This window comes from Rhinopithecus roxellana, chromosome 10, assembly GCF_007565055.1.
Source record: "Rhinopithecus roxellana isolate Shanxi Qingling chromosome 10, ASM756505v1, whole genome shotgun sequence".
NCBI lineage: Eukaryota > Metazoa > Chordata > Mammalia > Primates > Cercopithecidae > Rhinopithecus > Rhinopithecus roxellana.
Genome location: NC_044558.1, coordinates 54,699,956 through 54,831,298, shown reverse-complemented (window position 1 = coordinate 54,831,298; position 131,343 = coordinate 54,699,956). Strand labels below are relative to the sequence as shown.

The following is a 131,343-nucleotide window of genomic DNA, read 5'->3' as shown; positions in this document are numbered from 1 at the left end:
AACTTCTTATTGTGTCCCATCCCTGAATACAGTCCTGGGAAAGGAGACTCGTTACCTATGTGGCATTTTGTTTTTTTTTTTTTTTTTTGAGACGGAGTCTCGCTCTGTCGCCCAGGCTGGAGTGCAGTGGCCGGATCTCAGCTCACTGCAAGCTCCGCCTCCCGGGTTCACGCCATTCTCCGGCCTCAGCCTCCCGAGTAGCTGGGACTACAGGCACCCGCCACCTCGCCCGGCTAGTTTTTTGTATTTTTTAGTAGAGACGGGGTTTCACCGTGTTAGCCAGGATGGTCTCGATCTCCTGACCTCGTGATCCGCCCGTCTCGGCCTCCCAAAGTGCTGGGATTACAGGCTTGAGCCACCGCGCCCGGCCGCTATGTGGCATTTTGAATAGCTGAAGTGAGCCAGGATCAATTCCTGGATCATTTTCCTCACAAAGCACTTCAGAATAGCTGTGGAACATTTGATAGATTAGATTGTCACTGTCCATGGACATTTAAATGATCTTAACTTGAGAGCTCAACTTTTTGCCTAATTCTTCAATATGCTCCCAACACTCATATCTGCAGTTCTCGGTGATGTTGACACCAAAAGCTTTGAGCTGTGACACCAAGCATCATGGGAGATGGTTTCTCAGCAAATTCAATCATCATCTGAACTAACTGGTAGGCCAGCCACCCCAGTGGGTGTATTTGCCACCATCCATACAGTTCCCAGGATGGGCTGCTGAGTGCTGGGTTTATTCGCACTTCCTGAAGGGACCACTAGATTCTTCACAATTATGTTGGTATTGCCTTCCTCCCCATTGAAGTTTTTGACTGTCATGGATGAGGGTTTCAGTGGTATCCTTTCCTGCCATCTGAAGCTGCAGAACATGGGCCTCAGTTGGGCAGCCCACCTCCTCCAGGGCCATCCTCAGAGCTAAGTTGGACAGGTACTCAGACAGAGGGGCTAGGAAGGGGGCTGTGTGTAAGAGATCCTGGCAGGTCCTGGGATCTGGGAGAGGAATCTGGCTCTCCGTGTTCTCCAAAAAATGGAGAGCATGTTTGATGGGTGCCCAGTCTCTGTGAAAGATGGCTGGAGGCTCAGGGTCTCATTCTGGGTATTTCTTGGAAAGGCAGACACCAGGGACAGCAGGACACAGCAAAGGAGCAGCACAGCCTGGACCATGGCGGGGACATCAGAGCAGCCCTGCTGGAAGGAAGCAGTACTCACGTTGGGAAGTGGAGAAAGGCTCGGGACAAAGAGACACCAAGACTGGTCAGAGCTAGAAAGTGTCTTAGCTCTTGGAAACTTCAATTGCCCTGAACACACCTCATCTTCACTCTTAAAGGATGTGGGTGATCCTCCTATTTTGAGGAGAAATAAGCCAGAGGAAAAAAACAGTCCAAACATCTCATTTGCTTTGGTATCTTCATGACCTGAATTACTTTTATTGTTATTGTTGTTGCTGTTTTTAATCCTGCCCTTTCCCAGAATCACAAGGAAACCAGAAAGTTGATGTCTTCCAAAACAGTGAAGGACAAAACATTTGCAAATATTTATGCATCTCTTCCCAGCCTAGACTTTGTCCTTCTCACCTTTGACCCATACTGACAAATTGACCTTTTCCCTTTTAGGCCCTGTAGTCCTGTCCCATATATTTTTGTCTCTTCTTTATCTTTTCCTTTTTTTTTTTTTTTTGGAGACACAATCTCACTCTGTTGCCCAGGCTAGAGTGCAGTGGCACGATCACAGCTCACTGCAACCTCCACTCTCCGGGTTCAAGCGATTCTTGTGTCTCAGTCTCCCTAGTAGTTGGGATTACAGGCATGCACCACCACGTCTGGCTAATTTTTATTTTGTTTTGTTTTGTTTTCTGGAGACAGTCTCACTCTGTTGCTCAGGCTGGAGTGCAATGGTGCAATCTTGGCCCACTGCAACCTCCGCTTCCCAGGTTCAAGAGATTCTCCTGCCTCAGCCTCCCGAGTAGCTGGGACTACAGGTGTGTGCCACCACGCCCAGCTAATTTTTTTGTGTTTTTAGTGGAGATGGGGTTTCACCATGTCAGTCAGGCTGGTCTTAAACTCCTGACCTCAAATGATCAGCCTGCCTCGGCCTCCCAAAGTGTTGGGATTATAGGCGTGAGCCACGGCACCCAGTGACATATCCTTTTTATCTTAAGGTTTTACCCTAAACCTATATATGAGTTGAGGAAAAGGTCCTCTGTATCTTCTTGAGGGGAGAAAGGATAAAGGAATAGCTAGTGATCTCTGGGATGATCCCTAAACCATTTTTCTTTTTCTTCTTTCTTTTTTTTTTTTCTAAGATGGAGTTTCGTTCTTGTTGACCAGGCTGGAGTGCAATGGCACGATCTCGGTTCACTGCAAACTCCACCTCCCAGGTTCAAGCGATTCTCCTGCCTCAGCCTCCCGAGTAGCTGAGATTACAGGCATGCGCCACCATGCCCGGCTAATTTTGTATTTTTAGTAGAAACGGGGTTTCTCCATGTTGGCCAGGCTGATCTTGAACCCCTAACCTAAGGTGATCTGCCCACCTCAGCCTCCCAAAGTGCTGAGATTACAGGCTTGAGCCACAGTGCCTGGTCACCATTTTTCTTATTAAAATAATGTACTGGTTGGGAAGCCAAGGCAGGCAGATGGCTTGAGCCCAGAAGTTTGAGACCAGCCTAGGCAACATGATGAAAGCCCTGTCTCTACAAAAAATATAAAAATTAGCCAGGAGTGGTGGCGTGCACCTGTAGTCCCAGCTACTGGGGAGGCTGAGGTGGGAGGATCACCTGAACCTGGGGAGGTCAAGGCTGCAGTGAGCCATGATTATACCACTGCACCAATCCAGACTGAGTGACAGAGCAAGACTTCCCCTGAAAGAGAATATACTGGATGGAAGTCCAGGGAAACTGGACAGATTGACAAATCAGACAAAATCCTGAAAATGGTACCAATTCCCACATATCATTATGGCCTAAAGTTTCCTCTGATGTCACTCACCTCAGGCACATGGCCAAAGGGAATAGGCCAATGGCAGGGTCCAGGGTTCCTCCCTCTATTTTTTTTCAGTTCTTTCAGTTCCCAGGAGTGGCCCCTGACAACTAAAAGCAAAGACAGAAGCAGATGAGTAAGTCTCCAGAGACACAGTGCCAAGTTAGAAACAGCAAGAACTAGGTGGAAAGGAGTTCAACTCTGTCTGAAATTACTAGACCCCAAACCTCTGGGCAATCCCTAAGACAATGTATATACATATACATATAACTACATGGATAAAATATACATACACACACACATATACGTATACCAGGCTGGAGTGCAGTTGGCACAATCACAGCTCACTGCAGCCTTGAACTCCCGGGCTCAAGCAAGCTTCCCACCTCAGCCTCCTATGTATCTGGGACTTCAGGTGCGTGCCACCACACCTGGCTAATTTTTAAAATTTTCTTGTAGAGAAGGGACCTCACTATGTTGGCCAGGCTGGTCTTGAGCTACTGGGCTCAAGGGATCCTCCTGCCTAGGCCTCCCAGAGTGCTGAGCCACTGCACCCAGCCTCCTAGGACTCTATAGTTTCTGTGTAGCAACACTAAATGGAGTAAAAGATTTAACCTTTTTCTCCTAAGATCTATCACAAAGCAGAAATATCCATTCTTACCCGTTTTTCCTCATTGTACTGGAAGTTCTAACTAGTGTAATGAAGAAAGAATAAAAAATAAATGGCATAAAACTAGAAAGGAAGATGTGGAACGATATTTATTTAAAAACAACATAGTCCTGGCTGGCTCAGTCAGTAGAATATGAGACTCTTTTTTTTTTTTTTTTTGTTGAGACGGAGTCTTGCTCTGTCACCCGGGCTGGAGTGCAGTGGCCGGATCTCAGCTCACTGCAAGCTCCGCCTCCCGGGTTTGCGCCATTCTCCTGCCTCAGCCTCCTGAGTAGCTGGGACTACAGGCGCCCGCCACCTCGCCCGGCTAGTTTTTTGTATTTTTAGTAGAGACGGGGTTTCACCGTGTTAGCCGGGATGGTCTCATTCTCCTGACCTCGTGATCCGCCCATCTCAGCCTCCCAAAGTGCTGGGATTACAGGCTTGAGCCACCGCGCCCGGCTGAGACTCTTAAAAACAACATAGGGGCTGGGCACAGTGGCTCACATGTGTAATCCCAGCACTTTGGGAGGCCGAGGTGGGTAGATCACGAGGTCAGGAGTTCAAGACCAGCCTGGCCAGCATGGTGAAACCCCGTCTGTACTAAAAATGCAAAAAAATTAGCCAGGCATGGTGGTGCGTGCCTATAATCCCAGCTACTCGGGAGGCTGAGGCAGGAGAATCACTTGAACCCAGGAGGCGGAGATTGCAGTGAGCCGAGATCGTGCCTCTGCACTCCAGCCTGGTGACAGAGCGAGACTCTATCTAAAAAAAAGAAAAAAAACAAAACAAAAAAAACACAACAACAACAAAAATACAAACAAAAAAAAACATGGGGCGGGGCTTGAGACCAGGCGTTCAAGACCAGTCTGGCCAACATGGGGAAACCGCATCTCTACAAAAAATAAAAAACATAGCCAGGGGTGGTAGTGTGCATCTGTAGCCCCAGCTACTTGGGAGGCTGAGGCAAGAGAATTGCTTGAACCCAGGAGGGGGAGGTTACAGTGAGCTATGATTGTGCCACTGCACTCCAACCTAGGCAACACAGTGAGACCATGTCTCAAAAAATAATAATAATAGCCGGGCGTGGTGGCTCAAGCCTGTAATCCCAGCACTTTGGGAGGCCGAGACGGGCGGATCACGAGGTCAGGAGTTCGAGACCATCCTGGCTAACATGGTGAAACCCCGTCTCTACAAAAAGCTAGCTGGGCGAGGTGGCGGGCGCCTGTAGTCCCAGCTACTCGGGAGGCTGAGGCAGGAGAATGGCGTAAACCTGGGAGGCGGAGCTTGCAGTGAGCCGAGATCCGGCCACTGCACTCCAGCCTGGGCGACAGAGCGAGACTCCGTCTCAAAAAAAATAAAAATAAATAATAATAATAATAATAATAAAAATTTAAAAAGTAATGCAAAATAAAAACAACATGGACTGGGCATGGTGGCTCACACACTTTGGGAGGCTGAAGCGGGAGGATTGCCTTAATCCAGGAATTCAAGACTAGCCTGGGCAACATAGGGGAGACACTGTCTCTGCAAAAAAAAGAAAAAAATTAGTCAGCTCAACTGTCCAGCTGTGGTGGCACATGCCTGTAATCTCAGTTTCTGAGGAGGCTGAGACAGGAGGATCACTTGTGCCCAGGAGGTTGAGGCTTCAGTAAGCTGTGATCACACCACTGAACTCTGGTCTGGGTGACAGAGGGAGACCCTGTCTCAAAATAAATAAATAAATAAACAAATAAATAAATAAATAAATAAAATAATTAAAAATTAAAAAATTAAAATTAAAAGTAATAAAAATTAATATATAAATGAATTCTATTTCTGTAGTCTAAAAACATACATTGAAAGTTAACTTAGGGCCGGGTGTGGTGGCTCACACCTGTAATCCTAGCACTTTGGGAGGCCAAGGCGGGTAGATCATGAGGTCAGGAGATTGAGAACATCCTGGCTAACATGGTGAAACCCTGTCTCTACTAAAAATACAAAAAATTGGCCAGGCGAGGTGGCTCAAACGTATAATTCCAGCACTTTGAGATGCTGAGGCAGGTGGATCAAGAGTTCAATACCAGCCTGGCCAACATGGTGAAACCCCATCTCTACTAAAAATACAAAGATTAGCTGGGCATGGTGGCATGTGCCTGTAGTCCCAGCTACTCAGGAGGCGGAGGCAGGAGAATCACTTGAACCTGGGCTGCAGAGGTTGCAATGAGCCAAGATCGTACCACTGCACTCCAGCCTGGGTGACAGAGTGAGATTCCGTCTCAAAAAAAAAAAAAGAAAAAAAATTTAGCCAAGTGTGGTGGTGGGCACCTGTAATCCCAGCTACTTGGGAGCCTGAGTGAGGCAGGAGAATCACTTGAACCCGGGAGGTGGAGGTTGTAGTAAGCCAAGATCGTGCCACTGCACTCCAGCATGGGTAACAGAGTGAGACTCTGTCTCAAAAATAAAAAAAGAAAAAAGGAAGTTAACTTAGAAAAACAATTCCAGCTGGTCACCATGGCTCAAGCTTGTAATACCTGGACTTTGGGAGGCTGAGGTGGGAGGATTGCTTGAGGGTAGGAATTTGAGACCAGCTTGGGCAACATAGTGAGACCCTGTCTCTACAGAAAAATAAAATGAAAAAAATAATAATAATTCCAATTACAATAGTGTTTAAAATAAACAGATAAAATTCCTAAAAGAAGAAACAAGACAAAGATGCTCACTCTTGCTACTTCTATTCAACATTGTACTGGAGGTTCTAGTCAGAGTAATTAAGCAAGACAATGAAATAAAATGTTCCCGATTAAAAAGGATGAAGTAAACCAACCTATATTAGTGAGTGACATGATGTTGCCATTAAAAAAACTCAAACTTACACACACACATACATACACACACATGTACTAATAAATGGGTTCAGCAAAGTTGCAGAATACACTATCAATACACAAAAATCAATGATATCACTATATATGTGCAATGAACAATTTGAAAATGAAGTTAAGAAAATTCCATTTATAATAGCAGCTATAAGTGTAAAATTTGTACATTGAAAACTACAAAACATTACTAAAAGAGATTAAAGGAGACTAAAGAAGATTAAAGAGGGGCCGGGCGCAGTGGCTCAAGCCTGTAATCCCAGCACTTTGGGAGGCCAAGACGGGTGGATCACGAGGTCAGGAGATCGAGACCATCCTGGCTAACACGGTGAAACCCCGTCTCTACTAAAAAATACAAAAAAACTAGCCGGGCGAGGTGGCGGGCGCCTGTAGTCCCAGCTACTGGGGAGGCTGAGGCAGGAGAATGGCGTAAACCCGGGAGGCGGAGCTTGCAGTGAGCTGAGATCTGGCCACTGCACTCCAGCCTGGGTGGCAGAGCAAGACTCAGTCTCAAAAAAAAAAAAAAAAAAAGAAGATTAAAGAATGAGTTAAACCCAAAACTATCATAAGGAAGGAAATAATAGAGATTAGAGAAAAGATAAATAAAACAGAGAATATCTTTAGGCACAAATAATTGTGACAAAATTAAAAATAGGCCCGGCAAGGTCACTTATGCTTGTAATCCCAGCACTTTGGGAGGCTGAGGCAAGTGGATCACGAGGTCAGGAAATTGAGACCATCCTGTTAACATGGTGAAACCCCGTCTCTACTAAAAATACAAAAAATTAACTGGGCGTGGTAGCACATGCCTATAGTTCCAGCTACTCAGGAGGCTGAGGCAGGAGAATTGCTTGAACCTGGGAGGTGGAGGTTGCAGTGAGCCAACATGACACCACTGCACTCCAACCTGGGCGACACAGAGCAAGACTGTCTCAAAAAACAAAACAAGCAAAAATTGGCTGGGCGTGGTGGCTCACGCCTGTAATCCCAGCACTTTGGGAGGCCAAGGCAGGTGGATCATCTGAGGTCAGGAGTTCAAGACCAGCCTGGTCAACAAGGTGAAATCCTGTCTCTACTAAAAATATAAAAATTAGCTGTGGTGGCGCATGCTTGTAATCCCAGCTACTTGGGAGGCTGAGGCAGGAGAATTGCTTGAACCTGGGAGGCGGAGGTTGCAGTGAGCCGAGATCGTGCCACTGCACTCTAGCCTGGGCAACAGAGTAAGACTCTGTCTCTAAAAAAAAAAAAAAAAAAGGCCGGGCGCGGTGGCTCAAGCCTGTAATCCCAGAACTTTGGGAGGCCGAGATGGGTGGATCACGAGGTCAGGAGATCGAGACCATCCTGGCTAACACGGTGAAACCCCGTCTCTACTAAAAAAAGTACAAAAAACTAGCTGGGCGAGGTGGTGGGCGCCTGTAGTCCCAGCTACTCAGGAGGCTGAGGCAGGAGAATGGCATAAACCCAGGAGGCAGAGCTTGCAGTGAGCCGAGATCGTGCCACTGCACTCCAGCCTGGGTGACAGAGCAAGACTCCATCTCAGAAAAAAAAAGAAAAAAAAAATTAGCCGAGCATGGTGGTGGATGCCTGTAACTCCCGTTACTTGGGAGGCTGAGGCAGGAGAATCACTGGAACTGGGGAGGCAGAGGCTTCGCACCACTGCACTCCAGCCTGGGCGACAGAGGGGGACTCTGTCTCAAAATAATAATTAAAAAATAATAATAATAATACAGATAATAGAAACAATAGAGAAAATCGGTGCAACCAGAAATTGGTTCTTCAAATAGATGAACAAAATTGACAAACCTTTAGTTACACTAACAACAAAAGAAAGATAAAAAGACTCAAATTATTAAAGTAAAAATGAAAGTGGGAACATTACATTTTACAAAAATTAAAAGAATTATGAGTATTTAAACAATTACATGCCAACAAATTGGATAATCTAGACGAAATGAACAAATTCCTAGAAACATATATCTTACCAAGACTAAATCATGAAGTAATAGAAAATTTGAATTAAAGAGATTGCATCAATAATCAAAAACCTCCCCAAAATGAAAAGCCCTGGACTGGATGGCTTCACTGGTGAATTCTGCGAAACATTTGAAGGAGAATAATGCTAATGCTTCTCAAACTTTGCCAAAAGATCAAAGAGAAGGAACACTTCCTAACTCATTCCAGGGGTGAGCACTACCCTGATACCAAAGGCAGGCATACACTAGGAAAAAAGAAAACATACACTAACATCTCTTATGAATACTGATGCAAAAATCCTCAACAAATACCAGCAAGTCAAATTTAGCAATATATTAAAAGGATTATACACTGTGGGATTTATTCCTGGAATGTAAAAACAGCACAGTATATGAAAATCAATCAATATAATTCTCCACATCAACAGAATGAAGGAGAAAAATCATACAATCATCTTAATTGATGCAGAAAAAGCATTTGACAAAATTCAACACCCTTTCATGATGAAAACATGTAACAAACTAGGAATAAAAGGAAACTACCTCAATATAATAAAAGGCACGTATGAGAAACTCATAATAAACATCATATCATACTCAATGGTGAAAGATTGAAGGCTATTCCACTAATATCAGGAACAAGAAAAGGATGCCCCCTTTTGCTAGTTCCATTCAACATAGCACTAGAAGTTCTAGCCAGAGCAATTAGGCAAGAAAAGGAAATTAAAGGCATCCAAGTTGAAAAGGAAGAAGTACAATTATCTCTTCTTATGATTTTTTTCCTGAGACGGAGTCTCGCTCTGTCACCAGGCTGGAGTGCAGTGGCTCCTTCTGGGCTCACTGCAGCCTCCGCTTCCTGGGTTCAAGCCGTTCTTCTGCCTCAGCGTCCTGAGTAGCTGGGACTACAGGCGCGCCACCATGCCTGGCTACTTCTTATGGTTTTATATGTAGAAAACCCTAAAGATTTCACACAAGAAACTATTAGAACTGATAAAGGAATTCAGCAAATTAGTGGATTACAAGTCAACAAAGAGGAACCACTTGCATCCCTACATATTTACAATGAACCATTTGAAAATAAAATTTTGAAAACAATCCCACTTACAATAGGTAAAAATAAAATACTTAGGAATTAATTTATCCAAGGTTTATACAATGAAAACTGTAAAATATTGCTGAAAGAAATTAGACGAGGCATAAATAAATGAAAATGCATTCCATGTTCATGGATTAGAACACTTAATATTGTTAAGATGCCAACAGTACCCAAAGTGATCCACAGATTCAATGCAATCCCTATGAAAATCTCAATCATGTTTTTTTGCAGAAATTGAAAAGCCCATCCTAAAATTCATATAAAATCTCAAGGGACCCCAAATAGACAAAACAATATTGAAAAAGAACAACTTCCTGATATCACAACTTACTGTAAAGCTACTATAAATCAAAACAGTGTGATATTGGTATAGCAGCAGACATAAAGACCAATGGAATAGAATAGAGAGCCCAGAAATAAACTCTTGCATATATGGTCAAATGATTTTTGACAAGGGTGCCAAGACTATTTGATGAGGGAAAAGATAACCTTTCTAACAAATGTTGCTATGGGAAACTGGATATCTACCTGCAAAAAGATGAAGTTGAACCATTACTTAACACCATACAAATATTAACTCAAAATAGATCTAAAATCTAAACATAAGAGCTAAAACTATGATGCTCTTAGAAGAAAACATAGGGCAAAATCTTTGTGATATTGAATCTGGCAACGATTACTTGGATATAACACCAAAGACACAGGCAACAAAAGAAAAAAATGAACAAATTGGACCTCATGAAAATTTTAAAATTTTGTACATCAAAAGACAATATCAACAGAGTAAAAAGGTAACCCACAGAATGGGAGGAAATATTTGCAATTATATACCTAGTAAAGATTTATATCCAGAATACATAGAGAACTCCTAAAACTCAAAAAAAAACAAAAATGACCTGACTCAAAATGGGCAAAGGGCATGAACAGACATTTCTCTAAGGAAGCTATACAGATGGCCAATAAGGACATGAAAAGATGTGCACCATCTCTAATCATTAGGGTAATGCAAATTAAAACTACAATGAGATACTATCTCACAGCCACCAGGATAGCTATTATTTTTATTTTTATTTTTATTTTTTATTTTTATTTTTTATTTTTTTTGAGACGGAGTCTTGCTCTGCCGCCCAGGCTGGAGTGCAGTGGCCGGCTCTCAGCTCACTGCAAGCTCCGCCTCCCGGGTTTACGCCATTCTCCTGTCTCAGCCTCCCGAGTAGCTGGGACTACAGGCGCCCGCCTCGTCGCCCGGCTGGTTTTTTGTATTTTTTAGTAGAGACGGGGTTTCACCGTATTAGCCAGGATGGTCTCGATCTCCTGACCTCGTGATCCGCCCGTCTCGTCCTCCCAAAGTGCTGGGATTACAGGCTTGAGCCACCGCGCCCGGCCGGCTATTATTTTTAAAAACAGAAAATAACAAGTGTTGTCAATGATGTAGAGAAAATGGACCCCTTGTGCTTTGTTGTTGGGAATGCAAAATGGTACAGGCCCTGTGGAAAACAGTATGGCAGGTCCTTAAATTTTTTTTTTTTTTTTTTTTGACACAGAGTTTCACTTTTGTCACCCAGGCTGGAGTGCAATGGCGTGATCTCGGCTCACTGCAACCTCTGCCTCCCAGGTTCAAGGATTCTCCTGCCTCAGCCTTCCAAGTAGCTGGGATTACAAGCATGCGCCACCACGCCTGGCTAATTTTTTGTATTTTTAGTAAAGACGGGGTTTCACCATATGGGCTAGCCTGGTCTCGAACTTCTGGCCTCAAGTAATCTGTCTGCCACCTCAGTCTGCCAATGTGCTGGGATTACAGACAAGAGCCACCGTGCCCGGCCCTTAAAATTTTTTAAATAGAATTACCATGCAAGCTAGCAATTCCACTTCTGGAATTCCCAGAGAATTGAAAGCAGGATTTCAAAAAGATATTTTCACATCTGTGTTCATAGCAGCACTATTCCTAATAGTCAAGAAATGGAAGCAACCCAAATGTCTCTCAATGAATGAATGGATTTTAAAAATCCATTTGGTGAGGCCGGGCGCGGTGGCTCACGCCTGTAATCCCAGCACTTTGGGAGGCCAAGGTGGGCAGATCACGAGGTCAGGAGATCGAGACCATCCTGGCTAACACGGTGAAACCCCATCTCTACTAAAAATACAAAAAATAGCCGGGTGTGGTGGTGGGTACCTATAGTCCCAGCTACTCCGGAGGCTGAGGCAGGAGAATGGTGTGAACCCGGGAGGCGGAGCTTGCAGTGAGCTGAGATGGAGCCACTGCACTCCACCCTAGGCGACAGAGCGAGACTCTGTCTCAAAAAAAAAAAAGAAATCCATTTGGTGGTGGATGGCCGTGGCAATTCATGCCTGTAATCCCAGCATTTTGGTAGGTTGAGGTAGGCGGATCACTTGAGGTCGGGAGTTCAAGTCCAGCCTGGCCAACATGGTGAAACCCATCTCTACAAAAAAAAAAAAAAAAAAAAAAAAAAAAAAAAATATATATATATATATATATATATATATATACACACACACATAAATTAGCCAGGCGTGATGGCAGGTGCCTGTAATCTCAGCTACTAAGGAGGCTGAAGCAGGAGACTCACTTGAACCTGGGAGGTGGAGGTTGCAGTGAGCTGAGATTGCACCTCTGCACTCCAGCCTGGACAACAGAGGGAGACTCTGTCTCAAAAGAAAAAAAACGAAGGTGCATACTTGCAATGGAGCATTATTCAGCTTTAAAAAGGAAGGAACAGGATGGGCAACATAGTGAGATCTGATCTCTTAAAAAAAAAAAAAGCAAAATTATTGGGGTGTGGAGGTGCATGCCTGTTGTCCTAGCTACTCAGGAGGCTGAAGTGGGAGAATTGCTTGAGGCCCCGAGGCCGATGTCCATCCTGGGTGTCAGAGTGAGGCCCCATCTCTAAAAAAAAGAAGGAAGGAAATTCTGACACAAGCTACAACATGGATGAACTTTGAGGCTACGATGATAAGTGAAATCAGTCAGTCACAAAAAGACAAATCCTGTATAATTCTACTTATGTGAGGTATTTACAGTACTCAAATTCATAGAAACAGAAAGCGGAAAGGTGTTTGCCACAGGCTTCAGGGAGGGAAAGAAAGGCAGCTGTTGTTTAACCAGTATGCAGTTTCTGTTTTGCAAGAGAAAAAGTTCTGAATGTGGGTTGTACAACAATGTAAATATATTTACCACTACTGAACTGTACACTTAGAAATGGTTGTGGGCTGGGCACAGTGGCTCACACCTGTAATCCCAGCACTGTGGGAGGTCTAGGTGGGCAGATCACCTGAGGTCATGAGTTTGAGACCAGCCTGGCCAACATGGTGAAACCCCACCTCTACTAAAAATACAAAAAGTAACCAGACATGGTGGCAGGCGCCTGTAATCTCAGCTACTTGGGAGGCTGAGGCAGGGAGAATTTCTTGAACCTGGCAGGAGGAAGTTTCAGTGAGCCAAGACTGCACTGCTGCACTCCAGCCTGGACGACAGAGCAAGACCCTGTCAAAAAAAAAAACGAAAAAAAAAAAAAAAAACAAAAAAAAAACAAAAAAATAAAAACAAAGAAATGGTTATGATGATACATTTTGTTACATGTTTTTGTTTTGTTTTTTTACTTTTCTTTTGAGACAGGGTCTCTGTCATCCAGGCTGGAGTGCAGTGGGGTGATCATGGTTCCCTGCAGCCTCGACCTCCTAGACCCAGGTGATCCTCCCACCCTGGTCTCCCGAATAGCTGGGACTACAGGCAGGCACCACCACATCCTGTTAATTTTTTGCATTTTCTGTAGAGACGGGTTTTTGCCATGTTGCCTAGGTTGCTCAAGCAATCTGCCCATCTTGGCCTCCCAAGGTGCTGGGGTATTACAGATGTGAGCCACTGTGCTTAACTTGCTGTGTGTTTTTTACCATACAAAAACTAAACTTAAAAAAAAAAAAAGGAAGTGAGAAAATGATTTTTTTCTAGGAGATTTTTTTAAGATGAAGAAATTAAGTTTTCCAATTGAGTGAACTCACAGGGTAACAGAAAATAGATGAATAAAGACCCATGCTTAGTGTCTTAGTCGGCTAGGGCTGCCATAACACAAAGCTACAGCCTGGATGTCTTAAGGAATATAAATTTACTTCCGACAGTTCTGAAGGCTGGAAGTACAGGATTAAGGTGTCAGCAGGTTCAGTTGCTCCCGAGACCTCTCTAATTGGCTTGCAGATTGCCATTTTCTCACTGTGTCCTCACACGGCACAAGGCCATTCCTCTATCCCCATACACTCTGGATGTCACTTTCTTTCTTTTCTTTCTTTCTTTCTTTCTTTCTTTCTTTCTTTCTTTCTTTCTTTCTTTCTTTCTTTCTTTCTTTCTTTCTTTCTTTCTTCCTTTCTTCCTTCTTCCTTCCTTCCTTCCTTCCTTCCTTCCTTCCTTCCTTCCTTCCTTCCTTCCTTCCTTCCTTCCTTTCTTTCTTTCCTTCTTTCTTTCTTTTTGAGAGAAAGTCTGATTCTGTTGCTCAGGCTGGAGTGCAGTGGTGCTATCTCAGCTCACTGCAACCTCCACCTCCCAGGCTCAAACCATTCTCCCACCTCAGCCTCCCTAGTAGCTGGGACTACAGGCACGCACCACCGTGCCCGGCTAATTTTTGTACTTTTTTGTAGAGACAGGGTTTCGCCATGTTGCCCAGGCTGGTCTCGAACTCACGAGCTCAAGTGATCCACCCGCCTTGGCCTCTCAAAGTGCTGGGATTACAGGTGTGAGTCACTGCACACAGGCTTTTCCTCTTCTTATAAGGACATAGGTCCTGTTGGATTAGGATTCCACCCTTATGATCTCTTTAACTTTATTTATTTATTTATTTATTTATTTGTTTGTTTGTTTGTTTGTTTTGAGACAGAGTCTCGCTCTGTCACCTAGGCGGGAGTGCAGTGGTGTAATCTCAGCTCACTGCAACCTCCGCCTCCCAGGTTCAAGTGATTCTCCTACTTCTGCCTCCTGAGTAGCTGGGATTGCAGGCGCCTGCCGCCACGCCTGGCTAGTTTTTGCATTTTTTAGTAAGAGACAGGGTTTCACCATGTTGGCCAGGCTGGTCTCAAACTCCTGACCTCATGTGATCCACACGCCTTGACCTCTCAAAGTGCTGGGATTACAGGCGTGAGCTACCATGCCCGGCTGCTTTTTGTTTTTGCTTTTTTTTGAGACAGGGTCTCCCTCTGTCACCCAGGGTGGAGTGCAGAGGTATGATCATAGCTCACTGTAGCCTGGAACTCCTTGGCTCAAGCGATTCTCCCACCTCAGCCTCCCTAGTAACTAGGAATATCAGCATGTGCCATTGTGCCCAGTTAATTTATTTCTTTTTTAAAAAATTTAATTAATTTTTAGAAATGAGATCTCACTATGTTGCCCAAGCTGTTCTCCAATTTCTGGCCTCAAGCAATCCTCCCACCTTGGCCTCCCAAAGTGCTAGGATTACAGGCATGAGCCAATTTTAATTTTTTTTGTAAAGATAGGGTCTCACTTTGTTGCCCAGGCTGGTCTCGAACTCCTGACGTTAAGTGATCCTTCTGCCTTGGCCTCCCAAAATGTTGGGATTACAAACAGGAACCATTGTTCCTGGCCTTAATTACCTCTTTAAAGGCCATATAGCCAAATTCAGTTGACCCTTGAACAACACCAGTTTGAATTTCAAGGATCTGTTCATAGGTGAATTTTCTTCCCTCTCTGCCATCCCTGAGAGAGCAAGAACAACTCCTCCTCTTGTTCCTCCTCAGTCTATTCAATGTGCAGATGATAAGGATGAAGACCTTTATAATGATCTGCTTTCACTTAGTGAATAATAAATAGATTGTATCTTCTTTATGACTATCTTAACCTTTTCTGTTCTCTAGCTTAATTTTTTTTTTTTTTTTTTGAGACAGAGTCTTGCTCTGTTGCCCAGGCTGGAGTACCGTGGTGTGATCATAGTTCAATGCAGCCCCGAACTCTTGGATTCAAGGGATCCCCTGACTCCAGCCTCCCGAGTAGCTGGGATTACAGGCATGAGCTGCTGCACCTGGCCTCACTTCTGATTTTCAATGTGTGAATTATCATATATGTGAAAGACTTGCTGGACTGTACAGCGTTCTCCCCAAATCTCCTCTCTTGCCCCTTGCCTTTTTGTTTTTGTTTGTGTTTTTTTTGGAGATGCAGTTTCACTCTTGTTACCTATGCTGGAGTGCAATGGTGTGATTTTGGCTCACTGAAACCTCCGCCTTCTGGGTTCAAATGATCTCTTGCCTCAGTCTCCCAGGTAACTGGAATGACAGGCGCCTGCCACCACGCCAGGCTAATTTTTTGTATTTTTAGTAGAGACAGGGTTTCACCACATTGGCCAGGCTGGTCTCGAACTCCTGGCCTCAAGTGGTCTCCCCACCTTGGCCACCCAAAGTGCTGGGATTACAGGCATGAGCCACCACACCCGGCTGTCTTTTTTTTTGAGACGGAGTCTTGCTCTGTCGCCCAGGCTGGAGTGCAGTCGCCGGATCTCAGCTCACTGCAAGCTCCGCCTCCCGGGTTTACGCCATTCTCCCGCCTCAGCCTCCCGAGTAGCTGGGACTACAGGCGCCCGCCGCCACGCCCGGCTAGTTTTTTTTTTTTTTTTTGTATTTTTTTAGTAGAGACGAGGTTTCACCATGTTAGGCAGGATGGTCTTGCTCTCCTGACCTCGTGATCCGCCCGTCTCGGCCTCCCAAAGTGCTGGGATTACAGGCTTGAGCCACCGCACCCGGCCCCGGCGGTCTTTTTTAAGAGGCCTGGTCTCACTATGTTGCCCAGGTTGGACTCAAACTCCTGGGCTCAAGCAACCCACCTGCTTCAGCCTCTCCAGTACCTGGGACTATAGGTGTGTGCTGCTGCGCCTGGCTTCGCTCTCTTTTTATTCCTAGGGCCATCTGACCTTTGGGAAATTTAAACTTATTTTATTTATTTATTTGTTTTTGAGACGGAGTCTTCCTCTGTTGCCAGGCTGGAGTGCAGTGGCGTGATCTTGGCTCACTGCAACCTCTGCCTCCCAGGTTTAAGCGATTTTCCTGCCTCAGCCTCCTGAGCAGGTGGGAATACAGGCGCGTGCCACGACCCCTGGCTAATTCTTGTATTTTTAATAGAGACAGGGTTTCACCATGTTGGTCAGGATGGTCTCAATTTCTTGACCTCGCGATCCACCCGCCTCGGCGTCCCAAAGTGCTGGGATTACAGGCGTCAGCCACCGCTCTCGGACGGGAAATTTAAACTTATTGTAACACCTAGAGCTTGACAGAATAAAACAAGCACATTATGTGATTTAAGGAGTCACAAAATTTTATTATGAGGCAAAATCTTCCTTTTTTCTTTTTTAAATATAGATGGGGTCATGCTATGTTGTCCAGGCTGGTCTTGAATTCCAGGCCTCAAGCAATCATCCCACCTCATCCTCCCAAAGTGCTGGGATTACAAGCATGAGCCACGGTTCCTGGCTGTCCCACCAGCCCACTTCTTTAAGGTAAGAAGAATTGTCTTCACCACCATGAGTAATCACAGGCTGACATAATCATAGTTGAATATTCTATTTTACATCTAGGGAGTAGTATAAGAGACTTGGTGATAATTTTTTTTTTTTTTTTTTTTTTTTTTTTTTTTGAGACGGATTCTTGCTCTGTCACCCAGACTGGAGTGCAGTGGCGCGATCTTGGCTCCCTGCAAGCTCCCCCTCCCAGGTTTACGCCATTCTCCTGCCTCAGCCTCCCGAGTAGCTGGGACTACAGGCGCCCGCCACCTCGCCCAGCTAGTTTTTTGTGTTTTTTTAGTAGAGACAGGGTTTCACTGGGTTAGCCAGGATGGTCTTGATCTCCTGACCTCGTGATCCGCCCGTCTCGGCCTCCCAAAGTGCTGGGATTACAGGCTTGAGCCACCACGCCCGGCCGATAATTTTTTAATTATTCAGTTTTTAAATACTGCCTATCTTGTAGATATTAAACCAGATGTTTAGTTGGATTTTGAATACCACACATACAGTTTGTCAAGAATCAGTACCTATTCTTTTTGTGCCTAACCCTTTTACATAAAGCACAGGACTCCTAGGACTAGTATCTACGTTACGGCCCTTGAATAAAGCCCCCAGCAAGGAGAGAACTGAGTTTTCTTCTGAAGTTCTGCCTTCCAAGGCCGTGGTTGTTGTTTGTCACCCCTTGGTGACTCATATCTGTGGTGTCCCCACCCCTCCATCCCTGATGTCTTGCAGAAGCATGTTTGCTTCTTTTTCTTTTCTTTTGTTTTTGTTTTTTGAGACAGAGTCTTGGTCTGTCACTCAGGCTGGAGTGCAGTGGCACGATCTTGGCTCACTGCAACCTCGGCCTCCTGGACTCAAGCGATTCTCTTGCCTCAGCCTCTTGAGTAGCTGGGATTACAGGCATGCACCACCACGACTGGCTAATTTTTGTATTTTTGGTATAGACGGGTTTCACCATGTTGGTCAGGTTGGTCTCAAACTTCTGACCTCAAGATCTGCCTGCCTCAGCCTCCCAAAGTGCTGGGATTACAGGTGTGAGCCACTGCGCCAGGCCTGTTTGCTTCTTTTTCATAGGAATACTAGATTAGCTATGAATACCAGCCCTCACTGCAGGTTTAACACAGAGAGCCTGTGGATCCCCCGACAGCCTCAGTATGATCATCAGGAGGTCACAGCCAAGGTCTATGGCTCCATATCTGTCTCATTCTTTGGGTTTGACAGAGTAGTTCTGAGCAGCAGACTACAAAGCTGTGCTTGAGTTTGCAGCAGATTCCCACTCCTGGTGACAGCTAGACTGCATTACAGACATGCTGCTCCTGCTCATGCCCACAGTCTACAGTAGAGAAGGTACACTTGATCTGAATTAGGCTGAACCCTGCCTAGCAGCTACAGAACAGAGATCAAGATATTCCCTGGGAAGCATCTACCTGGGCTGCTGTCCTTACGGCACCTTGTATCTGCTTGAATAAACCCTGCATGTTTTCACATCCTCCAGCCTGCAGATGAAGCTCTGGGGTCTGGGAGTTAGCCCGATGGTCAGCCTGCTCCAGGGCAATCCTCAGTGCCAGGTTTATCTGGATCCTTGGTAGAGGGACCAAGTGGGTGAGACCAGGCAAGGCCTTTGGGAGCAGGGTCTGGCATAGTTAAGACCCTACAGAGGGTGGCTGAATCCCCAGAGATTAGAAAAATGGCACCAAGGGTGTTTATCTAGGTTTCACAGGATGCAGCAGGAGGCAGTGAATGAGCAGTCATCCTGGGTCTTAGGTGATGCCTTGCTGGGTCAGACTATGCTGGAATGAATGACAACACTCAAACGGTTTCTCCTGGGTTATGGTCTGAAAGGAGCCCAGGGCTCAGAAGACATCTCATGCAATAACCTACAACTTCCGTTTCTTTTAAGTTGGCCCCAAGAAAAGAGAATGGGACTCAATTATTCTTCTTGGCCTCCCCATTCCAGATCACCAGACTTCCTCTGCTTCACTTCCTAATTACTACACAATCCTGTCAGTGAGAAGTGGGACTGCTCTAATAGGTGCAGACACTCTGCCCGGTTCCCTGTCCCATGAGGAAGGGAGATGATTGCTTTCCCCGATACTCAGTTCAGGGACATAATCTCTACAAATATTTGCCCTTTTGTTAAAATCTTCAGCCTCAAAAGACGTTGACATTTCCGTGTCCCCGTCACATTTCACCTCCAGTTCACAAAAGAGGCCACAGAGACCCAGAGTCAAGATAAATCAGAAAACTGTGATTCTGATATAAAAGCAGCTTTTTATTTCTCTTTTCAGTTTACAAATTAACATAAGCAAGCTACAGCATTTGTGTGGGGAGTGAGAAAGTATAAAGAAGATGAATGGGGAAATAAAACAACACCCTTCATATGTAGTACATAATAAATCCACAGTATTTGACAACTGAAAGAAAGATAAACTGGGGAGAAGAAATAGGGGCTAGGACCTACTAAGAAAGGGGCAAAGCCGATTATAGTCACATGTCTTTTAGCTCTGGGATTAAGTGAACATACATCTGTCCTAAGCTGTTCCCATCATTCTTTTTTCCTCTTCCTTCTCCTCCTCTGTTCAACATTTCTAACTACCTGCTATGCTATGCTGAGTCTCTGTACACAGGTCTATCAGAGACATTTGAGAAAGTAAATGTAGTGATAGGCTAAATAAGCCTGAAAATATTTCTAAATAAGCCTGAAAATATTTCTTTATCAAGTTCAGTAAAATGAGTTTCAGAATTTTTGTGGCATGCATAAAAAAGTACCCTGATCTATACATAGGCATTGTGAAGTTCTTTTTTTTTTTTTTTTTTTATTCTTTAGAGTTTGTTTATTGAAAATTTGAAGGAGAAAATGAAAAATAAAGATTTTTAGGCCGGGCATGGTGGCTCACGCCTGTAATCCCAGCACTTCGGGAGGCCAAGGTGGGCAGATCACGTGAGGTCAAGAGTTTGAGGCCAGCCTGGCCAACATGGTGAAACCCCATCTCTACTAAAAATACAAAAATTAGCTGGGGATGGTGGTGGGCACCTGTAATCCCAGCTGCTTGGGAGGCTGAGGCAGGAGAATTGCTTGAACCTAGAAGGCAGAGGTTGTAGTGAGCCAAGATCGTGCCATATATGTATACTAACAAATCATACTTTTCTTCCAATTATTTTTTTAAAAGGGTAGCAATTTCCATTTATTTATTTATTTACATAATTTTTGAGATTGGGTCTTGCTCTGTTGCCCAGGCTGGAGTGCAGTGGCATGATCTCAGCTCACTACAGCCTCTGCCTCCCATGTTCAAGCAATTCTCCCACCTCAGCTTCCCGAGTAGCTGGGATTACAGGGGCATGCCACCAAGCCCAGCTAATTTTTGCATTTTTAGTAGAGACAGGGTTTCACCATATTGGCCAGGCTGTTCTCAAGCTCCTGACCTCAGGTGATCCACCCGCCTCAGACTCCCAAAGTGTTGGAATGACAGGCATGAGCCACTGTACCCGGTCGCAATTTCCTTTTAGTTACAAAGAACTATAAAACTCTTATTTAACTGTAGAAAGAATGAAATTCCTTCATCATACAAATTAAGATACACAGTATAGTTGCAAATCTACACTCAATTGTGTTAATATTAACATATATACAATGCTGCTACCTTCATCAACTTTTTCATTTGGGAATCACAAAGATGAGTCTTCTGATGTTCTATAAGCAATATGTTTATACAAAAGTCAGAAGTTTAGCTAAAATTCAGCCTACACAGTAATAAATGAACATGGAATGGAAATCATATAAAGTTCTTTAAATAGGATGAAAAAGTCCCAATGTCTCTCTTTTTTTTTTTTTTTTGAGACGGAGTCTCGCTCTGTCGCCCAGGCTGGAGTGCAGTGGCCGGATCTCAGCTCACTGCAAGCTCCGCCTCCCGGGTTTACGCCATTCTCCTGCCTCAGCCTCCCAAGTAGGTGGGACTACAGGCGCCCGCCACCTCACCCGGCTAGTTTTTTGTATTTTTTAGTAGAGACGGGGTTTCACTGTGTTAGCCAGGATGGTTTCGATCTTCTGACCTCGTGATCCGCCCGTCTTGGCCTCCCAAAGTGCTGGGATTACAGGCTTGAGCCACCACGCCCGGCCAATGTCTCTTAAGTAGCAAGAGCACCTTCCCAATTCAGCTTCAAGATGAGCACCATACTCCATTTATCCTTGTATTTCCAGGGCCCAGTGTTTCCATGGAAGATCCTTATCCAGCTGCTTGTTTGGAGCCTGCTGCAGCGGGTACAAGGCTGTCCAGCTGTTGGTGATGTCCTGTATTAATCAACCACTCACAAAACTTGTTCTCTACCAGTACCTGGAACTGCTTCCTTTGTCCTATGTCAAATGAGCCTCCTTCACCGTTTTCTGCCAGATTTGTATCTTCAGTTCTCTTTGACCCAGTGCTTTCTGATATAAAAATGAAAGACCCCCAAGAATCTCTGTGGTGTCCTCTTCCATTTCAAAGGAAATAATAAATACATTTAATTCAGAAGGTGGTAAAAGCCAGAAGACACTAGTGTCGCTGTTCTCTCTGCATACAACCATTGGATTATTCCAATAGTTACGCACTGTAGCAAGGCCAGTCCCGGCCATATGGTTCTCTTTTGACCAGGACTAATGCTGGGTCCATTACCTAGCATTGGGTAATGGGTATGAAAAGGGGCAAAAGTTACTACCTGGCTCCCAGAGAGAATGAGTGGGCACATAGGCGTCAGAATGTGAAAGACGCAACCTGTCGCAGAAGAGATGGACAAATGATGGCAAACAGCAATGACTTTAACGTTGTCACAACTGTGGAGGTAAAGCATAGTTGCTACAGGGCCCAAGACAAAGGTGCTATTCCTGCACTTCTCAATTGTCACAGATCATAAGGGAGAGAGCAGACATATAAAAGATTCACTGCAATGATGAATCTCTACATGTGCCCCCACCAGAGTATCTGAGCTCTTAGCCAATGTCTGCTTGTAAACCTGGTTCATCACCACCATGTGGTGCATCCCAGGGGCCACATTAGAATTACAAGCAATCTGGACCGGGTGTGCTGACTCATACCTGTAATTCTGGCACTTTGGGAGGCTGAGGTGAGTGGATCATTTGAGGTCAGGAGTTTGAAATCAGCCTGGCCAACATGGTGAAACCCCATCTCTATTAAAAATGCAAAAATTATGGCCGGGCGCGGTGGCTCACACCTGTAATCCCAGCACTTTGGGAGGCCGAGGTGGGTGGATCACAAGGTCAGGAGATCGAGACCATCCTGGCTAACATGGTGAAACCTGTCTCTACTAAAAATACAAAAAATTAGCTGGGCGTGGTGGCAGGCGCCTGTAGTCCCAACTATTCAGGAGGCTGAGGCAGGAGAATGGCGTGAACCTGGGAGGTGGAGCTTGCAGTGAGCTGAGATCCTGCCACTGCACTCCAGCCTGGGCAACAGAGCTAGACTTTGTCTCAAAAAAAAAAAAAATGCAAAAATTAGCTGGGCGTGGTGGTGGGCACCTGTAATCCCAGCTACTTGGGAGGCTGAGGCAAGAGAATCGCTTGAGCCGAGGAAGTGGAGGCTGCAGTGAGCAGAGATCCAGCCTGGGCAACACAGTGAGACTCCATCTCAAGAAAAAAAGAAGAAGAAGAAGAATTGCAAGCAATCTTAGCTCTTTTGGTTGTCCCTTCCACTTGATGAGCCCAAGCCAATTTCTTTCCAGACTTGAGGCAAGTTGATGTACCAAATGGTTTCCCAGTCAAAAGGACCTCAACCAGGCTTCCAGCTTGTAGAAAGGAAAGTCTTAGAGATCTTTGAGAAGCCACTATCTGCAAGCAGTGGTTACTACAGTGCAAGTTCATGAAGTGGATAGATCTTCCTGGCTCTACTTATTCTACCTTCAATAAGGAAGCTTCTTGAGACACTAGACTACTATGGGTTGAATGAAATGATCCAGTGAGTTGTCCTGGATCTAAAAGCAGCTCGGGAGATCAGACATGATCATAGATAAAAGCTTGGTGACTGTAATCATTCCAGTTCTTATTATGACAATTAGATTTTTCAGTCAGGTCAGGAGACTGAGATCTGTTTCTGGGACTACGCCACTCTTCTCCAATCAAAGATGTCCTTAGTAGAGGCCTTGTTCAATTGTTGAATGTATAAGAAGAGCAGAAACTGCAGGGTGTCCACTGAAAACTGATTTCTCTGCTTTTCTTTTTTTTTTTTTTTTTTTTTTTTTTTTTTGAGACGGAGTCTCGCTCTGTCGCCCAGGCTGGAGTGCAGTGGCCGGATCTCAGCTCACTGCAAGCTCCGCCTCCCGGGTTTACGCCATTCTCCTGCCTCAGCCTCCCAAGTAGCTGGGACTACAGGCACCCGCCAACTCGCCCGGCTAGTTTTTTTTTTGTATTTTTTTTTAGTAGAGACGGGGTTTCGCCGTGTTAGCCAGGATGGTCTCGATCTCCTGACCTCGCGATCCACCCGTCTCGGCCTCCCAAAGTGCTGGGATTACAGGCTTGAGCCACCGCGCCCGGCCATTCTCTGCTTTTCAACTTCCTCCTCAGACATGCAGTTGGACAGAACCTCAGACCATTCCAGGTGCTCCTCAGGTGTCTTCACTGAAAGACTCTCAGATATTTCGAAGTAAAGCCACATCAGGTCCTTGGCCAACTGCAGCTTCCCACAAGCGATGCGCCTCTGTGTAGACCAGTAGAGGAGTGGGGAAGCTCCTTCTATGGCTCGGATTCGCACATAGTTGGATATCTTCCTGAGACAGTGAAGACTAAACTTGGATGGAGGGGGAGACCTGCAAGGCACCCACTATAAAGGGTTCTGCTTTCACCCAGAGGAGAACTCTGGGCTCATCCAAGTTACCTCTAAGGACACCTGGGTGAAAATGCATCTTTGCATACCTGCCTTAGCAGGTGCCCTCACTTCTCCGTGCGAGTGCCACGGCACCCCATGTCCCTTCACTGACTGGGCCCGACCCTCGCCCTGGTCTTGTGATGTTCTTTTTTTTCTTTTTAATTATTAACGAGAAATTATTTATTTATTTTTGAGATGGAGGTCTTACTCTGTTGCCAGGCTGGAGCGCAGTGGCACGATCTTGGTCACTGCAACCTCCGCCTCCCAGGTTCAAGCAATTCTCCTGCCTCAGCCTCCCAAGTAGCTGGGACTAGAGGCACGTGCCAACACACTGGCTAATTTTTGTATTTTTAGTAGAAACAGGGTTTCACTATGTTGGCCAGGCTGGTCTTGAACTTCTGATCTCGTGATCCACCTGCCTCGGCTTCCCAAAGTGCTGGGATGACAGGCATGAGCCACGGCACCCAGGCCATTGTGAAGTTCTTAATTTCGGAGTTATTCATCAGCCGTTTGCCTACTTCTTCCAAATGCTCCCAAGACTCATCTGTGCACTTCTGGGTGACATTGACAGCAGAAGTCTTGAACTCTGTTACCAGCTTAGGGGAAGGGAGTTTCTCAGTAAATTCAAACATCAGCACTGCTGTCTCATAGAGCACCTGCCCACATCCATAGGTACATGCCTCAGGAAGGGTAACGGGAGTGCTGGACCCGCATAAGCTCCCCTGGGGTTCCCCCCAGATCCCTCACGATGATAATAGTATTGCCAATCACTTCCTCCTCCTTGAACTTTTGACTCTCACGGATGAGGGTTTCAGTAGTATCCTTTCCTCCCTTTCTAATGAGCTGAAGCTGCAGAATGTGGGCCTCAGTTGGGCAGCCAACCTCCTCCAAGCCACCTTCAGAGCTAAGTTGGACAGGTACTCAGGCAGAGGGACTAGGGAGGGGGCTGTGTGTAAGAGATCCTGGCTGGTCCTGGGATCTGAGAGAGGAATCTGGCTCTCCCAGAGAAAAGAGATGGATGCCCAGTCTCTGGAAAAGATGGCTGGAAGGTTAGGGCCCCACTTTGGGCATTTCTTGGAAAGGCAGCTACCAGGGACAGCAGGACACAGAAAAGGAGCAGCACAGCCTGGATCATAGGGGGCAGCAGAGCAGCCCTGCTGGAAGGAAGCAGTGCTCAGGTTGGGAAGTGGAGAAAGCCTCAGGACAAAGAGACACCAAGACTGGACAGATCTAGAAAGTGTCTTAGCCCTTGGAAACTTCAATTGCCCTGAATACACCTCATCTTCACTCTTAAAGGATGTAGGTGATCCTCACCTGCTCCGTAAGAACAAGCCAGAGGAACGAGTTGGCCCAAAACACATCCTTTGCTTCAGTGCTTCCCTAATCTAAATGACTACTTTTTAGACCTGCCGTCTTTACCCCAGCCAAAAAATCTGATGCCTTCTGAAAACAGTGAAGAATGTAACATTCACAAATATTTATCTACCTTTTCCTGGCCCAGACTTTGTCCTCACCTTTGTCCCACGCTGACAAGCATTTTTCCCTTCGTGGCTTCTGCTTCTTCTGCCCCATATCCTTGTCACCCTAAGGATTTACGCTAGACCTAAACTTAGATTTAAAAAATTTCCTCTGTACCTTCTGAGGAAACAGGAAGGAGAGAAAGGGAGGGGTGCCTTTCACCTCTGGGTAGGAGAAATGCTATGGCCTGAATGTTTGTACCCTCCAAAAATCCTGTTGAAACTTAATCCGCAGTATGGGAGTATTGAAAGGCACAGTCTTATGTCTGTAATTCCAGCACTTTGGGAGGCCAAAGTGGGCAGATCACCTGAGGTCAGGAGTTTGAGACTAGCCTGACCAACATGGTGAAACCCCATCTCTACAAAAATACAAAAAAAATTAGCCGGGCATGATGGCGGGTGCCTGTAATCCCAGCTACTGGGGAGGCTGAGACGGGAGAATCATTTGAACCCGGGAGGCGGAGGTTGCAGTGAGGTGAGATCACGCCATTGTACTGCAGCCTGGGCGACAGAGCGAGACTCTGTTTCAAAAAAAAAAAAGAAAGAAAGAAAGAAAAAGAAATGAAAGAAAGGTACGGTCTTTAAGAGGTGATTGGGTAGGCCAGGCGTGGTGGCTCACACCTGTCATCCCATCAAGGAGATCAAGACCATCCTGGCCAACATGGTGAAACCTCGTCTCTAATAAAAATACAAAAATTAGCCGGGTGTGGTGGCTTTCGCCTGTAGTCCCAGCTACTCAGGAGGCTGAGGCAAGAGAATCTCTTGAACCCAGAAGCCAGAGGTTGCAGTGAGCTGAGATCGTGCCACTGCACTCCAGCCTGGGTGACAGAGCAAGACTCCATCTCAAAAAAAAAAAAAAAAAAAAAAAAAAAAGGTGATTTGGTCATGAGGAGTCTGCCTTCATGAATGGATTAAAATGTGTTTCAGAATGATTAATTCATGGATTAACAGGTTATCAAGGGAGTGTTACTGGTGGCTTTATAAGAAGAGAAATACTGGAGCTAGCATGCTGGATCCCCTTGCCGTGTAATGCTCAGAGCCCAGGCCACATCAGGACTCTAGAGTCCCCACCACGAAGAAGGCCCTCACTAGATGCTGAGCCATGGCCTTGGACCTTCCAGCTACGAGAATTGTAAGAGAGAAATTTCTTTATAAATTACCCAGTTTTAGGTGTTCTAAGCAACAGAAAACAAACTAAGAAAAGACTCTAAAAGAGTTATTACAGGCTGGGCATGGTGGCTCATGTCTGGGCACTTTGGGAGGCCGAGATGGGCAGATCACCTGAGGTTAGGAGTTCGAGACCAGCCTGGCCAGCATGGAGAAACCCCGTCTCTACTAGAAATACAAAATTAGCTGGGCATGGTGACACATATCTATAATCCCAGCTACTTGGGAGGCTGAGGCAGGAGAATCACTTGGACCCAGGAGGGGAAGGTTGTGGTGAGCCGAGATCATGCCATTGCCCTCCAGCCTGGGCAATAAGAGGGAAACTCTGTCTCAAAAAAAAAAAAAAAAAAAAAAAAAAAAAAAAAAAAAAAAGAGTTATTACTCTATGGACTTATCAGGTAGATGAATGGGAGAATAGAACCTATTAGCAAGTCAGATCAAATCAGAGAAACTTTTTAGTCTTTACCTATTTAATTCCAATGCAATACCCAAATTGAACACATTAATTACCACACTAGTACTGCTTTTTAAGTTTACATCAAAACAATACAAATTGGGCTTAATCTCTCTTCTAGGGCTATCTGCAGTTTGGAAAATAGGGAAAGATGGCGTATAGTTCCTCCTACAACGTAGAGTTCCTCCTCCACATAATTGTGCCCTAATGGGAGGCACCTAATGGTTCCTCCCTGGAGCTATGACCAACCTCTGGCAGACAGCCAAAGGCAATAGGCCAGTGAAGAAGTCCAGGCCAGGCCAGGTGCAGTGGCTCATGCCTGTAATCCCAGCACTTCGGTAGGCCGAGGTGGGCGGGTTACGTGAGGTCAGAAGTTTGAGACCAGCCTGGACAACATAGTGAAACCCTGTCTCTACAAAAAATATATATATATAAATTAGCTAGGCATGGCAGCGGGTGCCTGCAGCCCCAGCTACATGGGAGGTTGAGGTAGGAGAATCACTTGGACCCGGGAGGTGGAGGTTGCAGTGAGCCAAGATCACACCATTGAACTTCAGCCTGGGTGACAAGAGCAAAACTCCGTCCAAAAAAAAAAAAAAAAGAAGTCCAGAGTCCCTCCTCCTATTTCACTCACTTCTCTTAGTCCCCAGAAAAGGCACCTAACAATGAAGAAGAAATCAGAAACAAAACTTTTAGAACAGGGAGCTACTCGGACACACACCTAAAACCGGGACAACGAGATGTAGAGATGCCCAACGCTGCCAACTGAATCTCAAGCCTCTGCTGCTGCTGCACAGCTCAGGGAGATTTTTGGATCTTGTCTAAGTCTACCATTTCTGATCTGAGTTCACCATCCATAGCTGGACCCATCTCCTCCTCTAGCCTTCTGGTTCTTCAGCTGGCATCATCATCCTCAGTATGTATCTTAGTTTATTTGTGCTGCTATAAAGGAAATACCTGAGGCTGGGTAATTTATAAAGAAAAGAGGTTTATTTTGCTTATGATTCTGCAGACTGTACAAGAAGCATGGTGTGGCCGGGTGTGGTGGCTCATGCCTGTAATCCTAGCACTTTGGGAGGTGGAGGTGGGTGGGTCAGGCTGAGGTCAATAGTTCGAGACCAGACTGGCCAATGTGGCGAAACACCATCTCTACTAAAAATACAAAAATTAGTCAGGTGTGGTGGCGGGCGCCTATAATCCCAGCTACTCAGGAGGCTGAGGCAGAAGAATTTGTTTGAACCCCGGGGGCAGAGGTTGCAGTGAGCTGAGATCACGCCACTTCACTTCAGCCTGGGCGAAAGAGTGAAACTCCATCTCTCTTTTTTTTTTTTTTTTGAGACGGAGTCTCGCTCTGTCACCCAGGCTGGCGTGCTGTGGCCGGATCTCAGCTCACTGCAAGCTCCGCCTCCCGGGTTCACACCATTCTCCTGCCTCAGCCTCCCGGGTAGCTGGGACTACAGGCGCCGCCACCTCACCCGGCTAGTTTTTTGTAGTTTTTAGTAGAGACGGGGTTTCACCGGGTTAGCCAGGATGGTCTCGATCTCCTGACCTCGTGATCCGCCCGTCTCGGCCTCCCAAAGTGCTGGGATTACAGGCTTGAGCCACCGCGCCTGGCCGAAACTCCATCTCAAAAAAAAAAAAAAAAAAAAAAAAAAAAAAAAAAAAAGCATGGTGCCAGCATCTGCTTCTGGGCCTCAGGAAGCTTCCACTCATGGTAGAAGGCAAAAGGGAGCAGGCAGCACGCAGCAAGAGTGGAAGGGAACAACAGGGAAGGGAAGTGTCAGGCTCTTTTTCATAATCAGTTCTTGCAGGAACTAAGACAACTCACTTATTCCCTCGAGAGAGAATGGCACCAAGCAATTCACGAGGGATCCACCCCACAGTCCAAACAACTCCCACCAGGCCCCAGCTCCGACACTGGGGATCACATTTCAGCCTGAGACTTCAAGGGGACAAATATCCAAACTATCTCAGTATGAAACTGTCTTGTCTTAGAAATTATTTGAATTTCTAACTCTGGCGCTTTGGGAATGACAAGGGAAATTGAATGCATAAACATGGGAGGGGACAGGGAAAGTGGGGGTGAGTTTATCTTCAGGACTGAGGAGTAGAATGACAGAGGACATGAAGACAAAGGCAGGTGCCCCAACCAGACCTCCTGCCCTTATCTGCCACGTGTTCCTCATCAATGCCCAGCAGTTACCACTTCTTGCGCACTTGAGTTTTCATTGCTGTTGTTTGTTTTTAATTAATAGAATTTTTTTAGAGCAATTTTAGGTTTACAAAAACATTGAGCAGAGAGTAGAGTTCCCGTATAATCCCTCTTCCCGCACCCCTGTTTTCGCTATTATTAACATCGTACATTGGTGTGTTACATTTGTTTTTTGTTTTGTTTTGTTTTGTTTTGTTTTGTTTTGTTTTTGAGATGGAGTCTCACTCTATTGCCCAGGCTGGAGTGCAGTGGCGCGATCTTGGCTCACTGCAACCTCTGCCTCCCGGGTTCACGCCATTCTCCTGCCTCAGCTTCCTGAGTAGCTGGGACTACAGGCGCCCGCTACCACACCCGGCTAATTTTTTGTATCTTTAGTAGAGATGGGGTTTCACTGTGTTAGCCAGGATGGTTTCGATCTCCTGACCTCGTGATCTGCCCACCTCGTCCTCCCAAAGTGCTGCGATTACAGGCGTGAGCACCACGCCCAGCTGCTACATTTGTTACAATTGATTATTGTATTATTATTATTGAGACAAGGTCTCACTCTGTCACCAAGGCAGTAGTGCAGTGGTGTGATAATAGCTCACTGCAGCCTTGACCTCCCAGGCTCAAGTGATCCTTCTGCCTTAGCCATTCATGTAGGTGGGACAACAGGCATGTACCATGGTGTGTGGCTAATTTTTTAATATTTCTGTAGAGACGGGGTCTCACTTTGTTGCCCAGGCTTGAGCTGATTCTGGAAGGATGGGCTAGTGGTTGGATAGAACCCTCCAATAAAGGGACTGGCATGATCCACAGCTTGCTGGCATGAAAAGGCCCACTCTGTGTGGGTGACTGAAAATAGTTAAGGGGGGCTGGCTGGGCATGGTGGCTCACGCCTGTAATCCCAGCACTTTGGGAGGCTGAGGTGGGTAGATCACCTGGGGTCAGGAGTTAAGAGACCAGCCTGGCCAACATGATGAAATCCCATCTCTAATAAAAATATAAAAAATTGGCCGGGCGCGGTGGCTCAAGCCTGTAATCCCAGCACCTTGGGAGGCCGAGACGGGCAGATCGCGAGGTCAGGAGATCGAGATCATCCTGGCTAACATGGTGAAACCCCGTCTCTACTAAAAATACAAAAAACTAGCCGGGCGAGGTGGCGGGCGCCTGTAGTCCCAGCTACTTGGGAGGCTGAGGCAGGAGAATGGCGTGAACCCGGGAGGCGGAGCTTGCAGTGAGCTGAGATCCGGCCACTGCGCTCCAGCCTGGGTGACAGAGCAAGACTCCGTCTCAAAAAAAAAAAAAAAAAAAATATATATATATATATATATATATATATAAAATTAGCTGAGTGTGGTGGTACACGCCTGTAATCCCAGCTACTTGGGAGGCTGAGGCAGGAAAATGGCTTGAAGTTGGGAGGTGGAGGCTGCAGTGAGACGAAATCGCGCCACTGTACTCCAGCCTGGGCAACAGATGGAGACTCCATCTCAAAAAAAAAAAAAAAAAAAAAAGAATTTCTGCAGAGACTGGGCTTGGTGACTCACGCCTATAATCCTAGCACTTTGGGAGGCCAAGGCTGGTAGATCACTTGAGGCTAGGAGTTTGAGACCAGCCTGGGAAGTAAATACAAACAACACAGTACCTATAAAGGAACAATTATTCCATTGCCAGTAGACTTCCTATAAGAAGCCATAGAGACCAGCAGGGAATGGCACATTTTCCAAGTACTGAAAAAAACAAACAAACACAAACAAACAAACAAAAAACTGTCAACTTTAAATCCCATACCCTACAAAAATATCCTTCAGGAAGATTCTCAGATAAGGGAAACTAAGATAATTTGCCTCCACCAGACCTACTCTTTTTTTTTTTTTTTTTTTTTTTGAGGCGGAGTCTCGCTCTGTCGCCCGGACTGGAGTGCAGTGGCCAGATCTCAGCTCACTGCAAGCTCCGCCTCCCGGGTTCACACCGTTCTCCTGCCTCAGCCTCCCGAGTAGCTGGGACTACAGGCGCCCGCCACCTCGCCCGGCTAGTTTTTGTATTTTTAGTAGAGGCGGGGTTTCACCGTGTTAGCCAGGATGGTCTTGATCTCCTGACCTCGTGATCCGCCCGTCTCGGCCTCCCAAAGTGCTGGGATTACAGGCTTGAGCCACCGCACCCGGCTAGACCTACTCTTAAAACAAAAATTAAAAAAGAAGTTTAAAACATGAAGAAAATTTGGGAGGCTGAGATAGGCAGATCACTTGAGGTCAGGAGTTCAAGACCAGCATGGCCAACATGGCGAAACCCGATCTCTACTGAAAATACAAAAATTAGCCGGGCGTGGTGCCACACGCCTGTAGTCTTAGCTACTCGAGAGGCTGAGGCAGGAGAGTCACTCGAACCTGGGAGGCAGAGATTGCAGGGAGCCAGGATCACATCACTGCATTCCAACCTGGGCAACAGAATGAGACACCATCACAAAGAAACAAACAAAACAAAAATTATGAAGAAAGAAGAGGAAGTATAAAAATATAAATATATGATAACAGGTCAATCTTCTCATCTTGAGTTTTCTAAATTATGTTGGATGGCTGAAGTAAATATCATATTATCTGATACGGTTCTCAATATATAGATAGGAAATATTTAAGGTAATTATAGTATACAAGGGGGAGGGAATGTTAAGGGACCTAAATGGAGGTAAGATTTCTATACTTTACTCAAACTGATAAAATGTTGACCCCAGTAATTGTGATAGGTTTCATATGTATAATGTAATATCTAGACCAACGACTAAAAACATTCATAATAAATAAAAAGTTATAACAGATAAATCAAAAAGGAATTAAAAAAATGTTTAATCCGCAGGAAGGGGGAAAACAGTCAAAGAGTGATGAAAATGCGAGATGGAACAAAAAGAAACATAAAATGGCAGACTTAGCCCTAATATATCAAAAATTACATTAAATGTAAATGATCTAGGCATACCAATGAAAAGACTGGTAGAAAAATAAAAAACAACATGTATCTGTACATGCACATTTATATGTAAATATAATGACATAGGTAGGTTGAATGTAAAAGGATAGGCCGGGTGTGGTGGCTCACACCTGTAATCCCAGCACTTTAGGAGGCCGAGGTGGGTGGATCATCTGAAGCCAGGAGTTTGAGACCTGCCTGGCCAACATGGAGAAACCCTGTCTCTACTAAAAATACAAAAAATTAGCCAGCATGGTGGCACATGCCTGTAATCCCAGCTACTTGGGAAACTGAGGCAGAAGAATTGCTTGAACCCAGGAGGCGGAGGCTGCAGTGAACTGAGATCGTGCCATTGCACTCCAGCCTGTGCAACAAGACCGAAAGACAATCTCAAAAAAAAAAAAAAAAAAGTAAAAGATAAATCATACACGCATTACTCAAAAGAAATCAGGAGTGGCCATGCTAATACCAGATAAAATGATTTAAGAGCAATGAAAATTACTGCAAATTGAGAGGAACATTGTCTAATGAACAAAGGGTTAACCCACCAAGAGGACACAGCAATTTTTAAAAAATATAGTTTGCTCTGTCACCCAGACTGGAATGCAGTGGTCATGTCATGGTTCTTTGCAGCCTTGACCTCCCAGGCTCAAAAGATCCTCTGACCTCAGCCTCCTAAGTAGCTGGGACTACAGATGCATACCACCACACCTGACTAATTTTTGTCTTTTTGTCTTTTTTTTTTTTTTTTTTTTTTTGAGGCGGAGTCTCACTCTGTTGCTGGGACTGGAGTGCAGTGGCCAGATCTCAGCTCACTGCAAGCTCCGCCTCCCGGGTTTACGCCATTCTCCTGCCTCAGCCTCCCGAGTAGCTGGGACTACAGGCGCCCGCCACCTCGCCCGGCTAGTTTTTGTATTTTTAGTAGAGACGGGGTTTCACCGTGTTAGCCAGGATGGTCTCGATCTCCTGACCTCGTGATCCGCCCGTCTCGGCCTCCCAAAGTGCTGGGATTACAGGCTTGAGCCACCGCGCCCGGCCTTTTTTTTTTTTTGTAAAGGCACTTTCACCATGTTGCCCAGGCTGGTCTTGAACTCCTGGCATCAAGTGATCCAGCTGCCTCAATCTTCCAAAGTGCTGGGATTACAGGCATGAGCCACCATTCCCAGCCTATGACACAGCAATCCTAAATGTGCACATATCAAACAACAGAGGCCAGGTGCGGTGGCTCATGCCTGTAATCTCAGCACTTTGGGAGGCAGAGGCAGGAAATCACTTGAGGCCAGGAGTTCAAGACCAGCCTGGCCAACATGGTGAAACCCTGTCTCTACTAAAAAATACAAAAATCTGCCAGGTGTGGTAGCATGTGCCTGTTGTCCCAGCTATTCAGGAGGCTGAGTCATGAGAATCAGTTAAACCCAGGAGGCAGAGGCTGTAGTAAGCCGAGATCGTACCACTGCACTCCAGCTTGGGCAACAGAGCAAGACACTATCTCAAAAAAACAAGAACAAAAAAGCCCCAATAAAATAGAGCTTCAAGATATATCAGGCTGAGGCCAGGCATGGTGGCTCACGCCTGTAATCCCAGCACCTTTGGAGGCCAAGGTAGGCAGATTGCCTGAGTTCAGGAGTTCAAGACCAGCCAAGGCAACATGGTGAAAGCCCATCTCTACTAAAAAAGATACAAAAAATTAGCCAGGTGTGGTGGTGTGCACCTGTAATCCCAACTACTTGGGAGGCTGAGGCACAAGAGTCTCTTGAACCCAGGAGGTGGAAGTTGCAGTGAACCGAGATTGCACCACTGCACTCCAGCCTAGGCGACAGAGTAAGACAAAAAAAAAAAAAAAAAAAAAAAACCGGGCGCGGTGGCTCAAGCCTGTAATCCCAGCACTTTGGGAGGCTGAGGCGGGTGGATCACGAAGTCAGGAGATCGAGATCATCCTGGCTAACATGGTGAAACCCCCGTCTCTACTAAAAATACAAAAAATTAGCCAGGCGTGGCGGCAGGCGCCTGTAGTCCCAGCTACTCCAGAGGCTGAGGTGGGAGAACGGTGTGAACCTGGGAAGCAGAGCTTGCAGTGAGCCGAGATCACACCACTGCACTCCAGCCTGGGTGACAGAGCAAGACTCAGTCTCAAAAAAAAAAAAAAAAAAAAAAAAAAAATCAGGCTGGGTGCAACGGCTCACGCCTGTAATCCCAGCACTTTGGGATGCCAAGGCAGGCAGATCACTTGAGGTCAGGAGTTTTGAGACCAGCTTGGCCAACATGGTGAAACCCTGTCTCTACTAAAAATACAAAAATTAGCCAGGCATGGTGGTGTGCATCTGTAATCCCAGCTACTTGGAAGGCTGATGCAGGATAACTGCTTGAAACCAGGAGGTGGAGGTTGCAGTGAGTCAAGATTGTGCCACTTCACTCCAGCCTGGGCGACACAGCAAGAATCCATCTCAGAAAAAAAAAAAAAAGATCTATCAGACAAAAATTAAGTCCAGGTCCAATGGCTTGTGTCTGTAATCCTAGTGTTATGGGATCGATTTTTCTTACAGAAAATCTCTGTCGTCACAGTGCCTGAGTTCTTGTTCTTGTCCTGCATCCAGGAAGAATGAGGGTCACAGACAAGTGAAGGGTGAAGATGAAGAGTTTTATTTAGTGTTAGAACAGCTCAGAAGAGACCCACAGTGGGTAGCTCCCCTCTGTAGGCAGGTCGCCCCATGGAGTGTTCAGTTCTCAGCAGAGAGGAGGCCCTGGAGAGGGTGACTCCTCTCTGCAGGCATGTCATTCAGACATCTCTGCAGGTCTCTGAAGCTCTCTGCAGACAGAATAGCTCCTCTCCGCCAGCAGGTCATCTCTGTAGCTCTCAGCAGAGGGTACTCCTCTCTGCAGCTGGTTGCACCGATGTCTCTCTGCCTTCTTTGTCCTCTGGCCATCCTCTGCCCTGCTCTGGCTGACCCCAGGGCTTTTATGGACCTCTGAGGGGAGAAAGTTTGTGCCAGTTGGCCCATGGGCAGCCATGGGTGGGCCTGGAAGAGACACCACAAGTCCCCACTCTGCTCCGTGGGACTGTCAGTCCAGCCCCCAGCCTTCAGGTCGTCCCTGGCCCAAAGGTGGGGCCTTACTGGGGATCTGCCCCCTTCTGCCTTGGAATCAATCTGCCTCTTGCTGCCACTCATGGTTCCTGGGCTCAGCCCCAAACCCTGCTCCGAGATCAGAGCCGGTGCCTGGACTGGAGGGAGGCCTGGCAGACACCAGACACCCCCATGCCTGCAGGGATCGGGGGTCCTTCCTGGGGCTCCCAGGCATGCAGGCTGTAGAAACACCCAGCTCCTGTACCTGGAAGGGCAGCCACAGTGGCATCCAGGAAGGCAGATCTTACCTGCTCCTGGCTCTCCCTCAAGAGCACAGGGAAGCTCAGAACCACAGCTGCAGTTTGGGTGGCTACAGCTCCGTCCAAGAGGGTGGGGCTCCTGCCTGCTTCCTACAGTGGGAGGCCTGGGTCTGCAGCTGTGGTTTGGGTGGCTGCAGCAGCACCCAGGGAGCTCCTGTCCCACTTCAGAAGGGGTAGGGCTCCCACTGACTTCATGGAGTGTGCAGCCCGAGCTGTGCAGCCAGCATGATGGCACACTGCCATCATTTCTCCCTCTGAAGAAGTACACCTAATTGCTGATAGGATAGGGATGATGACCATTCTTAACTGCTTCGTGCTGACAAGGCGTGCTGTTTTGGGAAAACAACAGTCAGTCAGGTCTCTCTCAGAGGCCTATCTAAGGGTCTCTAGTAAAAGGGAGCCATCATCCAAGGCTCCATTTGCATGGCCATTTGAAGTTTGATGGCCCATCCCTTGGTGGTTCTGAGGTGCAGTCAGAGATCACTGGTTCGCTCAACCTATAATTGTTAAAAGTTACAAACAGCTCAAAAGAAAAACTTCCCTCATTCTGAAAAAACAGAACATAAGGATCAGCAATGTTCCAAGCAAAAAGCAAAAAGTCAAAAAAGATTAGGCTTCCAATAGTTCATTCGGTTCACCCAGTCAACTCCTGTTCACAATCTTCAGTTATCAGAAACCTGCACTTGAGGGTTATAATCCATCCTATGAAGAGGATCAAAACAAGACAACAATTGTCTATGAATGTCCAAATGTCCTAGGGTAGTCACAGTAAAAAATACAATTGATAAAGAAATTTGGTCACCTCTGGGACTTACAATAATCTAACACAATAACCTTAATTATGATTGATAACACAAATTCAGACATCAGAACTCTAGAAATCCCATGCGATTTTGGAATACACATTAACACTGTTCACCAAAATATAACCTGAAGGTCAAACACCACGTTATTTCAACAATCCTATGATGTGACATAATACCTTTGCTCCTAAGTTCAGTGGATAAAGTGAAGAAAGAAAATGATGAACTCAGGGATTCTATCTCCCAGCTTCAGAAGCAGATACTGAGCTCCAAATCTGCTAAGATTGCCCTGAGTCTTATCTCCTCTAGAGGAAGAACTGAAATTGTGGAAAAAGAAACCCAAGATCTTATCATGCAAGTGGCTGACCTGCCACTAAAGGTGCACGCACAGCCTCACCAGGTGTCTATTGTTAAAGTGAGGGCATTGATTGGAAAAGAATGGGACCCTGCAACTTGGGATGGGATTGTGTGGGAGGACCCTGATGAAGCTGGGGATACTGAGTTTGAAACTCTGATTAACCTTTTTTTGCCAGAAGGAACAGCTTCACCATCCCCAGTAGTGGCAACATCCTGTCCCTGACCCATGCTGTCATCAGACTTTCCACCTTTGTCTGAGGATATAAACCCTGCGCTGTCTGAGGCAACAGCGATGGCCTCCCCTGAGGCAGTTGCCAGTCAAAAAAATGTTGATTCTCCTCAGGATGCCACTCCAACACCCCTATTTGCTTCTTCTAGACCTATAACTAAAGTTCCAGCAGGCCCCTAGAGGTGAGGTTGAGAGTGTGACCCATAAGGAGGTGCACTACATTCAAAAAGAACTGCTTGAGTTCTTTAATTGGTATAAACAGAGATCCGGAGAACAGGCATGGGAATGGATATTAAGGGTGTAGGATAATGGTGAAAGGAATGTAGAGTTGGATCAGGTTAAATTTATTGATTTGGGCCCACTAAGTAGGGACTTTGCATTTAATGTTGCAAGTCGGGGAGTTAAAAAAGGTCCTAACAGTTTATTTGCTTGGTTAGCTGAAATATGGATTAAAAGATGGCCCACTGTGAGCAAGCTGGAAATGCCTGATCTCCCTTGGTTTAATGCAGAGGAAGGGATCCAAAGGCTTAGGGAGATTGGGATGGTGGAGTGGATTAGTCACTTTAGACCTACTCATCTCAGCTGGGAGGGTCCAGAAGATATACCTCTTACCAATGCCTTGCAAAACAGATTTGTGAGGGCAGCACCTGCATCTTTGAAGAGCCCTGTAATTGCTCTTCTCGGTATGTCAGATCTAATGGTGGGAACCGCAGTCGCTCAACTACAAAATTTAAACACGATGGGAATAATTGGATCATGAGGTAGCAGGGGCCAAGTGGTGGCATTCAACTATCAAAGGCAAGGTGGGCGTAGCTACCATAATGGACAGCAGAGACAAAGCAGCAATCAGAATAGTCTGACTCGTGTAGAGCTCTGGCATTGGCTAATTAATCACAGTGTTCCTAGAAAGTGAAATTGATAGGAAGCCTACTGCATTCCTACTTAATTTATATAAGGAGAAAACTTCTAGGTCGAATGGACAAAAGACTAATTTGAATGATAAAAATGGAGAATCATGGCCCCTCAATCAGATTTGAACCAGTTTACAGACCACCCCTTGAATGAAGACCAGGTCCCCTTGAGGAAGGACTGCACTACATTACTGACAATTCATGTGGTAAATATTTCTCCCATCCTTCCCCAAGGAGCTCTCCAGCCATTTATCAGGGTAACTGTGCACTGGTGAAAGGGAAATGATCAGATACTTTGGGGACTACTGGACGCCAGCTCTGAGCTGACATTGATTCCAGGGGACCCAAAACGTCATTATGGTCCTCCAGTTAAAGTAGAGACTTATGGAGGTCAGGTAATTAATGGAGTTTTAGCTCAGGTCCAATTTCCAGTGGGTCCAGTGAGACCCCGGACTCATCCTGTGGTCATTTTCCCAATGCCAGAATCCATAATTGGCACAGACATACTTAGCAGCTGGCAGAACCCCCACATTGGCTCCCTGACTGGTAGGATGAGGGCTATTAAGGTGGGAAAGGCCAAATGGAAGCCATTAGAGCTGCCTCTACCTAGAAAAATAGTAAATAAAAAACAATATCGCATCCCTGGAGGAACAGCAGAGATTAGTGCCACCATCAAGGACCCGAAAGACACAGGGGTGATGATTCCCACCACATCCCTGTCCAACTCTCCCATTTGGCCTGTGCAGAAGATGGATGGATCTTGGAGAATGACAGTGGAGTATTGTAAGCTTAACCAAGTGGTGACTCCAATTGCAGCTGCTGTACCAGATGTGGTTTCATTGCTTGAGCAAATTAATACATCTCCTGGTGCCTGGTATGCAGCCATTGACTTGGCAAATGTCTTTTTCTTCATTCCTGTCCATAAGGCCTACCAGAAGCAATTTGCCTTCAGCTGGCAAGGCCAGCAATATACCTTTACCGTCCTACCTTAGGGGTATATCAACTCTCCAGCTTTGTGTCATAATCTTCTTGAGAGACCTTGATCACTTTTCACTTCTGCAAGATACCACACTGGTCCATTACATTGATGACATTAAGCTGATTGGATCCAGAGAGCAAGAAGTAGCAAATACACTGGACTTATTGGTGAGACATTTGTGTGCTAGAGGATGGGAAATAAATCTAAAATTCAAGGGTTATTCCCTCTAGGGTGAAGGATAAGTTGCTGCATTTGGCCCCTCCTACAACCAAGAAAGAGGCACAACACCAAGTGGGCTTATTTGGATTTTGGAGGCAACATATTCCTCATTTGGGTGTGTTACTCAGGCCCATTTATCAAGTGGCCCAAAAGACTGCCAGTTTTGAGTGAGGTCCAGAACAGGAGAAGGCTCTGCAACAGTTCCAGGCTGCTGTGCAAGCTGCTCTGCCACTTGGGCCATATGACCCGGCAGATCCAATGGTGCTTGAGCTGTCAGTCACAGATAGGGATGCTGTTTGGAGCCCTTGGTAGGCCCCCACAGGTGAATCACAATGGAGGCCTCTAGGCTTTTGGAGCAAGGTCTTGCCATCTTCTGGCGATAACTACTCTCCTTTTGAGAGACAGCTCTTGGCCTGTTACTGGGCTTTGATGGAAACTGAACGTTTGACTATAGGTCATCAAGTCACCATGCAACCTGAACTGCCTATCATGAACTGGGTGCTTTCTGATCATCTAGCCATAAAGTGGGTCTTGCACGGAAGCATTCTGTCATCAAATGAAGTTGCATATATGTGATCAGGCTAGAGCAGGTCCTGAAGGCACAAGTAAGTTACATGATAAAGTGGCTCAAATACCCATGGTCTCCACTCCTGCCACACTGCCTTTTCTTTCCCAGCCTGCACCGATGGCCTCACAGGGAGTGGCCTTTGATCAGCTGACACAGAGACAGAAGACTAAGGCCTGGTTCACAGATTGTTCTGCATGGTATGCAGGTGCTGTCTGAAAGTGGACAGCTGCAGTACTACAGCCCCTTTCTAGGACATCCCTGAAGGACAGTGGTGAAGGGGATTCTTCCCAGTGGGCAAACCTCTGAGCAGTGCATCTAGTTGTGCACTTTGCACGGAAGGAGAAATGGCCGGATGTGTGATTATATACTGATTCATCAGCTGTAGCCAATGGTTTGGCTGGATGGTCAGGGACTTGGAAGAGGCATGATTGGAAAATTGGTGACAAAGAAATTTGGGGAAGAGGTATGTGGATGGACCTCCCTGAGTGGTCAAAACTGAAGATATTTGTATTCCATGTGAGTGTTCACCAAAGGGTGACCTCAGTAGAGGGGGATTTCAATAACAAAGTGGATAGGATGACCTGTTCTGTGGACACCACTCAGCCTCTTTCCCCAGCCACCCCTGTCATCGCCCAGTGGGCCCATGAACAAACTGGCCATGGTTGCAGGGATGGAGGTTACACGTGGGTTCAGCAACATGGACATCCACTCATTAAGGCTGACCTGGCTTTCATCACTGCTGAGTGCCCAATTTGCTAGCAGCAGAGACCAACACTAAGCCCTCGATGTGACACCATTCTTCGGGGTGATCAGCCAGCTACCTGGTGTCAGGTTGATTATATTGGACCTCTTCTATCATGGAAAGGGCACAGGTTTGTCGTCACTGGAATAGATACTTACTCCGCATATGGGTTTGCTCATCCTCCACGCAATGCTTCTGCCAAGACTACCACCTGTGGACTCATAGAAGGCCTTATCCATCATCATGGTATTCCACACAGCATTGCCTGTTACCAAGGTGCTCACCTTACAGCTAAAGAAGTGCAGCAGTGGGCTCATGCTCATGGAATTCATGGGTCTTACTATGTTCCCAGTTATCCTGAAGCAGCTGGATTGATAGAATGAAGGAATGGCCTTTTGAAGTCATAATTACAACACCATCTAGGTGATGATACTTTGCAGGGCTGGGGCAAAGCTCTCCAGAAGGCTATGTACACTCTGAATCAGCATCAAATATATGGTACTGTTTCTCCCACAGCCAGGATTCACAGGTCCAGGAATCAAAAGGGTGGAAGTGGAAGTGGCACCACTCACCATCACCTCCAGAGACCCACTAGCAAATTGTTTGCTTCCTGTTCCTGCAACATTATGTTCTGCTGGCCTACAGGTCTTAGTTCCAGAGGGAGGAGTGTTGCCACCAGTAGACACAACAACGATTCCATTAAATTGGAAGTTAAGATTGTCACCTGGACACTTTGGGCTCCTCCTTTTTTTTTTTTTTTTTTTTTTTTTGAGATGGAGTCTCGCTCTGCCGCCCAGGCTGGAGTGCTGTAGCCGGATATCAGCTCACTGCAAGCTCCGCCTCCCGGGTTCATGCCATTCTCCTGCCTCAGCCTCCGGAGTAGCTGGGATTACAGGCGCCCGCCACCTCGCCTGGCTAATCTTTTGTATTTTTTTTTAGTAGAGACGGGGTTTCACCGTGTTGGCCAGGATGGTCTCGATCTCCTGACCTCGTGATCCGCCCGTCTTGGCCTCCCAAAGTGCTGGGATTACAGGCTTGAGCCACCGCGCCCGGCAGGCTCCTCCTACCTTTAAGTCAACAGGCTAAGAAGGGAATTACAGTGTTGGCTGGGGTAATTGACCTGGACTATCAAGATAAAATCAGTCTACTACTCCACAACAGAGGTAAGAAAGAGTATGCATGGAATATAGGATATCCATTAGGACATCTCTTAGTATTACCATGCCTTGTGATTAAAGTCAATGGGAAATTACAACACCCCAATCCAGGCAGAGGACAAATGGTCCAGACCTCTCAGGAATGAAGGTTTGGGTCATTCCACCAGGGGAAAAACCATGACCTGCTGAGGTGCTTGCTGAAGGCAAAGGGAATACAGAATGGGTACTAGAAGACAGTCATCAATACCAGCTATGACCACGTGACCAGCTGCAGAAACAAGGACTGTAATTGTCATGAGCATTTCCTCCTTCTTTTGTTAAAAACATGCTTATGCATGTGAACACTTGTACTAAGAAAATATCTTCATTTTATTTCCTTTTCCTTTATCATGTGACCTAAAATTTATTGATGCCGTATCAGCATTTAGGTATTGTTAACTTTATGTAATAATATTTGGGCCGGGCGCGGTGGCTCAAGCCTGTAATCCCAGCACTTTGGGAGGCCGAGGCGGGTGGATCACGAGGTCAGGAGATCAAGACCCTCCTGGCTAACACGGTGAAACCCCGTCTCTACTAAAAATATAAAAAACTAGCCGGGCGCGGTGGCGGGCGCCTGTAGTCCCAGCTACTCAGAGGCTGAGGCGGGAGAATGGCAGGGAACCCGGGAGGCGGAGCTTGCAGTGAGCGGAGATCTCGCCACTGCACTCCAGCCTGGGCGACACAGCGAGACTCCTGTCTCAAAAAAAAAAAAATAATAATAATATTTGGGTTGGGGTTTGGTACATTTCTGGTTGTGCAAAGGATAGTTGTATTATGTTAGGCACAATTATGACCTTATTATTGTCTTTATTTGAAGATTATGTATGATCTCAGGAGATGTGTATGGGTTCAAGTTGACAAGGGGTAGACTTGTGATGGTTAATACTGAATGCCAACTTGATTGAAGGATGCAAAGCATTGATCCTGGGTGTGTCTGCAAGGATGTTGCCAAAGAAGATTAACATTTGAGTCAGCGGGCTGGGGAAGGCAGACCCACCTTTAATTTGGTGGGCACAACGTAATCAGCTGTCAGCGAATATAAAGCAGGCAGAAAAACGCGAAAACGTGAGCTGGACCTAGCCTCCCAGCCTACATCTTTCTCCTGTGCTGGATGCTTCCTGCCCTCAAACATCGGACTCCAAGTTCTTCAGTTTTGAGACTCAGACTGGCTCTCCTTGCTCCTTAAGCTTGCAGACAGCCTATCACAGGACCTTGTGATTGTGTAAGTTAATACTTAATAAATGCATATATATATACACACACACACATATATACACATATATATATACATACCTCCTGAGATCATAATCCTCAAATAAAGACAATAAGGTCATAATTGTGCCTAAAATAATACAACTATCCTTCCCATAACCAGAAATGTACCAATCCCCAACCCAAATATTATTACATAAAGTTAACAATACCTAAATGCTGTATATATATATACACACATATGTGTGTGTATATATCTATATCTATATCTATCCCTAATACAACTGTGAAACAAAATTTCAAGTAAAGCAGTTTCCATGGCAGTTTGATTTAAAGGTCAAACTTTCCCAGACTCCAAAGAACACTGGGGTCAAACAGCACCAAAGGAGAGCATCACATGCTAACTAGGCCCCCTGCTTAGAACAACAGCATAAAAGCCTGGATACATGCAATGGCATCCCACTTTCCTGTTCAGCAGTAACTCCAGATTCCATGCAATACTGGGGCCAAATAGTATTGCAACTGTGAGAGAAAGTTCTAAGGAGGGCTTAGCAGTAGACCTCAGAACCTCTGCCAAAAGCATCCTCTTTGGAGAGGTGGAAGTCCAGAGGATCCCCTGGAGCATCCCCCTTTGGGATCCAGTCTTAGGTGGGCACCAGTACCACTTTGTTTTCCCTCCAGAGGCAATGGCCTACTATGAGCTGTGCAAGGCCATACTTTCCCATGCTTCCTGTTCCACTAGAGTGATAGCCATGAACTAAGGCATTGCAGCTTTATTTTTCTTTGGAAATTCTTGATCTAAACACTTAGTTTCCTTTAAGCCAATCAGCTAGAGCTCTTTTATATAAACATGACACACCTGACACATATATATCCACACAGAAACGGAGATCCAGTAGTTGTAAGATTTTTCATGTTCCAATCTCCTAATTGCATTGCTGGCCCTGGGGTGAAGCCCCTTAAGAACCAGGGCCAGGAAAGCATGTAGTTTCTATGGCCTAATAAGTAGGCATAACTGAAGACAAAAGCATTTTGAGAGGGATCCATCTGCCCCTAATTCCTGGGGCTCCATGAGGAAAACAGAAGTCTTTCTCAAAATGGGTCAGTGGCACCTCTTTCATTTTCCCAAGGAGTCCCAGGCCATCAGAGGATATCTTGGGGCCCCTCATGTGTGCATCAAGAGTGGCAAGACAAGAATGGAGAAAGATAATTCAGTAGACTGAGAAGAAAAAAACCCTTCACTGGAAAAACAATGAGAAATGACATAAAGGCCTTTTAAGTATACCTAAAGCTTGGATATTTATGAACATCTACTTTTAGTTAAGCTAACTTTTAACCATAGCGTTCGTTTTTAAGAAGTCCTTTTAAATCTTTTTGTTTTTTCTTTTTTAAGGCAGAGTCTCACTCTGTCGCCCAGACTGGGGTGCAGTGGTGCAATCTACGCTCACTGCAACCTCTGCCTCCCATGTTCAAGTGTTTCTCATGCCTCAGCCTCCCAAGTAGCTGGGACTACAGGTGCATGCCACCACACACAGCTAGTTTTTGTATATTTAGTAGAGACAGGGTTTCACCATGTTGGCCAGCCTGGTCTTGAACTCCTGACCTCAAGTGATCCACCCACCTTGGCCTCCCAAAGTGCTGGGATTACAGGCATGAGCCACTGTACCCGGCCCCTTTTAAATCTCTTATTACCCAAACTTAGCCATGCCAAAAAGGCCAATTAAGCCATGGAGTAGAGAATACAGTGATTTATATCATTCCTGCAACCAGTTTGCACAGAGAGAGAGAAGCCAGAAGTCCCACAACTTTTACCCTTTTACTGGCATGTCAGCCTTCTGGGTTCCCTTCCCCCAAGCCATGGAGCCCTAATGGCCCTGGAGTCCTGTGAAAGGGAAAAAGCTTTTTTCTTTCTTCAGAGTCTGAAGGTCAAAGGAGTCTAGTGATGTAGGATGCACTCCATCCATGAAGTGGGGGGGCCTAATCAGCAGGAATTAGTCATGCTCACCTTTGCTGTGCCCTGACTCCTGCTGCCATCTGCCTCAGGTCTAGTGTTCTATTCCAGGGATTCAAACCAAAGCTTGGGACAAAAAGATGCCTCAGGAGAGTGTATGAACCCTTTAAATTAGTCCCAGATGGCCCTCTCCAAATTGCAGCTAGCAACTGGCAGGGGCCACTCCTCTGTTGCCTCCCTATCACAAGCAGGTGAAGCTGTGGGGGAAGGTCCTCCTCAAATAAGGGAGAGAAAGGGAGTCTTGGGAATAGGGGACCTGGCCCAAGGTGACAACTAAGAGGTTGGGCTTTTCCTGAGATGTCCCTCACAGTCATGCTAAGAGGGGAGTGCCTAGCTTGGAGAGAACTGAAAGTCCCACTTGAGTCCAGGAGAACTGAAAGTCCTGCTTGAGTCCAGGAGGAAGTCAATCCTCCTTCCCTTGATCCCCAGAATCACCCAGGGCTCCTGGATGGCAATGGTGGTCTGAATTGCCAAAGCCAGGGAAAGGAACCCTGGGACCCATCAGTCCTGCTGCACCATTTGGGAGACCAGCCCTGTATCTGGTGACTGGTGTCTTGGGAACAGTCCTCCCTACAGTGCTCCGTATTTACAGCAGCCAACAGGTGCAACTTGGGAGCTCTGCGGTTTTGAGTCTTCAAGGTGGCTATTAGAGCCCCTGCCTTTTTCTTGTGTTTCCTTCTCTTGCGTCTCCTGATCCCTATAGTAAAAGACCAAGGTAGCCACTTTCAGGAGGTCCTCTAAAATACTACCTGGTCCTATGGACTGTTTCTGCAGCTTCCTCTTGATATCAGCGGCTGCCTGAGTAATAAACTCATTCCCTATGACCAGGTGTCACTCTATTGAATCAGAAGATAGAGGGGTGTGTTTTACGAAGACCCCTCTTAGCCTTTGCAGGAAGTCAGTGGGACTCCCATCCAATCCCTGATGTACCATGGACAGCACAGTGCAATTGAGGCTCAGTTCCAGTCCCTCACAAGCCCTCCAGTATGCACACCTGAAAGAATTTCTTCTTCCATTGTCCCATTACTGGGGTCCCATTTAGGGTCCTCAAATGGCACTGCTATTCTTCCAACTGGATAAGCTCTTCCCGTTCCCTGGCCCCATACAAGATGTAAAGCTCATCCCCAAAATTCTCTGCCAGTTGCTGAGAGTGGCCTCCTTTTCAGCAGTGGTCATCGTTTGATTCAAAAGTAACATGGCCATCCTTCCAGGAGAGCTCAAATACTTGGGTTAAGTTCTGGAAATCCTTTTTATATTTTTCAGGGCCATCTGAAAACCTGCCAAGATCCCCCTTAATTTGCCTTAAGTCCTGAAGAGAAAAGGAGACCTGGACCTTAATGGGGCCATATTCACCAGGCATCTGTTGTAGGGGCAGGAGTGAGACTGGGAACAGCTAAAATGATTTCTAGGATGAGCAAACTTGGAAAAGAACCTGGATAGGGAGGAGCAGAAGGAGTTGATTCCCCTGCTGGAGGTACCTCTGGGATTTGCTTCCCCAGTTCCCTGGGATTGCCCCTTGCAGCCTCTCCTGAGATGGCCACCAGGAGGGCTGAATCAATCCTACAATGTTGGCAAAGGTCTGGGTCACCCTGCAAGGCAAAGAAGGCCTGTACATAAAGGACCTTGGACCATTTGCCTTTGTGTTTACAGTAAAGCTTTTTTCCTGAGGCAATGCTTCTTTTCTGTGCCTCAAGGTGCTTGGCTCTAAGTTGGCAATCAAGTAAATTACAAGAACATTTTCACCACAAATTTACATACAGGTATGAAGGCACACTTTGCTTTGTGGTACCCTTAACCTTCTATTTTATACTTGATGACTAAGCCAAATGCTCATTCTACCCAGTAATCTCTGTGGTTTGTAACTCATTCTACCCAGTAATCTCTGTGGTTTGTAACAACATCCTTAACATTTAAGGATGTTGCTGCCCTATTACAAGCAGGTGAAGCTGTGGAGGGAGGTGTTACAATTTAACATTGTATATAAAAGATAGGAACCATGACAGCCTTGAAAGAAAGCAAGAAATAGATAAACAACAATAAAAAAGACTGGAGGTCCTAGTGCCCACACCCCAATGGGCAGCTGGGGACTACAGTTAGTCCAAGGGCTTTTGGATAACACCAAGGTGTGGCCTCGGCCAGATACCCTCAGTTACCCTAGGACCTCCTTCCAGTCCCATGTGACAGACAGACCTCAGTGAGGGGAAACTGGGTTGGAACAAAGCCAATATTCCCAATACCCGAGGGTGATGGGGGGTTGAAAATGTCCTCCCCAGCAAGCCTGTCCTCCATGTCTTAAGTCTGGCAGCTGTGCTAGTTACTTTTAACTGGCTGACAGAGGCCTGGTATTTTTTCTTCATTTTGACTAGTGTGGAGTTTAAAAACGCCGAAAAAATGGACAGAATTTCTTTTACTTACCCTTCTGCAGATCCCGGACAAGCCCCCAAAATATCATGGGATCTCTGGGGTGTCAATTTTTCTGGCTAAAAACGTCTGTGGCCATGGTGCCTGAGTTCTTGTCCTGAATCCAGGAAGAATGAGGGACACAGACAAATGAAGGGTAAAGAAGATGAAGAGTTTTATTTAGTGTTAGAACAGCACAGAGGAGGCCAGGTGCAGTGGCTCATGCCTGTAACCCCAGCACTTTGTGAGGCCGAGGCAGGTGGATCACTTGAGGTCAGGCATTCAATCCAGCCTGGCCAACATGGTAAAACCCCGACTCTACTAATAATACAAAAATTAGCTAGGAGTGGTGGCATACACCTGTAATCCCAGCTACTAGGGTGGCTGAGGCACGAGAATTGCTTGAACCCAGGAGGCAGAGCTGAGATCACACTATTGCACTGCAGCCTGGGTGACACAGTGAGACAGTCTCAAAAAAAAAAAAAAAAAAAAAAAACCCAGAACAGTCAGAGGATACCCACAGTGGGTAGCTCCTCTCTGTAGGTAGGTCGTCCCATGGAGTATTCAGCTCTCAGCAGAGACGAGGCCCTGAAGAGGGTGGCCCATGGTATCTCTGCCCTCTATCCCCTGGCCATCCTCTGCCCTGCTCTGGCTGAACCCACGGACCTCAGAGGGGAGAAAGTATGTGCCAGTTGGCCCATGGGCAGCCATGGGCAGGCCTGGAAGAGGTACCACAAGTCCTCACTCTAGTCCATGGGACTGGCAGCCCAGCTCCCAGCCTTCAGGTCTTCCCTGGCCCAAAGGTGGGGCCTTACTGCGGACCCACCCCCTTCTGCCCAGGAATCAATCTCTCTCCTGCTACCATTCATGACCCCCAGGGTTGGCCCCAACCCCTGTTCCAAGATTGGAGCAGCCGCCAGTAGTGGAGAGAAGGCAGGCAGACACCCCCGAGCCTGCAGGGATGAGGGAGGGTCCTTCCTGGGTCCCCTGAGGGTACAAACTGAAGAAAAACCTGGCTCCTGCACCTGGGAGGGTAGCTGCAGCAGCGCCTGGGAAGGTAGATCCTGCTTGCTCCTGGCTCTCCCCCAAGAGCACAGAGAGGCTCAGATCTATAGTTGTGGTTTGGGTGGCTGTCCTGCCCAGGAGGGTGGGGGTCCTGCCTGCTTCATAGAGCAGGAGGCCTAGATCTGCAGCTGCACTTTAGGCAGCTGAAGCAGCACTTTAGGCAGCTGCAGCAGCACCCCAGGAGCTCCCATCCCAAATCAGAAGGGGCAGGCTAACCCCAGCTGCACAGTTGGCATGATGGCAGCAGCCTCTGCCACCACCAGCACTTTGGGAGGCTGAGGCAGGAAGATCATTTGAGCCCAGGAGTAAAAGACTAGCCTGAGCAAGATGGTGAGATCCCATCTCTACAAACATAAAAAAAAAAAAAAATTAAAAATTAAAAATTAGCCAGGCATAGGTACCTGTAGTTGTAGCTGCTTGGGAGGCTGAGATGGGAGGATAGCTTGAGCCCAGGAGTTTGAGGCTGCAGTGAGCTATGATTACACCACTGCACTGCAGCCTAGGTGACAAAGAGAAACCCAGTCTCTTTTTACAAATAATAATAACAGAACTAAAAGAAAAAAATAGATAAATCCAGTATTATAGTTGGTGATTTTCTCTTCTTTCAACAACTGATAAGACTTATTACGTACAAAGTCAGCAAGAATATAGAAGAACTTAACAATATCATCAACCAATCTAACTGACATTTATAGAATACTCCAACAGCAGAATGCACATTCTCAAGTACCTATAGAACACTCAACACATTTAAAATCATTGGCGTTTTTTTTTTTTTTTTTTTTTTTTTTTTTTGTTAAGAGACAGGGTGTTGCTCTAGTGTTCAGGCTGGAGTGCAGTGACACAATCATAGCTCACTGTAACCTCAAACTCCTGGGCTCAAGAGATCCTCCTGCCTCAGCCCACATGTCTGGCTGATGTTTGAAATTCTTTGTAGAGACAAGATCCTATTATGTTGCCCAGGCTGGTCTCAAACTCCTGGGGTAAAGTGATACTCCCACCTCAGCCCCCCAAAGTACTGGCGCTGCTGGCATGAGCCACCACATCTGGCCAGCATGTTTTTTAATCATTGTATTTTTCATCATTGTGTATCCTATGTCTATCAGGTGATGTTTATTTTGGATTTTGAACACCACATACAGCTTGCCAAAAAATTAGAATTCATCCCTTCTATTCCTATCCAATTTTCCTATAGCACAAAACTCCCAGCCCCAGGCTCTAAGCTATAGCTCTTCAGAAAGACTCACCTCTAGCAGCGAGAACTACCTCTGACCCATTGGCCTTGTCTGACCAGTTCTATCTGAGCAGCATAGTACAAAGCTGTGCCCGTTTATAGTAGTGTCATGGGATTCTTGGGATGTCGCTTTTCCAGCTGGAAACCTCTGTGGCCAGTAGTGCCTTTACCCAAGTGTTGCTTGGGCTCGCTGTGCTTGTTCCACCCATTTGGCCCGGCAGGCTGCGCTCTGCTTGCGCTACCGGCCTGGATCCCTGCCATGCCTGTTTTCCCATGCCATCCCTGTTTTCCATGCCTGCCATGGGTGAACCAGGTGTGCAGCAGCAAAGGGTGTGTGAGCACAGGGTCTGGCCACACTGTGCATAGCCAGGCATGCCGGGTGCAGCAGGCAGGCAGCTCCAGGTACCGGCTCCATGCGAGGTTGTGGCTGGACCAGGCATACTGCAAGGAGCTTCCACTGCAGGCACCAGGGAATGCAGTGGCACCTGGGAGCGTGGAGACACCAGGAACTGCAGAGTCCTAAAGAGGATGTCATAGCCCTGGTTCTAGGAGCCCCTGGGTCTGGGCTCCTCAAAGGGCCACAGCTCTTCTCTTCTTCTAGTCGCCCACAAAGTGGCAAGCAGTGGAGTGGCAGGGGCGGCGGGGGGTGGCAGTCATGTTTCAGCCCTGTTTGTGTTACAGTTCTTTCAGTTCCACCATTCTGTGGGTCCTGAGTTCTTGTCCACATCCAGGAACAATGAGGTACACAGACAACTGGATGGTAGGGCAGAGAGAAGCTTCACTGAGCAACACAACAGCTCTCAGGAGACCAGCAGAGAGTAGCTCCTTTCCACAGGCAGGTCGATTTGATGTCTCTGTGAGTCTGGCTGAGTCCGAGGTTTTTATGGGCTTCAGAAGGGAGGAAGTGCATGCTGATTGGGCCATGGATGGCCCAGAATAAGCATCGTGAGTTCTCATTCTGGGCAATGGACTCCACCCAGAAGTGACAGTCTGGCCCCCAGCCTTCAGGCTGTCCCTGGTTTGAAGGTGGGACTTCACTGGACCTGCACCTTTCTGCCCAGGAGCCTGCCTCCTGCCACCATCAATAATGTCATCCATGAGACCCAAGCTGTTCCTGCTGAGGGGCACTTGCAGGCCCCTGCCAAGCCACCCTTGGCTCCCCCTCAGCCTCTCTCTCATGTTTGTCAGTGTCCAAAGTTTGTAGGGGGCCAAGATGGCAGGGGGCTGGTGTGTCAGCACCACCAGGAGGGTGCGCACACATGGCCAGGTCACAACAGTGATGGGCTTGGCCTCAACTCTGCTTCAAAAACAGAGTGGGAAGAGGTTATGCAATGGGAGCAGGCACTTCTGAGCCTGTGGGGGCAGTGAGGCTTTGCTGGCCCCTAAGAGCATAGGGATGCCTGGATCCACAGCTGTAGCTGTGCTGCTGTAGCTGTACCCAGGAGGGTGGGGACCTGCCAACTTGGAAGCGGGCAGAGCTCCTGCCTGCTCCTGGCTCTCCCTGGTTCCATGGAGCATGCAGCCCCCACCACACCTCCCCGGCTGCAGCTGGTATCTTCGCAGTGACCACTCCAGATGGGCCACCACTGCCATCGGTAGGTTCTCACTCCTGGCAAAAACTGGAACACACTGTGCTCAGGATATTCCTGCCCCTGCTCACAGTACTCAGTGGGAAAGACACGTCTGGTTTTTCCTGGGTCTGCTGTCTTAACATCTGCAGAACAGAGGCCATGGTATCACCTGGCATGCTCCTCCTTATGCCACTGAAATTCCAGAATCCTTGGAGCTGGTGTGTATGGGACTGTGTGGCTTTCACATATCCCACCCTGTATAGCCAAATCTGCAGGGCCTGGCATCAAATTTAGTAGTCAGCCTGCTCCAGGGCTTTCCTTAGTGCCGGGCCCATTAGATTCTGGGTAGAGAGGACATATGGAAGAAACCAGGCAGGAACTTTGGAAGCCAGGTCTGGTAGAACCAGGGGTCTGCAAATACGAAGCAAGGGACATCAGGGCCTTAGTTTGGGTTCCATATGAAATGGCGGCCAGAGTGTGTGCAACACATAGCAGTAAATGATCAGCTGAAGTGGGAGCTAGAAAACAGAGACCGTTTCACTCGCCCATTACCTCCAGGCTTGGGTTCATTTTAGGTTAGAGCCCAATTACATGGGAAATGGTACCCTACTGATCTTATTTGACTTCTCCTATTCCCAGGTCACCAGGGCCTTCCTCTGCTTCACTTTCTACTTAAATATTTGAGAGCCCCAAACTACCAGAGGCCAGTCAGTGAGAGGTAGGCTTTCCTGGGTAGGTTGTTCCAGTCCCAGTTCTCTGTCTCATGAGAGGGGACAGTTGCTTGTCTCTAAGGTCAATAAGGGGCACAATTTTGGCAAACATTTGCCTATTTGTCCTGTGGTGTTCTGCTCAGATCTCCCTTCAGGAGAACACAGAGTGAATATTCTACTTGGCCGACAGACTTAGGTTTCCACTCCTTAGGATGTTCTGCAGTGATCGCAGCAGCATCCCTCTCTACAGGTTGCTCTGAGACAATGACTGGCGGACAGTGCTAGAGCCCGGCCAAGTCTGCCAGATATGGGACTCCTCAGTCATGTAATCTTCACTCTGGGGCTCTGTATCAACTTGGCCAAGATTTTCTGAGTAGCACTGTAATTTTTCTTTCTCCCTTTCATACATGTATGACCGTCATCATGATCCATAGGTTCTCCCAATCTATACCTGAACTGATACGTACTTACTAATCAGAGCTTGTTCAGGAGTCAGAAATGCCGCAAAAGCAGCATCTACCTCTTGCTCCCACATTCCCAGTCTAATCTAAGACAGAGATCCAGAATAAGGAGAAATCAGATGGCTGTGACTCAAATATGTAAGAAATAGCTTTTTACTCCTCTTCTCATTTAAAAATTTAAAAATTTCCAAAGGGTAAATAAATGGAAAAGGATAAAAATACCTCTTGAGCCTAACATGTAGTAAATTTTCTATCTGATAAATACTGGTAGAAGAAACTGGGGCTGGAAATTTCAAAGAGTGATGGAAGGTCAGGGTCCAGTTCTGGGCATTTCTTAAAAAGGCAGCCACGGCCAGATGCGGTGGTTCATGCCTGTAATCTCATCACTTTGGGAGGCCGAGGTGGGAGGATCACTTGAGGTCAGGAGTTCCAGACCAGCCTGGCCAACATGATGAACCCCCATCTTTACTAAAAATACAAAAATTAGCCAGGTGTGATGGTGCATGCTTGTAATCCCAGCTACTCAGGAGGCTGAGGCAGAAGAATTGCTTGAACCCAGGGGCCAGAGGTTGCAGTGAACTGATATTGCATCACTGCACTCCAGCCTGAGCGACAGGGCGAGATTCCATCACAGGAGAAAAAAAAAAAAAAAAAAAAAAAAAAAAGGCAGCCGCTAGGCCGAGCATGGTGGCTCACGCTTATAATCCCAGCACTTTCGGAGGCCAAGGCAGGCAGATCACCTGCGGTCAAGAGTTTAAGACCAGCCTGGCCAACATGGTGAAATCCTGTCTCTACTAAAAACACAAAAAATTTGCTGGGTGTGGTGGCTCGTACCTGTAATTCAAGCTACTTGGGAGGCTAAGGCAAGAGAATCACTTGAACCCGGGAGGCAGAGGCTGCAGTGAGCTAAGATCACACTGCCGCACTCCAGCCTGGGCGACAGAGTGAGACTTCATCTCAAAAAAAAAAAAAAAAAAAAAAAGGCAGACACTGGGGACAGCAGGACACAGCAAAGGAGCAGCACAGCCCAGATCATGGGGGGGACAACAGAGCAGCCCTGCTGGAAGGAAGCAGTGCTCAGGCTGGGAGGTGGAGAAAGGCTCAGGCTGAAGAAGCACCAAGACTGGCCAGAGCTAGAAAGCGTCTAGCCCTCGGAAACTTCAATTGCCATGGAAATAGCTTCACTCCTACTTTTAGAGGCTATGAGAGATCCTCATCTGTTCAGGAAAAAATAAAAATAAAAAGTCAAAGTAACAGGACAATCCAAATCCATCCTTTACTTAGGAGCCTTCCTGAGCTGAATGGCTATTTTCTGAATCTCACCTTCGTCCTACCTCAGCTGGAAGCACAGGGAGCAAGAAAGCTGACATTTCCAAGAATGGGTAAGAACATAATATTTGCAGTATGTATCCATCCTTTTCCTGCCTAGATTTTGTCCTTTTCTATGTCCCATGCCAACACGTTGGCTTCTTTTCCTTTGTGGCTCCTGCTTCTTCCTGCTGCATACTCTTGTCACCCTAAGAATTTACCCTAAAGGATCTAGAGGTAAAAATGCTTTTCTATGTCTTCTGCAGGGAAAGCAGAAGAAAAGGGAAGGTTGTTGGTTTTTTTTTTTTTTTTTTTTTTTTTTTGAAACAGAGTCTCGCTTGCTGTCGCCCAGACATATGCACTGGCGTGACCTCGGCTCACTGCAACCTCTGCCTCCTGGGTTCAGACGATTCTCCTGCCTCAGCCACCTGAGTAGCTGGGATTACAGGCGCGTGCCACCATGGCTGGCTAATTTTTGTATTTTTAGTGGAGACGGGGTTTCGCCATGTTGTCTAGGCTGGTCTCAAACTCCTGACCTCAAGTGATCCGCCCGTCTCAGTCTCCCAAAGTGCTGGGACAACAGGCTTGAGTGACTGTGACGGTCTGCTGTTCTCTTTTTACCCTAAAAATTTTTTTTTTTTTTTTTTTTGAGACGGAGTCTCGCTCTGTCGCCCGGGCTGGAGTGCAGTGGCCGGATCTCAGCTCACTGCAAGCTCCGCCTCCCGGGTTTACGCCATTCTCCTGCCTCAGCCTCCCGAGTAGCTGGGACTACAGGCGCCCGCCACCTCGCCCGGCTAGTTTTTTTGTATTTTTTTAGTAGAGACGGGGTTTCACCGTGTTAGCCAGGATGGTCTCGATCTCCTGACCTCGTGATCCGCCCGTCTCGGCCTCCCAAAGTGCTGGGATTACAGGCTTGAGCCACCGCGCCCGGCCTTTACCCTAAGATTTTTAAGTTCTTCTTTCAAGAGCACAGCAGGGGGCTGGGCGCGGTGGCTCAATCCTGTAATCCCAGCACTTTGGGAGGCCGAGACGGGTGAATCACGAGGTCAGGAGATCGAGATCATACTGGCTAACACTGTGAAACCCCGTCACTACTAAAACAAATACAAAAAAAAAACTAGCCGGGCGTGTTGGTGGGTGCCTGTAGTCCCAGCTACTCGGGAGGCTGAGGCAGGAGAATGGCACAAACCTGGGAGGCGGAGCTTGCAGTGAGCTGAGATCCGGCCACTGCACTCCAGCCTGGGTGACAGAGTGAGACACCATCTCAAAAAAAAAAAGAACACAGCAGGGGAAGGGCTGGGGAACTTAGATATACTGACAAGTCAGACTGAGATCAGAACTTCTACTCTTACATATTTAATACCAAACATGAAGCAAACACGTTCATCATCTAGAGTACTATATTCCAGCCCTATCTCAAATGCAGGAATGGGACTCTATCTGGTATCTAGAGGATGATCACAGGAAAGAAAATGAGGACAGAGGCATCTGGTATCTTCTAAAAGTGGCACAAAACCTCCACCTGTCATGTCATAAAGCTCTCTATCTGATGCTGTGGCCTGTCTCCAAGAGAAAGCCAAACGGAACAGACCAACAAGAGGGGTCCAGGGTGCTTTCTCTATTTCATTCAATCCTCTTATTTGCTAAGGAGCTCTAATAATCAAAAGAAATGGTTCCTAGAAGAAAAGGAATAAATCTCCAGAGAGCTGCTGGGGCATACTGATAAAAACTGGGAGAAACAAAGACTGACAGCAGAGAAGTCCAATACTGCTGCTGAAGTTTGTCAGCCTAAATCTATGGAAGAGCCCAGGATTGTACTGCTCTGTCCGGTAAGAGGAGTGTCTGGGTCCTGTATGACCCTTCCAACTCTGACTTAAATGTACCATCTAAAAACGTGTCTATCTCTACCCCTAGGCTTCTTAGCTCTTCAGTCATCCTCATCATCCTCAATCTGAAATCGTTTCTTCTTTTGGATTCTTGGAGCTGCCAACTCTGGTGCTGTGGGAACAACAGGGGTGAGAGAGAGAGAGAATATCTAAATATGTTAAGGGGTAAGGAGGTGGTAGAGTTTGTCTTCAGGATTAGAGAAGAAAAAGAAGGTCCATCCAATTCCCTACCTCTGTTTCTGCCCTCATCTTCTTCCTGTTCCTCGTCACTGTCCAGCAACTGTCGCTTCTTGGGTGCTGTCTTCAGCTGCTCTTTACCAACAGTGTCTTCCTCTGCAATGACCATAAATAACGACACAAAATGAGGAACTCAGTCCTCATAGTCTCAATATACCTTTCCTGCCCTCTAGACCAACATGGCTGACACGTTAATACTCAGAAGATGGCTGTCGCACTATTACCCTCTGGGGACGCCAGGCCTTTCTTCTTGTGGGTTAGCAAGAGGGCCCTCAGGGCTTGTGCTCGGTGCTCTTTACGGTGCTCCTCATCAGCGCCTTCCTCTCCAGGGACTTCAGGCTGTAGCTCTGGCTGCAGCTTCTGTTCCTCCTCTGGTTGATTCAAAGAAGCTGCTACCCTCCGGAGCTGGGTAGGACTCAGCTTGGCTGGAATTCGCCAGAAGGTTTCCTACAGGGGCCAAGAAGTTGAAAAGGGAAAGGACCAGCCTCTTGTTCCCCAGTTTGACATTCATTGAATATATATGACCCAACATTGGTGAAGATCCACAAGGGTTGTGAACTCTACTTAATGCTTATTTATCCAATATATAACCAATGCCTAGCACAGTGCCTGCTACATTAGGAGGTTCCCAGTAAGTATAGGTTTTTTTGGTTGTTCTTTTTTTTTTAAATGAGAAGGGGTCTGCCTCTGTCACTCGGGCTGAAGTGCAGTGGCACAAGTATGGTCCACTGTAGTCTCGATCTCTTGGGCTCAAGCTATCCTCCCGCCTCAGCCTCTCAAGTAGCTAGGACCACAGGGGTGCCATGATGCCACCATGATGCCCAACTGCTTCATAATTTTTTGTAGAGACAGGGTCTTGCTGTGTTGCCCAGGCCAGTCTCAAACGATCCTCCCACCTCAGCCTCCCAAAGTGCTGGGATTACAGGCATGAGCCATTGTACCTGGCTATAGTTGCTAATTGAATAAATAAATAAATAAATCCTGGGGATGTAAAGGTGAATCAGGTATGATCCTTGCTGTCAAATAACTCAAATCCAATGGGAAAAATAACAAATGTGCCGTAATATCACAGGATTTTTTTTTGTTTTTGAAGCAGAATCTCACTCTGTTACCCAGGCTGGAATACCATGGCAAAGCGATAAAAGCTGACTGCAACCTCACCCTCCTGGGTTCAAGCAATTCTCCTGCCTCAGCCTCCCAAGTAGTTGGGACTACAGGCGCCTACCACCACACCAGGCTAAGTTTTGTATTTTTAGTAGAGACAGGGTTTTGCCATGTTGGCCAGGCTGGTCTTGAACTCCTGACCTCAGGTAATCTGCCTGCCTCGGCCTCCCAAAGTGCCGGGGTTACAGGCGTGAGCCACCGTACCTGGCAGATTCCACAGGACTGAGGTTGCATCAGGGGAATGAACAAATCACAACTGCAAAAGTGATTATTTTTACTTCAGGGGTTGAAAGAATGACAGGGACTGCTTCTCTGACAGGGTGACAATTGAGCAGACTCTTGACTGTGTAGAGGTCCATCAGTAAGACAGATGGAGTGTGTGTGTCACCTTGTGTGCATGGTTGCAGTCTTCCAATAGAGGGACTGGCATGATTAGCCATTTGGAGGCATGAAAAAGCCTACCAGGGTGACGATGATGTAAAGTTGGTGTGTGAGTGGTGTGGCTGTGAGGCTGCAAAGGTTGGCCAAGGATGGGCATGCTATTTGGAGTTTGTGTGGATTCTGTCCTGCAAGCAGTAAGGAATCATCAAGGGCTCTGGACAGGGGACTTGACCCTCCATATCCAGAAGTTCTGAATCTGTGGATTCAAAACACTGTAAATTGACAATATTAAAAAAAAATTAACTATAAAAAATAATATAACATTACACAATAATACACAGCCTGGGCAACATGGCATAACCCCATCTCTATAAAAAATACAAAAAGTTAGCTGGGAGTGGTGACATAGGCCTGTAGTCCCAGCTGCTCAGGAGGCTGAGGTGGGAGGATCACCTGAGCCTGGGAGGTTGAGGCAAAAGTGAGCCAAGACTACTGAGTCACTGCACTCCAGCCTGGGCAATGGAGTGAGACTCTGTCTGTCTGTCTGTCTCTCTCTCTGTGTATGTGTGTGTGTGTATATATATATATTTAAAATACAGTATAACAATTATTTACCTAACATTTACATTGTATAGGTATTACATGTAATCTAGAAATGACTTAAAGTATACAGAAGGATGTAACTAGGTTATTCACAAATACTACAAAAAGGGACTTGAGCATCTGTAGATTTTGGTATCTGTGGGCAGGGGGGTCCTGGAACCAATCCCCCCTCAGATTCCCGCTAAGATACTAAGGGACAACTGTAATCAAAACTATATTTTAAAAAGATAAATCTGGGGGCAGTCTGGAAGATGGATTTGGGGGAAGGGGAGATTAGAGAGAGGAAAAGAAGACTAGCAGAATGGTTGCTGCAGAAATCCTGGTCAGAGATGACAAGGCAATGAGGAGGATCAAGATGACAATGAGGATGATAAGGAAGACCACCATGACAGTGAGGAGGACCATGATGGTGACTACAGTGAGGAGGAGGAGGAGGAGATGTATTTGGAAATAGGACTAACACGCCTTGGGTGACACTATAACTGGCATATTTACCTGCTCAGAGGCAGGGGGCCGAACCCCTAGCTTGAGCAACAGCTGCTGAAACTGTTCATTCTCCATGGCTTCCTCATTTTCCTCTGTGAGTGGCACCAATGGAACTGCCTGGGAGCAGCCTAAGACAGGGTCAAGGGTCATATGGTGAAGATATAAGAGAAGAACTGGTCCTCCATCCCATGACCAGGTAGGTCACCAATAGCCTCCAGGGCTCTCCTAAAAGTGTCATCTGTCCACTCACCATCCTCTTCCCGATCATCTGCTGCTCGGATCAGGCAGTGCTGGAGCCACAGCAGCGGGGTAGAAAAGCCTAAGGAAATGAGGGAAACTTACATTTGACCCTACTCCCAAGCCCTCCACTTGAGACACCTCTCCCAGCCAAAGTCCTCACCTTCCTGATGCAGGCTTTGACTAAGGTTTTCAGTTGAAAGGACTAAGCTACCCTGGACTTCTTCTGCTTCTGAGCTCCCTTCTTCATCCTCCTCGCTGTCTTCCTCAGGCAGGTTTTCCTCTTCTTCCAGATCTTCCTGGCAAAAATCTTTCAGGGACTCCGCTCCATTTGGCTAAAATTCATTGGGGGTTGGGGGAATGAAAATGAAGGCAACACAAGGAACTTAGTGGAGTCTCTTGGTTCCTGACCCCTCCTCGCACCACACCCGCTCTCTGAGAAGGACCTGGTCAGAACAGCCTCAGGCAGGAAGAGTTTGGGTGGACTGCTCCTTAGGAGCATTTCAAGGGGAGCGGGCCCATGCCAGCAGAGCCAGGGTCAGACTGTTACCAAGATGGAGGATGCCAACTTTTTCTGCCGTTTTTTGTACAGCTCCCGCCGCTCAGTCACCAGCCCCAGAGCCAAGAGTTTATCCACTATTCGGGCCCGTGAGCGTTTGGCTGTGATATTCTTCATGATATGACCCAGGACATCTATAAAAAGCGAGCAAGTGAATACCCAAGGGCAACAGGGGAAAGAGATGAGTAAAATACATCAGAGGTCTCTGGAAAGAGGGTAGCTCAATTCATCCAAAAATGACCCTTACAAATATAGTAAGTGAACAGAAGGGATGGGAGAATCTTTCCTTGGGAATAAAAGGCAGCCCCAAAAGAAATGGATAGCTTGACTTTCATCTCAAAGGTCCCCTGAGTACCACCTCACTCACCATCCGAGTCCCGGAATTCCTCAAAAAGCCGCTGCAGCTCCAACTCCTGATCCCCCGTCCACAGTACAATATGGGTTCCTTTCCTGATGAGGAAGATGTCAGTGGAAGAGGAAGCCCAGGAAGTGAACACGCATCCCTATCCCAATAGCCTCCACAGCATGCGCCTCTCTACCTTTGGAAGTCTTTGACACTGTCAGCCAGTCCCAGCTGTACCAGATGGTGGATGATCTGCTTGCGTGTTCGAGGAACAGTATTCAGGTGGGCCAAGATGGCTTCCACCACATCCTGCCCTGGCATGGGGAATGACTGAGGCAGTAAAGAAGGTCCCGCAGCTCAGGCTGCCCTCCTCACAAACTTTCCAGATCTCAAGGCCTCTCACCTTCCACGTCCTTATGGGCGAGGTACAGCTCCCGAAGATGAGCTTCTTCTTCGGGGCTCCATGTAGGCGCTCTGCGACTCGAAGACCTGAATGGTGAAAGGAGAAAGGGAGCATATAGGTTCTTGGCCCAAAAAGAGGAGACCAAAGGCCTTCTCTGATCAGTTCTGAAAGGAACAGGAAGGATGAGGCAGGTAATTGAAAGAGGCCAGCCGAGAGAGGCCTACAGTGTGCCTCCTTCCCCTCACTTTCCTTCCACGTAAGAACCTAAAAGTCAAACTAAGAGATTTTCCAGGTTGGGCCAGTGGAACCCTGACCATTCTGACTCCAGGGACTGAGAATATTATGGGAAAAAGAGACTAAGTGTGAAAGGAGAGGGGCTGAGACACTAAGGGAAAGAAGACAAACATTTCTACAAATCTTCATGGTTTCCCAGCATGTTTTGGGAGAGGTCACACACGGACTCTCTCCAGGCAACCACCCAGCTCCCAACAGTGACCACCTCTACAGAGGCTGGTGACGAAGAAGGAAACTAGATACACAGTAGACTTAGGCTCCAGTCCCTGCTCCTCTCTTGGATAACCTTAGGTAAAGCATTTCACCTCCTGAGCCTGTTTTCTCACCCATGACAGGGAAAGAAACGGTGGGCTAAATGACATGCAAGCTCTTACAGCTTTGACATTCTGTGACTCTGCATCAAACTTCCCCTACCCCCACCCATCCTTTGCCAACTTCAAGCTCACCTGTCATCCAGGGAGCCATAGCCCTCAGTCATCTCTCGAACCACAGCTGTGTTCTTCCAGAACAACAGCTCCACAAAGGCTTTTTGGTTGACTGCGGCCAGTGCAAAGAATTTGCCCAGGATGTATTTGGCAAAAGTCACTAGCTCCTGTAGGAGAAGGAGGTTACTATGAGGCCTCTGGTCCAATGCAGACCCGAACCTGGCCCTCTAGGTATTTTCTCTATAGCTGTTCCCAGCTGCCCCCTCCTCACTCACTCTCTTCTGTCCTTCTCCATGCAGCTCCCTCAACCTGCCTACTTTCTCATTGTTTTCCCATCTCCCAGCCCTTGACACTTCTCAGCACCTTCTATCTCCTGAAGATTATTTATTTACCTGAGGGTTCCCATACCCTTCTAGACCCCCATTCCTTGTTATCCCCTCACTTTGTAGGCTCCAGCAGCAGGGTCACTGAGCAGACGATTGAAGAGGCAGAAGACTGACAGCTGAAAAAGTAGCGCTTCCATTTTGAGGTCATGGGCCAGCCGGTGCAGCATCTTCACAATGCAATGGTTAGTGTGAGCACTATTCTGCTGGTAGCTCCGCAGCAGTAGCACATAGGCTCGAATGACAGTTGAACATGCAAAGCTGCACCAAAACAAGGAGGGAGAGGATGTCAGCATAAGGAAGACATAGCTCATCCTCACAGCTGCAAAATCGCCACTCTAAGACCAACTCAGGCCTCTCAGCCCGCACCGTTTCAAGTAGTCCAGAAAATTAAATTCTTTCTCCGACACCTGGACCCCTTGCAACTCCTCCTCCTCCTCCTCCTCCTCCTCTTCCTCTTCTTCTTCCTCTGCCCCACGTTCCTCTGGGCCCTGCTGCCCTATAGACAGAGGGAGGATTACTGAGTCTCTGTTATGTTGGTGCTAGAAAAGAGCTGGAAGGAGACAGATGTGAAGGGTGGAGACTTACGGGGAAGTGGAGCCGAGAGGATTTGTTTCAGCAACTGGATCTCTTCCTCTGGAGAAATGTCTTGAGAGCCAAACACATCTCCTTCAGGCCACACCTCCCTGGAGCACAGACAGAAAAAAGGCTTTACCCAGGGGAAATCTGGCTTTAAATTTATAATTTGAAGTAGAAGAAGGAATTTAGACTTATTTCTTTTGTTGGCCAGAAAGAAAATGCAAACTGTTACCTCAAATGAAACAAAGACCCCAGGGAAAATTTTCCTTATAAGCCACAACTCAATAAAAATAAGGTAAGAACAAAATGCAAACAATCTAAATGTTTGACACCTGCTTGAACAAATGTACATATTCACACAATGGATTTTTTTTTTTTTTGAGACAGAGTCTCGCTCTGTTGCCCAGGCTGGAGTACAGTGGCACGATCTTGGCTCACTGCAAGCTCTGCCTCCCAGGTTCACGCCATTCTCCTGCCTCAGCCTCCCAAGTAGCTGGGACTACAGGCAACCGGCACCTCACCCAGCTAATTTTTTGTATTTTCAGTAGAGACGGGGTTTCACCGTGTTAGCCAGGATGGTCTCGATCTCCTGACCTCATGATCCGCCCACCTTGGCCTCCCAAAGTGGTGGGATTACAGGTGTGAGCCACCATGCCCGGCCCACACAATGGTGTTTTAAAGCCATTAACAATTACAATTACAGAAACATATCTGATGAGAAATAATGCTCACAATATACTGAGAAGTGAAAAATTACTATAAATCAGCATGTACAGTATTTCATTTTTGTAAAACAAGGTATATATGACATTTTTACATGTAACGGAGGAAAAAAACCTCTGCATGGTTACTCATCAAAATGTTAATGATGCTTATCTTTGGCTAGTAGAATTAAAGTAAGTCTTCCCTTAATGTCTTCAATAGGTTCTCGGATGCTGCCACTTTAAGTGAAACAATGTATAGCAAAATCAGTTTTTTTTCTCTTAATATTATAAGAAACCTGCTGTAGGTCATTTCACTCAAAGTCGCAATTACCAAGGACTTATTGACGATGTCAAGGGAGGATTTGCTTTATCTTTATTTTTTTCTCAATTAGCTATGCTTTTTTAATGTTTTTCGAAAACAAACAAAAAAACCCAACAAACCAATCAAAACGCCCCAGGAGTCAGTCGGTATGGAGTCCCAGAGCCTTGATGAGATGACTCTCTTTTGAAGACTGAGAACCCTGTACCACAGTGATGGCCTCCTCCTTTCCCCAAAGCCCAAGAGGATAAGCAGCAGGGTTCTTACCGGGCAGACCTCAGGAGAGTCAGGGCCTGTGGGGCCTGGCCAGCCAGGAGACAGTCTTGGATCCGTATCATGGCTTCTGCCCGCTGCTCCTCCACTGGCACCTCTGAGGCCGCATCAAAGGGAACCATGGAGTCTATGTTGAGCTCAGGATTCTAGAGATGGATAAAGCTATGGGAGCAGAGGGAGTAGAAAACCCAGATTGTATACCCAGAGTACTATTCTCAAAAAAGACAGAGTGTCTGTAACCACCTACCTGGGCACAGCACTGCAGCTGCTCAGCCAGGGCTGGCCACATAGCCTCCAGTTCTTCTAGGCTAGATGGGACATTACCAGAAACAGTGGCCTGGTCTAAGACCTTCTTCTTCTTCCTTCTCTTCTTTCGTTTGTTCTATGGGGAAAGAATTGTATTAGGATGTCAAGAGAGCTAAAGAGGCCTTTTCCCCATCAGTGTCTTTTCTATTACAAAACTAATTAACTGGACATTCACAGAGTGCCCATTATGTGCTATCTATTGGTAATAGAAAGCAATAGCAAACAGCATATTTCCTTCCCTTTGAGGAGCTTTTACTCTAGTGGTGGAGACAGGAAGTAGAAAGGTAATTACGTTAGAGTGTGGATAAAAGCTACAATGTGAGTAAGCATAAGATGCCATGGCAAAAATCCTGACCCATTTCCTGAGTTCAGAGGTTTGCCAAAAGCAGTGCTATCTCAAGAGGCCTATAGAATAAGCAGATGCTATGACGATCAAATAAGATATATGGAAAAGCTTCATAAAATGCAAAGCACTATGTAAATAAAGCCTCTAATTCTTTTCTCCTGAAAAGTAGGACAGCCAGGCACAGTGGCTCACACCTGTAGTCCTAACACTTTGGGAAGCCTACGCAGGTGGATCACTTGAGGTCAGGAGTTCAAGACCAGCCTGGGCAACATAGCGAGACACTGTCTCTACAAAAAGTACAAAAATTAGCCAGGCATGGTGGTGTGTGCCTGTACTCCCAGCTACTTGGGAGGCTGAGGCAGGAGAATCGCTTGGGACTGGGAAGCAGAGGGTTGAAGTGAGCTGAGATTGAGCCACTACACTCCAGCTTAGGTAACAGAGCGAGACCCTGCAGAAAAAAAAAAAAAAGAAAAGAAAAGCAGGAGTGACTCAATACCCAAATCCTGCTTCTCCCAAGTCAGGGCTGTGAACCAGTCTTTGGTGTGGGTACTCAAAAGTCAAATAGGATGAACTGGGAGGCCCCTGAAGGTCATGTTCCATTAAAGAACTTACAATCGGCCGGGCGCGGTGGCTCAAGCCTGTAATCCCAGCACTTTGGGAGGCCGAGACGGGCGGATCACGAGGTCAGGAGATCAAGACCATCCTGGCTAACATGGTGAAACCCCGTCTCTACTAAAAATACAAAAAGCTAGCCGGGCGACCTGGCGGGCACCTGCAGTCCCAGCTACTCGGGAGGCTGAGGCAGGAGAATGGCGTGAACCCAGGAGACGGAGCTTGCAGTGAGCTGAGATCCGGCCACTGCACTCCAGCCTGGGCGACAGAGCGAGACTCCGTCTCAAAAAAAAAAAAAAAAAAAAAAAAAGAACTTACAATCAAATACACCAAATGACCAAATGTTAGGAGCATGAGTTTTAGAGTCCAGCAGATCTGGATTTGAGTATTGAATTAGTATTACTAACAAGACTTTGGACAAGTTGCTTAGCCACTTTGGGCACATGTGCTACTGTGAGGATTATATGAAAACATCAGCACAGCGTCTGATACATAGTAAGTGCTCAATAAATGATAGTACCTAGTATTACAGATAATACCACAGAGCCCTGAGTGCAAAAAATACCCTTTAGCAAAGTCTCATTGGTACTACTGCATCTTTCAAATCTAGTTATGACAGAATTTTAAGCTGTAGCAACTAGAATTGTAGGAAGGTTCTGGTACAAAAATCTGTTGTTGTGGTTTTTTTTTTGTTTTTTGTTTTTTTTGCCTGGCCCAAAATCTGTTTATGCAAAGCAAAGTCCCTGTGTTTCCAGGATACAAATTCTGTGGGGTTTTCATTTTGTCCTGGGTTTTTTTTTTTTTTTTTTGAGGCGGAGTCTCGTTCTGTCGCCCGGACTGGAGTGCAGTGGCCAGATCTCAGCTCACTGCAAGCTCCGCCTCCTGGGTTTACGCCATTCTCCTGCCTCAGCCTCCTGAGTAGCTGGGACTACAGGCGCCCGCCACCTCGCCCAGCTAGTTTTTTGTATTTTTAGTAGAGATGGGGTTTCACCGTGTTAGCCAGGATGGTCTCGATCTCCTGACCTCGTGATCCGCCTGTCTCGGCCTCCCAAAGTGCTGGGATTACAGGTGTGAGCCACCGCGCCCGGCCTTTTTTTTTTTTAATGTGAACCAGTAACTTTATTTTTCAGACATAGGGTTTTGCTCTCGCCCAGACTGGAGTGCAATGTCTCAATCACAGCTCACTGCACCATCAAACTCCTAAGCTCCAGTGATCCTCGTGCCCCAGCCTCCTGAGTAGCTGGGACTACAGGTATGTGCCACCTTGCTGGTGAATTGTTTTTTGTTTTTTTTTTGAGACAGAGTCTTGCTCTGTGGCCCAGACTAGAGTGCAGTGGCATAGCATAATCTTGGCCTACTGCAACCTCCGCCTCCTGGGTTCAAGCAATTCTCATGCCTCAGCTTCCCAAATAGCTGGGACTACAGGTGCGTGCCATCATATCCAGCTAATTTTTGTATTTTTAGTAGAGAAGAGGCTTTGTCATGTTGCCCAGGCTGGTCTCAAACTCCTGGCCTCAAATGATCCACCCACCGTGGCCTCCCAAAGTGCTGGGATTACAGGCATGAGCCACTGTGCCCAGCCTGTCCTAGGCTTTTCACTTATTCCACTTTGGGTTCATGGACAACTGTTACAATCCCAACTTTATACATCTGGAGACCGACACAAACAGCTTGAGCTTATTCTAATAATAATCAATTCAAGACTAGATTCCAGACCTTCTAAAGTTCAATTTAAGGCCCTTTTTGTGTTGCTGTTGAGACAGAGTCTCACTGTGTCACCCAGGCTGGAGTGCAGTGGCATGGTCTTAGCTCACTGCAATTTCCACCTCCTGGATTCAAGTGATTCTATTTCAGCCTTCTGAGCAGCTGAGATTACAGATGTGCGCTACCACGCCTGGCTAATTTTTGTATTTTTAGTAGAGACAGGGTTTCACCGTGTTGGCCAGGCTGGTCTTGAACCCCTGACCTCAAGTAATCTGCCCACCTTGGCCTCCCCAACTGCGGGGATTATAGGTATGCGCCACCGTGCCCGGCTGCAACTTAAGGCTCTTTCCATCTCACCGCAATGCTTTCAAGGTATAACCAGAAAATGCTACAGCATAATTATTAAACTCTAAGATTATGAATCCCCAGGATTTTTGTACTTGGCACTTGGTAGGTGTTCAATAAATGTTTCCTGACTGAACTAAAATATTTATGGCAGATCAGAGATTATTCTTTTTTTTTTTTTTTTTTTTTTTGAGACGGACTCTCGCTCTGTTGCCCAGGCTGGAGTGCAGTGGCCGGATCTCAGCTCACTGCAAGCTCTGCCTCCCAGGTTTACGCCATTCTCCTGCCTCAGCCTCCCGAGTAGCTGGGACTACAGGCGCCTGCTACCACGGCCGGCTAGCTTTTTGTATTTTTTAGTAGAGACGGGGTTTCACCGTGTTAGCCAGGATGGTCTCGATCTCCTGACCTCGTGATCCACCCGTCTCGGCCTCCCAAAGTGCTGGGATTACAGGCTTGAGCCACCGCGCCTGGCCAATCAGAGATTATTCTAATGGGAGAAGGAAACTGTGGTAGACTCACACTGGCCAACACCCACAAACCTCTTGCTGTCATAGCTCAGAGCAGGTTTAATAGATGAACTTAAGCTGTACAAACTGTGAGAAGAAAGAGCCCCCTTTCCTTGACTCTCCCTCACAGCTCTTTCTACGTCGTAGGGCTGCCCAGTACCTGCACCACCAGGTTTCCACGGCTCCGACAGAACCGCTCCAACATTTTGAGGAAGAGGTGGGTGGTCTCCACCAAGTCACGAAGGAAAGAGCGGGGCTGGCATCTCTCATCAAACTTTCGAAAAAGTGTCAGGAATAGTTCTCGGTACTCCATCACATAGAAAATATTGTCTAGGAATGGGGAAGAGAAAGGGATGGAAGGGCTATTCTGGAAAGCCTGGAAAAGGAGAGATGGATGAAGCTGGGACTGGGAAGAATGAGATTCTCATCATGAGATGGGACAGGCTGGGATCAGGGACCAGGCCAGGGCCTCACTCTTGATGATGCGGCTGCTCTCCCTCACAGCCTCATCTGGGGATAAGTCCATCTCATTCACTGTTGCCAGCAGCTCCTGATAGGCCTTCAGAGCTAAGTGCATCCTGAGAGTTGAGGGGAAAAGGTGAAACGGAGGACAACTTAGGACAATGGCCCATGGAAACAGCAACCTCCCACGGCCAAAAAAGAAAAAAAAATGTGCCACCCAAACCAAATTTCCCAGCCAGTCCTTGCTCTCCAGACTGACCACCTGAACCCTGAATCAGGGAAAAAGCACTAGCCTGAATTCAAGCATTCAGATCCCTAGCTCACTCTAACTCCAGTAACCATCCCACTCACCGGCGTGCCCAGGAGGCAGCTTCCTTGCGGTCAGTCAGCATCATCTCGTAGTAGTTAGTGAGGTTCTGCTCAATGAAGTGGAAGGTGCGGACACTGAGGGTCTCAGAAACCAGGCCTGGCCGGAAGGAGGCAGCTCGGTTGAAGGCCATGAAGAAAGCCAAGGCCCACATATAATAGGTCTCATCATGCTGCTGAGCTTTCTCCCGAAGCAGGTGATCCTAACATTTAAAAAAGAAAAACAAAAAGATCACCGTGACTTCAGGGCTTCCAACTTCTTCCTTCCTGTCCTATGATGATGGAATGGATGCTGGACACCATTGTCATAATTTTTTTTTTTTTGAGACAGAGTCTCACTCTATTGCCCAGGCTGGAGTGCAATGGCATGATCTCGGCTCACTGCAACTTCCAACTCCCAGGTTCAAGCGATTCTCCTGCCTCAGCCTCCTGGGTAGCTAGGATTATACGTGCCCGTCACCATGCCCAGTTAATTTTTCGTATTTTCAGTAGAGATGGGGATTCACCACGTTGCAGGCTGGTCTCAAACTCCTGACCTCAGGTGATCCACCTGCCTTGGGCTCCCAAAGTGTTGGTATTACCGGCGTGAGCCACCGCGCCTGGTCTTTTTTCTTTGTTTTTTTTTGACAGTCTCGCTCTGTCATGATGAGGCTGGAGTGTAGTGGTGTGATCTCGGCTCACTGCAACCTCTGCTTCCCAGGTTCAAGTGATTATCCTGCCTCAGGTTCCCGAGTAACTGGGACTACAAATGCACACCATCATGCCGGCTTTTTTTTGGTATTTTTTTCGTAAAGATAGGGTTTCACCATGCTGGCCAGGTTGGTCTCGAACTCCTGACCTCAAGTGATCCACCACCTCGGCCTCTCAAAGGGCTGGGATTACAGGTGTGAGCCACCACGCTGGGCCACCGCTATCATAATACTCTAGGATCCACAGTTTCCAACTTTCTCCTGTTCTCCCTTTCCTCTCCCTCTGAGGCAATTTTTCCAGAGCCTCTTTTGTCATGCCAGGAGCCCACTCACTTCTGGCATTTTCACTATCTCTCAGGGACATCCTAACTATATATGCTTCCCATCTACTAGTCCACATTCTAGGGGCAGCCTCCCCAAGCTCCTCCCCACCTCTTACCCACCAACAGCTGCATCATCACCTGTCTATTCCATTCCTGATTATCTCCATATCCTTCACAGGTTCTCACCTTTACTGATCCCAGGAGCCGGTTGTAACAGTTCTCCAGGAACTCAGAGCAGAAGTCTCTGAGGAAGAGTCTCACATTGAGGGCAGAACGGCGCTGAATGGACAGCTCTCGGGCGGCCTGGCGACGTTTAGGCACCTTTTTCGGCTGCTTTCCCAAATCTGAACTGTAGTTTCGTAGCTGGGGGTGTCGGTTGGGGGATTAGAATTACTTCTAACTACCACCTTCCCCTTGCAGCTCTCGTCAATTTTCTCAGAAGAAACTAATTTTTGTTTTTGTTTTGAGACGAGAACTTGCTCTGTCACCCAGGCTGGAGTGCAATGATTGAACTCCTGGCCTCAAACAATCCTCCCACCTCAGCCTCCCGAGTAGTTAGGACCACAAGCGGGTGCCACCATGCTCAGTTAGTTTTTTTTTACTTGTTGTAGAGACAGGGTTTTGCCATGTTGCCCAGGCTGGTCTCGAACTCCTGGGCTCAAGCAATCCTCCTTCCTTGGCTTCTCAAAGTGTTAAGATTACAGGCATAAGCCATTGTACCCAACCTTTAATTTTTTTTTTTTTTTAAGAGATAGGGTCTTGCCATGTTGCCCAGTCTGATCTTGAACTTCTGGGCTCAAGCAATCCTCCTGCCTCAGTCTCCCAAAGTGCTGGGACCACAAGTGTGAGCCATCAGGCCCAGCCAAGAACTCAAGATGATTACCCTGCTTAAGCTATGCAACTCCACAACGTTCCCACTCCAGATGTAAGCACACTCACATTGTGAAGCCCTTTGTGAAAGATGAGGTCCCTCTCCCCAATGGATTTCAATCCCTGGACGATATACGAGCCCCCAAATCGAGAATGCCTGCAGAAGAAACAAAAAGGTCCAAAGTGATTCTTTAGTTCTCTGGAAACTTTATCTCCATTCTCTATCATCAGCACCATGGAGCAAATTAAAACTACAAAATATTGGTTGGGCACAGTGGCTCACACCTATAATCCCAGCATTTGGGAGGCCGAGGCAGGAGGATCACCTGAGGTCAGGAGTTTGAGACCAGCCTGGCCAACATGGTGAAACCCCGACTCTACTATAAATACAAAAATTAGCCTGGCATGATGGCAGGTGCCTGTAGCTCCAGCTACTGGGGAGGCTGAGGCAGAAGAATCGCTCGAACCCAGGAAGCAGAGGTTGTAGTGAGCAGAGATCGTGTCAGTGCACTCCCGCCTGGGTGACAAGAGCAAAACTCTGTCTCAAAAAAAAAAAAAAAAAGAAAACTAAACTAAAATGTTAGTTTTATCACCCCACCTTAGAATTTGTCTCCTATGCCCTCAGCATTCCATGATGTAGGAACAAGAATCTGCCTCTCTGTCACTCACCTGTTGCCTCGCTGGAGGGCTCGAGTCTTCTTTTCTGCCATCTCTCGCTGGCGCAACACCTCCAGTTCTGCAACATCTGCACTCCGCTCCTGAGCTAAGCGTCCCTGCCCTATTCCCGCCAGCTGCTCGGGGTTCTAGATTGGAACAAAGAGGGGAGAATCAAGAGGACAGTCATTCCTTATCCTGAGTTAATGCCTACTGGGCATGCAAAGAGTGAACAAAATAGAACCCCATTAATGGGGCACTGTGCTCTCGTTCTCCCTTATCTGAGGGGGGATATGTTCCAAGACCCCCACTGGATGCCTGAAACTGCAGACAGTACTAAAATATATATATGTATACATTCACGTATATATATAGTATGTGTATACACATATACACAGAACATGTACGCTCTATGTTTTATAGAATGTATATATGTTCTATATACATACGTTATCAGAAAAAACAGAACATGTATACATATATATACACACACATGCTATTATGTTTTTTCAAACTGATAACCAAGATGGCTAGTACGTGACTAACAGGCGGGTATACAGTGTGGATATGCTGGGCAGAGGGATGATTCACATCTTGTTCAGGACAGACAGGGACAAAAGAGTTCATCACACTACTCAGAACAATGTACAAGTTTAAAACTTCTAAAATGTTTATTTCTGAAATTTTCCACTTAATGTTTTCAGATCACGGTTGACTGTGAGTAACTGAAATCAAGGAAAGTAAAACCATGAATAAGGGGGTACTACATGTACTCAAGACATGGCTACTCCCGCTGTAACCTGCCTTCCCCAAATAATGCAGCCGTTATCACAAGAGCAATTCTGGCTGTATAGCAGAAAAGTACATGGGTGGAGGGGACTCGGACAATAGGCCAGGGTCTCACCTGGTCACGAAACATAAGGGAGACAATCTCTAGCACATGTAGGCTCCATTGCTGCTCAGCAGACGAGCTGGCCAGAAAGAGGAGGAGGTCGTCCAGGCCACTGAGGTGAATCGCCCAGAGAAGCTGGTCATGGACACTGGCGTCATCATCAATCTTCTGAGCAGTGAGTGGTGAGGGTAGAAAGGGAGCTCATTCAATCCCACTGCCCTGCCTTGAAGCTCTCCAACTCATTCTTTGACCAAGCCTCCTCTCCCAGACTTGTCAGAGGACAGAGTAGCCCAGAAAGAACAGCTTGGCCGGGCACGGTGGCTCACGCCTGTAATCCCAGCACTTTGGGAGGCCAAGGCGGACAGATCACGAGGTCAGGAGATTGAGGCCATCCTGGCTAACACAGTGAAACCCTGTCTTTACTAAAAATACAAAAAAAATTAGCCAGGCAGGGTAGCGGGTGCCTATTGTCCCAGCTACTCAGGAAGCTGAGGCTGAGGCAGTAAGCCGAGATCATGCCACTGCACTCCAGCCTGGGTGACAGAGCAAGACTCTGTCTCAAAAAAAAAAAAAAAAAAAAAAAAGGGCAGCTCAACCTAATCATGCACAAGAACACAGAATACCCAAGACGCTCACCTTCTCCTGATCAAGGTCAGCTGGGACATGGAGAATATTTCTGACCAGCAGTAGGATCCGCTCAATTAGCAGGTTGTCTTCCTCCTGCCGTTCCTCCCAGCCCTAATCAGAAGAGAGCAAGAGGAAGAGACTCCCTGTGGAAGGCAGGCAGCATGTACCCTGGCTGGAAGACCAGGCACAGAAGAGAAGCAGGATTAAAAAGAGAGTTCAAACAGTAATGAGGCAGCCAGAGACTATGGATCGGACTACCATATCCCCAAGGACTGGGACCATATCTCAGCATCTCCTCCTCCACCCGGAGAAGGTGCAAAGTGCTGTCCCATGGGATCCTGTAAGGTGAAGACTCACCAGCTGCAACAGCTCATACAAGGTTTCACTGAGGACTCCAAAAGCCTTCTCACTGGCAAAGGCCTGTGAAATAGGGAACTGGATCTTAAGTAGCAGTCATCCACTTCTTCACCACTGCCCCATATTCCACCCCAGGAACTCCAAAGGAAAGCCTCACCTCTTTGTAGGCCTGCAAATAAGTTAGCACCTGCAAAAAATGGTGCCGAAAGCTGGGTTCCTTAGGCAGACTACCAAAACAGAGCAAGGCTGGTTGTGTCAAGTTCACCATCAGTCTGGGAGACAATGAAGGAGAGAGAAGTTGTTAAGTTTCCTTACCAGCTCAAACGCCAGACCTATCAGTTCAAACACCAAAGGCTGGCAGGTGGCGAAAGTTTAAAAGCTAGGGAGGCAACCTGATAACAGCATCAAAGAGAGGCTTGTCCTGGCGGTGCTGGGTAAGGATGGGCAGAAGGTCGCTCTGTAGGATCTGGGCTGCCCCCAGTTGCTGCCGCACATCTCGTGTCTCATCCTCATGCCTCAAATAGCGGATCAGATCCTTCACGCTCTCTTCAGAGACAGAACAAAACATGCATGTGGAACCTTGGAAGAAGCTCCATCCAGACCCACATAATTTTCACACCCATGGTTTGAGAAATTCAACAGACCTCCTTAATTCAAGCAAATTTTTTTCCTGTTTCCTCAAAAAGGTACTTACCTAAGCAATCCGGTTCCTTGTGGTAAGTGTCTCCCTCCAAGTACCCGAGGGCACTACATGTGGCTAGAAGTTCACAGTTCATCATATGCAAGTCCATACATCAGTGGACCAACCAATAGAGAAGGAAGTGGAGAAACAGGAGACAGAAATGACGAGGCCTGCAGAGATAGAGAAAGATAAAAAATGTAAGGTCCTCTCCATGAAAAGAAAATAGGAACAGGAGAAGGCCCTAATGCTCAGAATATTCTGAACAAGATCCTCAAATGTTTGACTTTTGTCACGACCAAAAGTTCTGCTCTCAGTCCCAGGGAAAGTTTTAAATTATGGCTTCTACCTGATTAAAACCAAAGAGGCTCCAGCCTATGAATTAAGCACCTGCCCTGGCCAGACACGGTGACTCACTCCTGTAATCCCAGCACTTTGGGAGGCTGAGGCGGGCAGATTACCTGAGGTTGGGAGTTCGAGACCAGCCTGACCAACATGAAGAAACCCTGTCTCTACTAAAAATACAAAATTAGCCAGGCGTGGTGGCACATGCCTATAATCCTAGCCACTTGGAAGGCTGAGGCAGGAGAATCGCTTAAATCCAGGAGGCAGAGGTTGCGGTGAGCCAAGATCATGCCACTGCACTCTGGCCTGGGCAACAGAGAGAGACTCTGTCTCAAAATAAATAAATAAATAAAATTGTTAGACCCTGGCGGGGCACAGTGGCTCATGCCTATTATCTCAGCACTTTAGGCGGCCAAGACATGATGATCATTTGTCCCAGTGTTCAAGATTAGCCTGGGCAACATCGTGAGACCCCATCTGTACAAAAAGCCAAGTGTTGTGGCACACACCTGTAGTCCTCCTACTCAGGAGGCTGGGGCGAGAGAACTACTTGAGCCGAGGTGTTCGAGGTTGCAATGAGCTGTGATCGCACCACTACATTCCAGCCTGGTCTACAGAGTCTCCGGAAAAAATAAATTGCTCAAACCTTGTCACCCTCCACTTTCTGTGGCTCTTCCATGCAGACACAGCTTTGATGCACCACAGGAATTAAAAAACCGAGCTCTGGCCATACAGTGATTCCACCAAGGATCTAATACATCCCAGGAGCCCTGAGGCTTCTGAGACACTGAGAATGTGTAGAGAAAGGTCCTTCACTCTCCTCTCCAAAGTTACTCTTAAACCTTGGTAATCTCAGTAGAAATCAGCATCTAACAGAACAGGTGAGGAAAGGGAGTGAATAGAAACTGGTACATTCCCTATCACTCTCTCACAAAGAATCATCTCCCTTAAAAAAAAAAAAAAAAGACACAGGGTTTCACTCTGTTGCCCAGGCTGGAGTACAGTGACATGATCATAGCTCATTGTAACCTCAAATTCCTGGACTCAAGCAGTCCTCCTGCCTCAGCCTCCTGAGTAGCTATGACTCTAGGCATGTGCCACCATGCCTGGCCTTTTAAAACATTTTTGTAGGCCAGGTGTGGTGGCTCATGCCTGTAATCCCAGCACTTTGGAAGGCCAAGGCAGGCAGATCACCTGAGGTCAGGAGTTCGAGACCAGCTTGGCCAACATGGTGAAACCCCATCTTCTACTAAAAATACAAAAATTAGCTGGGCGTTGGCCGGGCCCGGTGGCTCACACCTGTAATCCCAGCACTTTGGGAGGCCAAGGCAGGCGGATCACGAGGTCAGGAAATTGAGACCATCCTGGCTAATCACAGTGAAACCCTGTCTCTACTAAAAATACAAAAATTTAGCCGGGTGTTGGTGGCGGATGCCTATAGTCCCAGCTATTCAGGAGGCTGAGGCAGGAGAATGGCGTGAACTTGGGAGGTGGAGCTTGCAGTGAGCCGAGATTGTGCTACTGCGCTCCAGCCTGGACTACAGAGGGAGACTCCGTTAAAAAAAAAAAAAAAAAAATTATTTTCTAACTGTTCAGCCCAGCCATAAATTGAGCCAGTAAAACATTCACTGAGTGAGCAGAAGAACTGAAAGGAGACTTCCTTTTGTCATCCTTTCTCAGGCACCTGCAGACCCTGAAACCTGGGCTCCAGTGAGGCAGGTTCAGTGTATAAAATCCCTGACTCTCCGCAAAGATACATCCAGCTTTTTTAGAAAGACTACTGTGTGCATGTGCACATAAGCATGCCCATACACATATGCATACACATACACACATACATACACACACACACACACACACACACACACACGTTGAAGGGCTTCCCTGTGTCCTCTCTCCAAGGAAGCTGACAAAAATAGACAACAGAGCTATAAACATGCTGCGTCAGCACATACTCTTCAAAAGGAGGCACAAAATCATACTTTGGCACTAAAAGGTACAAAATGATAAAGTCTTCTAATAGCAGAGACAAAGCCATATCTGGCAAGGCTCCCAGACAGATAACCTCACACAGTCCTGCCTGCTACCCTCCCCCTTTATCTTGGTTCCTCCAGCGCAGACCAATCTAAAATTCAGTATTTGTAAAAATGGCCACAGCAGAGGACCCAAGCCTCTATTTTCAACATACCACTTTACCTGAAAGGCAAAAATAAGAGGCTGTAACAGCCATCCCTGCTGGCTACCAAAATAAAAGGGAGGAGAGGCTGGGCGCAGTGGCTCACCCCTGTCATCCCAGCACTTTGGGAGGCCAAGGCAGGTGGATCACCTGAGGTCAGGAGTTCGAGATCAGCCTGGTCAATATGGTGAAACCCTATCTCCACTAAAAATAAAAAATTAGCTGGGTGTGGTGGCAGGCGCCTGTAATCCCTGCTATTTGGGAGGCTGAGGCAGGTGAATCGCTTGAACCGGGGAGGTAGAGGTTGCAGTGACCTGAGATAGCACCACTGCCCTACAGCCTGGGTGACACAGCGAGATTTCGTCTCAAAAAAAAAAAAAAAAAAAAAAGAGGAGGAGAAAGGAGATAGGGAAGAAGGGGTCCTGGCAGATGCCAGAAAAGAAGAGGTAATGGAAGAGACTCAGGACTTCCAGTTCTAATCCTTCTGCAGTTTTGACAAAACCAGGCTGTGGAGCAACATGCAAAGCAGAGGAAAAAATGGGTTAGACAATCTATCGTAAGCTCTCAGATCAGGGCTCACAAGGCAAGCCTGCAGCCTTGGGCCCACATTCACTGGAACTGGAATAAGAGTTTTCAACAGGAATTCCAGCTCTCCCTGGTGAAAACAACTATTTTAAAAATCGGCCAGGCATGATGTCTCATGCCTGTAATCCCAGCACTTTGGGAGGCTGAGGCGGGTTGATTGCTTGAGTCTAGGAGCTGGAGACCAGCCTGGACAACATGTCAAAATCCCGTCTCTACTAAAAATACGAAAAAGAAAAAAAAGAAACCCCGTCTCTACCAAAAAAGAAAAGAAAATTTGCTGGATGTGGTGGTGTGTGCCTGTAGTCCCCGCTACTCTGAGGCTGAGGCTGAGGCGGGAGGATTGCTTGAGCCCGGAGGCAGGGGTTGCGGTGAGCCAAGATTGAGCCACCACACTTCAGCCTAGGCGACAGAGTGAGATTCTGTCTCAAAAAAAAAAAAAAAAAAAAAAAATCAGCCTGGGCATGGCAGCTCATACCTGTAACCCCAGCACTTTGGGAGGCTAAGGCAGGAGGATCACTTGAGCCCAGGAGTTTAAGACCAGACTGGGCAAAAAAGTGAGACCCCCATCTCTACAAAACATTTTTTTTGAAACAGAGTCTCACTCTGTCACAGGCTGGAGTGCAGTGGAGCGATCTCGGCTCACTGCAACTTCTACCTCCTGGGCTCAAACGATTCTCCTGCCTCAGCCTCCTGAGTAGTTGGGACTACAGGCATGAGCCACCAGGCCTGGCTAATTTTTGTATTTTTAGTAGAGACTGGGTTTTGTCAAATTGGCTAGGTGAGTCTCGAACTCCTGACCTCAGGTGATCCACCCACCTCGGCCTCCCAAAGTGCTGGGATTACAGGCGTGAGCCACAGTGTCCGGCCACTACCAAAAATATTTTTTTGTAATTAGCCAGGTGTGGTGGCACAAGTCTGTGGTCCCATGGCTCACTGTAACTGAAGCAGCACAATAGGGAAAATGAGGCAGGATAATACCAAAGGGAATTCAAAGTTGGATAAAGGGCAGAATTAGAATTAGTAAGAACATGAGAGCTGAAGCAAGGTGAAGGGGTAGGTGAGCAAGAAGCAAGATAAGAGGCAGAAGTTAAGCAGGCCAAAACACAAAAAGTAAGAGAAGCAAGCAAGGACCCCATGGCCAGCAGGATCCAGACCAAACCAGCAAGGGGCAGTTCTTCAGGGCAAGGCATATGCATCAAAGAGAAAAACCTGTCCTTATCATACCCCGTATGATAATCAGCTCATCAAAACTCATGCATATGGACTGAATATCATGCACGTACTTAAAATTATGGGATGGAGGCCGGGCGTGGTGGCTCAAGCCTGTAATCCCAGCACTTTGGGAGGCCGAGACGGGCGGATCACGAGGTCAGGAGATCAAGACCATCCTGGCTAACATGGTGAAACCCCGTCTCTACTAAAAATACAAATAAAAAAAAAACTAGCCGGGCGACCTGGCGGGCGCCTGTAGTCCCAGCTACTCGGGAGGCTGAGGCAGGAGAATGGCGTGAATCCGGGAGGCGGAGCTTGCAGTGAGCTGAGATCCCGGCCACTGCACTCCAGCCTGGGCGACAGAGCGAGACTCCGTCTCGAAAAAAAAAAAAAAAAAATTATGGGATGGAGGCAGCAGGCAAGCACTAAGCAACACACCCATCAATCAGAAAGGCAGACATTGGCTAGAGATTAGGCAGCCAAAAAAACACATAAAAAGACCCAAACTACACCAAACTCATGCTGATCTCATTTTGCAGAGGTCAGTCTGCTCTCTCGCTCCCAGTGTTAATACTGGGCTTGATAAACTTTTTTTTTTTTTTTCCTGAGATGGAGTTTCACTCTGTCGCCCAGACTGGGGCGCAGTGGCACGATCTTGACTCACTGGAAGCTCCACCTCCCTCCCAGGTTCAAGCGATTCTCCTGCCTCAGCATCGCAAGTAGCTGGGACTACAGGTGCCCACCACTGCGCCTGGGTAATTTTTGTATTTTTAGTAAAGATGGGGTTTCACCATGTTGGGCACTCTGGTCTCGAACTCCTGACCACAAGTGATCTACCTGCCTCGGCCTCCCAAAGTGCTGGGATTACAGGTATGAGCCACTGCACCCGGCCCCAGCTAATTTTTTAATTTTTTGTAGAGACTGGGTTTGGCCATGTTGCCCAGGCTGATCAACTCCTGAGCTCAAGAGATCTGCCTGCCTAGGCCTCCCAAAGTGCTGGGATTCCAGGCTACATGAGCCACAGCGCCCAGCAGGCCTTCATAGCTTTAAATACTTTGAACACACAAGTCCTCAGTGACAGGTACAATCATCTCCACATTACAAATCAAGAAAAACAGGATCAGAGAGAATAAACATCCCAATATAATGTTTTTATAAGTGAGTTATTTTATTTATTGAGATAGGGGTCTCATTCTGTCATCCATGCTGGAGTACAGTGGCACAATCTCCACTCACTGAAGGCTCCACCTCCCCGGCTCAAGTCATCCTCCCACCTCAGCCTCCCGAGTAGCTGGGAGCACAGGCATATGCCACCATGCCCAGCTATTTTTTTCTTTTTTTTTGAGACGCAGTTTCACTCTTGTTGCCCAGGCTGGAGTGCAATGGCGTGATCTTGGCTCACCGCAACCTCTGCCTCCCAGGTTTAAGCAATTCTCTTGCCTCAGCCTCCCAAGTAGCTGGGATTACAGGCATGCACCACCACACCCCGCTAATTTTGTATTTTTAGTAGAGACGAGATTTCTCCATGTTGGTCAGACTGATCTCAAACTCCCGACCTCAGGTGATCCGGCCGTCTCTGCCTCACAAAATGCAGGGATTACAGGCGTGAGCCACCGTGCCCGGCGTGCCCAGCTAATTTTTTTGGTATTTTTGGTAGAGACAGGGTTTCACCATGTTGCCCAGGCTGCTCTGGAACTCCTGACCTCAAGTGATCCTCCTGCCTCCTAACTATGCTAACTCAAATTTGAAAGTCTATATTTAAAAAGGGCACAGCTGGGCTCAGTGGCTCATGCCTGAAATCCCAGTACTTCAGGAGGCCAAGGCGGGAGGATCACTTGAGCCCAGGAGTTTAAGACCAGTTTGGGCAATATACTGAGTCTCATCTCTACAAAAAAATTAAAAAATAAAATTATCCAAGTGTGGTGGTGCGTGCTTGTGGTCCCAGCTACTAGAGAAGCTGAGGTGGGAGAATCACTTGAGCCTGGGAGGTGGAGGCGCAATGGGCCGATATTGCACCACTGCACTCCAGCCAAGATGACTAAGCAAGACTCCGTGTCAAAAAAAAAAAAAAAAAAAAAAAGAGGAATGGAATACTGACTGATACATGCCACGAAGCAGATGAAACCTGAAAACATGTTCAGTGAAAGAAGTCAAACACAGCCGGGTGTGGTGGCTCACACCTGTAATCCCAGCACTTTGGGAGGCCAAGGTAGGCAGATTACCCTGAGGCCAGGAGTTTGAGACCAGCCTGGCCAACATGGTGAAACCCCGTCTCTACTAAAAATACAAAAAAATTAGCTGGGCGTGGTGGTGGGCGCCTGTAATCCCAGCTACTCGGGAGGCTGAGGCAGGAGAATCGCTTGAACTTAGGAGGCAGAGGTTGCAGTGAGCCCAAATCGCGCCACTGCACTCCAGCCTGGGCAACAAGAGCAAAAACTCCATCTCAAAAAAAAAAAAAAGAAGTCAGACACAAAAGGTCATATATTGTATGATGGTATTTATATGAAATGTCCAGAATAGGCAAATGCAATAGGTTGATATGGGCACAGCGGCTCACACCTGTAATCTCAGCACTTTAGGAGGCTGAGGTGGGCAGAAATGGTTGTACAACTCTCTGAATACACTAAAAATCACAGAATTGTACAGGGGTTTTCTTGTTTTTTTTTTTTTGTTTTTTTTTTTTTTTTGAGACAGGGTCTCACTCTGTTGACCAGCCCAGGCTGGAGTACAGATCATGGCTCACTATAGCCTCAATTCCTTGGCACAAGCAATCCTCCCACCTCAGCCTCCCAAGTAGCTGGGGCCACAGGTGTTCAATACCACACCTGGGTAAGTTTTTAATTTTGTGTAGAGCCGGTACCTCCCTATGTTGCCCACACTGGTCTCAAACTCCTGGCTGGCCTCAAGCAATCCTCCTGCCTTGGCCTCCGAAAGTGCTGAGATTACAGGTATGAGCCACCACACCTAACCTGAACTGTACACTTTAAAAGGGTGAATTTTACAGTATATGAATTATATCTCAAACAGCTGTTATAAACACTCCACACAATTACTATACACATTCTGTTTCTACCATTTTAACACCAAAAAAAACTATAGACAAAAATCTCAGGATAAAATACTGTCCTTTAAATTTAATAAATATGACTTCATGAAAAAAATTCATTACATTGACTTTATTTTCACATTTAATCATAGACCAGATGAGAATTTTGTCAAACACCATAGAGTCAGTGGATCTGGACATTTAAAAGGGATATTAGTTACTTTTCCTACTAAGTATCAGGCAGTTCAGATGAAGCAATATTCATCTGAAATCAATACTTGGAGGCATTAAAATGCAAGAACCAAAAGAAAACAACAGATAAAATATTAAATGCATTTGCAATTCAAATTAACTTACTTTTTTTTTTTTTTTTCCTGAGACAGAGTCAGAATCTTGCTCTGTCGCCCAGGCTGGAGTGCAATGGCACGATCTCAGCTCACTGCAACCTCCGCCTCCCGGGTTCAAGCAACTCTTCTGCCTCAGCCTCCTGAGTAGCTGGGACTACAGGCATGCGCCACCATGCCCGGCTAATTTTTGTATTTTTAGTAGAGACGGGGTTTCACCATATTGACCAGGTTGGTCTTGAACTCCTGATCTCATCTTAGAGCAATTTGACAGGCAGTTTACAGTTTCGTTTTGTTTTGAGACAGGATCTCCCTCTGTCACCCAGGCTGAAGTGCAGTGGCGTAATCTTGGCTCACTGAAACCTCCACCTCCCGGGTTCAAACTATTATAGTGCCTCAGCCTCCCAAGTAGCTGGGATTACAGGCCTGTGCCACCATGCCAGGCTACTTTTTTTGTATTTTGTAGTTGAGATGGGGTTTCACCATGACGCCTAGGCTGCTCTCGAACTCCTGGCCTCAAGTGATCTACCCACCTCGGCCTCCCAAAGTGCTGGGATTACAGGCATGAGCCATTGCACTCAGCCAATGTTTGTTGAATCTAATAACGATAATAATAAAAAGCCTGTATTCTGTATGTCTTTTTAAATGTTATTTTTCTAGTAATTTTATTTTACGGAAGTGCTTTTAGAACACTACAGATCTGCAACAGCTTGAAGGAAAAATCTACCTCGTCCTTTACCAAGACAGTTTGAGAAGCAGTGATATTAAGCAGTCTACCTAGTGCTGAGCACAAAGTAAGAACCTCTGGCTGGACATGGTGGCTCACGCCTGTAATCCTAGCACTTTGGGAGGCTGAGGTGGGAGGATCACTTGAGTTCAGGAGTTTGAGACCAGCTGGGCAACATAGCGAAGCCCAGTCTCTACAAAAAATAAAATACAAAAATTAGCCGGGCGTGCTGATGTACACCTTTAGTCCCAGCTACCCAGGAGGCTAAGGCAGGAGGATCACTTGAACCCAGGAGGTCGAGGTTGCAATAAGCTGAAATCGTGCCACTGCACTCCAGCCTGGGTAACAGAGTGAGACCCTGTCTCAAAAGACAAACAAACAAAACAAACAGAAAGAAACCCACAAATATTAATTTCCTCTCCATCTGTCAGACTCTATAGTCAGTTACTACATGCTTAGGGAGAACCTTCCTGGCAAAAAATAGTGTGCAGGTGCAATGGCAGTACTAAAGAAATTTAAGAAATTTAGTTGCAGAAATAAAACCCACATAATATAGATAGCCAATGTAAAAGATAAGGCAGTACAAGCTGTAAATACGTGATACTGAAAAAAACTAAAAAACTAGTACTCTTTTCAGGTTAAAGTGGTCAAGGAGGTTTTGTCTGAGGAAGCATGATTAGAACTGGGCCTTTGAAAGCTGCATAGGATTAAGGCAGCTGGGAATAGGAGGGGCATTTAAGCAGAGAACTGCCAGTACAAAACCAAAGAGGGAGCCATTATGAATAGATGGGTCTATCAGGAAATCAATGGAAAAGCAGCGGGACCCAGCTTTATGGGAAAAACCTCATCTCTGTCCATCAGTTCAAAGATTTAGAACCTAAGCCAGGGAGCCACTGAAGATTTCTGAGATAGAAAACAAAATGATCAAACCAGGGTTACACATATCCTACTACTGTATCACTATACACATCAGTTTGACCATTTTCCCATGTGGCCTCCATCTCTTTTCCTTTCAGCGTACTCTTTTCCTTGCAGCGCACCTGCGAAAGACCATAACCTCAGATCAATGCAACCATCTGCTTCCTAGACTTCAACTCAAATCTAGGCCCAGATGTGCTGGAGAAAACCAAATGACCCTGTATAGTGATATAAGACACATGTATAGCCTGCAACCTGAGCAGCAGCAAATCATTTCAGTATTCTTTTTTTTTTTTTTTTGAGACAGAGTCTCGCTCTGTCATCCAGGCTGGAGTGCAGTGGCACAATCTCGGTTCACTGCAACTCCGTCTCCCAGGTTCAAGCAATTCTCCTGCCTCAGCCTCCCAAGTAGCTGGGACTACAGGTCCGTGCCACCACACCTGGCTAATTTTTGATTTTTAGTAGAGACAGGGTTTCACCATGCTGGCCAGGCTGGTCTGGAACCCCCGACCTTGTGATCCGCCTGCCTCGGCCTCCCAAAATGCTGGGATTACAGGCATGAGCCACTGCGCCCGGTTTCATTTTGGTATTCTTGGTCAGCTTCATTGTCTCTTCCCAAAGAACCACTATCCCTAACTTTCATCATTATCCTCAAGCCCCTTCACTCCACTGCTTCCTTGCCTCCCACCTGGTTTATGTGCTCCCTTCCTCTTAGGAACAATTGAGGTTATCAGACATGAACTCTCTCAACTCTCTCCACCCGAGCCTAAAAACATACATATTTCAAACACCCACCCTTATTTCTTTGCTTCTAATCTAAGCACTCTGTGATCCTCATTAATCACTTCCTGTCCCTTAGCTGGTTATTCCTTATTTCCAACCTTCCCTTTATGCTAGCCCTATCCCCATATATTATGAGTTGCTCAAGGGTATTCCACCTTTTTTTTCTTTTGAGATAGTGTCTCAAAAGTGTAGTGATGTGCAGTGGTGTGATCTCAGCTCACTGCAGTCTCAACCCCCCAGGCTCAAGCTATCCTCCCACCCCAGCCACCCAAAGTGCTGGGATTATAGGCATGTGCCCCCACACCTGTCCTAGCTCATCTTAAGGGGGAAAAAAATCCAACATAAAATAAAACTTTTCCCTTTGACCTCTTATTGGCTGTTCCTCCTCCTACTTAAGTGCTGATTTTCCATAGGCCTGCATCTTTAGCCTTCTTCCCTTATCACTGTACAAGGCCTGATTGGGCAAACTCACCCTCTCCCATGCACTTCAACTACCATCCAAGCCAGACCCAGCAAATCTGTTTTTCTGGCCCCTCTGAGCTCTTGAGTTGACAATCTCATATATTAAACTAACTGAATAGCATTCTCTACCTTCATGTCTCAAAGATACCTCAACAGGTCCAAAGCTGAACTCATCTTCCCAAGTCTGTCTCCACTTTGGCTCTCTCAAGGACTGATATTATCTCCCTCAGTGAAGAAGGCTAAGAGTTTCACCTTACTAAAAGAAACCTAGGGCCAGGCGCACTGGCTCACGCCTGTAATCCCAGCACTTTCGGAGGCTGAGGTGGGTGGATCACCTGAGGTTGGGAGTTCGAGACCAGCCTGACCAACATGGAGAAACCCCATCTCTACTAAAAATACAAAATTAGCTGGGTGTGGTGGCGCATGCCTGTAATCCCAGATACTTGGGAGGCTGAGACAGGAGAATCGCTTGAACCCAGGAGGCGGAGGTTGTGGTGAGCTTAGATCGCACTATTGCACTCCAGCCTGGGCAACAAGAAAGAAACTCCATCTCAAAAAAAAAAAAAAGAGGCTGGGCGCGGTGGCTCATGCCTGTAATCCCAGCACTTTGGGAGGCCGAGGAGGGCGGATCACCTGAGGTCAGGAGTTCAAGACTAGCCTGACCAACATGGAGACACCCTGTCTCTACTAAAAATACAAAATTAGCCAGGTGTAGAGGTGCATGCCTGTAATCCCAGCTACTCAGGAGGCTGAGGCAGGAGACTCGCTTGAACCCGGGAGGCCGAGGTTGCGGTGAACTGAGATCGCGCCATTGCACTCTAGCTTGGGCAACAAGAGCGAAAAGAGTGAAACTCCATCTCAAAAAAAAAAAAAAAAAAAGAAACCTAGGCTCTATCTCACTTAACTTTCTTAAGTTTTTCTATCAGTCGCTGTCTATCCTTTTATCCCAATTGCTACTGCCTTAGTTCAGTTCCTGAGTAGCTCTTGCTTAGGTTACTCAACCTCTTCCTATCCTCTTTCTCTGCCTTCAGGCTTTTTTTCTTTTTTGACAGAGGGTCTCGCTTTGTCACCCAGACTGGAGCGCAGTGATGCAATCACAGCTCCTGGTAGCCTCGACCTCCCAGGCTCAAGCAACTTTCCCACCTCCGTCTCCCAAATAGCTGGGACTATATGGTACGTCATCACACCCTGCTAATTTTTGTATTTTTGGTAGGGACAAGGTTTTGCCATGTTGCCCAGGCTGGTCTTTAACTCCTGGGCTCCCAAAGTGCTGGGATCACAGGCATGAACCCAGCTGCCTCCAGTCTTGTTCTATCTAGCCTCAATATGGTTACCCAATTTAGGCATATAACAATCCTGCTTAAAACACTTCAATGGATACATAAGAAACTTCATAGTGATTGTCTCTGAGAACTGGGGGATCTAGGATAGGAGAAATATTTGTCTTTCACTTTGATACTATTTGAATTATTTACTATTAGCATGCATTACTATAAAAAACTAAAGTTTCAGTGACCCCCATTGCCTACAATACAAAGTCTTTCATGAATCTCTCTCCTGTTTACCTCTCAAGCTTCTCTCTCAAGCCACTACTCTATCCAGAATGGCCTCCCATCCAAGTATCAACTTAGCTCTGAAGACTGTCCAGGCCAGGCGCAGTGGCTCACGCCTGTAATCCCAGCACTTTGGGTAGCCGAGGAGGGTGGATCGCCTGAGGTCAGGACTTCAAGACCAGCCTGGCCCAACATGGTGAAACTGTTTCTACTAAAAAATACAAAAATTAGCCAGGTGTGGTGGCGGGTGCCTATAATTCCAGCTACTTGGGAGGCTGAGCCAGGAGAATTGCTTGAACCTGGGAGACTGCACCATTGCTCTCCAGCCTGGGCAACAAGAGCAAAACTCAGTCCCCCCCCCAAAAAAAAAAAACGACTATGCCCAAAAAGGACTTCCTCCTGACTTCTCCATATAGAAGTGACCTCCTTTTCCTTGTTTACTGTGTGCCATATTCAGACTTCCAACATGGTATTTACAATTCATGTTGTATACAATTTTTAATTTAACAATAGTTAAATTAAAAGCCTAACTCCTTCCATTAGCCTTAGATTCCCTGAGGACAGATATTCTTTTTTTTTTTTTTGGAGACGGAGTCTCACTCTGTCACCCAGGCTGGAATGCAGTGGTGTGATCTTGGCTCACTGCAACCTCCGCCTCCCGGGTTCAAGTGATTCTCCTGCCTCAGCCTCCCAAGTAGCTGGGATTACAGACACATGCCACCACACCCAGCTAATTTTTGTATTTTTTTTTTTTTTTTTTTAGTAGAGATAGAAATTCTTATTCACCTTTGAATTTTCAGATCCTTGTTACAGGATCAGAATTTCCGCAGGTGGGGCTTAGGCAAGTGTTTTGAGAATGTTCCTCAGGTGATTCTAACTATCCTATGTTAACTGCACTAAAACGTAAACTCTTTCACATCAGGAATTATTACGCAGCACAATGTAGGTGCTCAATAAATGCTTTACTAAACTGAACTGAAACAGACAAGTCTGGAAGATGAAGGAGAAGAGTTTGGAGCTAAAGATCCGAAGGCATCAGGATGTAAGACGGTGGGAGTGCAGTGAGAGGAGGAAGGAAGCAGGGAAGGACTTCTTTATGACCCTTTCACTGTAACTGCAGAAGACTCAATTACGTGTGTTTTCCTTACGACTTGAGTTCCTAAAGGGATGGGAACTCTCCGTCCTACTCATCTCTGTAAGCCTGGCGCTAAGCACAGTGCATGGTACATGTTAGGAGCTCAGTAACCTTTTATTGATCTCTTATTGATCTTTTTATTGTGTGTATTGGCCTAGGAGGCTGGATAAACTGATTTTCAGAGGGACAATTAAGTTCAGTCTTCAAAGAGAAGTTCACTTGGCAGAGCAGTGTCAAGAACTTCCAAGCAGAAGGAACAGCAGGAACGTAAGTTCTAAGACATGAAAGAGGGCAACCACAATCTTTCCATGTGGCCAGGAGTCAGGTGCATAAGAACTTTACAAAATGAGATTGAGAGGGTCAAGGCCAGACTGTGTGAGGCCACAGACACCCACCTACAGATTTAAGGTTAACTGTGGATGGCCAAAGAGGAGTTTTAAATTTAACATGAAATGATCTACCTTTACTCTATACAAAGTACTAATGGGGCCAGGTGCGGTGACTCACACCTGTAATCCCAGCACTGTGGGAGCCCGAGGCGGGTGGATCACTTGAGGTCAGGAGTTCAAGACCAGCCTGGCCAACATGGTGAAACCCCACCTCTACTAAAAATACAAAAATTAGCCGAGTGTAGTGGCAGGCACCTGTAATCCCAGCTACTTGGGAGGCTGAGGCAGGAGAATCGCTTGAACCTGGGAGGCGGAGGTTGCAATGAGCCAAGGGATCGGGCCATTGCACTCCAGCCTGGGCAACAGAGCGAGACTCCATCTCAAAAAAGAAAAAAAAAACCACACCAAAAAAACAAAAAAAAAACAAAAAACAAAAAAAACAGGCCAGGCGCGATGGTTCACGCCTGTAATCCCAGCACTTTGGGAAGCCGAGTCGGGCGGATCACGAGGTCAGGAGTTTGAGACCATTCTGACCAATATGGTGAAACCCCAGTCTCTACTAAAAAAAAAAAAAAAAAAAAAATACAGAAAATCGCTTCTCGGCCTTTTGGCTAAGATCATGTGCAGAAATTAGCCGGGCATGGTGGCGCGCGCCTGTAATCCCAGCTACTCAGGAATCTGAGGCAAGAGAATCGCTTGAACTCGGGAGGCGGAGGTTGCAGCGAGCCGAGATGGCGCCACTGCACTCCAGCCTGGGCGACAGAGCGAGACTGTCTCAAAAAAAAAAAAAAAAAAAAAAATTAAAAAATTTGAAAGTACTAGTCGAAGCACGAAAGGCAAAGAATTGAGAGGCTAAAAGGAAAAAAGCTTCATTAGCGGCTGAGGACCAGCTGACAAACCCAAACATTAGGCAACTGAGGGGAGTGAGAAATCCATTCCATAAAACCCAGGAAGTCAGTCAAGCGGCCTGTAAATTCCGACCCCTGCTGACCGTCAGGCCACACACTGGTTTTTTTCAGGTCTCAACAAGATGCGGAGCTCCGAAGTGGAACTCCCCCAGGCACCTTCTGTTCTACTTCAGGAGTTCCAAGCCCCTTCCCATCACAACCCCATCCCGCGGAAGGCCCAAGCTGTGCGGAGCAGCCCAGGGATAAGTCAGCCTCCGGGGCGACCTGGGAACGCAACGCCGGAGACAAGGGAGCAGAAAACAGAACTGCGCATGCGCGCCTGCAGCACGAGCCCCGCCCCCCGGCTCTAAACCAGGTGGCGGCAAAAGGGACTCAGCGCCTCCCGAGAATGCCCCCATAGCTTCGAAAGGATCCCCGTGTCCGCTTAGCGCCTTCTCGCCACACACTCACCCGCTCCCTGCGGGTCCTCAGAAGCCCGGAGGAGCCAACGGCCCTCAAGCGCGGGGCCGCAGCCTTTCCGCCACCAGGCTCGTCTGGACGGGTCCCTGCCTGCGCGGAGAGCGAGGCGGGGCGAGCCAGGCTGGTCCACGTGACTCCGAGAGAGCTGGGGCGGAGATTCGTGAAGAAGGAAGGAAAAGGGAAGCGTGTGCAGGGACTGTTTTATGTGAGGTCGATCTAAAAATCACAGCGCTATGAATTTTCTGCTGAATTATAGTAGAATCAAAGTCCGATTAGAGGTGAATTTACAAACATTCTTCCCCTTCTTCTAGTCAAGCGGACTATTCCAAGTCTTAAACAGTTAGAAAAGTTAGGTTTTATTTGGGAGGAAGTAAAGAGCTGAAGTAAAGGGAGGAATGGTCTTCTGGGGTGGGGGATGTCTGTTGTATTATAGGTATAAGTTTAAAGCTTTCAAAGTATATAAGAGGCTCATAAAAGGAAGAAAGCAACCATAAATAGTCATTGATCAGTTGAGGGTCTTTTCTGGCCTCTGCTGAGATGATCTTGCCAACAAGAAAAGATAATAGGGCTCTGCTCTGGCCCCCTGTAATCCCAGCTACTGGGGAGGCTGAAGCAGGAAGATCGCTTGAGCCCAGGATTTCTAGGCTGTAGTGTGCGATGGTCGTGCCTGTGAATATCCATTGCATTCCAACCTGGTCAACATAGTAAGACCCCCCTCTCTTAAAAAAAAAAAAAAAAGATAGGGCTCAAACGAATAATAATCTCCTGAATTATTAAGCATTTGAATAGAAGGAATCAATTTCTGGGGTATGAGGGAGTTAGAAGAGATTTCCTTCAAGATGAAAGGACAGATGACAGAGAAAAATACACAGACACAAAACAAAAGAAACACTGAACTAGTGATAAAAGCAGAAAGATGCCATTTGAGGAGTGTTTTGATTTGCTCTAAATAAATTAAAACAGAGTCAAGGCCTCTCCCCTCATGCCCCCTACTACCACCTCTGCATTTATTTGCTCCAGGAATCAGATTTCCTGTGTTGGCCTTAGGGCTTAAATACCATCTGCCAGGCAGTCACACCAGTGGATGTCAGGCTGACCAGTTAAGCTGCTTAATTTTTCTAGATTCTAGGCTTACCCAAGCCCTATTTAGGTTGGAAGCTCCTTGGCCCAGGACCTCTGAAGAGATCCATTATGCCAGAATGAACACAACCAGTCAGTGGATGTAGACAGGTTTATGTGGCTTTACAGAACAGCTCAAATCCTAGTGTTCACTTTTCTCAGAGCTACTTCCCCACCCAAGTCCCTGGGGCAAGGATCCCTGAGATAAGTAGGCTATATGTTCCCATTAACTTTCCCCCAATTCTTTGGTACACCTGCATCCTGATCTGGGGCTAATATCTCCATTTTCACCACCCACCTCCCTTGAGTCCCTTCTCCTAACCCTTGGAATGCCTTGTCTCCTCCACTTCTCTCCATCTGCCTTGTGTGAGGAGTAACTCCCTGCTTCTCTGTTCCTTCAGAAATCAAGAGCCACACACTTGACTGGCAACAGGGTAAAGGCCAGAAACTTAAGGTGTCGGTTACCCTGTACTCACCATACTGGGTCAAGGGAGGGAGGTATAGGATGGCCCCTCTTTTTGCTTCCTTAGCTCTCATTGCCCCAAAACTCAGACACAGCCACACTCATTCACATTCATATGCACAATCAGCACACAGGGCGAAGAGAGGTGGGATGGGGAGGAAGGGAAGTTCGCACCAACCAGCTCATGAATGCAACTTGAAAGATTTCACACAGCAAAAGGGGAAAAAAAAAAAAAAAAAAACACATACATAAGTTAAAAAATAAAGAAGTACATGCCCCTCCCCACAGTCTCTTTCTTCATCTAGGGGCTGACTCAACCTCTCCACGTAAACTCAGAAGCTTTCTACTCCCTCTATTCAGCTGGAGCTTCTACAGGGCCTGGGTGTTCAGTTCAACAGGTTCCCCTGTGACTTCTGGTTGTCCATTGGAGTCTTCGGGTTTGGCACCCCTGAGGACAGACAGTCTCTCAGAAATACTCTTGAGCCGGGGGAAGAGGAGGAAGTCATAGAGGAGGCTGCCCAGACCCCCTCCAATGATTGGGCCCACCCAGTACACCTGTAGGAAGAGAAAAGGAATACTCAGGCTTGGGGAGGGGACAGAGCAGCAAGGCTGCTCTTTTTCCAACCGCATTAGTGGAAAACAAGATATTGTGCACTTGATATATACAATAAACTCACCGTTTATTTTCTGATTCATCAAATTACTCCTGTATCCCACACCTTAGCATGTGTATACTCTATTTGTTGTTATCAATTTGCATTAGTTTGTATGTTGCTTTCAAAAATGTTTTATAAATTGTGTGAAATACATGTAAAATTTACCATATTAAATATTTCTGGGGCCAGGCATGGTGGCTCACGCCTGTAATCCCAGCACGTTGGGAGGCCGAGGCGGACAGATCATGAGGTCAGGAGATTGCAACCATCCTGACTAACACGGTGAAACCCCGTCTCTACTAAAAAACACAAAAAATTAGCCAGGTGTGGTGGTGGGCACCTGTAAACCCAGCTACACGTGAGGCTGAGGCAGGAGAATGGCATGAACCCAGGAGGCGGAGCTTGCAGTGAGCCGAGATTATGCCACTGCACTCCAGCCTGGGCGACAGAGCCAGACTTCGTTAAAAAATAAAAAATAAAAAATTTTGAACAGGAACAGTGGCTTACTCCTGTAATTCCAGCACTTTGGGAGGCCAAGGCAGGCGGATCACAGGTCAGGCGTTTGAGAACAGCCTCACATATAACTTTCACACATTTCTCGTAATGTCCCATTTTATAGTAAAATAAACTGAAGCACAGAGTGATTATTTGCCCATGGTCACACACAAAACCAATAATGTATTAGAACTGGGATGGAGCCGGGCGCGGTGACTCAAGCCTGTAATCCCAGCACTTTGGGAGGCCGAGACGGGCGGATCACGAGGTCAGGAGATCCAGACCATCCTGGCTAACCTGGTGAAACTCCGTCTCTACTAAAAAATACAAAAAAACTAGCCGGGCGAGGTGGCGGGTGCCTGCAGTCCCAGCTACTCGGGAGGCTGAGGCAGGAGAATGGCATAAACCCGGGAGGCAGAGCTTGCGGTGAGCTGAGATCTGGCCACTGCACTCCAGCCTGGGTGGCAGAGCGAGACTCTGTCTTAAAAAAAAAAAAAAAAAAAGAACTGGGATGGAGCTGAGGTCCATTTGTGCTCACAACACGTCCTGATCTCTGAGAGCAGAATTTATTGTGCTTGTATTTGTCTCTCTTCATACCCCCTGGTTCAGCAACCAGTGAATACTCAGTGCATGCTCCCTGACTAACCAGAGAAGGAACAATATGAGCGAGAGCCTCTCCTTCTGGCAAAATCATGATTCCTGCTCACACAGGCATGCCAAACTCTCTGACAGCCCCCTTAGCTGAGTGCTGGTACACGCAGAAGGAAAGCAGGAATCCAGCCTGGAACCTGCAGTCCACAACCATCCAGAAGGGCTCCAGGATCTTGCCCCTCTCCCTTCACTCACCCAGTGATTGGTGAAGTTCCCAGTGAGAATGGCAGGAGCAAAGGAGCGGGCAGGATTCATGCCTGCACCAGTATAATACATCTGCAAAAGAGACAGTTGTAACTCAGACACCCCCCTACTCTACCCCAGCTTCTCTCCCCACAACCCACATTGCCCCTGAGAGATGGCGTCTTGTCTCCAATCAGCAGCAAGTGGAGAGAGACAGCCTGCATGACTCTGCAGGAGTTCCCACAATGGGGTGAGGGCAACTGATGCCCTATCTGGGAACAGACTATGGATCCATAGGCAAAGCCCATGTCTAGCCATGATGCATGCATTTCTACCTTGGGGTCAAGAAGGACTAGATACAGCAGTCACAAGAGAGGGATAGAGCAGAGTTGATTCCTTTGTGCCAGTACAGAGTGCAATGGATAATGTGCATGTTTGACAGCGAAGTAGACAGGAAGAACCCTTAAAAGTTGGGAAAGGTTTAGGGGCCCCAGAATCCTTGAATGAGAAGTTGCTCTCCTTCCTGCTTACCCCAAAGAGGTGCCCCAGGGCAAGGGAGAAGCCAACGGCCAGGGCCACGGAGCCTAGTTGGCCATTCCGCCTCTCATCGTATGTGGCAAAGATGCAGAGCACGAATTGGAGTGTCAGGAAGATCTCCACTGTGGTTGCCTGGGCCACGCTCACCCCAGGGTGCAACTGCGCAAAGGAAGAAGAAGAGAGGCAGCTCATGAGGGCTGCCACAGTGTTACCTCCTCAAGACTTCCCCGGCAAGGATCTCCTTATGGCATCAGGTTCCTGGAGAGGAAGGATAATACAACCCCCTTCATAATCATTGTATTTGCATCTTAGTATCTCCTAACAATGCTCCTTCATGATGGAAATGATTGCAGCCACTTACATGGATGAGGAAACTGAGGCCTTGAAAGGTAAAATAAGTATCCTCAAGAACCTGAAAGGAGTTGGAAGGAAAGCTGAAACTCAAACTCAGGTTTCTTAATTATCAGTCCAGGGACCTATGCCTTCCTTAAAGCTCTAAACCACCTGTCAATCCTCTCCACTTTGACACACACATGCTCACACATGCACATATTGTCCCAGACCCCAGGGGAGCTGATTCACTTGCACCAGTCAGGGAGTCAGGGTAACAGAGAGTCAGGACACTAGGTTTCCCATCCCCTCTCAGCCAACCATTACCGTGTTGAGTGCTAGGTTTCCTCGGACGGCAGGCGGGGTAACGCTATACAGCACAGCAGCCCCAGCCACAGCTCCCAGGAGCTGGGCTGCCATATAGCAGAAGGCACGGAGCAGGGACATCTGGGAGCCCACAAGGAAAGCAAAAGTGACTGCAGGATTGACGTGGGCTCCACTGATGTGGCCCACAGACTGCACCAGTGTAGCCAGGGCCAAACCAAATGCCATAGCCACCTGCAGAACATGCAGGGGTCCAGGAGCCCAACGCAGTGAGGACCCCAGCCCGAAGAAGACATAGAAGAGGGTGGCAAAGAACTCAGCGAATATGGCCCTCCAAAAGGAGGCTGACCGCAGTTCCCACATGGCAGGGGGGATGGGCACAGTGCCTGGGTCCCTGCTACCCCCGTGGCCTTGTCTGGGTGGATGGTCCCCTTTATAGAGGACTCTTAATCCCTGGGAGGGGCAGACTGAGGTAGCTGGCCCAGCCCCTTAACCCCTTCACAGCTGTGAAGGGCTAAGTCCCCTCCCATACATGGTAAAGATGCTGGATTTTCCCTCCTGTCTCAACTGGGAGATGAGCCAAGAGAGCCATGGCAGTGAGGGTGGAATTGGGGTCACAGCAGGAGAAACTATGAGAAGTGGGGGTGAAGACAGTGGGACTGAAAGAGTCTGCCCTTCTATATGTGTCAAAATTGGGGTTCATAGTCCTTATTGACATCTACATTAGAATACTCTTCAGCTCTCTTTGGAAGGCCCATCAAGCTGAGCTCACTTCATGGCATTTGGGGCTGAGCTCCTGGGGACCTCAGCCTCCTCTGAGTCTGCCAGGGGTAAGGGTGGGGGTGGGGGTAAGGAGTGGGGTTCAGCAGGGAAGTTAGATAACTAAAGAGAATTCTTTAGTTCCCAGGGATTAGAAGCCTTTCTCCCATTGGCTAGTTTGGGCTGGAATCTGTGGACCCTGCAGCTCTGGGACAAAATAGTTCTGCTGTGTCTGGCTTTCTCTGAGCCCAGGTTCCCTACCCCCAGTCCATGACAGTACCTCCCTTTTCAAACTCTAGGCCTGGTTTTTTAAACCACAGGGACCAACAGAGAGAAGACACTCTCATCCCCGCATGGGCTGGGGGTGGGATTGGAGGGATAGGAATGGGAAAGGGACTCATAGTTAAACCTTAGAATCAGCTTGTATTTCATCTTTCCTAACTCACATGGTCATAGCAAGAAGTAGTGAAAGGAAGGAAACTGAGTCATGGCTATGAAGCAATGGGAAGGTCTAATGTCCTCTAATACAGCCATGATCAACACATCCTAAACCTTGATCCCTAGGGAAAGGTATGGGTGTGCTGGGATCAGATCTGGGGAAACAGCCGGTCAAGGAGAGGGAAAAGGATAATATGGGGAAGGAAAGTTTGGGGAAAGAGGTTCAGTTGTGCTCGGGCCTGGTGAGGGACTTGGGACCTAGGCGTGGGGTTGTGTGATGATGGAGAAGGTGGAATGGGACATACTGATAGGTTCTACCATCTCCACATAGTGGCAAGTCATACTGGCCACAAACTTTTCTCATAAAGCACTAGAGAACAGAAATTCGAGGTGAGGCCTGCGAATGGTGCCCAGCATGGGTCCCACCCTGTACACCTATGGGGAGAGAGAAGGAACACAGATCAGGGACTGTGCTTTCTCCTCATAATACCCAGCTTGGGGATGGACAGAAAGAGAGTTATAGTGAAGGTAGAGGGTCCATCTAACCTATCCACTGGTGGGAAGAGTTGCTGAGAACAGGCCAGAGAGCACCCAAAGGGTTTGGAGCTCTCAATCACGTAGAAGAGAAACAGTCCACCAGACATCATTGGAATCTCCTATATTCTAGAAGCCTCATCAGTCTCCTGACTTCAGGCCCCGTGACCCTCGATGCATCTCTCGCAGTAATGCTCCCAGATCCCAGTCACCACTGCTGGCCTCAGGAAGCATGCAGGGTTCATGCCGCCTCCAGAAAAAGTCCCCTGGATAGGAGAAAGAGAGAGGGTAGCACATCATGGTGTTAAGAGCAGAGACTTTGGCCACAGATACTCTGGTCCAATTAGGTGAGGATAAAAAGTGACAGAACTGGCTGGGTGTGGTGACTCACGCCTGTAATCTCAGCACTTTGGGAGGCCAAGGCGGGTGGATCACCTGAGGTCAGGAGTTCGAGACCAGCCTGACCAACATAGTGAAACCCCGTCTTTACTAAAAATATGAAAAATTAGCTGGGCATGGTGGCGGGTACCTGTAATCCCAGCTACTGGGGAGGTTGAGGCAGGAGAATCGCTTGAACCCCCGGGAGGCAGAGGTTGCGGTGAGCCGAGATGGCGCCATTGCACTCTAGCCTGGGCAACAAAAGCGAAACTCCGTCTCAAAAAAAAAAAACAAACAAACAAAACAAAACTACAGAACCAGTTACAACTGCTGGTGGGAGTATAAACTGAGATATAATTTTTTTTTTGAAACAGGGTTTCGTCCTGTCACTCATGCTGGAGTGGAGTGGTGCAATCACAGCTCATTGCATTTTCAACCTCCTGGGCTCAAGTGATCTTCCTATCCCAGCCTCCCAAATAGCTGGGACTACAGGTGTGTACCACCATGCCCAGTTAATTTTTTTTATTTTTTGTAGAGATGGGGTCTCACTCTGTTGCCTAATCTGGTCTCAAACTCCTGGGTTCAAGTGCTTCTGCCACCTCAGCCTCCCAAAGCATTGAGATTACGGGCATGAAGCACGATTCCCCACCTGAGATAATGACTTTAGGACACAGTTTAACACTTACTTATAAAGATGAACAAATTACATAATTTTTTTTTTTTTTTTTCTTTGAGACAGTCTCACTTTGTTGCCCAGGCTGGAGTGCAGTGGCGCAATCAGCTCACTGCAACCTCTGCAATTTTTATGCATCAGCCTCCCAAGTAGCTGGGACTACAGGCGCCTGCCACCATGCCCAGCTAATTTTTGTATTTTTAGTAGAAACGGGGTTTTACCATGTTGGCCATGCTGGTCTTGAACTCCTGACCTCAAGTGATCTGCCCCTCTCAGCCTCCCAAAGTGCTGGGATTACAGGTGTGAGCCACCATGCTAGGTCAAATTACATAATTTCTGATTTAGCAACACCACTTCTCACTTATATACCCAAGAGAAACTTGGGTAACACATCATGTAAATGTAATGTAATTGTTGGCTGGGGGCAGTGGCTCTCACCTATAATCCCAGCACTTTGGGAGGCTGAGACCGGCAGATCACCTGAGGTCAGGAGTTGGAGACCAGCCTGGACAACATGGTGAAACCCCATCTCTACTAAAAATACAATAATTAGTCGGGCATGGTGGTGAGTGCCTGTAATCCCAGTTACTCATGAGGCTGAGACAGGAGAATTGCTTGAACCCAGGAGGTAGAGGTTGCAGTGAGCCAAGATCGTGCCACTGCACTCCAGCTGGGTGACAAGAGTGAAACTGTCTCAAAAATAAAATAAAATAAAAGTAATTGTCAAGGTTCTAGTTTTTCTTTTGGGTGGATGGTTAGAAATGATGCTTAATCATTATTAAAAACAAATAAGTGGGAGCCATATATAGGCCAATGAGGAGAGGATATCATGAACAACAAAATATTCTGTGTACCCCAAATTAATTAAAAACAGCAGTTACAACAATATATGCTTTACCACTTTCTATTTGGGCAAGTTATCCCTGCTATATATAGGTTCCAGGTGGGCAGGAACCATGTCTAATTTTTCGCCAGTGCAAACCTGGTGCTTAACACACAGAAGGCAGTAAATAAATATTTGTTGAATAGATTAGATTAGCATAAGCTTGCTCTTTCTTTCTTTCTTTCTTTCTTTCTTTCTTTCTTTCTTTGGGATCTTGTTTTTGGTGGGTGTTGTGGGTTTGGGGAAATCTATTTACTCTTTCTTTCTTCTGTTTCCTTCTTTTCCTTTCTTTCTTTTTATGTTCCTTCTTTCTTCTCTCTTTCTTTCTTTTCTTTCTTCTTTCTCTATCCTTTCTTTCTCTTTCTTTCATTTCTTTCTTTCTGTCTTTCTTTCTTTTCTTCTTTCTTTATTTCCTTCCTTCCTTCCTTCCTTCCCTTCCTTCCTTCCTTCCTTCCTTCCTTTTCCTCATTCCTTCCTTCATTCCTTCCTTCTTTCTTTCTTTCTTCTTCCTTTCTTTCTTTCTTTCTTTCTTCTTTCTTTCTATCTTCTCCTTCCCTCCCTCCCCTCCCTCCCTCCCTCCCTCCCTTCCTTCTCTCTCTCTCTCTCTCTCTCTCACTCTGGAGTGCAGTGGTGCCATCTCAGCTCACTGCAGCCTCCATCTCCTGGGTTCAAGCCTCCCAAGTAGCCGGGATTACAGGTGCATAGCACCACAACTGGCTAATTTTTGTATTTTTAGTAGAGATAGGGTTTCACCACATTGACCAGGCTGATCTCAAACTCCTGGCCTCGAGTGATCCACCTGCCACAGCCTCCTAAAGTGCTGGGATTACAAGCCTGAGTCGCTGCACCTGGCCAGAGTAGCATAAGCTTTCTGAGTCTCAGTTTCCTCTGTATCAAATAAGATAATGTAGGTAAAGAGCCTAGTACAGTGTCTGGCACAGAATAAAGCACTTAAAAACAGGAGGTACCTGCACCTGTAGTCCCAGCAAAACAGGAGGCTGAGGTAGGAGGATCGCTTGAGCTCAGGAGTTAGAGACCAGCCTGGGCAATATGGCGAAACCCCTCCTGTACAAAAAATACAAAAATTAGCTGGGCACAGTGGCACACGCCTGTAGTCCCAGTTATTGGGGAGGCTGAGGTGGGAGGATGACTTGGGCCTGGAGGTAGAGGTTGCAGTGAACTGAGATGGCACCACTGCATTCCAGCCTTGGCGACAGTCAGGCCCTGTCTCAAAAAAAAAAAAAAAAAAAAAAAAAAAAAAAATTGAAAATTTGGCTGGGTGTGGTGGCTTACACCTGTAATCCCAGCACTTTGGGAAGCTGAGGTGGGCAGATCATCTGAGGTTGGGAATTCGAGACCAGCCTGGCCAACATGGCAAAACCCCATCTCTACTAAAAATACACAAAAAAATTAGCCGGGTGTCATGGTGTACACCTGTCATCCCAGTTACTTGGGAGGCTGAGGCAGGAGAATCACTTGAACCCAGGAAGTGGAGGCTGTGGTGAGCTGAGATCACACCACTGCACTCCAGCCTGGGCGACAGAGTGAGACTCTGTCTAAAAAAAACCCACAAAATTTAAATTTAAAAAATGTAAGGCCGAGATGGGCGGATCACGAGGTCAGGAGATCGAGACCATCCTGGCTAACACGGTGAAACCCCGTCTCTACTAAAAAAAATACAAAAAACTAGCCGGGCGAGGTGGCGGGCGCCTGTAGTCCCAGCTACTCGGGAGGCTGAGGCAGGAGAATGGCATAAACCGGGAGGCGGAGCTTGCAGTGAGCTGAGATCCAGCCGCTGCACTCCAGCCTGGGCGACAGAGCAAGACTCTGTCTCAAAAATAAATAAATAAATAAATAAATAAATAAATAAATAAATAAATAAATAATTTAAAAAGTAAACAGAAGCCACTCAGTGGGATTTTATTAATAGGAACAGGTAATCCCTAACCACCAATCCTGTAGTCTCTTATAATAAGAGACAGAACAGCAAAGGGCAGTTAATTCAATCTCTTGTAGATGACAAATAAAATGGCTAGGTTTCCTTATCTGCAGCTACCATCCTCTTGCCTTTATTCTTCATCAAATGTTGACAAGAACTCCATGGAGAACTAAACCTCGGCCCATTTCCTTTCACATCAGTCTCCCCACTTAGCTAAATGCCAGCCTCTTTCAAACCCAACTAGAGATGAACTCTCAAAAGCTTACTTGAGTTTTTGCATAGATATACATACAATTAGTATGCTTATTGTTTTCTACTAGCTTAGCCTTTTATTTTTATTTTTTTTTTACAGACGTAGTCTCACTGTGTTGCCCAGGCTGGAGTGCAGTGGTACGATCACAGCTCATTGCAGTCTTAAACTTCTGGGCTCATGTGATCCTCCCACCTAAGCCTCCTGAGTAGCTGGGACTACAGGCATGTGCCACTGCACCCAGCTTATTTTTTGTAGAGATGAGGTGTTACTATGTTACCCAGGTTGGTCCCAAACTCCTACCGATCCTACCGCCTCAGCCTCCCAAAGTGCTAGGATTACAAGCATGAGCCATAGAACCTGGACTTTTTTTTTTTTTTTTTTTTTGAGACAGGGTCTTGCTCTGTCTCAAAAAAGGAGAGACTCCAAGCTGGAGTGTGGTGGCGCAATCTCCCAGGCTCAAACAATCCTCCCACCACCTAAGCCTCCCAAATAGCTGGGACTACAGGCATGCACCATCACACCTAGCTAATGTTAGTATTTTTTGTAGAGATGGAGTTTTGCGGTGTTGCCCAGGCTTATCTTGAACTCCTGGGCTCAAGCAATCTGGCTGCCCTGGCCTCACAAAGTGCTGGGATTACAGGCGTGAGGCACCTCACCCAGCCTTTTTAAACAAAACAACAACAAAAAACAAAAACAGTCCAGGCACAACGGCTCACGCCTGTAATCCCAGCACTTTGGGAGGCCGAGGCAGGCGGGATCACGAGGTCAGGAGATCGAGACCATCCTGGCTAACACGGTGAAACCCTGTCTCTACTAAAAATACAAAAAATTAGCCAGGTGTGGTGGCAGGCGCCTGTAGTCCCAGCTACTTGGGAGGCTGAGGCAGGAATATGGTGTGAACCCGGGAGGTGGAGCTTGCAGTGAGCTGAGATTGCACTATTGCACTCCAGCCTGGGTGACAAAGCGAGACTCCGTCTCAAAAACAAAAAACAGAAAACAAAAAAAGTCTGTGTCTCCCTTCAGAAGTGGGATGCACCTGTAGTCTTAGTTACTTGGGAGGCTGAGGCGGGGATCTGTGATGGTGCCACTGCACTCCAGCCTGGGCAACAGAGTGAGACCCTGTCTCAAAACAACAACACAAAATAACCAGGCCTCAGCCTGGTTCACTGAGCCTGTGGAGGTTGAGGCTGCAGTGGGCCATAATTGCGCTACTGCTCTCCAGCCTGGACCACAAAGTGAGACTCTGTCTTAAAATACAAAACAAAACAAAAACAAAAACAAAAACAAAAACAAAAGAAAAAAAATCTGCAAAGGAAGGTGACTTTGGAGAATTGCCTAGGAGTAAGGGGATTTCTGGGGTGTAACCCTCCTGGTTGATGCCAGGACACACTCCAATTCATCTTCATCTTTTTTTCTGGTTCACTTGTTCCCCCCGTAGCTATTATTCTACTTCATTCTCGTATTTGGAGTTCTTTGCAGGGGTTGCAAAATGTTTTTAGCTATATATTCTCCACTTTTCTGCTGGCCTTAAGTATGCAAATGTTTTTGACAACAGGAACTATGAAAATGTAGAAAGAATGTGTAAAATAACAAATCTGAGTAATTACAAAGTTATTATCTTAATGACTCCAGTAGTAATCACCCTGAATTCTCATTTATCTCTACACTTAACTGAGTTATCTCTTGATTACTAATCATCAGTCTTTCAAACTTTAGGACAGTGACAGTGATCCTAGCTTACTCCCCACTTCAATAAGGAAGGTTCCATTGCTCAGTCCCAGAGAGTGCTATACAACCATAATGGGTTGCAAGTGGGTCTATATAGCTTAGGAAATCTGCAGGCAGAGCTATTTTTCTTGCTCTGTTCCTCCACAGTGGGTCCCATGTGGTTATCATAGTCACCTCTAAGGATGTCCAGGACTGACTCATCATCTTACTGCAGCTACTCACTAGCCAGCCCATATTATCAGGACCTGAAGAATACATCAGGTTTGAGTTCCATAAACAATCTACGCTGGACAGGCGTGGTGGCTCATTCCTGTAACCTCAACACTTCAGGAGGCCAAGGCAGGAGGATTACCTTGTCAGGAGTTCAAGATCAGCTTGGGCAACATAGCAAGACCCTGTCTCTATAAGAAATTTTTTAAAATTAGAGGGATTGGTGGCACGTGCCTATAGTCTTAGCTACTCAGGAGGCTGAGGTGGAAGGATCACTTCAGTCCAGGAATTCAAGTCTACAATGAGCTATGATTATGTCACTGCATTCCAGCCTGGGTGACGGAGTAAGACTCTGTTTCTTTAAAAGAAAACAAAATAGTATTTTATTGCCTATCTGGCCAGGTTGTAAAAATATAAACAAATGTAAATATATAAATAAATTATATATATGAAAATAAATAAATAAAATGTAAAAGGAAAATTAGCTAGTCATGGTGACTCATGCCTGTAATCCCAGCAGTTTGGGAGGCCAAGGCAGGAGGATGACCTGAGGCCAGGAGTTCAAGAATGCACTTACCTTATGGCACCACTGCACTTCAGCCTTGGCAACAGAGGGAGACTCTGTTCAAAACAATAAATAAAGGCCAGGCGCAGGGGTTCACGCCTGTAATCCTAGCACTCTGGGAGGCCGAGGCGGGTGGATCACTTGAGGTCAGGAGTTTGAGACCAGCCTGGCCAATATGATGAAGCCTGTCTCTACTAAAAATACAAAAATTAGCTGGGCATGGTGGTATATGCCTGTAGTCCCAGCTACTTGGGAGGCTGAGGCAGGAGAATGACTTGAAGCTGGGAGGCAGAGGTTGCAGTGAGCTGAGATCATGCCATTGCACTCCAGCCTGGGTGATATAACAAGACTACATCTCAAAAAAAAGGAAAAAAGAAAGAAAGAAAAAAGAAGTAAATAAAATAAAAATAATAAAAACAAAATAAAATAAATAAAAATAAATGAGCTAGGTGCAGCAGCACATGCCTGTAGTCCCTGCTATTTGGGAGCCTGAGGTTAAGGATTGCTTGAGCCCAGGAATTTAAATCCAGCCTGGACAATGTAGCCAGACCCTGTCTCTTAAAAAAAAAATCAAAGTATAAATGAATTGATGTGTGAATCACATATAAACATAATTTGTTATTATCACATATTGAACATCCTCTCTAGTGATTTCATTGTAGATGAATGGAGATGCAGTCCTCAGGGACTAGGTGACTATCCATCTCTGCTTCCACCATACAGAATCTCTATCCCAGCCCCATACTCAGAATGCCAGGTCAGCATGTAACCCCACTCCATTGTGTGGACAGTTTCAGCAGGACAAAGGCCCCAGCATAGCACAAGCCAGCCCAGCAGCCCCTTTGGCTAGCTCCTGAGGCCCTCCCTACCCCCGCCCTTCTCTCTCTTTCTCTGGTTTTGCTTTGCTGACTGCTGACTACTGGCAAAGTCCAGAACAATCACCAAGCACTGAGTGCATCATCTTTCTCCCAACCGTAGTTAAGGGATCCAATTAGCACTTGGATCAGGCCAGGGCTCCCACGAGTTAGAAATGGGATAATCCAAGAAATCAAGTAATAAAGAGATTAGCCCACCCTTGCCTCCTCCTTTCTTTTCCGAGGAAGTCAGATACAGCTTCAAGCCAGGCAGACCAATGCTCACTGACCAATGGGTCAGGTTGTATTCTAAGCATTTTATATTTATCTCATGTATTGGTATTTTTTAGGGTTATGCCTTCAGTTTATTCCCTACTTACTCTATACCCTCTCTTTGGATGACCTCATCTACATCTACATCCACCTCATCCTTGAGATGTATATCCATATATCTACAGAACATTTCGCCTGGTTGTCTCACAGACACCTCAATTTAGCCTGTCTAAAACTTCACTGATTATCTTCTCATCCAAGCATGCTTCTCCTTCTGCATTCCCTTATTAACTCAGAAAGTCAGAAACTTATGAATCAGCTTTGACACCTTCTCTCATCCTCTCACTTCCATCTAATGTCACCAAAGCTCCAAGAATTCTACCTCTTAGTTAACTGAGTCCGCACCACATTTCACCTGAGAACTCTAGCGGTCTTAGACCCTGTTTGTCCCTGTTTCTAGTCTTGTTCCTTCCAATTCATTCTCCATATTGCTGCCAGCTTCATCTTTATATGGTAGCTGTAATTTGTAACTTCTCTGTGTTCCCTTCAACAGCTCCTGAATGCCTGAAAGACAGTGTAAACTCCTTCTCATGGCATATAAGCCACTTCATCATCCAGCCTCAACTTTTCCAACTGCTTTCCTTGTCTCCCCAACATGAGACTTTGGCAATATTGTGTTCCTTGTGGTTCCTTCTAATACTTTGTTCTAAATTTCATAACCCAGTGCTTTAGTCTAAGCTGTTCCTGTTGCCTCAATGTCTTTCCCGTTTTGTGTTAAATGAAATTCTATCATATTCTAATTATTTTGCATTAAAGTTAAGAATTATAGGCCAGGTGTGGTCAGCACTTTGGGAGGCTGAGGTGGGCGGATCACTGGAGGCCAGGAGTTCGAGACCAGCCTGGGCAACATGGCAAAACCCTGTCTCTACTAAAAATACAAAAAATTAGCCAGATGTGGTGGTGCACATCTGTGATCCCAACTACTTGGACGACTGAGGCAGGAGAACTGCTTGAACCTAGGAGGCGGAGTTTGCAGTGAGCTGAACTGTACTCCAGCCTGGGTGACAGAGTGAGAATCTGTTTCAAAAAAAAGAAAGACTTATAATTACAATGAGCAACGAGGCAGGTAAATCATCTGAATGAGAAAGGTAAGTTTATCAAATGAATGGTCAGCCTGTAAAAGTGAAATAATATGAGAGATGACAAGCAAGGCTATTCCCTGAATAAGGGATAAAGTAATGGATGTGTCTTAAGTGACAGTGTGAGGGATGTGTAGTGATTGTTTCAGCTCTCACAGGAACCAAAGGGGAAATCCTACAGAAACACAATCCTGGAACCTTCTCATTACTACCAAAATGCCAAGTATTGACAGAGCAGGACTTTGCTGAAGGAAATCTCTCCCCACGTTCTGTTCCTAGGCTTAAAACGAAACCCGGCTCTCTTCTCACATTATTTAGCTGACTGAAAAGTCTGGGCCATGCTGACTCCTGGTGGAGACAATGGGCCACTGCACTCCAAACTGGTGGCGAGGCCGGGCGCGGCGGTTCACCTCTGTAATCCCAGCACTTTGGGAGGCCGAGATGGGCGGATTGCTTGAGGACAGGGGTCCAAGACCAGCCCGGCCAAAATGGTGAAACCCTGTCTGTATTAAAAATACAAAAAATTAGCCAGGCGTGATGGTGCATGCCTGTAGTTCCAGCTACTCAGGAGGCTGAGGCAGGAGAATCGCTTGAACCCAGGTGGCGGAGGTTGCAGTGAGTTGAGATCACACCACCGCACTGCAGCCTGGGCGACAGAGCCAGACTCTGTCTCAAAAGAAAAAAAAAAAAAAAAACTGGTGGAGAGAAAGCCACTGCACTCCAAAAAATGTGGGAACAAAACATTATTATTATTATTTTTTTTTCAGACAGGGTCTTGCTTTGTTGCCCAGGTTCACTGTAGCCTCAACTTCCTGGGCTCAAGCAATCCTCGTGCCTCAGCTTCCCAATTAGCTGGGACTACAGGTGTGTGCTACCATACCTGGCTAATTCTAAAATTTATTTTGTAGAGATAGGGTCTCCCTATGTTGCCCAGGCTGGTCTCGAACTCCTGGGCTCAAGTGATCCTCTCACCTCAGCCTCCCAAAATGCTGGGATTACAGGCATGAGCTACCATGCCCAACCACCCTCTACTTTTATACTCATTTGTTTTGTTTTTTTTTTTTTTTTTTTTTTGAGACGGAGTCTCGCTCTGTCGCCCAGGCTGGAGTGCAGTGGCCGGATCTCAGCTCACTGCAAGCTCCGCCTCCCGGGTTTACACCATTCTCCTGCCTCAGCCTCCCCAGTAGCTGGGACTACAGGCGCCCGCCACCTCGCCCGGCTAGTTTTTTGTATTTTTTAGTAGAGACGGGGTTTCACCGTGTTAGCCAGGATGGTCTCGATCTTCTGACCTCGTGATCCGCCCGTCTCGGCCTCCCAAAGTGCTGGGATTACAGGCTTGAGCCACCGCGCCCGGCCACTCATTTGTTTTAATGAGCACATATTCTGTGCTAAAGGGAACACTAAGGCCCTGGGGCACAGAGAATACAGTATTTAATCACCTTTCTTAAGAATTCACAGTCTAATGGGTGATATAGTTTCTCTCAGCAGCACTGGGGAGAATGGAGACCAGTTAGAAGGCTGATGCAGTTGATGGTGGGGGGCTGGGTAGGAGTAGGGGGAATGTGATAGGGATTCAGTGACAATCAGTTATGTGAGAGGAGACAGACAAGTCAAGGACTCCATGGTTTCTGGGCAACTGGCTGAATATGGGTTGCAATTCATGAGATTCCCTCACTTGCTTAACCATTTCTGCTTTTCAAGCCATAGCTATGGCTTTTGGGAAGTCTCTTCCCACCTTTCCATATACTAAATCAGAGGCTTCACCTTTGTTTCCTTTGCATCCTGTATGACTTCAATCATGGCACCTAGTGAATCATACTGCAATGGCCTTGTGAACCCTTGAAGAAATCATGTTTTGTGAAAATGAACAAAGAAGGTAGGGAGCAGTCATATCACGTAAAGCCTTGTGACCATGCAAGGGAATTTGAGGCAGGCACCTTAAAGGATTTAAGCAGGGAGGTGGCATGTCTGACTGTAATGCCAACATTGAATTAGAAGCAGATAAATAGAAGCTGACAGATCAGCTTAGAAGCTACTCACATTTCTACATTGAAATGAGAAAGCCTTGGCCGGGCGTGGTAGCTCATGCCTGTAATCCCAGAACTTTGAGAGGCAGAGGCAGGTGGATTATCTGAGGTCAGGAGTTTGAGAAAAGCCTGGCCAACATGGCAAAAACCTGTCTCTATTAAAAATACAAAATTAGCCGGGCATGGTGGTGGGCGCCTGTAGTCCCAACTACTTGGGAGGCTGAGGCAAGAGAATCACTTGAACCTGGGCAGTGGAGGTTACAGTGCACTGAGATTATGCCACTGCACTCCAGCCTGGGCGACAGAGCGAGACTCCGTCTCAGTGAAAAAAAAAAAAAAAGAAAAGAAATAAGAAAGGCTTAAGGTCGAGGATGACAGTGGCCTGAACTAGGGCCATGTCCACGATTCAAGGCAGTTAGAATTCTGGGAGAGGAGGAAGAATTTTTGGTTAATTATTTAGGCTTTTAAGTATCTAGGCCAGAGGCCAGGTGTGGTGGCTCACACCTGTAATCCCAGCACTTTGGGAGGGTGAGGTGGGTGGATCAGGAGTCTGAGACCAGACTGGCCAACATGGTGAAACCCTGTCTCTATTAAAAATACAAAAATTAGGCCAGGCGCAGTGGCTCACGCCTGTAATCCCAGCACTTTGGGAGGCTGAGGTGGGTGGGTCACCTGAGGTCAGGAGTTCAAGACCAGCCTGACCAATATGGTGAAACCCTGTCTCTGCTAAAAATACAAAAATTAGCCAGATGTAGTGGCATGTGCCTATAGTCCCAGGTACTCAGGAGGCTGAGACAAGAGAATTCCTTGTACCTGGGAGGCAGAGGTTACAGTGAGCCAAGGTCGTACCACTGCACTCCAGCCTGGGCAACAGAGTGAGACTCAGTCTCAAAAAACAACAACAACAACAACAACAACAAAACAAACAAACAAAAAAAAACAAATTACCCGGATCTGGTTGGCGGGCACCTGTAATTCCGGCTACTCAGGAGGCTGAGACAGGAGAATTGCTTGAACCCCATAGGCGGAGGCTGCAGTTAGCCAAGATCAAACCACTGTACTCCAGCCTGGGTGATAGAATGACACTACGTCTCAAAATATAAATTTAAAAAACATGTATCTAAAATCCTTTTTTTGAGGGGTAGGAGGATGGAGGTGGGATGTATGTTGACATTGCACTGGCCAGCAGAACCTTGAGAAGTGGATTGATTTAAAAAAATGTAGGCCTGGCATGGTGGCTAACACCTGTAATCACAGCACTTTGGGAGGCAAAGGTGGGAGGATGGCTTGAGCCCAAGAATTCGAGAACAGCCGGGGCAACAAAGTGAAACCCTTGTTTCTACAAAAAAGTTAACCGGGCATGGTGCGTGCACTTGTGGTCCCAGCTACACGGGAGGCTATAGCAGGAATATCGCTTATGCCTGGGAGATGAAGGCTGCAGTGAGCTGTGTTCCCGCCACTGTGCTGCATGCAGCCTGGGTGACAGAATGAGACGCTGTCTCAAAAAACAAAATAAAATGGAATGCAGATCTAAATGTTAAATATAGGCTGTTCATAATCTCCTACCTCATACACTAAACCAAAATATTGCTACTTTTGGTTAAGTTCAGAAAACTGAATGCTGAGTTAAACTATCCGTTTCTAGCCTTGAACGTACAAAACCAACATTAACAGTATTTATCTATTTAGTACTAATTATAAACAACTGTGAATTACCCAATGGTTGCTATTTGCCAATATATATCTAGATTCTTCTTCTTTTTTTTTTTTTTTTTTTTTTTTGAGATGGAGTCTTGCTCTGTCACCAGGCTGGAGTGCAGTGGCAGGATCTCGGCTCACTGCAACCTCCGACTCCCTGGTTCCAGCGATTCTCCTGCCTCAGCCTCCCGGGTAGCTGGGAATACAGCGCGCGCCACCATGCCTGGCTAATTTTTGTACTTTTAGTAGAGGCGGGGTTTCACCATGTTAGCCAGGATGGTCTTGATCTCCTGACCTCATGATCCACCTGCCTCGGCCTCCCAAAGTGCTGGGATTACAGGCGTGAGCCACCGCGCCCGGCCTAGATTATCCTCGCTTAATTATTACTAAGGTCTGTATATAATTTCTAGTTTAAAAATGAGAACACTGGCCGGGCGCGGTGGCTCAAGCCTGTAATCCAGCACTTTGGGAGGCCGAGACAGGCGGATCACGAGGTCAGGAGATCGAGACCATCCTGCCTAACACGGTGAAACCCCGTCTCTACTAAAAAATACAAAAAACTAGCCGGGCAAGGTGGCGGGGGCCTGTAGTCCCAGCTACTCGGGAGGCTGAGGCAGGAGAATGGCGTGAACCCGGGGAGGCGGAGCTTGCAGTGAGCTGAGATCCGGCCACTGCACTCCAGCCCGCGCGACAGAGTGAGACTCCGTCTCAAAAAAAAAAAAAAAAAAAAAGAGAGAACACTAAGGCTCAGAAAAGCGGAATGAGTTGCCCAAACTCACACGTGAAGCAGGGATCAAAGCTAATTACAGTACTGTTTAATTTTAAAATCTATACTTTTAAGCATCTGGCAACACTACATCTCTAAAAGTTTTATGTAGTTCAAATGGGAGCGGCGTCCATCTACGCAGAAAAACTGAATAAACAGCATCAACCACCGGGTAGAATCAGAAAAGAAACCGCTAACGCGGCGGCCTCCCGCAAGGCGTTGCTCCTACGTCATAACACTGCGCGGCCGCCCCACGCGCACCACGTGCTAGGGGAGCAGGCGGGCAGATGGCTGAGTCTGTAAGCGGGAGGCGTGCCCGGCTCATCCATGGCGCAAGATGGCGCTGCTCTTTGCACGTTCTTTGCGCTTGTGCCGCTGGGGAGCCAAACGATTGGGAGTTGCCTCCACAGAGGCCCAGAGAGGTAGGATTATCTCTTTTTACTCTTTTACCTCCAGGATGGCTTCCGTCTATTATTCCCAGACCCGACTCCGAGAAGCAATTCCAACCCTCTCGGGTCTTTTCCTTCCCCCACCTGCCTTGGTCTCTAGATTCCAAACCTGTGACACCATTTGGTTTCTTTAAATTCCGGGACTTCCTCAATCCGAGTTTTTCAGCTCCATGAGCTATCCATACTAAAGCGACCCCCCGACTCTCTTGCCCGCTTGGCATTCTGACTCTTCCCTAGTTGCTCGTGTCTCATGACTGCCTGCCTCAGATCTGAATATATCACCAGCCCTAGGGTTCTAGCCCCTGTTATTATCCCGTCTTTTTGCTCTGCCCGCAGGCGTCAGTTTCAAATTGGAAGAAAAAACCGCCCACAGCAGCCTGGCACTCTTCAGAGGTGATACGGGTGTCAAATATGGCTTGGTGGGATTGGAGCCCACCAAGGTGGCCTTGAATGTGGAGCGCTTCCGGGAGTGGGCAGTGGTGCTGGCAGACACAGCGGTCACCAGTGGCAGACACTACTGGGAAGTGACAGTGAAGCGCTCCCAGCAGTTCCGGATAGGAGTGGCAGATGTGGACATGTCCCGGGATAGCTGCATTGGTGTTGATGATCGTTCCTGGGTGTTCACCTATGCCCAGCGCAAGTGGTACACCATGTTGGCCAACGAGAAAGCCCCAATTGAGGGTATTGGGCAGCCAGAGAAGGTGGGGCTGCTGCTGGAGTATGAGGCCCAGAAGCTGAGCCTGGTGGATGTGAGCCAGGTCTCTGTGGTTCACACGCTACAGACAGATTTCCGGGGTCCAGTGGTGCCTGCCTTTGCTCTCTGGGATGGAGAGCTGCTGACCCATTCAGGGCTTGAGGTGCCCCCGGGCCTCTAGTATTTCCATTACTGGAGTCCCTAATCACGCTGTTGGCCAGCCTCCTTTTGAAAATGTCTGAAGCCTTTTTACTTTGCCTCAAGCAACCTCTAGCTCCCGCAGTTCAATGTTGGGTCCTTTGTGCAATATCATAATCATCTTCCTCATCCCCTACCTTGTGAAAGCTAGGCATACAGCCAAACCCTCCTTCTCCCACCCACCAACTACTGCCAATTTCCTAGGCTACCATGGGTGATATATCTTCCCTGACCTGCTTCCTTCAGTCCCTCTGCTTCCCTTTGCCCAGACCTTTCTCAGACTGTATTCCATCCTGGGGTCTTATCATTCAGCTTTGTTTGAATTTATTAATCACCATGATACCTCTCCCTCCCTTTGTCCACATGTAACTTGTTTGTTCTTGGGGCTCTACCAGATCGCTGAAGAGTAAATCCTTTCTACCTCTGGCTGAAGGAGTGGTGCAGTCAATGACTTGGCCCTTTTTCTACAGCACATTCAGAGTTTGGGCTCTGGCTCCCTCAGTAAGTGCTTTATTAACTCAGTGTGTCAAAATGAAAACAGAGCCCTCCTTCCCCAGTAGCTCAGTGCCATAGACCTTCAGCCCCAGACAGCTGTAGCTCTCCTTACCCTGAGTCCATCTACCTTAATCTATACCTCTGACACCCAGCCAGTCTGTCATAATCATTATCCCAGTTATAACCATGACCAAAGGGGAAGAGAGACACTTGGGGGATATCTAGGGTATGAGTGCTAGAAACTGTTGATTCTTTTATTTATTTTTTGAGACAGTCTCACTCTGTCACACAGACTGGAGTGCAGTGGCATGATCTTGGCTCACTGCAACCTCTGCCTTCAGGGTTCAAGTGACTCTCGTGCCTCAGCCTCCTGAATAGCTGGGATTACAGGTGTGTGCCACCGTGCCCGTCTCATTTTTATATTTTTAGTAGAGATGGGGTTTCGCCATGTTGGCCAGGCTGGTCTCAAACTCCTGGCCTCATGTGATCCACCCACCTTGGCCTCCCAAAGTGCTGGGATTACAGGTGTGAGCCACCATGCCCAGCCAAAACTGTTTATACTTGAGAAGTTCCATCTTCATTTCTGCCACAGTTGGAACTTCCCGAGGAAGGAGGAAGGCCTGAGGTTTTTTTGCACAATCTGTTTCAGAGCCTGTTTAGACTCAAACCTACACTTCCCTTGGCAGCAGAATATACTTAACCTAAAGCAGTATTTGGAGTTGAGAAAAACCTGGCAGGGTAAGTGAATATGTACTGTTTGGTAGAGTAGGTAGAGAAGCTGTGCTCTGACCCTGTGATTCCATCTTTTTCTACCTTCTATGATGGTGATGAAGCTAGATACCCCTAAGGAAGAAAGAAGGACTGGGTTTAGCGAAAATGATTTGATAATTAAAGTTTATTTGAACACAAAATACTTTCTCTGTCTATAAAATTGGCTGTTAGCAGTAGCAGCAGCATGTCCTGGTCAAGGGGAGTAGATCTCTCCAGACTACTAAAGCCATGTACATAGCCATTTCCACTTCCCATATTCTGTGGATATATACATGTGCATGGTAGCTAGAGTCCCTCCACCAGAATGTCTTTCTCTCATGATGGTTTCTTCAGGGAGAGGAAGAGGACACCTGGGTGAAGAGCTGGGATGGTTTTGAGTGGGGCAAGCCATTAGGCTGTACCTTGAAGCCCATTCTCTCTGGATAGCTCTACCGCAGGTGTCTACTGAGGCCCTTCTCTGTACTCTGTCTGCTGAGGGAATGGGGTATTTTGACTCTCATAGAAAGCAGTAGCCTAAGTCACCACATGACTACTTGGTCCCCACTGAAGCAGTGTAGCTCTCCATAGCATTTTTGGTGGTTATGGATTACATGTGTGGCCAGCTCGTGCTTTTTCTTGAGCAGGGGCTCTCCATGACCTGTGCTCATACCATGCTTTCTAAGTTCTCTTTAGACAGGGCCTCAGCTGCTGCCTCAGCCTGAGTGTCAGAGAGTGTGTAGGAATCCTGGTAATCTTGAAGCAGTTTGACCACCTCCAGATGGTTGAACTGCACAGCATCATCCAGGGGAATGTTGCCCCATCTGAAAGAAATAATGATATGATCAGGCAAAGGAGACATGAAGAGTGTGGTGGTTGTATATATTCGCATGGTGGCTGGAGGGTCGGTAGAGAAGCTGTGCCCACCCTCCTCCACTTTTAGCCTAATACTCACCTGTCCTTGACAAAAGGATTCACTTTGCAAGCCTCGATCAGGAATTTAACAACTTCGATGTGTCCTAGGAATATGGGCAGAAGGAAAATGAGAAGGCACAGGTCTTGAAACCTTTGGTGCAGACACTTAGCCACTGAAGTCTTTACCAAGAGGGGAGTGGAAAAGGCTTCTTCCCATTTTGTACCCTGCAGCACCCAGTAATAGTCTAGCTGCAAAGCGAAGGGTGTCTAGATAAAACTAGTTGCTGCCCCTATAACCTTGAGAGCACATATAGCGAAGGAACTTTTGGTGAAAAAGAAAGGGTCTTATGATTACCCTCCCATCCTTAACCCTTCAGTACCTTCAGCTGCAGCAACATGGAGAGCTGTGCGTGAGTCATAGTCTTTCTGTTCCATATCCATGGCTGACAAGGCAAACCTGAGGGTAGTGGGAAAGCAGCTAGAGTTGCCTAGATCAGACTGGAATCACAGGTGTTCTTTGTGAACTGGTGTCAGACTGGATGAGTTTCAGAGAAAGTGAAATAGCCTATACCCAGATTTGTAGGCTCTCAATAATCTTTTTTCCATACCCAGATGAGATTATTGCACCCATATTAGAGAGATGGGAATGTGATGCTGCCAGAAATATCACTCACTGCCTACCTGTGGTAAGTGCCCATTGGAGGCAGAGTACCTACTTCCTCGGACTCTGCTCTTAACACTCAATAACAACGGCTAACATGAATTATAGAGCAGGCAGTTTACTTTAAAAAAAAAATCTCCTGGCCGGGCGCGGTGGCTCAAGCCTGTAATCCCAGCACTTTGGGAGGCCGAGACGGGCGGATCACGAGGTCAGGAGATCGAGACCATCCTGCTAACACGGTGAAACCCCGTCTCTACTAAAAATACAAAAAACTAGCCGGGCGCGGTGGCGGGCGCCTGTAGTCCCAGCTACTCGGGAGGCTGAGGTAGGAGAATAGCGTGAACCCGGGAGGCGGAGCTTGCAGTGAGCTGAGATCCGGCCACTGCACTCCAGCCCGGGTGACAGAGCAAGACTCCGTCTCAAAAAAAAAAAAAAAAAAAAAAATCTCCTTTTTTAAAAAAATCTAATTTAAATGCAATCTATATCCATTCTGTCTAATTCCAAAGCTGAAGCATTTAACTATTTTGCTATGCTGCCTCCCAGTAAAATCTCTGACCAGGAGTATTTCATTGTGTGTATTTGGTCAACAGTAGCATTACCTTCGAAGAGCTGAGACATCACCACTGTAGGCCGCAAATAACAGGTTGACCACAGTCTTGTTCTGGAACACAAATCATACCCTCCTGACATTAATTGAGCTCACCTATGTCAGCTCTGCCCTGTGACCTTCCTCCATGGGGACTTAGTGAAGGGTATTGCTGAAGTGTTATGGAGTGTGCTACTCTGAAATATTTTTTATTTTTTTCTTTTTGTTTTGAGACAGAGTCTTGCTCTGTCGTCCAGACTGGAGTGTAGTGGCGTGATCTTGGGTCACTGCAACCTCCACCTCCCAATTTCAAGTGATTCTCCTGCCTCAGCCTCCCAAGTAGTGGGACCACAGGCACGTGCCACCATGTCCAGCTAATTTTTTGTATTTTCAGTAGAGACAGAGTTTCACCATGTTAGCCAGGATGGTCTTGATCTGACCTCGTGATCCGCCCGCCTCGGCCTCTCAAAGTTCTGGGATTACAGGTGTGAGCCACCGCACCTGGCCTTTGAAATATTCTTACAAGCCACCTGGAGTTTTCCTTACCCGAACTTCTCCCCCTTCACGCCGTGGGTCTAACTTCCGAGCACAGTGCCTCAGGTTGTCATAGTTGTGGAAATTGAAGAGAGACACCAACTTCTAGAATTGTAAGCCAAAGATACTGTGTATTTACTCCTTACACTTAGTAGGAGCTCAAAATTATTTTATTCAAATAAAAGTGGTACCATTAAACAAATTTATTGCTTCAAAAATATTAAGTACTATATGCAAAGCATCTCACCTGGCAGAAGCTGGTCCCCCTATAGCTATTCCCCAGCTTGTCCAATGGGGGTGACAGGCACATCATTCCCATGACATTGGGTACCACCAGGAGGATGGCTCCTGATACAGCTGACTTGGCTGGCAGGCCCACCTGGGGAACAGAATTGAAGCTGAGGATGATGTGGGTGTGCCCCAAATCAGAAAATAAACAAGTTAGGCTGTACTCTTAAGTTTACAAATGACTGCATGGCCACAATCCACCTCAACCTTTTGGCTTGTTAATTAGCTTCTTTTATTACTCCTGTCCTTTCCTTCTCTTAAAATTCATTGATTCAGCTAGAAAATATTTTTTGAAATACAGCATTCTGTGCTGGATGCTGTGCTAGAACTAGCATTCTGGTATTAGGAGATAGGTAATAAACTGGTAAATAAATAGTGTTAGGAGATGGGTAATAAACAGGTAAATAAATAGTCAAGTAATTTTTAAAGTAATTGTGATAAATAGTGAGAAGAAGTAGGGTGCTGTAAATAGAGGTAGAAGGGGGCCCATGTGAGATAGGATGATCAGAAAAGTCTTTCTTTGGAAATGACCTCTAAGCTGAGACCTCAAGGAGAAGAGCCAGCAATGTGAAGCACAATTCAGGAGCTGCAACATCTCTCGTTTTTTTTGTTTGTTTGTTTGTTTTTTCTTTTTCTTTTTTTGAGACGGAGTTTTGCTCTTGTTGCCCAGGCTAGAGTGCAATGGCACAATTTCGGCTCACTGCAACCTTCACCTCCCAGGTTCAAGCAATTCTCCTGCCTCAGCCTCCCAAGTAGCTGGGATTACAGGTGCACACCACCACTCCCAGCTAATTTTTTGTATTTAGTAGAGATGGGGTTTCACCACGTAGGTCAGGCTGGTCTTGCACTCCTGACCTCAGGTGATCCACCCGCCTCAGCCTCCCAAAGAAATCTCTTTTTTTTTTTTTTTTTTTTTTGAGACAGAGTCCTGCTCTGTTGCCCAGGCTGGAGTGCAGTGGCGCAATCTCAGCTCACTGCAAGCTCTGCCTCCCGGGTTCACGACATTCTCCTGCCTCAGCCTCCCAAGTAGCTGGGACGACAGGTGCCTACCACCATGCCCGTCTAATTTTCTGTGTTAGTCAGGATGGTCTCGGTCTCCTGACCTCGGATCTGCCCGCCTTGGCCTCCCAAAGTGCTGAGATTACAGGCGTGAGCCACCGCGCCCAGCCAGACATCTCTTTATATATTCAAGGAACTTGGTGTTTTTGAGAAACTCATCTAAGGAGTCTCAACCTAATTGCCTTCCTGGAAGTTAGTGAATGAGAGGCAGGAACAAGCTTCCACCTCTATCTTCAGAGAGTCAATGTTCTCTCTTCTTAGCACTGGGTGCATGACAGATGGATGGCAGAGCCAGAAACTCACGTGGAAGGCAAACTGGCCAGAGAAGTCATACATGCCACAGGAATGCATGAGGCTGAGGGTGTTGCGCACTGCTTCAGCACTCAGCACACACTCGCCTGTGATGGGGCAGATCCCACCATTGGCGAGGGTGGCTGCCATGACACTGCCTGATTCACAAGTGACCTCCACAGAGCACAGCTATGAAAACAAAGAATAGGTGAAGATGTGATGTGAACCTGCACATGGTACCCTCAGGTGTAGGGCAAGGACAGTCTGTCCTGTTCCCTCGGCCCTGAGCAGTGTTTTCTTACCTGGAAGTAGAGATCAAGGGCAGCCATCATGTCCACCCCCTTAGGAAAGCACTGCAAGGAAGAGAGGGGAGAGCATTTCTCTTCAGGACATCAGCAGCCCTTTCACATTGTCAGGGTCTCGGCCGAAACCCCTAGCCCCTACTGTTCTTCCACTAGCAGCAGAATTCCCAGGGACTTTCTCTCCCAGCCTCTCCTGGTTACCTTCTTTTCCTTGAGATAATAGCCAATGGCATAATTCCGATCCCCTGTTTCCTTCTCCGACTGGAATCTGAAGCAAACACCCAATTTAGTACTTGAAGTTGGAGGAATAGGTGTTGGGAGAAGGGGAAAATTACCCTCCCTGAGAGAGACAGAACTACATCACACCACAAACTAAATGAACCCCTTTATAACTTCTCACAGTAATATTAGAGGAAATTTCTGAACCTCAGCAAACACTCAGCGTAGCTTTATTATAAAGTAAACCCAAACCAAACCCCCAAACTGTGTAGTCATCTAGTCTAGGAAAACTGGTGAAGTTTTTGGCTTTGAAAGTCTTGGCAAGAAAGGGCTTAGGCACAAACCATCACACTCTCTCATTACGTACTAATTAGTAATGGAAAAAATTATTTTACAAGGTAAACAAATGTTGATGAAGGGACTCAGAGGAAGCTGGAGGGCCAAAGTTCCCCTGGGATTTCTTCCTCCTAAGATTCTCTCTCCCCCATTCCTCTTGTCCCCATCCTAAGTACACACAGATACACCACAATGCTTTCAGTCAGTCCTCTGAACAGGGACTTACGTGGCATTGCTGAAACCCATGTATTCATTCCCAGCCATTTTGTTGAGATACTGCAACACCTGGAAGCGAAAAAGGGACATTGAGGCTCCACTTGACTAAGAAGCTCTATTAATACCTCACAGGCTGACTAGCCCTTCTGAACTCAGGTCTTGTCAAGAGGCTTTCCTCTCTGAGGCCAGCAGATTTCCACACTTCTGGAAATAAGGCTTCTAGTATGGGCTGGTGCACCTGGTAGTGGAGTTAGAGAGCCACTGGGGCAGCTGGAGAGGACAGCATGCTGTGGAGAAATGCAGCCAGGGGCCAAGTAGCAAGGGAACTTACAAAATCAAACTTCTCTGCTTTGTTACAGTCCATCTGCAGAAAAAGAGAGAGATGTCAGTCTTCTAAGCCTAGGAGGATGACAGAGGGAAGGATCAGAAGGATCTAGTGGAGTTCAAGTGTTAGACTGGTCCTGCTGCTGCAAATGTGTTCAATTTTATAGTGGCCTGTTTTTTTTTTTTTTTTTTTTTTTTTCCTGAAAACACCGCACTTCCATTGGCTCCTCTCTTTCTCTTGAGGCAGAGTCTTGCTTTTTCACCCAGGCTGGAGTGCAGTGGCATGATCGTGGCTCACTGCAGCTTCGACCTCCCAGGCTCGAGTGATCCTCCCACCTCAGCCTCTGAGTAGCTGGAATTACAGGCATGAGCCACCTTGCTGGGCCATTCCACTTCCATTCTCAATCCAAACCCTCATCCCTGACTCCCACGTTCATTTTCCTGACTCTAATCCTGTCTCCCAGCCCCACCCTATCCCTGATCTCCATCCTCATTCCTTACACCCCATGCTAGACCTTTACTCTATCCCACTGGCTAGCATGATGGTTCATGCCTGTAATCTCAGCAATTTGGGGGGCCGAGGTGGGAGGATCGCTCGAGCCCAGGGGTTTGAGACCAGCCTGGGCAACAAAGGAGAGACCCTGTCTCTCTCTCTCTCTCTCTCTCTCTCTCTCTCTAGATAGATAGATAGATAGATAGATAGATAGATAGATTTTTTTTTTTTGAGACGGAGTCTCGCTCTGTCACCTAGGCTGGAGTGCAGTGGCACAATCTCGGCTCAACTGCAAGCTCCGCCTCCCGGGTTCACACCATTCTCCTGCCTTAGCCTCCTGAGCAGCTGGAACCACAGGCACCCGCCACCACGCCTGGCTAATTTTTTGTATTTTTAGTAGAGGCGGGGTTTTACCGTGCTAGCCAGGATGGTCTCGATCTCCTGACCTCGTGATTCGCCCGCCTCGGCCTTGGCCTCCCAAAGTGCTGGGATTACAGGCATGTGCTACTGCGCCTGGCCTCAATTTTTTTTTTTTTTTTTTTAAGTTCCTACTTAGATGGGAATGGGGTGAGGCAGGTCCCAGATACAGGTTTGTAGATGGAGCTATCACAGAACAAGGGGAGAGACTCAGCCTCATTTCCTCACCCAGACTCATTGCTTACTCATGTGTCAATTACAGAGTCAATACCACAGGGACTGTGACACCTGAGTCCCTGGGGGGAGGATTCCTAACACCACCTTCCTCAGGAGGGGCTATGATTGGCCCCAGGGTGTTGCTGCCCAGCTGCTCCCAGGTTCTTGCTCAAGCTCTGGGAGACCTACAGCTGATGGGCTAGTTTGACACCCTGTTCAAGGCCAACTCACAGTTCCAGGTGACGTGAATAACTGCCCTGGCCTGGCCATTCACCCTTCCCTGCAGGTGTCCCACACCCAGAAATGGCCAATCAGTGCCCAGTAGTGCTGTCCTCCCCTTGTCTCTGGCATTTGGCCCTTGGTCCTAGGCAGGGGTCAGGACCTGCTCACTTCTCTAAGAGTCGGGAAGCTCTAGGCTCTAGACTCATGGGTGGGGGCAGGGAACAGTACTAGTGGGGGTGAGGGAGGTGGTGCAGTCTCTTTTACTGACATCGTCAGCGTAACGTGTGGGTCCCTGCTGTGCCTCATGTGCCTTCTGGGGACCCTCAAAGGAATCAGAGCCCCACCAGTCTCCCCAGAGAGCTGAACAAATATGAGGGATACAGGAACACAGGAGCTTAGAGGATAATACCTGTCAGAAGGTTAAGGTGGCACTGACCTTGATCAGGGAGCTGACAACAATGGCACCAGCATTGACCATGGGGTTATGGGGGATTCCTGGGGAAATACAAACCACCAAGAGTCTTAGCCACTGAACAAAGCCTCCCTGACAGCCTGCTCATTTTGTGGGTTAGACAAGAAAGATTGCTTGTTAGGGAGAAAGGCATGACAGGGTTAATCAGGAAGGGCAGAGAAACAAAAAAGGCTGGGGGATGGGGTGGGGGTAAGGAGGAGGGGACGGCCATAAGTACGGTCTGAGCCTTGGTGGTGCTCACCTTCCTCATTGAGGGAGAGCTTGTTGTAGCGCAGGCCACTAGGCTCTTTGCCCACAAACTTGTGCACGTAGTCAGTGCCTAGGGTGCTTATGGAGATGGCATAGGTGAGGGGCTTCACACAGGACTGCAGGCAGAAGGGGATCTTTGTGTGGCCCACAGAGTGCCTGGAGGCAGACAGAGGCCATGAAAGGGGTTGGCCTGTGTTCGGCACCTGTGCCCTGCCTCCCCTTCCTCTTGCCCAGCATCTCACCGCTGACCATCCACAGTGCACAGGGAGACACCCCACAGGTCTGGGTTTGACTTGGCCAGCTGAGGGATGTAGGCTGCCACCTGGACATGAATGGGTGGAGAAAAGGGAGATGGATGTGGAGAAAAGGAACAGAGTTGAGGATGAGGGTAAAGAGAATCTTTTAGATAAAAGCTAAAATTCTGTCTTCTATAGGGCAAAGGGGTTCCCTCCTGCCTGTTGCTCCCAGAAATTCCGAGCCTTAAGTCCTAGAAGGCCATGTCTTTCTGTATTCCCCAATCCTGTAGAGATAGCAGTAAAGCTAATGGAAGTTAAAAAAGGAGAATTCTGAGGTCACCTTCCCCTTTTGCTTCTTAGGCTCAGTCTTTGAAGACTGTATTATAGACTCTTGATTCCCTCACCTGCTCTAGGAATCATGTGTATAGAAACACATGAAGCCAGGTCCCCATTTACAGAAGTTCTGCTTCTCATTTCTCATTCATAGGATTCCCAGCCGCAGGAAATCTCTGAGAAGCAAGGTATATCTAGGTGTGGTGGCTCATGCCTGTAATCCCAGCAGTTTGGGAGGCCAAGGTGGGTGGATCACTTGAGGTCAGGAGTTCGAGACCAGCCTGGCCAATATGGCAAAACCCCATCTCTACTAAAAATACAAAAATTAGCCAGGCATGGTGGCATATGCCAGCTACTCGGGAGGCTGAGACAGGAGAATCGCTTGAACCTGGGAGGTGGAGGCTACAGTGAGCTGAGATTGCACCATTGCGCTCCAACCCGGGTGACAGAGCAAGACTCCATCTCAGAAAAAAAAAAGAAAAAAAAAAAGAGAGAGATTTGGCCCAGGTCCCTGACCCCTCCCTTAGTCCCCTGGCTCTCACTTTGCCTCCAGTGAGCTCTTTGGCATCCTCAAAGATGCGATCCACATGGCCCGTGAACTCCTTAAAATCAGGAATGACAAACTTCTTTCGGAATGCCTGGGTCAGGAGCACAATGTTGCTGCTCACACACCTGGATCCCAGATATGATTGGATTAGGGGGCTAGAGAGATGCAGCTGGGACTCACTCTGGAGCCATGGAAATTGCGAATAAAGAAGGTTGAGTGGTCTTCCGGTTTGGGATCAACAGCTGTGTTACCTTTGGCAAATCAGTTTGCCTTTCTGTGTCTTAGTTTCCTTACCTGTAAAATGAGAGGTTTTAATGATGTGGAAAGACACTATGTCTTGGGATATGAGAAAAAAAATAAATACCAGAATAATATGTATGTATGTTACCTTGATATTTAAAAATCCTAAATCATGGAAGTATATTTACATATATTCATGTATGTATGTCAATACATAGGACATTATCTAGAAGATACCCACTAATCTGTTAATATTTACTTTGGGGAAAAGAGGATAGGGATTGAGTAGGGAGGGAAAGGAGAACATGCATTTCTATATTGTTTGAACTCTTATAATGAGTATTCATGTATAACTTATATAATAAGTAATAAAATAAAATGAAGAATTGAACTATACAATTCGCAAATTCCTCCCTGCTGTGAGAGTCTATGTCCACAGGACAGTTTTCAGAGAGCAGTGCCCTTGTTTCTGGGGCCCTCACTTTCGGAAGAGATCTCGGTCCAAGAGGCCACCACTACTGGACTCTTGGACCACACGGTGCATCTCGCTCATGCAGTCTTGGAGCCGAGGATCTGATGTCTGCAGCCCAGTGGCCTTTAGTGCCTTTAGAGGAAAGAAGAGACCAGAAAGGTCAGCTACAAGGACAGTGATGTACTCCTCATAATCTTTCCCAGTGGATACCCGATTAGCTGAACCCCAGCCACTACAATAGGTGGAACAAATGGGTTTGGAGAATAAGAAAGGAGGGGATGGAGCAACTCTGAAGGCTAACAAGGGTTTCCTGTCCTCTTTCTAGAGGGTTTAATCTTCTGACCCTGGGGCAGGGATGGGCTTGTCTTATCAGCCTAGACATCTGGATTCTCATCCATCTGTATGCTTCACCCTCATGTAGCAACCCATTAGCTGCCCTGCACTTGTCATACCCTCGTTTCCCCCACTTTTCAGAGATCTTAAGGAATTAGCATCCTGAACAGGTAGAGAGCAACTTACAGTGGTGAACTTGTGGATAGGGATTTGTTCCTGTCCTTCAGCAATAGTGTAGAAGAGCAAATCACCCAGGCGGGACAGCATGCCACTTTCTGATGAATCACTGGGGGCAGAGAATGGGGAGGAAAGTGGGGCCTGAGAACTGCTACCTGCTCCTCCTTCTGCAACAAGGGCTTATAAGTAGGTGAGTGTCCTCATTCTATGCCTCCTCCTTAAACCATCTGATCTATCCCTATAAATCTAACTTTCATGTCTGTCCTAAGAAGTTGTAGATCTTTTCTCTAGCTTTTACTCCTGACCTTCAGATCTTTATTTTTAGCTTCCTTCTCACACTTCCACCTATAGGTGCCCCACAAGCACTGAAAACTCAGTATGTCCAAACCTGAGTCATCTCACCTCGTTCCCTCTTCTTCTCCTCTTGTTTCCCACCTGGGTTAACAGCATTACCACCCACCTGGGTGCCAAGCTGGAAATGTGGCATCATTTTGATAGTTTCCACACCTTAAGTCCATGCTTAGTTGGTCACCAACATTGGATGAATCTGCCTCATAATGTCTCAAATCCACCCTCTCTTCTCCTTTTCCCTGTGCCAGCGTGCTGTAGTAGACCAGAGTTTGCTCCATAATAGCTGTGTGATCTTGAGCAGTTTGCTTAATATTGCTGAACTTGCTTCCTTATATAAGGGTAGTAATGTCTACTTCACCTGGGTGATGTGAGGCTTAAGATAAAAATTCCGTGAAAAACTGTCTGACACAAAGTAGATGTTCAATAAATCATGTATATCATCAGCTCCTTATTCCCTTTTACCTAATTGCCACTACACACTCTTGACTTTCAATCCGTCTTTTTTTTTCTTTTTTTTTTTGAGACAGTTTCACTCTTGTTGCTTCAATCCATCTTCTAAAATGTGCTAGTGATCTTTTTTTTTTTTTTTTGAAATGGAGTCCGGCTCTGTTGCCCAGGCTGGAGTGCAATGGTGCGATCTCAGCTCACTGCAACCTCCGCCTCCCGGGTTCAAGCGATTCTCCTGCCTCAGTCTCCTGAGTAGCTGGGATGACAAGTGTGCGCCACCACGCCCGGCTAATGTTTTTGTATTTTTAGTAGGGACGGGGTTTCACTATTTTGGTCAGGCTGGTCTGGAACTCCTTACCTTGTGATCCGCCTGCCTCCGTCTCCCAAAGTGCTGGGATTACAGGCATGAGCCACTACGCCCGGCCAAACTGTGCCAGTGATCTTTCTAAACTCAAATGTAATTTCTCTACTCAAAAACATTTGGTAACTCCCTATGCCTACAGAATAAGCTCTTGAAATAAGAAGTAGGCCAGGCATGGTGGCTCACACCTGTAATCCCAGCACTTTGGGAGGCTGAGGTGGTTGGATCACCTGAGGTTAGGAGTTCAAGACCAGCTTGGCCAACATGGTGAAACCCCATCTCTATTAAAAATACAAATTCTGTAGTCCCAGCTACTTGGGAGGCGGAGGCAGGAGAATGGCCTGAACCTGGGAGGCGGAGCTTGCAGTGAGCTGAGATCCGGCCACCGCACTCCAGCCTGGGCGACAGAGCCAGACTCCGTCTCAAAAAAATAAAAAAAATAAAAAAAATAAAAATACAAAATTAACTGGGCGTGGTGGCACATGCCTGTAATCCCAGCTACTACAGAAGCTGAGGCAAGAGAATTGCTTGAACCTGCGAGGCGGAGGTTGCAGTGAGCTGAGATCTTGCCATTGCACTCTAGCATGGGCAAAAAGAGCAAAACTCCGTCTCAAAACAAAAACTTGGTAGGCCATTAAAAGCTCTTTAAAACCTGCCAATTGGCCGGGCACGGTGGTTCACGTCTGTAATCCCCACACTTTGGGAGGCCAAGGTGGGCAGATCACCTGAGGTCAGGAGTTCGAGACCAGACTGGCCAGCATGGTAAAACCCCATCTCTACTAAAAATACAAAAACTAGCCAGGCGTGATGGTGGGCGCCTGTAATCTCAGCTACTTGGGAAGCTCAGGCAGGAGAATTGCCTGAGCCTGGGAGGTAGAGGTTACAGTCAGTCAAGATTGCACCACTGCACTCCAGCCTGGGTGACAGAGTGAGACTTTGTGTCAAAAATAACTAACTAACTAACTAACTAACTAAATAAATAAATAAAACCTGCTCACTTAACTTCCCTATTCCCCATCATGCCCACACACTCCAGATGTAACAGGCAATATAGATGGTTCACCAAAATGGGCCGGGAACTGTGAGGCTTCCTGGCCTTTGCTTATGCTATAACTTCTGCATAGAATGACCTTTGCTTAGTATAGTCCTGCTCATTCTTCAAAGTCCAGATCAAATGTCGCCAACTCTGTAAAGGCTTCCCCAAACCTCCAGATATTGCTTATGCTGCCGGTTTGACACAACACACCATCTTACTGACAGAAGAATCTCCCTTGCTCCACTGTTAGGTCTTTGTGCTTTATACATCTTTTTTATACATCTTTGTCTTCCTAGCACTGAGCAAAGTCCCTAGCACACAGTGGGTCTTCAATAAGAATTACTAAATTGTATTGCTGGCAAGGTCCCTGTGCCCCAAAGTATCTCTCTGGCTTATAGCACCTAAAATTCCAGGTACTGAAGACTTCTTAGTTTTCAAGATTTCCATTAATATGTTAAAATATTTAGAAGAGTTATTTTTTTAAGTAGAAAAGGGATCTACTATGTTGCCTAGGCTGATCTCAAACACCTGGACTCAAGTGATCTTCCCACCTAAGCCTCCCAGAGTGTGGGATTACAGGCGTGAGCCACCACACCCAGCCAAGCGGAGTTATTTTATCAGATTATTTCCAAATATGACAGCTAGTTTCGATTAAGACACTTCAAAGATCTTTGACCCAGTCAGGTGCAGTGGCTCACGCCTGTAGCCCCAGCACTTTGGGAGGCTGAGGCAGGTGGATCATGAGGTCAGGAGATCAAGACCATCCTGGCTAAAATGGTGAAACCCTGTCTCTACTAAAAATACAAAAAAAAAAATTAGCTGGGCATGGTGGCGGGCGCCTGTAGTCCCAGCTACTTGGGAGGCTGAGGCAGGAGAATGGCATGAACCCCAGAGGCGGAGCTTGCAGTGAGCTGAGATTGCGCCACTGCACTCCAGCCTGGGCGACAGAGCCAGACTCCATCTCAAAAAATAAATAAATAAAATAAATAAATAAATTACAAAACAATAAAATTTTAAAAATATATAAAAAAATAAAATTAAAAAAAAAATCTTTGACCCAATAATTTGACTTCCAAGGATTTGTCCTACAGGTATACTTACACACCTCAAAAATAACACATTTACAATTATTCATCACATTGTTGTTTTTTCTTTTTTTTTTTTGAGATGGAGTCTTTTTTTTTTTCTTTTTTTGAGATGGAGTCTCGCTCTGTTGCCCAGCCTGGAGTGCAGTGGCCAGATCTCAGCTCACTGCAAACTCTGCCTCCCGGGTTCACGTCATTCTCCTGCCTCAGCCTCCCGAGTAGCTGGGACTACAGGCGCCCACCACCTTGTCCGGCTAGTTTTTTTGTATTTTTTAGTAGAGACGGGGTTTCACTGTGTTAGTCAGGATGGTCTCGATCTCCTGACCTCAAGATCCGCCCGTCTCGGCCTCCCAAAGTGCTGGGATTACAAGCTTGAGCCACCGCGCCCGGCCAGAGACGGAGTCTTGCTGTGTCACCCAGGCTGGAGTGCAATGGCGTGATCTCTGCTCACTGCAACCTCTGCCTCCTGGGTTCAGGCGATTCTCCTGCCTCAGCCTCCCAAGTAGCTGGGATTTACAGGCACGTGCCACCATGCCCAGCTAATTTTTGTATTTTTAGTAGAGACGGGGTTTCACCATGTTGGCCAGGCTGGTCTCAAACTCCTGACCTAGTGATCCACCCACCTCCTCCTCCCAAAGTGTTGGGATTACAGGCATGAGCCACCACGCCCGGCCTTCACTGCGTTGTTAATAATAGTAAGATTAGAAACAATCTGATGTGCAACAATAGGGAACTGGTTAATCATGGTATATTTATACAATGGAATATTATGCAGTATAAAAAAAAGAAATTAGGGTGTGCTCTAAGTATTGATATGGAATTATCTCTAGGATACAATATTAACTAAAAGAAGTATGTTATAGAACAGTATATAGAGTATGGTAGTATTTATGTTTGTTTGTTTTTAGAGATGGGGTTAGCTTAGCTGTATTGCTCAAGTTGGCCTTGAACTCCTGGGCTCAAGTGATCCTTCTGCCTCAACCTCCCTAGTAGCTGGGACTACAGGTGCATGCCACCATGCCCAGCTTTATTTATTTTTATTTTTTAATTTATTTTTTCTTTCAATAGGTTTTTGGGGAACAGGTGGTGTTTGGTTACATGAATAAGTTCTTTAGTGCTAGCTTTATGTTTTCATTTGTTTTTTCTTTTTTTTCTTTATCAGTTTTCTCAGGTTGAAGCACAGGTTTAAAAGGGAAAAATATATATGTGTTTGCTTATTCAGGCACAGAATATTTCTGGACGAACATTTAGTTAGAAATAGGTAAGACTGGCCGGGCATGGTGGCTCATGCCTGTAATCCCAGCACTTTGGGAGCCCAAGGTGGGCAGATCACAAGGTAAGGAGTTCGAGACCAGCCTGACCAACATGGTGAAACCCCGTCTCTACTAAAAATACAAAAATTAGCTGGTGTGGTGGCACCCACCTGTAACCCCAGCTACTCAGGAGGCTGAGGCAGGAGAATTGCTTGAACCCAGGAGGCAGAGGTTGCAGTGAACCAAGATTACACTACTGCACTCCAGCCTGGGCAATGGAGTGAGACTCCATCTCATAATAAATAAATAAATAGGTAAGATTGATTCATCTTCTACAGAGATGACGTAGGTGCTGGGAAAAAGGGATGGGAGGGATACTTTTCACTATCTTTTGTGTATTTTGAATTTTGAACCATATGGAATATATTATCTATTGAAACAATGGATTAAAAAATAAGACTCAAACAGCTTGGCATAGACTAGGCATGTGTGTGTTTGGAGTCAGGAGAAATACCAGAAGAGGGAACACCAGAAGAGTTTTCCTGCTTCTGGGTAAATCTTGTTGTCACAATGAAGCTAGTGCCTATACGGGGAGAGGAGGAGAAAAGCTATCTGAGGGATAACTCAAGAAGGAAAGTACATAGGAACACTTTGAAGGCAGGACTCAGGACTCTGTGCCTGGAAGCTGACAGAAGACAGGAAATAATGCTATACCACTGAATGTATCACAAGCCTAAAAAAACTGCATATCCCTCAGATATGGATGGATCACCAATGTAATGTTGAGGGAAAACAAGCAAGGTACAAGAGCAATGTATATAGTATGATACCAAAAAACCAAGGTACAGGAACAATGTGTTTAGGATACCATTTGTATAAAAAAAGTAAAGTAATATCAGCATGTATTTTATGCATAAAATATCTCTAGAAAACTATACATGATATCACTGACATCAGATTATCTCTGGGGGGCAAAATTTCCTTGGAATTTAAGAAATAATTGAACAAGTGTACAAGAGTATATACTAACCAAATTGAAGACTGGTTATTTAAACTATGATACCTCAAACAATGGAATCTTTTAAAATTACAAAATGACAATGTCATACATATTCAATGATATTAAAAGCTGTTCATAAATGGAAAAGATAAGTTCAAGAATATGACTATCCCATTTTTGTTGAATTATATATACATATATAGGATATGTATGACTAGATCACAATATTAATTGGTTATCTCTAATACTGGGATCTTTATTTTCTTTTTAAATTTTTTAAGTAATAAACTTATTTATTTATTTTTGAGGCAGGGTCTCACTCTGTTGCCTAGGCTGGAGTGTGGTGGTGCAATCATGGATCACTACAGCCTCGACCTACAGGGCTCAAGTGATCATCCCACCTCAGTCTCCCAAGTAACTAGGACTACAGGCACATGCCACCATGCCTGGTTAATTTTTGTATATATATATATTTTTTGTAGAGACAGGGTTTTGCCATGCTGCCCAAGCTGGTTTCAAACTCCTGAGCTCAAGTGATCCTCTCCACCTTGGCCACCCACAGTGCTGGGATTACAGGTGTGAGCCACTGCGCCTGGCTCTAAATTTATTTTTTTAATTGACACATAATTGTACAGATGTTTATGGGATGCATAGCGATGTTTCAATACATAGAATTATAGTGATCAGTAAGGGTAATTAGTATATCCGTCATCTCAAACATTTATCATTTCTTTGTGTTGGGATATTTTCCTCTTGATATTCTTACTTTTCTTTTAAAGTCATAAATACAGCCGGGCACGGTGGCTAACGCCTATAATCCCAGCACTTTGGGAGGCTCAGGCAGGTGGATTAGTGGTGGTGGGTACCTGTAATCCCAGCTACTTGGGAAGCTGAGGCAGAGGTTGCAGTGAGCTGAGATTGTGCCACTGCACTCCAGTCTGGAGGACAAAGAGACTCTGTCTCCAAAAAAAAAAAAAAAAAAAAAAAAGTCATAAATACAGCTAAATAGCTAAATATTAAACAAACAATAACCGGAATAACAGCGCATTTCCTCTTTGCTGCTCTCTTTCCTCCGCCAAACACAGGAACCCCACCCCATCATGGTGTCACACTGCCAGAGCACATCACTCTCCAGTGCTCACAACCCTTTCTGCCTGGGGAGTACCAGTCCAAGGATATGACAGCGGGTTCCCTGGGCAGAAGAAACAAGGTCCCCTGAAAAGACTTCCATCACCAGACTCCACTGGATAAGGAGGTGTGTGTGGGGGGAACTAGGGATACCTATAGTTCCCTACTCTGCAGAAGGTAGACAGATGAGGGAAGTTCAGCCTTTGCTGTATCCCACTTTATTTCTCCCATGGTGAATATCTGGGAAGAAGTTGGGGTGGAGACTAGAACAGGAGGGAGAGGGCTTATCTTTTAAATGTTCTGTGTCTCTTTGAGAAGAAGCTGATGGAAAAGTACTGTGTAATATGGATAAGCAAACACCATGACTATGAAAAAAAGAAAGAAAAGGGCCGGGCGTGGTAGCTCATGCCTGTAATCCCAGCACTTTGGGAGGCTGAGGCAGGCAGATCATCTGAAGTCAGGAGTTCAAGACCAGCTGGGCCAACATGGTGAAACCCTGTCTCTACTAAAACTACAAAAATGAGCGGGGTGTGGTGGAGCGTACCTGCAATCCAAGCTACTCGAGGTAATCCCAGCTACTCTAGAGGCTGAGGCAGGAGATTTGAACCCAGGAGGCGGAGGTTGCAGTGAGTCAAGATGGTGCCACTGCACTCCAGCCTGTGTGACAGAGTGAGACTCCGTCTCAAAAAAGAAAGAAAGAAAAGTACGGCATAATGTCATTAATAATAAATAATACCTATTGGTGTCCCTTACGACAGAGACTCGAGTAGTTGGTGAGGTAGTGTTGTGTCAGTCTGGCTACTTTACTGATAGTGTCTATGTTTCTGAGTGTCATGAGGGAGATGGCCCATTTCCTGTTCCTGCTACAGTAGAGCAATGGCTCTTTGAACAGTGTGTATGCTGGCCCTCTGGGGAGGACAAGATTTCCTGTTCAGCACCGTCTGCATCTCGGAGAAAAAGGCTCAGCCACCAAGTGTGTCCTAGGCGGTGGGGAAGATAAAAGTTTGGCCACCTGGGCGGAAGAAATAACCAAAGAGAACCTTTTAGATTCCGGAGCCTGGGCAGCACAAATAATAGCTCTGACTGGCTCTGGTTTGGGAAATCTGCGTCTTAAAGACTTTTGCTCTATTACAAATATTCTCCCCATTCAACAAGCAGTTTGGAAAATCCCCCCCATTCTGCTGTTCAGGGAGCACTACTACGCACACACCCAACACTTATGTACGTACCTGCGCACCAGTAACACACGAGCATCACACATTACCCGCCGAGGACACGCAGAAACACAACACACAGACAGACCCCAGTACACTTGGACCTGAGGCAGGAGGCTGTACCACACCCACGCATCTCCTAAAATACACACCGAGACGAGGGAAGGTGAGGACGGGCGGCGTGCGCCCGGCCCTGCACTCAGACACGTGAGCCAAGTAACACTCGGGGCGCATCTGTGATCCAGGTTAACTGCGCACCTTGGACAGGCGCCATCCCCGGGACCCGCTTGCCCGAACGCGCTCCCAGGCAGATTGCAGATTACCGCCCGAACGCGGCGTACCCAAAGCTCCACATCCAAAGGAAAAGGCATCCAGGGCTAGTGAGCCAGGAGAGGGGAGATGAGGGGCGCTGCCTGGGGAGGGCACTCGGGAACTAGCGAGGACCACAGTGGGAGTTGGGGCAAGCCCGTCCCCTGCCCTGTCCCAGGAGCCTTACTGATCCTGGTGCTGCGGCTGGCTGCTGTGTGGCGTCTCTCTGCCCTGGGCCGCGGCCTCACTGAGGTGGTGCCGGACGCCCCCGCCAAGGAGGGGGCTCCGGCTCAGGTGACCCCAGTCTCTCCGCCGGCAGTGACTGCCGGCCCGGCTCAGCGCCTTCTGCAGAGCCTTCATGGAGCGCATGCCCCCAGCAAGCCGCTGGCTCTGCAGGTGCGCCCAGGACCTCTAGCTGTGGCTGGGAAGGAGAGGCGGAGCGGGCGCGACAAGGTGCGGGGGAGTTCTGTGAGGGAGCTCTGGGCCTGAAAGACGGAGAAGGGGGGCCCGGTGGGTGGGGCTGGGGCAGGAGGAGGGGCTTTCCCCTTTAAAGCTGGCTCCAGGGTTAGGCACACCCTCAGGACACGGGCTAGGTGAGGAGCGTTGGAATAAAGGAGAACCCGAGTGGGTGGAGAGAGGGCGGTGCCTGGGAGCTGGAATGGACAATGCCCAGGTCCAATCACTGAGGAAGCAAAAACATTGAGGCAGGAAAAGGGTAAGGTTGCCCAATGAGGGCAAGACGGTAGGCTCTTGCGACAGCCTGCGGATGCTTCCACGTGGGCCCCGCGAGCGCTTCCGTGTGGACCCCGAGAGCGCGGTTGTCCGCGGATGCTGAGGGCTGGAAAGGCGAAGACAAGCTGAGGCAAAGCCGGTGGGGGCGGGAGGCGCTCCCCGGGGACACCGTGGGGCTGTGAACGATGGAGTTCTCGTTAGAGAGGAGGGTGCTGCCTCGAGAGAGGAGGCCAAGTAAGAGTGAGCCCAGTTCAGGAGGTCACTTAGAGAGCCTCGACCTCCGAAGGCCAAACCAGCGCCCAATAATCCGGCGAGTAGCGTGGCACGCGGCCGACCTGCGGTGGTGCTGAGTGGAGAGCAGGATGGCTGCTGGGTACCCCGGGCAGAAGCAGCCGACCAGCACCTCAGGGAGGCATGGGGCGGCGGGAAGGTCGCTCTGGCGGTTAGGATGCCTGGTTCCAGTTTGTGTCCCTCTACCATTTATTTGGTGTAGGACTTGTTTTAAAATCTGGAAAGTTAAAACATTAGAATAAGGTGGCACGCGGAAAAATATTTTATAAACCATGAAGTGCTCCCCACATTTTTCCTACTTTAATTGTTTGCCCTTGTCCTCACGGGCAGAAAAGAGGCGATGTACAAAAAGCATTTTGAAATCTAAGAACGTTCAGGACTTTTGCCATTTGCAACTAGAATTTTCACCTTGTATCTCGGCAGCGCCTAACCCAGCGTCCATATTTAGTAGTCCATATTTAGTTATTAGTCTCAATTTGAAGGTGAGGAAACTAAGACTCGGAAATTAAGACTCTCGCATAAGGTAACCCAGCTAGTAAGTACCAAAGCCAGAAATTAGACCCGTTTTTTGTTTTGTTTTGTTTTGTTTTTAACTACAAGTCTGTCCTTCATGCAGCCCTTCCCAAAAATTAAGCATTGAATTGAATTATCCCAAGAGAAATGACCCCATCCCTAAAGGAGGTATTTTGTGTGTGGAAGTATTATGATACAGTACTGGGAGTCTTTTCCTTGTGATAGTTCTGGCTGTTTCACAAAATACTAGTTTTCTTTTTTTTTTTTTTTTTTTTTTTTTTGAGACGAAGTTTTGCTCTGGTTGCCCAAGCTGGAGTGCAATGGCGCAGTCTCGACTCACTGCAACCTCCGCCTCCTGGGTTCAAGCGATTCTCCTGCCTCAGCCTCCCTAGTAGCTGGGATTACAGGCGCGTGCTACCTCACCCAGCTAATTTTTTGTCTTTAGTAGAGACGGGGTTTCGCCATGTTGGTCAGGCTGGTCTCATCCTGACCTCAGATGATCCGCCCGCCTCAGCCTCCCAAAGTGCTGGGATTACAGGCATGAGCCACCGTGCTTGGCCTATAGTTTTCATTTTTGAATTAAAATGAGTTTCAAGGGTACCCGTGGGAAAACAAATACTGAAACCAGTATGGTGTGTTCTGTGGAAAGGCAGTTCTCCTTTGCCTTGGTTAGGATTGGAGGGCTTATTTGGTTTAAAACCAGATGGAGTGACATTTGTTTTTGCTTGTTTTTCTCTTCTATAGTCATTCTGTGCCTGCTGTATACATTCTCCTGTCCGTGGATAGCTGTCTAATTCTGGGACTGCGGCTTGCTGCTTTATGCTTGGCTTTGCCCAAGAGGCAGAGTTCTGGGTCTTGATAGTGTAAACTCAATCCTGCATTAGTTTTTTTCATATATAACAGACGAATCTTATCCTTGTTTCGTAGGAATATTATTTATCTGAAGCGTTTTCATCTGTTCAAGAGAAAAATACCACCTGTTAAGGAATTTCTAAACATTACCCAGAATTAATTTGCTTCCTTTATTTCCTATTTCCGCCTCTTTGAATTAGCTTTATACTTTAATGAGTTCCTTACTCTCTTTCTCCTAGCACTCTTCTGCTAATAGGAACTGTTTGGGTAGTGAAGAAGATCTATGCATGGAAGCAGAGGTTCTTTGCTTAGAAAACTAGCTCCAGCTGCACTTGGACCTTTGGACTAACTCTGTCTCCAATACAATATTGCTGTCTTTGCATGAGGATGGAGCATGAACTGGTGACTTGGGAGGCCAATGGTACTGTGTAAAGTATAAGATACTGGAGAAGAACAAGTTTGTTGTCCCAGGTGGTTAAAGCTTGGCAGGGTCAGGTCCTCTTTTTGTTTCTAATTTGAAAAATACTCATCATCTAGTTTAATTTGTGCAAA

General features: G+C 46.9%; 4 protein-coding genes and 1 pseudogene across 7 annotated transcripts; 1 reads left to right on the top strand and 4 right to left on the bottom strand.

Moving 5' to 3' along the window:
- Nucleotides 1-21,285: 21,285 nt before the first annotated feature.
- Nucleotides 21,286-23,950, bottom strand: LOC104673724 (annotated as a pseudogene).
- Nucleotides 23,951-54,902: 30,952 nt separating this feature from the next.
- TIMELESS (timeless circadian regulator) lies at nucleotides 54,903-87,770 on the bottom strand. 4 transcript variants are annotated; one of them, XM_030939133.1, is made up of 29 exons: nucleotides 87,615-87,770; nucleotides 72,597-72,754; nucleotides 72,295-72,448; nucleotides 72,060-72,174; nucleotides 71,903-71,980; nucleotides 71,555-71,656; nucleotides 70,931-71,086; nucleotides 70,042-70,175; nucleotides 69,442-69,529; nucleotides 68,689-68,865; nucleotides 67,476-67,693; nucleotides 67,137-67,240; nucleotides 66,823-66,992; nucleotides 63,091-63,225; nucleotides 62,838-62,989; nucleotides 61,557-61,654; nucleotides 61,338-61,467; nucleotides 61,028-61,229; nucleotides 60,607-60,752; nucleotides 59,867-59,952; nucleotides 59,660-59,777; nucleotides 59,488-59,570; nucleotides 59,112-59,254; nucleotides 58,725-58,896; nucleotides 58,575-58,643; nucleotides 58,334-58,452; nucleotides 55,915-56,137; nucleotides 55,685-55,786; nucleotides 54,903-55,565 (listed from the first exon to the last, which is right to left on the bottom strand). In XM_030939133.1, the coding sequence occupies exons 2-29, from the start codon at nucleotides 72,691-72,693 to the stop codon at nucleotides 55,495-55,497; spliced, it is 3,642 nt and encodes a 1,213-aa protein (XP_030794993.1). In that variant the 5' UTR covers nucleotides 72,694-72,754; nucleotides 87,615-87,770; the 3' UTR covers nucleotides 54,903-55,494. The 4 variants fall into 4 exon arrangements, with proteins under 4 accessions (XP_030794993.1, XP_030794994.1, XP_010376087.2 ...); XM_030939134.1 differs by having other exon boundaries at nucleotides 70,931-71,083; XM_010377785.2 differs by having other exon boundaries at nucleotides 71,903-71,965.
- A 36-nt stretch (nucleotides 87,771-87,806) lies between these two features.
- MIP (major intrinsic protein of lens fiber) lies at nucleotides 87,807-92,780 on the bottom strand. Its single transcript, XM_010377784.2, has 4 exons — nucleotides 92,385-92,780; nucleotides 91,722-91,886; nucleotides 91,203-91,283; nucleotides 87,807-89,760 (listed from the first exon to the last, which is right to left on the bottom strand). The coding sequence occupies exons 1-4, from the start codon at nucleotides 92,742-92,744 to the stop codon at nucleotides 89,575-89,577; spliced, it is 792 nt and encodes a 263-aa protein (XP_010376086.1). The 5' UTR covers nucleotides 92,745-92,780; the 3' UTR covers nucleotides 87,807-89,574.
- Nucleotides 92,781-107,730: 14,950 nt separating this feature from the next.
- Nucleotides 107,731-110,245, top strand: SPRYD4 (SPRY domain containing 4). Its single transcript, XM_010377783.2, has 2 exons — nucleotides 107,731-107,920; nucleotides 108,284-110,245. Exons 1-2 carry the CDS (start codon nucleotides 107,836-107,838, stop codon nucleotides 108,820-108,822), a joined length of 624 nt encoding a protein of 207 aa, XP_010376085.1. The 5' UTR covers nucleotides 107,731-107,835; the 3' UTR covers nucleotides 108,823-110,245.
- GLS2 (glutaminase 2) lies at nucleotides 110,212-128,988 on the bottom strand. Its single transcript, XM_010377782.2, has 18 exons — nucleotides 128,591-128,988; nucleotides 120,229-120,328; nucleotides 119,720-119,841; nucleotides 118,993-119,122; nucleotides 118,124-118,203; nucleotides 117,874-118,037; nucleotides 117,597-117,655; nucleotides 115,820-115,852; nucleotides 115,499-115,557; nucleotides 114,919-114,985; nucleotides 114,718-114,768; nucleotides 114,428-114,604; nucleotides 113,025-113,156; nucleotides 112,790-112,882; nucleotides 112,257-112,318; nucleotides 111,377-111,453; nucleotides 111,037-111,100; nucleotides 110,212-110,905 (listed from the first exon to the last, which is right to left on the bottom strand). The coding sequence occupies exons 1-18, from the start codon at nucleotides 128,770-128,772 to the stop codon at nucleotides 110,749-110,751; spliced, it is 1,809 nt and encodes a 602-aa protein (XP_010376084.1). The 5' UTR covers nucleotides 128,773-128,988; the 3' UTR covers nucleotides 110,212-110,748.
- Nucleotides 128,989-131,343: the final 2,355 nt, after the last annotated feature.

Bases quoted from the DNA above. Each gene is read 5' to 3' on its own strand.
- TIMELESS (XM_030939133.1), bottom strand. From the start codon at position 72,693: ATGGACTTGCATATGATGAACTGTGAACTTCTAGCCACATGTAGTGCC. The intron at 70,176-70,930 runs GTGAGACCCTGG...GTTCCAATCTAG, and splicing joins CCCTTATGTTTCGTGACCAG to AACCCCGAGCAGCTGGCGGG. The intron at 59,778-59,866 runs GTGAGAGGCCTT...TCCCCATGCCAG, and splicing joins CGCCCATAAGGACGTGGAAG to GGCAGGATGTGGTGGAAGCC.
- MIP (XM_010377784.2), bottom strand. From the start codon at position 92,744: ATGTGGGAACTGCGGTCAGCCTCCTTTTGGAGGGCCATATTCGCTGAG. The intron at 91,887-92,384 runs GTAATGGTTGGC...TCCTTTGCGCAG, and splicing joins GAAACCTAGCACTCAACACG to TTGCACCCTGGGGTGAGCGT. The intron at 89,761-91,202 runs GTGAGTGAAGGG...CTCTTCCTACAG, and splicing joins GGAACTTCACCAATCACTGG to GTGTACTGGGTGGGCCCAAT.
- SPRYD4 (XM_010377783.2), top strand. From the start codon at position 107,836: ATGGCGCTGCTCTTTGCACGTTCTTTGCGCTTGTGCCGCTGGGGAGCC. The intron at 107,921-108,283 runs GTAGGATTATCT...CTCTGCCCGCAG, and splicing joins CTCCACAGAGGCCCAGAGAG to GCGTCAGTTTCAAATTGGAA.
- GLS2 (XM_010377782.2), bottom strand. From the start codon at position 128,772: ATGCGCTCCATGAAGGCTCTGCAGAAGGCGCTGAGCCGGGCCGGCAGT. The intron at 119,842-120,228 runs GTAAGTTGCTCT...TTTCCTCTAAAG, and splicing joins CTATCCACAAGTTCACCACT to GCACTAAAGGCCACTGGGCT. The intron at 114,769-114,918 runs GTAACCAGGAGA...TCTTCCTTGCAG, and splicing joins ATTATCTCAAGGAAAAGAAG to TGCTTTCCTAAGGGGGTGGA.